Source organism: Pinus tabuliformis, chromosome J, assembly GCF_031772625.1.
Source record: "Pinus tabuliformis cultivar Carrire ecotype Pingquan chromosome J, CPIR1, whole genome shotgun sequence".
Lineage (NCBI taxonomy): Eukaryota > Viridiplantae > Streptophyta > Pinopsida > Pinales > Pinaceae > Pinus > Pinus tabuliformis.
Genome location: NC_142295.1, coordinates 1,055,677,419 through 1,055,821,597, shown reverse-complemented (window position 1 = coordinate 1,055,821,597; position 144,179 = coordinate 1,055,677,419). Strand labels below are relative to the sequence as shown.

Genomic DNA, 144,179 nt, shown 5'->3' with positions numbered 1-144,179 from the left:
TACATATATACATATATATACATATACATATACATATACATATACATATATATACATATACATATATATATATTAAAACAATGGGCTCTTGCATTATGTTGCCAAACAAATATCAAATTTCTAGCAACAAGTCAAATTTAGAGATGACAAAGGAATTGGAAATGAAAAAATTGCTCTGGAAAACAATATAACTTGATAAAGGAAGTAGTGGAAAGACATAATGAAAATGACTGGGATGGAAAAGTTGCAACCGAGTCCTTTGTTGATGGATAGCAAGTTGGCAAGGACATCTAGGCTTGTGAAAAATGTTATAACTAGACCTGTGAAAAATGCTATAACTTGCTTGACTTGTAGATTGAGCTGGCCCCACTTTTCATTTGAACCCTAGAAAATGGCAAATGAAAATGGAGCCTAAACAAAACTGAGCCTCATTCCTAGGGATCATTCATTCTGACAGCTACCTTGAGCTCAAGGATAGATCAAAAGACATTATAATCTCAAGGGGTGAGAATATTTGTAGCATCGAAGTTGAAACTGTTATTTATGTTCATTAGAAAATGAAATATCATGATTAAAAAATACATGAAAAACCGCACTAAAATGAAAAAATGGTGATGGAGTGACAATTATTGTCAAAACCTAGTGATCAATTTATGTTCATGATAATTCCATTAGGTTTTGGTTTCACCGTGGGATTCAACATATTACTCATTCTTCTTGTATGGTAGGTAGACCCTAGTAAACGAATGCCTACAGGCAAGGATTGCCGCCTTTCATGTCAGTATTTTAGCCTTTACAGAATAAGAATTTGCATTCTTAGAGAAAATCTGGAAAATTTTAGAGATCACCAATACGAGTAAGATCTCTACATATGCCCCTCGACAAGAGCTCAAGCAAAGCATCTTCCAACTAAAAACTAAAGGCAATAATACCCTGTATGAGAAGACAGCTTGCAAAATATGCAATATACAGTAAGAAGAAGAAGACAAACATCATTCCTTAGAGTGTCCAGCTATCAAAACTTCTAGAATCGAAAATATATCCAGGAGATTTTGCTGAAAATGAGAAACTTAAAATATCTCTAGCAGAATAATATGAAAAAAATTGAAATAGTACAATAAATCACTAATAGGGGTGCATCCAATGGATACTTGTAAAATGGTTGTAATTCTGTTTAAGAATTTTTGCTTGACCAGTACCACTGGGATAAATAGAGGATCTTAAGTAGTTCTGGTCCCTGGATATCTGCTAAGCCATTCTACAACATGGGAACCTAGGAAAATGCAGGACATATGCTTGATCCCAAATCTCACCAGCTCAAAATTAAAAGCAATAGTACCCTACGTGAGAAGACAGCTTGCAAAATATGCAATATATGGTAAGAATATGAAGACAAATTTCATTCCTTAGAGTGTCCAGTTGTCACAACTTCAAGATTTGAAAATATATCCCAAGTAATTGTGCTGAAAATAAGAAACTTAAAATATCTCTAGCATACTAATATGAAAACATTGGTTAAGGAGGAAGTGAAAATTGAACCCTTATTCGAACCTGCAAGTTTTTCTATTGAAAAAATTGCGGAAGTCTTGAATGGTATAAATGTTTTCATTTTGTTTATGATGATCTCAATTTTCGTTAAATGATAAATAAAGGATATGCCTACGAGTAGTTTCATTGCATTTTTTATTCTCATATGGTAGGTAGGCCTTAGTAAACGAACACCTACAGGCAAGGATTGCCGTCTTTCAGGTCAGTCTTTTGGCCTTTACAGAATAAGCATTTGCATTCTTAGAGAAAATCTGGACAATTTCAGAGATCACCAGCACCAATAAGATCTCTGCATATGCCCCTCGACAAGAGCTCAAGCAAAGCATCTTCCAACTCAAAAATAAAGGCAATAATACCCTGTATGAGAAGAGAGCTTGCAAAATAAGCAATATACAGTAAGAAGAAGAAGAAAAACATCATTCCTTAGAGTGTCCAACTGTCACAACTTCTAGAATCGAAAATATATCCAAGAGATTCTGCTGAAAATAAGAAACTTAAAATATCTCTAACAGAATAATATGAAAAAAATTGAAATAGTACAATAAAGCACTAATAGGGGTGCATCCAATGGATGCTTGTAAAATGGTTGTAATTCTGTTTAAGAATTTTTGCTTGACCAGTACCACTAGGATAAATAGAGGATCTTAAGCAGTTCTGGTCCCTAGATATCTGCTAAGCCATTCTACAACATGGGCACCTAGGAAAATGCAGGACATATGCTTGATCCCAAATCTTACCAGCTCAAAATTAAAAGCAATAGTACCCTGCGTGACAAGACAAATTGCAAAATATGCAATATATGGTAAGAAGATGAAGAAAAATTTCATTCCTTAGAGTGTCCAGTTGTCACAACTTCAAGATTTGAAAATATATCCCAGGGAATTGTGCTGAAAATAAGAAACTTAAAATATATTTAGCATATTAATATGAAAACATTGGTTAAGGAGGAAGTGAAAATTGAACCCTTATTCAAGCCTGCAAGTTTTCTATTGAACAAATTGCAGAAATCTTGAATGGTATAAAAGTTTTCATTTTGTTTATGATGATCTCAATTTCTGTTAAATGATAAATAAAGGATATGCTTAGTTGATAAACCAGTTAAAAGTGGATCTGTCCAATTGCTAACATTCCTAAAATATTAAATACCCTGCCTGTTGATACATGAATATTGTGAAAGAATGACGCATACCAAAATACTGGGGTTTGCAAGAGATCACCAATTGAAGTGCAAAGTGATCCAAAACGATGCAAAAACAATGCAGGGAAATCCTAAACAATGCTAAACCGCAAGCCCAAAAATACCTGTCAAATAAAGATGAACTTCAAAGTTGTCAAATTAAACTGGACCTCAAACGTTGTAGCAGTTCACTGCTCTAAAACTGTAAAGTATAAAAGCAAAGACAAACTGTAACGTAACAAGCTAAAGACGAAGATTTTAAATAGACACTTGTCACACATGCAAAAAAAATGTATAATACAAAAATATATTTCAAACACATAAAATACCGTGGGCCCACAATTTTACCACCTGCCTGCCTCTCGTCCTTCTTGCATACCCAACGTCTTTACCTCTGTCTCTTTTGCATGTCCAACGTGTCTACCTCCTAGCTAACCAACTCACTTGCATCCGTCCAAATGATTGAATCTCCTTGTAGAGTCTTTCTAAAACTGTCCTAAAGAAATGATTCAAGGCAGTGGAGGCACGTGGAATGATTCAAGGCAGTCGAGGCACGTGGATTGTATCAAGGCAGTTTCTCCCTCCCCCCTAATGCGACCTCTCACTGCATTTCGTTCTTCATCTGTACCGTAGAAAACAAACCCAACCCACAGAAAAAAGAAATATGGAGGGCGTTCTTCCCTACGTGCATAAAGCCCTCACTGCATGCTCAACAAAATACAGACCATAGAAATGACATTTTTGTGCGTGGAGATGACCCCCTTGGACATTCCAGTAGTCCCAGATGAATAAAGCAGCAAAATAAGTTGGTCAAGGTTCAGGTCAAACCTCGTCCCTCGCTCACCTTGCAAGCAAATCGGCTCGCCTATGATGGAAAGAAAAGTACTAGCCAAGCCACTCGAGCCGAGCTGTAGCAGCCATTAGACAGAGGGGCAAGGCTTTCTTACTGTCAAGGGTATAACTAGGTCAGTCAAGGTTTTCAAGAAAACCTGTCCCGGAGTGCTGGAGCTCATCCAATGAGTGAAAGCACCTTTCAAGGGGTAGATCCTTGGCACTCAGGGGTCGTTTCTGTGCCTTTCAATGACCAGAATCGTATCCCTAAGTTAGAAGAAGATGAAGAAATTAGCAGAATTTGCAACTGGGTGCCTTCTAATTTGGCAGGAAATTCTTACAATGGCAAGGACGTATAGAGGTAATGACAATGAATAAGTCAAAGAAGGATTTTATGGTATGCTATATTTTGGTCAGAACTAAAAATGGACAATTGGTTTGTATTTTTGGATCTTGCATTGACCCGAGCAAACAAAGATACAGGGTATTCGGCCTCGAGAGCCTGTTCTTCAAAAGCCAGCACCAGAGGGAAGTGGATTTGAAGTCCGAGAGGGAGGTGGGTATGAAGCCCGATAATTAGGATCTAGGTCAATACCTGCACAGCTACAGCCAGGGTTGCCTCCAATCCTCAGCAAGATGTTACATTCTTTTTACTCCTGGGTTGCCGCTGTCCTGCAGGAGCTCCTCATCTCTCAAAAGGGTTTCTTCCAAAAACACATCCTTGTCCAATTCTTCCTCCTCCTCCTCGAGCTGGAACCTCTTAGAAGGAGGATTGGAAGCAGAGGGAGGACCCCCAAAACGTCGTTTTCCCCCCATGGTATCGATATTTCCAAGGGTTTGTCTTTGCCCTGGCTATCCCGTCTGTATCTTTGTGTATGTAACCGCGATAGATGACGAGGAGAAAATGGATAGTGGGAGGCTCCTGGACTGGACTGAGGCAAATGTCCCTATAGCAGACTAACATGAGGGCATGGGCACGGGGGTAACAACAATGATTTTCCTGCCATTTTAGGCTCCACCACCTGAGGTCTTCATCAATCAATCTAAAATGCAAATATTATCTTGACTAGTAAAGCCAGTAAAATTAGGTCATTGTAAAATGAAACCACTGAACATACTTACAAGTAGTAAGAATCCCAATCAATCAAGAAACTCCTCCCTTCTTATCACCTTGATTAATAATATGTAGCACAGTCAGACTCAGACATACGGCAAAATAAATGTACCCTAAAAATCAAAAGTTATGTTAGGTTTCGAGTCCCACCACAATAATATATATTAGATTTGTATAGGACGGAGAACGGCACCATTAAAATCAATGGTGGTATTCATCTCAAGAGGACGGAGAACGTGCTGATCATCGGCTTTATTGAGTTCGAAAGATGCCTTCTCCTCCACTTTCCCAAACTTGGACATCAATACACCCGCGACATCTACGAGATCTGATTTAATATATAGTCTCTTCAATAGTGATCGTCTCTCCAGGTGGGGTATAATAAGTCCAGAATGTTCCATCAGAAATGATGAATCATGGTGTAGTGTCATAGATGTTACCGTACTAGGAATTTTAAATAAAGACTCAGTTTACATAGATTTGGGATTTTCAGTGTGGTTTCTATTGTTTAGCACATGATAATTATTATGCTCCTCTGATTTTTTATATATTTTCCAAAAATATTATATAGGAATACGTATATAATATATAGGCATAGGCATATTTATAGATTTGCTATTTTTTTTTGTTTTTTAAATAAAGTACATAAGCATGAAATTGCATTATTAAATTTTAAAATAATTTAGTATCATTGTAAATGCACATTGAATTTTCAACTTAAGATAGCTCTGGTCTCTTTTGAGAGCTATCTTTTGAAAAATGTTTAAGGTAGATTGGTATAAAAATGTTTTAAATAAATCTGCATATGATAATGAACTTTTTAAGTAGAAATTAAAAATTAAAAAATAAACTTTTTTATTTATTTTTCTAAATTACATTATATTTATATGAAATATTGTTGTTGATATAAAAGTGATAAATTAAATTGAAAAGACATTGAAATTTATAAAACCTAATATTATTAACTAGTTTAATTTTTTTTTAAGAAATTTTTGCTATAATAATTTTAGAAATATAGTGATGTTAAGTAATTTTAGAGATATAGTGATGTTAAGTAATATTAAAATTGTAATTTTCTATTAATTTAAAATAAAAATCATTAATTCATTAAGATATTGTAATTTTATATTTACACCTTTGAATGTTTTTTCAAATTTTTAATCAAATTTTAAATAAAATTAATAATAATGACTCAATATTAAAGAATAATTTATTTTATTAATAAAAAATATTTAAAAAAAATATATGTGAATTCATTAAATGTAATATTGAATAAAACAAATAATATTAAATAATAGTAATATGTGAATCAATTCTAACCATCTTCTAAATATAAAATTTTATTTTTGATTTATTAAAAATTAAATTTTAAAAATTAGAATTCATAACATTTAATATTAAATAATAATAATAAGAGAAATTGCCTAAAACAATTTTAATTTATAATAAATATTTTCTATTATTTAATATAAATAAGTTTCAAAATTGAAATCATATATATATATATATATATATATTTATATTTAAATAATTAAAATGAGTAGAATACTAAAATCTAAATCAAAAGTCATTCTATCCAAAATGAGTTGAATCTTCTATTTGATTTATTATTGTGGTTAAAGTTTTAAAACAATAAGGGTTTTATGTATATATGTTGTTGAGACATAATGAAAGCTAATATTATATTATATATGTAAGGTTGAGACAAATAGCCCTAAGAAATGACGTATATATAATACTTCAAATAACATAAGTGAGTTTCATAAAGATTATATTTACAATGTTTATATCTCAAATTGTAATGGTTAATTTTGCCACATTTATTATCGTGGTTAAAGTTTTAAAACATTAAGGGTTTTATGTTCATTATATATATACGTTATATATGTTGTTGAGACATAATGAAAGCGAATATTATATTATATATGTAAGGTTGAGACAAATAGCGCTAAGAAATGACATATATATAATACTTCAAATAAGATATGTGAGTTTCATAAAGATTATATTTAGAATGATTATATCTCAAAATGTAATAGTTAATTTTGCCCCAAACACTATGGAAATTCTTGTAGGATTTTGAGAAAATATGGTAAAAATTTTTGGAAATTGGGGTTATGACTTTACGTGCCCCAAAGTTTCTTGATGGTGTTGAATCCATTTCCAACCATAAAAATGATGCAAACACTCCTAGAATTGGATTCCTTGAATTTTTTTCACCCGATTTTGGCAAGAATTACATCGTTCTGGTGAAATTGTGGCCTCCGTAAACAACACCTTTACAAATCTAACCATAAATAGACTAGTTTTCAGTGGAATTCCATTTCCAAATTTACTTTTAATTTTATTAAATCATTTATAGGTTTTAAAAAATGAATTTTAACATTTTAGGTAGAAAGGGCATCCATGGCACTGAAGGTAGTCATTCTTGAATGTCTATTTTCAAAATATTCATCCTTTGATTTTAGATAATATATAAAACTCATCCTTGATAGAGAAGGCAGTCCCTCTTAGATGTATATGATCAAGATAAACATCGTAATTATAGAAAATACAACCTTGTTTTGAGTCAAGGTCATATATGTGTCCACTAGGGAAGTAGATTATGTTTATATTGCACTTGAATGGAATCCTCAATCCCTAAGAGAGTCCCTTTTTAGTGGGTTTTACTGAGGAAAGTCTACTTCAACTTGTTTTAAACAAAATTGCAATACCAATGAGGATAATGACCATTCCTAATAAGGACATACATCCTTTGTCAAACTTGCATAGTAAATGGTAATCTAATAAAACACTTTTATCTTAAATTAAAGTTTGCAATATCATACAAAGAAAAATTTATTATCCATTTTGTTTTAGGGTCAATAAAGCCCATTACTTCTCCTAAAATGAGAAAGGGTCTATAGGGAACTAACATAAGTATTTGGGCCTATAAATCCAAATAGGTTTATCTTATCTCCATTACCTATCTCTCAAGCTCCACCTTGACTTTGTGTATTAAACTTGAAAAAGTCCTCTTCTAGAATTATCTTTTGAACTCATATTTGTGCTATGGTCTCTTATGCCATTTCATGTATTAGGTTGACATGATGCAAGTTCATGCTTCCTTGTCATGACACATTAGTTATAATTGAAATATGGAAAAAAACAATATATTGACTAGGAGTTATGTTTTCCGAAGAAAAAAGTGTAACCTTCTATTAGGAAAATAAGAAGTTACAAACAACATATGCCTATGAAGGAATTCAAAAAAGAGAATTGCCCCATGTGAGACATGACCATCATGAAAAGAGACAAGGATTTAAACATATCCAATAACGCATACACCAATATTAATAAGAGTCCATATAAAATGTTGATTAAAGTCTATGAGACATAAAAAAACAACCATATGTCATTAACATAAAGTGTTGAAAACAACCTTGCCAGTACTGCGTGAAGCCGATGTCTAAACATATTATCATCAATGGATTATGAGTTATTATATGCACTTGCACAACTTATTAGGATATGATGTGAAAAATAGTTTGGTTTTTGGAATATATAACACTTTTATTTATGGAAAATTGATAAACTAAGAAAAATACATTCTTCTAATTTTGGTATGTTACTTTTTCCTCTACATCCTCATGTATTATGTATTGAAATGACCAAATATATTATATCTTTATACAAATATCTAAAGGTTGCATAATTTCATCCATGGTGAACATGAAAATTATATCTTAAAAACATGGTTGACAATAATGATAAGAACAGGGTGTTGACAAAATGGATTTGTTTTTGTTTAATATTCAACCTGAACCACAAGATTTTTTACTTTGAACCTAAAATGGATGCAGCTAATTCATCTAACACATATAGGAAAAGAGGAAGGTCTGCCATTTTTGGAATTTACAATAATCCACATGAATTAATATTAATGCTCATGTGTTTTATTACATAAACTCATGACTATGTGAGACTTCCTTTGCCTTTATCATTAGGAATTATGTTTTAAACGTATGTATTTAGCATTAGGACCTACTTTTCTCTCCTATGCATATTCAAGACCCTAGGCCCATCCCTTCTATGCCTAATGGCACAAGGAATACTACTTGGGAGTAAGATAGTTTATAGAGAGGACATGCGTCAAGGTTGAATGCCACGCTCATAATGCTTGCAACCTAGAAGGTTTATTTTCCCACATAAGGGCATTTAATTCCTTTTTTACCATGATCTAGGCCCCTAGATCCATAATTAATTACCAAAACCAAATAATGACAACCATATCTCACTTAGAGACCAAATATCCCATATAAAGGTCCCATGTGGTGTGTCAATGCATATTTCACCATGCTCGAGGCCAATAATATTTATTAAATGCTCAAGGTACTTCTTATACTTTCCTCACCATTATGAAGATGGAAATACCCATCAATATCATTGAAAGCATCATAGTGGCCCTTGATAAACTACTCATATTGAAAATATGCACAAGATATACAATATTTGGTGGATTTTAGCTATTTTTCATAGCAATTGAGATTGAGAATCATCATTTAGAGAATAAGTTTGTTCTTTTTTCTCACGGTCTTGGTTAGATATCTGGATGCATTCATGGCACACAACTTAGTCATGGTTCCAACATCACCCTTGGAGGCAATTGATAACTAATAGAGGCCTAATGTGGTGGTTCGAGGAATTCCATGGCACTTGACAGTGAACATATAAATATTGGTCCCACTTTCTGGCAAGCCATGCACATGGAAATCTCCTATGTGGACCCTCAATCAAGTTTCTAACCCTCAACCAAGTTTTGAAACCTTGATCGAGGGCTTAAAACATCAATGAAGTCTTTTAAACCAAAAACAATTATATATTTGAAAAATACCTTTATCAAGTGTTTTAAAATACCACAGTTGAGGGCTCTGAAAGCATTAAAAAAACCCTGATTGAGGATTAGACCTCAATCAAGGGCTTGAACATCAATAACCTTCCCCAGTTTTGTAAATTTTCATGAAACTTCAATTTTGCAATGGGTGAATTTATTTCATCTCTTGCATGGAAATTAGTGGACTTGGTTCATATATATTCATCATTGAATTCTCTATCCAATGAAAAACATTTCTCATTTCTCTCATTCTGAAACTTATACAAAGTGTTTTCTCTTAAGTAGTCAAGGCTCCCAAAGACAAAGAGCCATCTCTAAAACTACACAACTAAAAAATAAAAATAAAATAATATATGGGTGCACTTTATAGATGCTTTATTTTCAAAAGAGGATTGTTCTTCGTTTACATTTTTCATAAATAGGTGAAAAACAATTTTGGGAACACAAATGTGTTTTTAATTTGTTCACTACAAAAAATAATAAAATATGTTTTCTAAAAAAATAAAATAAATATTAAAATACCAAGAATTACTTCTTCATTTGCATATATGAGTTTCAAGGACTTCAATTTAAAAAAAAAGGATGTGAAACATCAAACTTTCATTACCACATTTCACTAAAAGGTGGTTCATATATTCATGGATTCACCCTTTAGCATGAGAAGAAATTTTTGGGGCTAGAGATTCTTGTTTCCATCCCTTGACTATGACATGAGCCTAAGATTAATCTATGATTCCTAAGACCACATAATGTCACCCATATTCAACTTAGATGTGAAATACTCATTATATAGGGATTATTCCATTTCTTATGGGTGTTTTTCATGATGCTTATGTTTGTTAAGGTTCAATTAGGGATTCATTTCATTGCCTACCCCTTGACCATGTTTATTCCTTGACACACTTTTTATGTCCCAAAACAAACCCATGGTACATGTATCCTACTAAGAGGTTAAAGAACTCCTACAAAGTTCATGTTTGTTAATTTGATTACTTGTTCAAGGCTCTTGATCATGACAGGCTTCAATAACATTCAAAGATAATTATTTACATTTTTTTATGATAATAAGGATGCACAAACCACCCATGTCGTCATGTAGAGGTTATTTAGGGATTGAGGTTGTTATTTCCCTCCATTGAAAAGGAACAAGGCCTTTAGTGTTTTTTTTTTTTTATGTACCACATATATGGTAAAATCCTCAATACCAACCCATAATGCTTGAAACATTTTAGTTCCACTCATATCCAACTCTTAGCGAAAAGAATCCTCAGTGAGGGATTGTTTCACTATGTGTAGGGTATGTTCATAAAACTTGAGCATAAGATGGTTCAATTAGGGGTTAAGGCCCTTATTTACCTCCTTTAGCATGTCTAGGAATCCAGACCCATTTCAATTGCATAAAACTTATTCATGAGGCTCATATTCCACTCAAGGGTCTACCAAAAACTCATATAGAATACCCATGTGTTGTTTCTAGGAATCATTTAAGACTCTTTCTCCCAAGAGGATTCAATAGTATCCCAGGGAACTTTTTTTCCTTCCCCTACCATGTTCAATGCCCTACAACAAATCCTTGATGCACAAAAACTCCTAATTTCATCTATATCCAACTTTAATCTCCAAAACCACACAAATATCATTTTTGTTCTAGTTTGCAAGTGTTGTATTGAGATTGAGCCAAAGGAGTGGTGTTTAGGCCTAAGGAGAAAATGTTTTCCTCTCTTAACCATAACACTTGAGCTTTAGAAGGCTCATTTATAGTTTAATTCCCTTGTTTTCCTCTAACCATATTTAGACCTCACAACCCATTTCTAGTGAATATAATCTATCTAATGCACCCATATCCTACTTAGATGTTAAAGAACCCTGAACATGGCCCTAAGAATGATTCATTGTGTGGGACCAGCACAAATTTTGATTGAAGGCATGTTTTTTTGTTTAATCATGGCACCCATATCCCTCTAGTAAAACAAAGATGTCATACAACAATCTCATGTGGTTGTTCAAGAACATGTTCATCACTATAGCCTTAGAAGATTCATGGGTGTTAGGCTTTGTTCATAGTGTTTGAGCTTCAAGAGCATCACTTAAGGTATAAGGTACATTATTCTCCTCCCATGACCTTGGTTAGACATCTAAACATGTTCTTAGTGCATAAATAACCTAGTGATTGTACTCAAAGAACCCTTAGAGCACATTTGTAACCAATATATGTCACAAATGTATTGGTTACAGCCCAACATTAGGAGGATAGATCTATGAATCAATTGGTTAAAGAAAATAATTAAATTTTTCTTAGTTTTGCGTAAATGCACACAAATATCTTCCTTCCAGGTACTTTTTTTTTACATTGATTTTATGGTTCGCACCCCACTCATCGTTTTGCTGTAGTCTCTATATTATCCTACGTTTTGCTCTAGCATGTCGTGATTTGTTTTTTTGAAACTAGGAAATTATTGAGAGCTTAGCTAGGGTTTACTATTCAAAAAATTGAGTTGTTCAGTTGTTTGAATCTATAATTATTTTTATTTTAGCAAAAAGTAGGATTAGTTTAACTTCTGCTAAAAATTTATTCTATGATATTTCTTAATGTGTTAGAAAATCATATTTAGTTTATTTAAATACATTTGAGGATTTTTTTTTTAAATTATTTATTATATCCTATTAAAATAAGTAGGTAGAGAGATTAAAATTAGTTAGAGTGATGATGTTATTTATTTTTATATGTATATATATGAACCTTTTTTTTTCAATATTAATATAAATAATTTTGTGTAGAGTTCTAGATAAATATTTTTGGAGTTTCTATTAGTGAAGAGAGAGGGATCAACAAATTTATTTTTTCAACCTCTTTTCTATCCATTTTTCCCAATTTTCGAGTTTTTCTTTCAGCTTATTTGCTTGAATTTTCCAGTGTTTTTCTTTTAAACTTGCTACTCTTTGTTGGACCTATTTGTTTTTTTTGTTAATAGCTGCTAATCTCTATCAGATCTGAGTCATTTCTTATTTCTTGGTTGGGATCTTCCACTGTTTTTGTTCTTCAAGGTTTCTCTTGCAAAATTCTTTATGTGCTTTGGTTGAGGACTATTGTTCTCATCTCTAGATCTTTGTTTCAGATCTGTTTGACTGCTTTTGGTGACTACTTAGATCACTTTGATATCCCACTTTGTTCTTTTTTTTCCTTTGTGTGGTTTGGTCGCTTGTTTTTAAGTTACTTATTCTCTCTGTGTTTGTTTTTGTCACACTTGGTGGTGTTGTGATTGGTTGTGCAGCTGTCATTTAGGAAATCTCTTTTGAGTGTGTTTTCATTGCTTTGTATCACTCTCATTTGGTCTTGTTTAGGCCTTCCTACCTCCAGGGTCTGGTTTTGACCTTTGTAGAACATTGGCCTTTGTTGAGCCATTGTACTATATCCCTAGCTTGATGACATTGCCCTCCCTTTTTCACTTTTGACTTTTGATTTGATCGCTTTGAGTGTGTTTCTTTTATTGGGCTTTGTTTTTCCTAGATGTGACACTTCTAGAGTGCTTTATGTTCTTTCTTGGGAAGCTTTTCCTTTGGTTTCTTTTCGGATTGTTTTGGTTTTCCTTCTTGGCTTGTTTTGGGTCATTAATTCATAAAATTTGGGATAATTTGCATTCAAGAATATTTAGAGGGGCATCATAATAGGGATTGGTGCATTAGAAGGCTCTTACCCTCCTATAGTTAGCATTCATCAAATTGAAAATAAAAAGAATTGCATATAGATGCATTAGGGTGACTAACTAAGAGTCATTCACACCATCTCAGTTTCACGCTACATCCCGCTTTGTAAACAACAACCACTAAAATCAACACGATAATAAAATTAACTATATTCTTCTTTTACTTTCACTGGTAGTAGACCAACACTAGCTTAGGATAGGGTCTTGGAGATAGGAGTGTGAGTTAACTACTCCAAGAATACAAAATTAACTTAGAAGCTTGCGGTAGGGAGTTAAATCAGTTTACAGTAGTACGGTATGGGAAGACCTCCTCACAAAAGGGTCAAGCGCGAGGTCACACTTGGGCTAGGAAAATTGACACAACCCCTTTCGCTTAGTTTCGGGTGCCATGAGATAGCAGAATCTGCACGCATACAAACGGTGTCATTATAACTTGGGGCCCACTTTGGAGGTAACTCTCAAGGGGGTTTCAGTATTAGATCATTTTGGGGTTAAGTTTCCTGCCCTTGCATGTGGATTTGTCCTACGACTTTAATTTCCCCGACGTCGTGTTATTGTACGTGGTGACCATAGTGGCCTATCTTCTTAGGGCTCATACATAGGTGCATGGTCAGGTTCGTCTTCTCTATACCTAGGCCATATATAAGTCATACTCTCTTATTCCTCTCGGAGGGTGCCCCATAGCTAATAAGGGCTCTTGCACTTAGTTCACAGATAAAAGGGTTGGGAATCAGGCCACTAGTATAACTATTCCATCGCCAGGTTCTTTGTATATTCGTTTACGTGTGATATCCTCTAGGATGTTTCTAGTGTGTGTTGTTTGGTCTGAGTTAGTAGTTTTGGACTTAGGGTGTTTGTACTAACATAATTGTACTCAAATCATAAGTTACCACCCTCGCTGAATTTGTTCATCGACACTCACGTTGTATTCATAGTTTGCCTCCTGAATGAGGTGACTTGTTACCCCTACATAGAGAGTACTCATTGGTGCTCAAGAATTAGACCACCACATTGTCGTGGATTATATACCTGGTCCTTCTGGTACTGATTTGGTTTCTATTGAGATTTTGGCAGATGACTCTGATGCTCTTGCCAACCCACCTTTGACTGATCCATTGGGACCTAAGTTATTGCGGTTCAACCCTGATAGTTCCACACCTGCCTACATTCACGTGCCTTTGTCCATAATTTACCCTATGGCGGAGTCTGAGACATCCTTACCTTCTACATCAGCAATATCAGCTACCATGACATCATTTCCACCTCTTAGTGTGGCTATACCCACTCCTCTGTCCACACCTCTTAGTTATTCTTGGGGCATTCCATCGATTTCTTCTATGACTCCTGCAAATTTCTCGAACATTTCCATGCCCACATCATCTCCTTTTCCAACCATGGCACCCCAGCCTATTCAGCCGATAGGTTCAGGAATATTTACGCTGCATTTTTCCCAACCAATTGTTCCTCTCCCTCAGTTAGGCATGGTTACTTCTAGTAATATGTGGAGAGGATCATTTGTTGTCCCTAGTCGGCCTGGGGGAAACACTGCTTCTACTATTTCACAGGTTTGGTACATTTCTCTTTTTGGAGGGGCGACACCTACCAGTACATTTACTGGGGGGACTAGTTTACCTAGGGGCAACCTTGTTATCAATATCGTTTCTCACACAGGGTATCCTCCTTATGTCGATCCTACTGCACAGGGTGTTCCTTCTTCTATCCCCGGGTACAACGCCATCAACAGTCATGCTTTTGGGGGTCCTTTTCTCTTCGGTGGTATTTACCTCAAGGGGCAACCTCCATTTTCTAGTCAAACTGGCCTGCTACAGTCTTATGCCGGGGCAAACCCTTTTCCTCACTAGTAGGTGCATCATTCCACTCCTTATATGGGGGGACCACATGGTTGGTCAGGGGCCTATCCTGCCTATGACCCATTTAGTTAGCTCCAAAATCATTTCTTATCTTCTCTCGATTTACAGATTTGAAAAAATGGACTAATGACCCCATCCATCATGATCCTTGGTGGCCACCTATGCCCGCCAAATTACTGTATGATATTCCCAAGTTTGAAGGAAAGCCTGGGGAGAATCCTTTGCGCACATTACAACTTATCATTTGTGGGGTTCCTGCAGTTCTTTGGTGGATGATTCTATTAAACTTTGCTTATTCCAACGTACGTTGACCAAGGATGCCACAAAGTGGTACATTGAGTTAGATACTGCATCTTATGGTGACTTTTCCTCCCTTGCTCAAACTTTCTTGACACACTTCCAGTTACCTGCTCGGTATGATATCAACTCTGACCTCTTGTCCAATTTCAAAAAATATGATGCCATGTTAATCTCTGATCATATTAATGAGTGGAATCGTCACAAGCGATTGGTAAGAACTAAATTACCTGATGAGATATTACATAAATGGTTCATTCAATCCCTCCAACCTGAAATTTCCAAGCATGTGTCTATGTTTCAAGTTGTTATTGAGGAACAAGATATTTTAGTTTCCCAACAGTTGGATATTATCTATTCATAGTAGGGTACGCGTTATGAAGTGTTGCCTAACTCCCCTAGGCCTTCCATTGACCCTCCCACACCTGTTCCTGACCCACATGTCGATGGTTTGATTGGGTCTGTTTCCGATTCCGTGAGCTAACTTGTTGCCCAACTTAGGCAATTGATTGTTACATCTCAAGCCCTAGCAAGTGCAATTGGCTCTGATAAAGAACCCCCTCCTGAGCCGTCCACCAATTTTCTCACGGTGAAGTCGACTCAACTGAAGGATAGTCAACAATCCAGTGGTAAGAAGAATAATAAGCGAAATAAACAAAAGAATCAAAATGCTTAAGAGTCTCAACCCAACCCACAGAGTCAGGGAGGGGGCACTAGTGAATGTCGCTGTAAAGTCAAGTTCCCCTGTAAAATTTATCAAGGTGACCACCTTACTCATGAATGCCCTCGAATGGATGAAGTCCATAGGCTTCTTTCACCACCATCTACTCAACAACCTGTTGTTTTAACCCATCCTTCCCTACACAAGCCCAGCAACAAATGGTTTCTCAACGCTGTCGACCTCCGCTAGGGGGCAACGAGGGGTCATCTTCTCATAATTCTTCCATCTTCATGTGCAAGGAAGATGTCAATGTGACTACATGAGCCAAGTCTTACGATGGTCTTGAGTCGATTTATACCTCTAAGGACTCATCAACTCCACTACCTTCCACTAGACCTCTCACTTTGGATAAGCCTGTGGAACCGGTTTATCGCCCCCCAAAAGGTGTTCTATAGAAGATGACACATAATCCTCCTGCCTGAGGTGCTCAACATTACAGTATTGTTGAAGATCTGGCCCAGGCTCCTTGTGCCATGTCTGCCTTAGAGGTCTTGCAAATCTGTCCTCAGCAGTGCAAGGCCTTCTTGTCTACCATTGGTGGAGTTGACCCATCTGACTCTAATCTCATCGCTTTTAACTCCGATAAATTTGATCCTCGCCTTTCCCATCATATTGCTTTCCAGATCATTGTGCATATTTTCCATAATAATTTTCATCACACTTTGGTGGATGAAGGCTCTTCCACATGTGTCATGTCAGCATCATGTTGGAAGGCTATTGGCTCTCCTGCGCTCACCATATCCAACATGACTCTTAAAGCTTTTGACGGACACAACTTTGTTCCAAAGGGACTTCTTCCAAATTTTTCCATCGAGTTAGGAGGGAAAATTGTCCATGTTTATGTTGAGGTTTTCGATGCCACATTAGATTACAACCTACTCCTTGGTCGTAGATGGTTTTATGTGATGACCGCAGTCGTCTCGCCTGTTTTCCATGTACTTTTCTTTCGTCACGAAGGCAAGATTGTGACTATCGTCACAAGGTACTGTCGGAGAGGCTATCTTGATTCACTAGCTTGATCAACTTCCATAGAATCAGATGACACCACCCAAGGATTAGGAAGTCTATGGGGTCCACAGGTGCCAGAAGAGATCATATGCATAGGAGATTTGGTAGAAGTAGAAGGAGTGTTGAGCGGAGGTAATTGAGGAAATACTCGCATAAGAGACGAGCTTTTGAACAACCCCACACCAATACTCTCATACTGACCAAGGTGATCTCCCACAAGTGGGACAGAGTTCCCTATAGTGGAAATCTAGGTAGGCGGCACACATATTACAACCTACTCCTTGGTCGTAGTTGGTTTTATGTAATGAATGCAGTTGTCTCGTCTGTTTTTGCTTGATATTCTTTCCTCATGAAGGCAATATTGTTACTATCGATAAGCTTGACTATTGTATGCCACCGACCCAAATTTCCACTATAGGGAGGTCAGTCCCACTTGTTGGAAATAAACTTGGTCATTATGAGAGTGTTGGAGCTGAACTCTTTAAAATTTCAACTCTTATGGGGGTTTTTCCTCAACTTCCTCCACCTGACATTCCTTTTACATCTTCTACATCTCCTGTGCATACGGTCTCTTCCGACACCTGTGGACCCCATCGACCTCCTAATACTTGGGTGGTGGTGCCTGTTATTATGGAAGTTGGTCAAGTTAGTGATCATCCTACACAACGTATTGTGGAAGTGATTTTCTGTCCAGTAGTCCTATTAGTACCTCCTGACATTGGTCAAAAAATCCATCCCAATATGGAATATGACAAGGACCCTTTGCCCACACGGGCTGCCCCTCCACTTGTTCCACATGACTCCCTTGATGACGAGCCTCCTCAATTAGTCATGTTGGAGGTCATGGATCTATCCACTATTAATCATAGGGAGGTTATGCCTATATTTGCCTCTAGTCTCCTTGATTTGGAACATGTAGAGCTCAACAACTTAAATCTTGAATCGACCTAGAGGGCATCTCCTTGGCCTTCCTTGGAATTGCCACCCATGGACCGAGTCAAGTCTTGGGATTCTACTACCGAACTTTCCACTGAAATCTCCAACTCCTTACCACCTGTTGATGAGCATCGTGTACCTCCTTTATGTCCTGATCCTCGCTTATGTCCTCAGGTTATTTTGAGAGTGTGACTATGTTCGACTATCCCTTGCATGGTCAACCTTTCCAGATTGGGTAGTTTGATTTCCTTTGGCATAGCCCCACATTATTAAGCCATATGGTACCTTTATCCTCCTTGAGTTCGTGTATATAAACCCTTGACCTGTGACTAGCTGTGGGCACACCTTAGCGTGGCCTAATGGACTATGTTGTGCTTGTACATATTATACATAGGAGTGTGATCCTTTGTATCTTTTTGTTTGGTGTGTGATGCGAGTATTGGTCATGCCTTATTTATGCCAAAATTTCAAAAAAATTGTAAAATCCAAAAAACCAAAAAATACATGGTCCTGTTTTTACCTCATCCATGTTTATGTCTTTCATTAAGGGATATAACCATGGGTCTAGTCTTTGTGTATGGCTTTTATAGGATAGGGCGATGTTTCTATTACGTCATTCATTGGAACTTAGGTGTGTTTCTCTTGAACTTAGCATATAGGGGTAGGGCATATATCACCATCACTGATACATCATTGACCGCCAGTGCCATATTTATGCCTTAGGCCTGACCCCGTCAAGTTGCAACTTTCGCCACTTCCTTTATGCATGTTCTAGCTTGGTGGTAGAGCTTACCTGCTCATGAATACCCTAGTTAGCACCTCTTTTCTGAGGTTGTGTCCATGTAGTCATTTTTTATTCTCTTATTGGAATCCCTCCTTCTGGCACCCCATGACCTAGAATTTGAGCCACATGTCCTCTTCTTCGTCATATTTCTGGCTTTACCCTAGGAGAATTCCACCATGTTTATCCCTTGTGATTGCCATTTTTTATTAGCCTACTTTTACACAGTGAGCCTTGGTTTCTCTCTTCCATCGTCATCATCTGCTTGGCCTACTAGCCACTTTCATTTTATGTTTACCATTTATTGGAGGAACTGCTATAGTGAGTGGTCCTATTAGCTCGCCTCTTTTCCTCTATATTTCATGAGCAGTTTCATCATTACCAGAACTAGTTACTACCCTTTATACCACTCGTTCCTCCAAGAGGAGTTTTCTTTAATCTCTTTTCAGACTCCTTAATTTAGAAAATATTGTCGAGTGAACTTGTCTACTTCATGCTCGTTAAAGTACTTGAAGTTTTGTCTACCCAGTATAAGTTTAACCCTTTTCTAGACTGGGATAGACTAGTTACGAAAAAGGAATACCCTAGTCTACTTTGGCTAGGAGGTTCCCCCTTGTATATTTTTATCTCTTTTTCAGGCTTGGGGGACAAATTTACGAAAAAGGAACTTATAAAAAGAGAAGGGAGGGAACATTTATTTCCATTAGTCATCAAAATGGCAGCGTTAGTTGCATCACCCTTGAACACGACACCTGTATGTCTCATTATCTTACATTTGGGTTTTAGCTTACCTAGGAGCCATACCATCCATATGTGTATCTTACCTCCTCTGGTTGGTTACTCTTCCAGGTATATGGAGCATGCTTTGATTCCTCTTGTGTCGTTGCATGATATCACCTCCTGCTCATCAGTCATGCTGCTAAGTCACTCTTGTGTCGTGTCGATATGTGTTCAAGGGAAGTCTCAACCTGTGTCAGCCATCTGCAGTAGCCTGTTGACCTTTTTTATTTGGCCATCCTTGTGTCAGTTTTACTTCACCGCTTCATGACTTCATCCATTCATCACATCATCCTGATCTATTCCATGTTGATTGATGGGGGATACATTACAACCCTCCTTCGACAAATCTTCTCCTTAAGACTTTAGCTCATTATCCAAGAGCTTGATCTAGGAACCAGTAGTACCTTGGGGCTCGCAGACCTCAGTGGCAGGCTTCCTCGCGATCGACAATGTATTTTCATCATTGCCTCATGATCAATTGAGTTCACTACTGTTCGACATCATCTCATCTATTCACACTTAGTGGACTGTACTAGTTACCTTGGGGTCCATTTTCCCCATTAGTGGATTGCCTCACGTCTGCTACTAGTTTACCTCATTAGCTGGTAATCAGGCAGTTTCTACAATGCTCAACTCCAGCTCATCTATTGCATGGTGCAGATTTGTACCATTGGGATTATGTTGAAGACCCTCGGTTAGGGACATCTCACTGTTACATGGCATCCTTCCCAGGCTGCATTGGAGTTATGTATCATTTATGTACTTTGAGGGCTATTTGGGACACTTCTCTATCTGTCATGTGTCCATAGTCCTATTGATGTATACTGTGACATATATCCACGATTGTATTTGTTAGTGGTTATGCTATATCTGTTGAGTCACATGGATCCACTATATATTTCTTTGTGGCTGTGTTCTAGCATTTCATGTCATGGATCCACAATGTATTTTATGGCGACCAAGTTTAGTATCTTCTTATGAACAAGCATGGGTATGCTCGACTCGAGGATGTTATCAGTAGAGTTGAGACTTCAAAACTTGAGTTTCTCCAATCCAGCTTCGTAGTCTTGGCTCCTTCCTCCCATTTTGAGCATTGAGTATTATTGTAATGCATTTCGACCATCAGTTTCTCTTCTAACCTCATGCATTAGGGGGCATCTGTTATAACCCTATTTGCCACTCCATTATAGTGAGAGAAACCCAATATCAACTTACCTCAATTGTTTTGCTTAAATGCATCCCCTTCATATTTTCTTTTACTTATGTGAGATTTATCCCATCATAAAAGGGTGAAATTACATAATTGAAGAATTTCTCATAATTGTTTCGCCAAAATATTATAATTATGAGATAATATTTATTTCATAATTGAGATAATTGAGAAAAAACTCATAATTGTGAAAAAGGTTTCTAGAGTTTTCCATTCCCAATGAGATCAACTTGACCCACTTGTGTATGAGTTGGCTAAGGGTCCATTATTGTAGAAGTTTCCTAACTTCTCAAGCCCCTGGGTGTCTAGATACATTCTCCTAGAGGGTGGAATGAGCCTTTATAATATCACCAAGAGGGAAGGGGAGGGAGTCTCCAAAATATAGTGCGAGAGCTATGCTGCCTTGGGAGAGGAAACCATATTGCAAGCAGGAGGAGAGGATCTTATGTGTTGATGGTATACATTTGGCGTAGTTCCATTTATATGGTTAATAAAAATCTATGTTCCCTTCCATACATGAATTTGTGTTTAGTATGTTATATGATCGTATCTATTTCTTTTGATCTGACAATATTCCGAGGAAGATCTACTGTTGTCCTTGTTTAGTTGTGTTCATGTGCAAGGATAAAGATCTGGTGCAGATGTGTTGGATCGCTCGAGTGGAGTGCAAGATTTGCATCGAACTGCAAGAGGTGTGATCTCTCATGTTTATAGCATAGATCCAACTGCTTGTTTCATGCATGATCACTTGGATTGGGGGCCAGTATTAGATAGTATTAGCCATTATATTTTACTTTCTGGTGATCTCGATCGGGCATGAGATCACGGAGCAATAGCTCCTTGCAGATTTAGTTACAACATGTTAGGTAATTGATATAAGAATGAGTCCTTGGTGATAGGAAAGGTCGTGTCTGGAGTCATGTACTTCTTTGAATCTCTTCAAAAAATTCAACATGTTCTTAAGGGGAGCATGGTCAGTATTCAATGTTATACTCAGCAGATTATATCTACAAAGGGAGAGAAGCCTTCCTTCAACATTGGTCAACCCCTTTGCCCTTGATGTCAAAGGGGGAGAGATGATTGGTGTTTGGAGAATGCTTGGTGATTTGGTATATCTATATATGTGTTTATAGGTATCTACAAGTGGTGGTGACCAAACACCAAAGTGGTGGTGGCCATCAAGTCCAAAGGGGGAGATTATTGGCATTATGAAAAATGTTTTTCCCTTAATTAAAACCTAATTAATAAAGATGTCAACATGATAATAACATGATAAGTATGCAGGCTAGTACAAATGTGACAGAGAGCTTGGATAAAATAATATTAGTTCAGAGACAGAAAAATGATAAAGATAATGCTTTAAGAAGTATACACGGGTCCTATGAATAGAGGTTGCATACATACACGGGTATGGTAAAGAAAAGTCACGTACAGTTTCCGTACCATGGTACTCTAAATACTAGGGGTATTTACCATGTTATTGGCCCATAGTAAGCGCGACAACAGATATTTGATTCCGTCAAAGAATACCATCGTCATAACTATGGAATTGGCCTAAGGCATTGAATAAGGAACTTGAGCTATATGAGGAGATGAAGATCAAAGTGCTGAGTGTGCATGATTTGATTTATTGATGAATTATCTGATCTGAAATAAGTGTGCACCTGGGAATGTGATGATGGATCAGATCTCATAGATCTGAAATGACTAAACATTAAAAAAATTTCTTATGGGATGATAATGTTATGATGTGTTTCTTTTAAATTATGTGCCGAGATTTAGGTGTGATCAATGATCTATTGTGCAACGAATGTATTATTCAGTAATTACAGATCTATACACAATTTTTTTTCATAAATATGGCGTACATACGCAGATCAGCTTTTGGGTGGTAGCATATCAATTCTGCAGTATGGACAAATCTGTACATGGGTATTCTTCTTGAAAGGCGCATACATATGTGGAAGTGTCTTATAAGGGTCGCATACATATGCTAGGGTTTTGCTAAATATGGTGTCTGATGAATCTTGTTGTGTTTGTTGTTGTCTTCCGATGAAGTCTTGCATGACGATCTATGTTTGATAGTGTTGATTGATGTTGAACTAATTATGTTATGAAATGTTAAATAATAATTATTCTACTATAAGATGATCTGTATTTGGTTCAAAGATCTGTGACAATGTCAATATGTGTTTCAGTGATTTATTTCAGTAATTCAGTGATTAAGTTTTTAGGGTTTAATGATTCGAGATCTTTACGTGGTTAGCATAAGAGAAAGAGCGTACATATGCAGGTATGTATCATAATAATATCGTATATATTCTAACATAATGTTGACCAGGGTATGAAATGACATGACCTAGTTTCTATAATGAACAATAGGTGGTATGACATTTTGATGAAGAGTATACAAAGGATTAAAATGATTTAGCTGCTTTGGTTGTTTGAGATTTGGTATTTGGTTTATTTAATGATTTGGTGATGAAGTTGGTTTAGTGATTTGATACATTGTTGGTTTTAGTATTGTTGTTTGATTTTTGGAATGCATCCAGTTTGAAATATTCTGAAAAGTGATCCACAAAGAACAGAGGATAAGGGGGGTTGTAGCTCCCTTCCAGTAGAAGTTGGAAAATGAGAGAAGGTTGTAGCCTTCTGTAGGTGGGTGCCTATGTACTACTATGAGTATGCACCAGTACAAGTATCATAAGAAATTTCTCTTTATAATAAAATAAAAAGATAGAGTCGACAACAATGATGATTTTTTCGCACATTGGGTTTCCACCTGAAAAACCAAGTGTTTATGTGTTGCTTGTGTGTGATGAATTATTATCTTCTTAATGCACATGATTATTGTTTAATTGATGTTTTATGAAGTACTGATATACTGGTTCAAGTTAAGCATATGATGAATTAACTGAAATAGTTAGTGAACTAGATATACGATACTTGTCTTCATCACAGTTGCATACATATGTAGTTTTACTTCATAACAATTGCATACTTAAATCTGAATAAGAAAAGAAAATTTGAAGTAGTTTAAAATACTGATTCACCCCCCCCAAGTAGTTTTCTAACATAGGTATTTAGGACCCGCTTTCTCCCTCCTTCGACAATACAGGTGGTAGCATGCAATTGGGAAGACGACAGAGGAAGGTGACGTCAACACAACCAATAGGAGGTGGACATGTGGTAGTCATTTTTGGCATTTTGGGCACCCTCATGGCCTGTATTTGGGTCACAAATGTCACCACTCATAGGTTGACACATGGCAAGTGTGACATCATCTCGGCGGGATTAGCCTAGAAGATTTAAAATGGAGCAAAGTAATGTGTCAGGTTACAGGGGGCTGGGACATGGTGACAATTGATAGAGCGGTGGGCAATAAAAAGGGTGTTGGGCGAACCCCATTGAAAACTCATACTGCTCGATGGAGCCCATAAAATTAATATCAAGGCACATGAGAGTGCACTAGGATAAAAGGGGCTACGTACTACGCACCCACACAAGGTCTCACGCAGCCATTGGAGGCTAGGGGCGTGGTGGATAATAAAAGGGGTCGGGTTTGGGAGCTCTGGGCTTAGCGCTTAGATCCAATCCTTGGGACATTTCACATATAAATGAGCTCAACGCGTAGAGAATAGAGTCGCAGAAGCTCTTGGGAAGTGTAGGGCTAAGTGATTGGACCTGTCTCTTGATTATTTCACATAGAAACACGACCAAGGGCGCGATCGCAATATATTGTGGGGCCATCCTCGAAACCCAAAATCTCATAACTTGTTAAGAATTGCAATTAACAAAAAAGGCAGGGGCTTGGGATCTCTGGTCTTAGCGCTGAGAATGGCTGCTTCACGTAGAAGTGAGACCAATGACATAGGAGCTCATAAAAAAGGAAATCAACCCGTGGAGGGCTTGACAGGGCTAAGTTCCCAATGGCTTAGCTGATGGTCGATGAGACTAGTTCTATCGTGTCAAAACAGGTAAAAGGAGTTAACAAAGGGATCTTAAGCACAAAACAATGGAGCTATCAGTTTTGGCCGCAAAATTTGGCAGTTAAGTCAAATTAAATACAGATAAAAATAGGAGGCGCACTGCTAAATTATGTAAAAAAACCAGAATACGAAGAATAAACAGAAAAACTTAGTTCAAGTTGAAAAAAAAGGAGTAAAGGTTAGTTTGACTTGGAGATTAAGCCCAGAATATTAAACACAGTCCAAAAGACTGAGATGAGCATGACAAAGGAGAAAAATAAGGCTTCAGGCACAAATTCAAAAATAAACAATGCTAGAGATAACAACAAGAAAAATCTATAAAAGCATACCTAATCAACCAGAATCAACACAATTTTTTTTAAGGCAAAGCTTCTAGTGTAGCGAAGTGTTGTTATGGTGAAGTTGTTTTCTGCAGTGGTGAGAAGAAGGAGGTGGCTCCAAGGGATGGTGTCTTGAATGAGAATTCAAGTAGTAGATTGTGTAATGCGAAACATAATTCGAGAGCAAAAGAGGGTTGTTGGTGGTTAAATGAGAAAGAGAAGTAGAGTGTCGCAGGAGTAGGTGTGTTCTGTAATGAAAAATTGTTGAACATATTGGTGATTTTTTAATAATCAGAGATTGCTGAAGTTGTTTACATTAGTAATAAAATATTTCCCAAGGTGTTGGTGATTAAGGAATTCAATTATTTTAAAAGTAGAGAAGGCCTATTGATTTGAGTTTGAAAATGGATGAAAGATGGATCAACAGGGCCAACAAGTGGTAGCTTGCAGATAAGGGGTTGAAGCTCCTTCTAATGGGTGCTAGTAAATGTTTAAGGGCAACAGTCCCTTTCAACAGAGACTGATAAATGAGCAGGGGCAAGGGTCCCTTCCAGTGGGTATTAGTAAACAAGCAAGGGCAACAGTCTCTTTCAGTGGTAGCTGATAAATGAGCAGGGATTGAAGTTCCTTTCAGTAGCAGCTGATAAACCTACAAGTGGTAGCTTGTGGGGCCATGATGTAATCAAGTTGAAGCTTATAATAAAAATAAGATTGGTTTCTTGTGTATATGTTTCTCATGTGCTTGATGTTTATGGTGTTCTGCATGATTAAGTTGTGTTTTTGATCCATGAATAATTGTTAAATAGATTAAAAAGTGAAATTTGTGAAGAAATGTATAATTTTGCCACACCATTGATTCAGCCCCCTCTCAGTAATGTCCTAGTTTCCATTGCTTCTAACAATATATGTAATACTTTAAATAAGATATGCATGATTTAGTTTTGTATTAAGAAGTAATCATTTTAGGTCTCATAAAGATCATATTTGTTTGCTTATTTCTAGATATAGTGGTTAACTTACAAATCTAACCATAAATAGATTAGTTTTTAGTGAGATTCAATTTCCAATTTTACTTTTAATTTTCATATATCAACTATAGATTTAAAAAAATAACATTATAAATAGAAAGGGCATCCATGGCAACAAAGGTACTTATTCTTGAATGCCTATTTTCAAGATACCCATCCTTTGATTTTAGATAATACATATACATCCCTAATGGTGAAGGAAGTATGTCTTAAATGTATATGGTCAAGATAACCAACATAAAATATAACCTTGTTTTGAGCCAATATCATATATGTAGAAGTAGATTGTCTTGTTGCTAAGATATCTACACATTGAAAAAATTAAACTTATCCAAAAATACTCAATAGTTGGACTAATCTTTAAACCACTCATGAAAATAAACTTATCCAATGTAAATAATGAAAAGACTTCAAAACCTAAGAGTCAAAAATTCCATAATCTTATCTAAAATTGTTTTGCATTTTATATTTATGAATGATGAACTTGTAAAAGAATAAATAGAAAACTAATTATAATAAATTTATTAAAATTTAATAGCTACTCAGTTTAACATTTAATAATAATGACTATTATTAAGAAGAAAAAATAGATATTGAATTATTAACTTAATTTGGCATGTCAATAAAAGATGAGTTTTTAGTAAATGAGAAAGAGTTCCACATGTAAATGAGGAAGAGTTTTACATCTATTGTCTAATCAATGTGAGCAATAGTTTTATATCTTATTTCAAAATTAAAAACCAATTAATGGTATTATAAAAAAAACCAAGTTGCTCCATTGTTATGATTAAAATTACCTCCAATAAAATTATACTTTTGTATATAAAATTTAAGATTAATTTTAATTGAGTTGAGAGGCTCATTCTACATGTTAGTGTATCTTGTCCGTCGTAAAAATATCTACCTTAATAAAAATTTAAAAAATGAAATAACTATACAAAATATATAAATAATATTACTTCATAAAAATATTTACACCTAAAAAAATTAGATCTCTGGGTTTATATTAGATTTATATTCTACACTAATTATAATAATTTAATTAAATTTAATAAAAAAAAATACTAAGTAAACATTCCAAACTTCAAAAGATGAGCTCAAGCCATTATCATTATTTTATCAAAAGGCTCCTATGTTGGAAACTCTTCACGGATTTATCACAGTGGCAGCATCTTGGACTCAGACGTACGGCGGAATAAATTTACCCTGAAAATCAAAAAGTAAAGTTAGGTTTCCAAGTCCCACGCAATAATATATTAGACCGGTAGAGGACGTCAAGCACGACATTAAAATCAATGGTGGTAACCATCTCAATAATGTTAGATTCTTCTCATTTCCCTATACGAATGACGTGCTGATCCTCGGCTTTATTGAGTTCAGAAGATGCCTTTCCCAAAGTTGAACTTCAATACGCCCGTCGGATCTACGGGATCGGACGGCTGCGACTCACCGCCGACTTCAATCACTTTGGAGGAGGCGTCCTTGGCCTCCCCCAAGGCTGGCCTGCCTTCTATATATTTGCGGGCGAGCAGAGACTTTGAGAAGGTAAACGGGCCTTGAGAAGCTACAAGTTAACGAATTAGTTTCTGTGATAATTGTTGTTGCGAACATGTCGAGCGACTGCGCAAATTGTGACTGCGCTGACAAGAGCCACTGCACGTATGTTGTCTACTCCTCTCTTTACAGTTTTTTTTTTAATCTCAATTTCTTATCTATCTCTCCTTATCCTTTTCAAATTTCATGTAGTTTGTCAGGAGTTCGAATCTAGCTACGTCCGAGCTCGTTTGATTTTGGGTTGTTTTGTTTCACAGTGAAAAGGGCTTCCAGATGGACGGTATTGTGGAGACCAGTTATGAAAAGGGGTATTGCGTTATATATAGTTGTCATAACTTTCATTTGTATGGTTTCAGAATGATATGATATTTGAAATTATTTTGTTTTGGTGTAAACACGCCTGCTGCAAAGGTATCTATGGAGAACGACTGCAAGTGCGGCCCCAACTGCCAGTGATTTACCACAAGATTAAGATCTTTAATATTAATATTTTATTCTTAATAGAATTTTCCCCTAATATTTATACTATTTATAGGAACAATAATATTAATTTATATTAATAATAATTTTAACAATATAAATAATTTAACTAAAAGTTTTTTAGCAACCTTGGACCTTGGTCAAATCTAGCCATTAGAGGTCTTGTTTATCCATTATTGGGTAAAATATAGTTGTTGGAATGGCCTGCTGTCCCTATTTAACTTGTCGCTCAAATTGGATCTTCAACTTATCCTGACTATGAACCACACTGGTTGGTTCAAAACGCATCGATGAATAATTTTTTATGTGATTTTGCCGAAATTATTCTCACAAACATGCTATGGATCACAGAAGTCTAAATTCTATAAAAAAAACATACATATTAAATTAGATTTAACTCTTTAACTCATATTTGTATTACATTGCTTGTTTTAAGGTCTCTTATATCATTTCATGTATTGTGTTGACATGATGCAAGTTGATGCTTCCTTGTCATGACACTTTAGTTGTAATGGAAATATAGAAAAATACAATATGTTGACTAGGAGTTATTATTTGTACTTGCACAACCTATTAGGATATGATGTCAAAAATAGTTTGGTTTTTGGAATATATATCACTTTCATTTATTGAAAATTGATAAACTAAAAAAAAGTGCATTCTTCTAATTGTAGTATGTTACTTTTTAATCTATATGCTCATGTATTTCCTATTGAAATGATTAAATATCTGGTATCTTCATACAAATATTTAAAAAGTGCACGATTTCATCCTTGATGAACATGTAGATAATATCTAAAAACGTGGTTGACAACAGCGATCAGAATAGAGTGTTAAAAAAATGAAGTTGTTTTGGTTTATGCAACTTGAACAATAAGGTTTGTTAATTTAGGGAAAGAGGCAATCCCACCATTTTTTAAATTTACAAGAATATACATGCATTAATAGTAATGATCATGTGTTTTATTAAAAAAATCATAACTATGTGAGTCTTCCTTTCCTTTATTATTAGGACTTATGTTTCAAACGCAAAACATTAGCATTAGGACCTACTTTTCTCTCCTAGGCATAGTCAAGAGCTTAGGCCCATCCCTTCTATGCCTAATGACAAAAGGAATAATACATGGGTGTTAGAGACTCTATAGAGAGGACATGTGTCATGGTTGAATACCATGTTAATAATACTTGCAACCTAGAAGGTTTATTTTCCCACATAAGGACCTTGTATTCCTTTTTGACCATGGTCTAGGCTTTTAGATCCAACATTGATTCCCAAAACCAAATAATGACAACCATATCTCACTTAGAGAGAAAGCATCCCATAGAAAGGTCCTATGTGGTGTGTCAATGCATATTTCACCATGCTCAAGCCCAATAGCCTTTGTTAAATGCCAAAGGCCCTTATTATACTTTATTAACCATTATCAAGATGGAAAGACCCATTAATATCATTGAAAACACATAGTGTCCCTTGGTAAATAACTCATATTGAAAATGTGCACATGGTATGCAATATTTGTTGGATTGTAGTTGTTCTTTGTAACAAATGAGATAAGCATCATTTAGGCATAAGGTTGTTCTTATTGCCCACATCACCCTTGGAGGCAATTGATAACCAACATAGGTCTAATTTGGTTATTTGGGGATTTACATGTCACTTGATAGTGAACCTATGAATATCTATCCCACTTTTTGGCAAGCCATGCACATGAAAATGGCTTATGTGGATCCTTAATCAAGATTTTACCTTGTTCAAGTTTTCAACCCTCAACCAAGTTTTGAAACCTTAATTGAGGGCTTAAAACATCAATCAAGGTTTTTAAACTAAAAGCAATTATATATTTGAAAAATATCTTGATCAAGGGTTTTAAAAATACCACAATTGAGAGCTTTCAAGGCATTTAAAAAACTATGATTGAGGAATAGACCTCGATCAAGGGCTTGAAAATTAATAATCCTTTCCCATTTTTGTAAGTTTTCATGGAACTTCAACTTTTCAATGGGTGAAATTCTTTCATCTCTTCCATGGAATGTGGTGGACTTGATCCATATATATTCATTACTGAATTATCTATTCAATGACAAAGATTTCTCCTTTTGTCATTTTCCTCATTCTAAAATTTATACAAAGCATTTTATCTCAAGTAGTTAAAGCCCCCAATGACAAAAATATATCTCTTTTTTTTTTGTAAGTTCGACATTAGTGAGGCTACATCATGGTCATATCAAAGAATAACACCTGAATTGGGACAAAAATTGAACAAGTGACTTAACATCTAGCAGTGCCTTAATAGCGCACCTAATCACCGTCTATCCAAGACCTTGTGGGCATAAAAAAGATATCGCTGAAACTACACAACTAAAAAATTAAAAAATATGTGTGCACTCTCTAGATGTTTTTTTATTCAAAAGAGGAGTGTTCTTGGTTTTACATTTTAGGTAAAAGGTGAAAAACAATTTTTGGAACACAAATCTATTTTTAATTTGTTCAATTCAAAAAATTAATAGAAAAAATATTTTCCAAAAAAATTATAAAACAAGAAGCATTACTTCTTCATTCACATATATGAGTTTCAAGGTTTCAATTAATAAAAAATGTGAAACATCAAATTTCCATTGCCACATTTCACTAAAAAGTGGTTCATATATTAATGGATTCACCCTTTAGCCTAAGAAGAAATTTTTAGGGCTAGAGACTCTTTATTCCCTTCTTCAACTATGGAACAAACATAAGATTCATTTATGATGCCTAATACCAAATAATGTCACCCATATTCAACTTAGATGTGCAAGACTTCTTAAAGAGGGCTTGTGTCATTTCTTATTGGTTTTTTTGATGATGCTTATGTTTGAGAAGGTTTAATTAGGGATTCATTTCATTCCCTACCTCTTGACCTTATTTATTCGTTGATACACATTTCATATGCCCAAATAAACACATGTTACATGTACCCTACTAAGAGGTCAAAGAACTCTTATAAAGTTCAAGTTTGTTCATTTGAGTATTTTTTCAAGAATCTTGATCATGACAAGCTTCAATAAAATTTGAAGATAATTATTTTCAATGTTTGATGATGATAAGGACCCACAAACCACCCATGCCCTCATGTAGTGGTTATTTAGGGAATGAGGTTGTTATTTCCCTCCCTTGGCCAATATCAAGGCCTTGAGTGTTTTTTCTATATCCAACCATAATGCATAAACATTTTAGTGCCACCCATATCGAAATCTTAAGGAAAATACCCCTTAGTGAGGCCTTGCGTCACTATATGTAGGGTATGTTCATAATAATTAAGCCTAAGATCGTTCAATTAGGTGTTAAGGCATGTGTTTACCCCCTTGACCATGTTTAGGCATCCAAACACATTTCGATTGCATAAAACCTATTCATGGCACCCATATTCCACTTAAAGGCATGACAAAAACCCATATCAAGGATGCATGAGTTGGTTCTATGAATCATTTAAGACTCTTCATCCAAAGAAGATTCAGTAATATCCTATCACATTTTTTTTCATTCCTTTACCATGTCCATTTCCCTACAACAAATCCTCGACGTACAAAAACTCATAATGGCATCTACATCCAACTTTTATAAAAAAAAAAAGAACCTATATATTATTGCGTTATAGTTTACAAGTGTTGTTCAATATGATTGAGCCAAATAAGTGGTGTTTAGGGCCTAAGGAGAAAATGTTTTCCTCTGCTAAAAATAACACTTGAGCTCTAGGAGGCTCATTTATGGCTTAATTCCCTTGCTTTCCACTAACCATATTTAGACCTTGTAACACATTTCTAGTGAATAAAAGCTAACCAAGGCACCCATGTCCCACTTAGATGTTAAAGAACCCCATCCATGGCCTTAAGAATGATTCATCGTGTGGGCCCAACACACATTCTCAGTAAAGGCATGTGTTGTGGTTCATGGCATCCATATCCCTCCAGTGATCTCATGAGGTTGTTTAAGAACATGTTCATCGCTATAGCCTTAGAGCTTCATGGATACTATGTTTTGTTCATGGTTTTTGTGATTGAAAAGCATCCCTTCAGGTATAAGGACCATTATTATGCTCCCATCACCTTGGTTAGACATCGAAACATGTTCTTAGTGCATAAATAACCTGGGGATGGTACTCATAGCACCCATAAAGCACATTTATAACCAATATATGTTAGATGTGGAAGTTTGAGGATTTATCCATGGCGCTTGAGCCTAAGATCCAAGGTATAGGGATATAAGATATTCTTTCCCTCCTATAGTTATGGTCACCAACTAGATACCATCAATGATGTCTAAGACATCATAATGGGGCCCATATTCAAATAAAATGTCAATGACTCCATAGAGGGCTCATTTCGTGGTTTCTAACTGTTGCTCATTCTACTCAAGCTTTAAAATTTTTAATAAGGCCTTAAAAAACATCCACTCTCGCATTTGGTGTTGTAAAAGCATGTTCATGGTGCTTGATTCAAGGCCTTGCAAACCATCCTTTCTCTTGTGTGGTGGTGTGAGAATGTATTCATGGTTCTTGAGTGAGAGAAGTTATGTCTTGGGATCAATGTTTCTTTTTTATGCCCCAACCAATGTTAATGTTTCTTATGTTGTTACGTACAGGGTCTTCTCATGGTTCTTAGGTAAGAGAATGTTCAATTAGGGATAAAATCCCTTATTCACCCTTGACCATGTTTAGACACTCCTACCTATTTCCAATGCACAAAACCAACTCATGGCACTTGTATCCCACTCAAAGGCTTACAAAAAATGCCAAGAAAGGATTCATATAGTGGTTCAAGGACTCATTCAAGGCTCTTGAGCTTGAGAAGATTCAATAATATATTAAGGCACTTTCTTTCCTTCCTTAATCATGTTCAAGACATTGTGACCCATCCTCAATGTGTAAAGGCTCCCAATATCATCTATTTCTATCTTTGATGCTAAAAGGCCCTATGGAGGGTATGTGCTATGCTTTGTAGATGTTGTTGATGATTATTGTGCTTGAGAATTGGAATTGAAGGGCTAAGACACATGTGTTATCTTCTAAAAGATTCATTTAACAATTAAGTTCCTTATTCCTTCTCCCTGACCAACCATGTTTAGAACTAGAATCCAATTTCCAATGTACAAAACCTACTCATGGCACTTATATCCCACTTAAATGTTAAAACCCTCAATCATGACCCCAATAATGATTCATGATGTCGAAATAAAATACATTCTCTTTCAAACCATATATTTTTGTTAAATCATAATACCTATATCCCTTTAACAAGCTAAAACACCATTAAAAAATATTATATAAGCATTCAAAATATATTTAAAATTATAATGTTAAAAATATTTATACATTTATTTAAAGCCAATAAAAAATAGAACTATTCAATAAAATAATTTCTAAATTATAATAATTACCTTTTATGAGAAATACAAAACTATATCTAAATGCTTTAGATACACTTTGTTAACATTTATGATAACCATGCACTATACATATATTTAAACCTGGGTATTTATTATAAGTTTTTGTCCCTAATATCTAAAATAGAATCAGTATTTATCGTAAGAAAGATAATAATTCTGAATTTATCTCTGAAAGGTTTATAGTTAAAGATGGAAAAAAAGGAAAAATAAAATCTAGTAACTAAAGTTTGAAATTTCACATTATTGGAAATGATTAAATGCAAAATAAAGAAAGTAAAAACTATATAAATTCAAAGTTACACTATATTGTTTCAGGAAAATGACAAGTGGATTTAATTACGGAAAGAGCTATATAATTTTATAACTGAAAATAAACCCAATGACGTTACTTTTCAGGAGGCTATAATTGAGAAAGGGGTGATTATAACTGAAAATGAAAGATAATATAAAGAAGAAATTAAATTTGAAGGACAAATAAAGGAAAAGGATTATATGACGAAGTGACAGATTTCGTTAGGCTTATCTTCTAGTTGGTCATGATTGAAAATGAAAAATACAAATATGAAAATAAATGGAAAAGACTAAACAAAAATGAAGAAAACAAATATTATTTATGTATATATGTTACATTTATGATATGATGAGTAGATGATTGTCCACATAAGATGGGGTGACCAAAATTTTAACTTATTATTTTGTATCTTAAACCATAGTTATGGTTTTAAGAAAGGTTTATATGGTGATTTATTTTAATTTTATTTTCAAATGAATTTAAAATAATTATAATATTAAAAATAAAAAAAATTATAGTATTGAATATCAAATAATTATAATATTAAAAATAAAAAAAAATTATAGTATTGAATATCTTTCGAGGTAGGTTATTAAAATTGTATGGAAAAACAAGGAATTTATTTATGTGGTTTTTGGTGAAGAGCAATATTGAACAAAGATTGAAATATTTTACTAAGAAAAATAGTTTTGGCACGAAACTAAATTCTCAAATAAAAATTATATAATATAAAAATATATATGAAAAAAAAAATTACAAAATAAATAAGATTAAAAAAAACTAACCAAAAAAATAAGATTTTTAAATATATAACGAAACATAAACAATGGCTTAATGCAATCTTTAAAGCATGTACAAGATAAACAAAAGATACCAAATACATCCACAAATTTACACAAAGATATGGTGTGTAATGCATTCATTAAGGCATCTTAAAACTTAACTAAAAGTAAAAAAAAACACCATGAGATTACAAAATCATGTGGAGTGTCTCTAAGATTTTTCCCAAGGATCAACACTTTAATTTCCCATAATATTTCAGTCTTGTATGTTTTGAAACTAATGAAGTCAACTAAACATGTAACAAAAAGCACATTTGTTGGAAAAAATTATACCCCTAGATTAATTCTGAAGTTGTAATGATTATGTACATATGATATTTAGGTTGGTGAGTTGGTGCATGTGAAATACGTCAATGAGCCAGATTCTATTAAGGCATGTCTTCTTATATGTGTATAAATTGATTAGGTTAGTGGTCCAAAGAAATTATGAGTTTTATGGTGAGAGTGTCTCCATGGTTAGACCAAAGAGCCTATGTGGTAAAAGGCTAGTGAACTTGGAAACTATGATATGTAAAGAAATTGAGATCACCATGGACGAAGATTGGAGCATAAAAGGAGTATGGGGGGCTTGAGCTCCATGACAAGAAAAGTGTCTTGATATATTATAATATTATAATATATCATTAAAATATGACATAAGGGGCACCATGCCTATAAAAGGGTGGTTCTCCTATTGTTGTGGGGAAAAATGCCTATGCAGGACGATCCTATCCACCTAAGGTGTGACAGTGCCTTAGCAACAAACAGAAACAGCTATCGTAGTATTCTTCCTTTATGAATTAAGAATGAAGAGAGATGGATGGACTAACCGGCGTCTTCCGTTTGTCCCTCGATCCAGTTTCTCTTCTCTTTGAGAGTTCCCAGCTACTTGCCTTCTCGCTCGCCCAGCTTCAACAAGTCCCTGCAAGATCACAAGAGGAGAACACTACACAAAGACATAGATTCATATTCATAACTAGTTCAGGATTAGAAGTAAACTAAATATACTAATGCAATCATACATCAAAGATACATTAGTATATAGGAGAAACCAAGATAACTTTATTGATGAATAACAAGGTTCAGGAAGAGATACAACCCAGAGGGCTCCAATCCAGCATCTCCTTCCCAGCAAATGAAATTCCTATCTTCACCTTCCTTCAAAGCATTAAGCACCCAATGATTCCAATCTCAAACCAACAACAATTCTTTGCAATAACAAAATTCCAACCTCTAGATCTCATGGAGGAGAGATCCATATATAGATGTTTGGAGAGAGGATGAGTCAGCTTGAGATCTGACTAGTGTCCTCTCCCTCTGTCAGTTCTTACTTCCACTTGGAGACTAAGAGTCTCTTACTCATCACTAGTCGAATTCCTTGAGGCAAGTGTCATTGGAGAAGATTCTGGAAGCTTCCAAGGTCTTTCCACCTCGTTGAATGAACTTTCCATTTGTCACTTCCCGCTCAGCGCACCCTGGTAGTTCTTCTACCTGCGTTGCAGTGCACCTAGCCAGTGTAATCTCTGCATTTCAGCGCAGACAGCTAGTGGAGCCTCTGAAATGATCCTGAATTGACTTGTTTTTTAGCAGTTTCTGGTGGAGAACTTCAGTGAATTGCTGTGGTTTGTTAGCCTTGTTCCTCTAGGGGTAGGAACAACATGTTTAGGGACTTTGGATCCCTTGGATTATGGACATTTCATGCTCAATGCTGTAAGGCACAAAAATGTCTATAACAGTTGCCCCCTAAAGTATGAGGTTGTTTATCGGGTGAAATGCTTTATTAGGAGGATCCAAAGTTCATTCAATGCTGGGAGGAGACCTGTAATAAGATACAATACAATACATTATTTTTCATACTGCTTTCATGATCTAGCTGAGGCGGGCATTCCCATGCTCAGCTTTATAAATTCATTTTTCTGTACATAGAACAGACAATCGTCTGATGGTAGACTGATAATTTTGATGAAATTATCATCCTTTGTATAGGATGATTATCTGCTGCAATGATGTACATGTGAATGTATTTATCTTTCCCGAATATATATCGCAGCCCGGATGGATGAAACTAGATCCGAGGTCTTCAAACTCGTTCGATCTTCACTCTAAGTACAAGTCGATCCATGTGAGAAATGTTCTGAAGTCGAACATGGAAAGACACGCTTGATTACCGGTCAATGAGGTAAACCATTAACAAGTGCGAGAGGAATCACCGATAATGATAATGACCCTCAAGGTACTGCAGTACAATTCACGTGGTGTGAATAAAGGACTTGGCGTCGAACACCACGCAAAATCTTTCGGTCGAAGGTCATTGATGTATACCTGTCGTCGGAAGTGAGAAACTTGCCATTGAGGCATGCAAGCTTCAAAGTACTGAAGGGGTTGTTCCTAGATCAACTTCTTGGATAATGAGCTAATGTCGACAAGAAGTGATCCGTCAAAGGAGGGCCTTAATGTATCCCACATCAGTGACACGGAACAGAGAAAATGATTTTGATGGAGGTGAAAACGATCTGATGACATATGATTCAGGGTGGCGGTCATGAAAGGATGAAGGATAATGTACGGCAGTGGATGGGACACGGTTGACTTCTCTGAACGACTTCTCTTGAACATATGGAGACACTTATGCGATGGATCGGTAGCATTACCCCAAATATGGATGGTATGGCGAGACCATGGTGATGTGACCGGTGAATGAAATAACCTAACCCGACTGTGGTACGGAGGAAAAGTGTCATGTTCAAGAGCGACTTGCTACCATCAAAGTTTTCTTGAGTTTCTCCCAATTTTTCCCCAGTCATTGCTGACCAGTACCTCTTTATTTTTGTCAAGCTTGAGGAGGATAACATATGCTTGTTCTATAACTTGCCCTTCGGGCAAGCCCATCGCTATGTTTTAACGAGCCTAGCGATAGTGAAACTCGTTCTCGTCTAAAGACAAGTTTGTCGCTATTTAATTCTTTTAACGAGTCTAACGACAAAGATAACTCGGTCCTTTTCATTTTTAGAGAGTCTGAAAAGGTACGTAAAGTCAACTCCGAAAGTCCTTTATATCTAGAGGAGGGATAGCTCTTTCGGTCACTTTAACGAGCTGGAAGGCCAAAACTCGGCAATATTTTCATATTTTACGAGTCAGATGAAAAGAGCTTAAAGAAGACTCGTCTTTTGAGGAACGAGTGATAAAACGGGTTAGCAGCTGATTCCAGGTACGGGTTGGAATTTTCCCATCACGGCAGTGTCACAAGGATGGCTTAGTGAAATCACTCTTCGTCGCTGTTCCTCAAAATGGGTAAACAGTCATATGGAGGTGAACGATCGGCCAATGGAAAAGTGGAGGTGGTGGGAAAACACAACCAAGGCTTTAATGGCTGATGATATTACATTCACGGTGGTTATTTATCGGAATAGTTCTTTTTTTAACGAGCTTAAACGCGGGTGGAAACACTTGCTCGATCTTATGTTTATTTTTTAACGAGCATGAACTATGCGCTAAAACTCCTCGGATCTTGCGTTTATTTTTTAACGAGCATGAACTGTGTGCTAAAACTGCTCGATTATCGAGTCATATGATAAGAATGTCTCATTGAAGATGCTATTTTTTATGGACCTTAGATCTTACAAAGCTTTGCTCCGGATCCTTTTGTTATGCAAGTTTGGAAACGGCTAATCCTACGAGTTTAAAGGGTTAGACCTACAGGTTTAAAGGGAGGACCTAAAAATTTAAAAAATAAATAGTCGCCCCTTGCTTGCACTCCAAAAGGTTTGCATGCCCCCAGGCATAAAGTACGATTTCAAGGTTACCCCTTCTTAGTCCAATAAAACATTTGTTTTACTGGGAGAGGCCTACCTCTTTCAGGCTACCCAAAGATGGTTCTGTTATTCTTTCAACAAAACACTTCTTCGGCGGTGTCTACCGAGATAGACAAAGGTGAGGCGCCAAACACGTAGCTTTGACAAGAGAATCATATTCTAGAATAACCCCTCTTCCAACCACGGACGGGGTACAGACTAGTCATATTCTCCTGCGGAAACCTACCCTATACCCAAAGTTTTCCTGCCGAAGCAGACCAGGACGCATGCCCCCTGGGTTCCAGTCATATCCTTCCGAATTACTCGCACTCATCGGGAGGACGGACCGTGGGTTGAGACATTTCTTGCATGAAGAGACCATTTAGGGATGGTATATGACTATTTGCGATGCGTGATCCGGGAAATGAAAGTTGGTCCACGAGCTTGACCACTCTTCCTTCGTGCGGAAAACACATTACTCTAAAGAGTGAGGAGACGATGGCTCCCATGCAATATATATAGTCTCGTCCAAGGAGTAGGTTATAATCCAAGGGTCCTTGAATGACCATCACATTCATTTGAACGGTCTTCCCTTTCAATGTGATAGGCACATTGGGGAGGATCCCTAAAGGTCGACTGGTTCCTTTATCAAAGCCTGTCAGATTTCTCATTTCAGGCAAAAGCGCTGGCGAACCAAGTGCTTTCCAAGCAATAGAGGAAAGGATACTCACAGATGCCCCCTCATCAATGATGGTGCCAGCCATTACCATTCTGTATATTTGAACGATAATTCTGAATGGTATGCTTGTTGGCAACCGGGGTCTGCCTAGTTGGTTCCAGTCGAAGGATACAACTATGTTGCTTGGTGGTGGGACCGAATAGATGGCCGGGTATGACTCTGACGAAGTTCCTTCCTGCGATAAAGGAATGGGCACATTGCCCCCTTGTTCATCGGAGTCTGTGTTGATGAAGAGAATTTGGACGGTGTCGTCTTTATTCTCCTCTGTGATGGTATCATTCGAAGATAGAGCCTCTGAAGGCAAAACCGGGTCAACTGCCGCTTCAACCTTTTGACTTTCGTCAGGCATGGATTCAGACGGTTCATCTTCAATGATAGGTGCTTCGGCTGACCACCTGAGTGGGCCAGCCGGGTTCTCAACTGGTGAAGGACTTGGCAGGAGTTTTTGATATCCAGGAGGAAGTTGCGCTCATAAAATCGGGCGATCTTCCAAAACTCTTTTAGCCTCGTCTAAGAAGGGACAATAGTGGATGGCATGGTCGCCTTCACACAGTCTGCAGGGAAATCTAGCTTTCCCTCTCTGTCCTGTGGCTTCACTTTCACTAGTTGACGGTGTGCTGTCAACATGGCTATCAGAGGTTGATGCCACCGAATTGTGCAAACGGGGAGACCAGTCCCTTAGTATCCGAGGGATGCAGGGACAATCTCTGTGGAAGTGGTCTCCCTTGCATATGACACATGGCGATTTAGCCCTAGTCAGTGCAGTGTGTGGATTTTCATTAGACGCCATTTGCTTGCCCCCAGTCGCTTTTGGCTCCTTCTTCTTCTTTTCTTTCTTTTTCTTCTCCTTCTTCTCCTTAGGAGCTTGGCTTTTGGCTTGGCCAGCTCCATCATGCGAAGAGGAAGGAGGAGAGGAAGAATTATAGGAAGTGGAAGGCTGGTGGGCAACTCTGGACTGGTCTACCTGCTGATTCGATTGTTCAGGAGTAGTGGTGTTTTGAACAACATTAGTTGAGAAGAGCCAGACAGGCAAGCCTATTGTCAGTCCTGGAAGCGACAATGTGGCCATATGGGGCGCTCCAACATCTCCCCAAGAGGAGAAGGGACTAGGATTTCCACCAAGGGGAATTCCTTGGTTGGAGGGCTCCATTTTCTCAACTGAAAGATCAACGCGGGAATAAGGGTGATTTATTATTCCGTTTAAAATAAGTTTTAATGACGCTTTAGACACAACTTGCTTTTTCAATTTTAAAGAGTCGAGAAAAAGCTAAAGATGACTCTAGTCTCCTTCGATGTTTTAACGAGCCCGAAGTGACAAATGCTTGGATGGACTTTTTCCGTTATAGAGTCTGAAAAAGGCCAAAAGGAATTGCTCTGGAGTTCTAGGTAGAGGGTGTGCCAAACTTTTCGCAAAACCGCAGAATACTTTTTAAGGTACGGGCGCTCAATCTTCCTGAATGTTGTGTTCAGTGCATTGCGATCAGTAGGGCGGCCGACACGGCTTCCTAAGGATAAAGGTTTTATGCCTATAGGGGTCTCCCAATATATACTCGACGGTACATGGGAGCACAATCCGTACTAGCGCTATCGTCCTTCAGGAGGAATCACCCACCATCAGCGAGATCGACAGTCACCAAGCTTTACGACGCCGGAACACGTCTCTAGCCTAGACCTCTATGTTGTGCGTTATGTTACAAAGCGTTATTAAGTTCATTCAGTTTATTTTATGTTGATCTTTCTTAGAAGTTTTCCTTTTGAGGTTCACCACGAGATGTATAGACAACTTCCTAAATGCAATCTAAAAGATGATAAGCAAATTTTATCTCTTTTTCAACAATGAAAATCCTAGCTAAAAAGGGAAAATAAAGACACCATCTTTTCTCAGAGAGCAATCAGCACACTCTAATGCACTTTTCCTAAATCAATCATGCAAACTATCAAAATGCAAATGCACAATGCAAGTGTTTGTTTTCCGCTTTCTTAATATTGATGCCTAAAAAGAAAGCTTTTTGCACAACTTTGAATTTCCTTTTAAATGACTAATACAAACAAGTTCACTTTTTCGAAATCAGAAAGGGTAGAGGAGATTACAACACTTAACAATTTTCGAAATGAATACTTGTTTTGACACTCAAAAGAGACAAACTCAAACCAAAAGCAAAAATGAATGTATAACCAACTGTAAACAGCCAATGAACTCTCTCCTAAGATCACAATCAATCAGATCTGAATCAAGGGCTACAGGATGACTATTTCACTCTTGCAAAGGAAAACTGTAAATGACGCCACAAACACATAAAAACACTCACAGTCTTTTGTACAAAAGGAGGCGGAATTTATGCAGAGAAAAGGGGCTATCAGACAGGTACCTATGCTGGTTACAGGCTGCAAAAATCAGAGATCAAAACAAGGCAAAACAGAGCAGAGAACCCCAGCTGCACAAGGCCTAACTGGATCAACGCACCCCTAACACAGAGGTTTTGACATTCAGCGCAGGTAGCCTTCACGGGACCTGCGTTGAAATGCAGAACCTCTTCACAGAGTCTGCGCTGAAGGAGAAACGAGAGTTCCTCACTGGGTTCTGGGTCACAGTTTGCTGATTAATCTACGGTTTCAGGCCAAATAAAAGCAACAAGCAAGGTACAATCAAAGGGATGCTTTGAAGAAGGACTAAGATCTATCACAAAGGATCATCAAATCATTTGTGAGTCCATTGTTCAGATCATAGACAAATCCAGTGATTGGATCAAAGTAGCAGCTGTCTACTTTGCATCTGAGAATAGCAGATGCAGTTCGATCGTTGTTGTTGAGTCTATGAAACAAACAATGATAGAAACACAAATAAAATGACTAAACAGATCTCCCCAGTGGAGTCGCCAATTTGTTGTGGGGAAAAATGCCTATGCAGGACGATCCTATCCACCTAAGGTGTGACAGTGCCTTAGCAACAAACAGAAACTGCTATCGTAGTATTCTTCCTTTATGAATTAAGAATGAAGAGAGATGGATGGACTAACCGGTGTCTTCCGTTTGTCCCTTGATCCGGTTTCTCTTCTCTTTGAGAGTTCCCAGCTACTTGCCTTCTCGCTCGCCCAGCTTCAACAGGTCCCTGCAAGATCACAAGAGGAGAACACTACACAAAGACATAGATTCATATTCATAACTAGTTCAGGATTAGAAGTAAACTAAACATACTAATGCAATCATACATCAAAGATACATTAGTATATAGGAGAAACCAAGATAACTTTATTGATGAATAACAAGGTTCAGGAAGAGATACAACCCAGAGGGCTCCAATCCAGCATCTCCTTCCCAGTGAATGAAATTCCTATCTTCACCTTCCTTCAAAGCATTAAGCACCCAATGATTCCAATCTCAAACCAACAACAATTCTTTGCAATAACAAAATTCCAGCCTCTAGATCTCATGGAGGAGAGATCCATATATAGATGTTTGGAGAGAGGATGAGTCAGCTTGAGATCTGACTAGTGTCCTCTCCCTCTGTCAGTTCTTACTTCCACTTGGAGACTAAGAGTCTCTTACTCATCACTAGTCGAATTCCTTGAGGCAAGTGTCATTGGAGAAGATTCTGGAAGCTTCCAAGGTCTTTCCACCTCGTTGAATGAACTTGCCATTTGTCACTTCCCGCTCAGCGCACCCTGCTAGTGCTTCTACCTGCGTTGCAGTGCACCTAGCCAGTGTAATCTCTGCATTTCAGCGCAGAAAGCTAGTGGAGCCTCTGAATTGATCCTGAATTGACTTGTTTTGAGCAGTTTCTGGTGGAGAACTTCTGTGAATTGCTGTGGTTTGTTAGCCTTGTTCCTCTAGGGGTAGGAACAACATGTTTAGGGACTTTGGATCCCTTGGATTATGGACATTTCATGCTCAATGCTGTAAGGCACAAAAATGTCTATAACACCTATGTAGTTGGATCTTGATCGGGAAGGGACAGGTGTCCCTGTGTGATCAATTAGACATCAATAAGGGAGGGATAAGTGTCTGTGTATAAGGACCTAGAGGGTACCTAGAGACCCTCGAGGGAAACAACAACTCCTGGAAGCCACAAGGCTTTTGGACATCCTTGGACGGCTTGAGTTGGACACCATGGAGGTAGTGGCACAACCCGAGGAATTATGAGTGCAAAGAAGGGGGTGCACTACTTGGGTCTAGGGATGATGGGGGATGTGAGACCATTGGTTGGAGGCTACTAGGTTTGGTACCTTAGACCTGTTCGTACATGGTACTAGATATATACCTCACTTGACTAGTTGTTACCATAGTAGAGTCATGGAATTAGCTCAGGGGCAACTAACTGTTGAGTGAGCTAGAGAAGCATTGTCTATGGTTGGGTAATGCATTTATGGTCTGCATCCATTCAAAATATTTTAACATATATATGTATAGGACCTATTTTATTCATGCCCATGGCTTACTTTACTAGTTTTTTTTATCTTCTACTTTACCAGTTTGTTGATTTTATATTTTATGGTTTTTATTGCATGTTATTATGTCATGTTACGTATCTATATCATTTATAATTATGACATCAATGTCGATGGTAATTGCATTTCCCTAATTGGGTGACTGAGGGATGTTACAAGTGGTATCAAAGCCCATGTTTCAACACATAACCTACATAGGCTAGAAGCATAGCGCAAAAGCTAATTTGGCAAAGCATTCTTGCAAGTTTTTCGACATAATGCATGAATAAGATGCAATGTCATGGACAACTTATAACACAAGTACATTCATTTCAGAAGGTTGTCACAAAATAAAAAATAGTCCATGATTGCGTAGTATTCAACAATCAAGACTTGAAGCATTTATGGGCTTAAAATTTGTGAAAATGTATGTCAAATGCAATAAATTGAGGGATACACAACAAATAATTTGCAAAATGTATAAGAGAAATATGGCCTTTTACTTCTATGATTTAGAGATATGTTAACTAAAACCATGGAAATCTTTCCCTCAAGATATTCTCCTAATACATAAAGAAGGATATCAAAATGTGAGTAGAAAAGGTTGGCTTTTTTTATGGGAGTTTTAGTGTTGAGGTAGCAAGAGAAAAAGGGGTCTCAATAGATAAATCCAAATATAAAACCATGTTAAAATTTTCGAGGTTCCCAAGACTCCTTAATAACAAACATGTTAACCAAAATTTGTTCACACACACACATATATATATAATTATATATAATGTGTATATAATCTTGTTTATGGGTGACATTTGACTATATATATCACAAATTTGAATTCACCACAGTGATAATGATGCAATGTCATAATTTGATAATTATGTTGATTTTATGATTTTCACTCTAACATAATTAAATTAAAATTTACTAAAAACTCTTAATTTTTAAAACTCTTGACTTAATTTACATTAAATAAAAAAATCCTATATATAACAACTTGAATGAAAAAAAAAAGTCTTTAGGAAATGGACTGATCTTTGAATAACTAATGAAAATAAAATTATCCCATATATCATTAAAAATATGGAAATAGACTAAAAACTTAATAGTAAAAAATCCTATAATCTTTAATTAAAATTATTATATATTTTATATTCGTCACTAATAAATTTATATGCATTTTATATTTTTCATTAAAAAATTTATAAAAAAATAAATGTAACAAAATTTATTATAATTTAATAATTAATAATAAAGATTATTATTATGGGTTACTTTTAAAAATATAAATTAATTTTATTATTAATAAAATTTATATATTTATATTATAAATTTGTTTTTAATACGTAAGATAGAAAATAAATCTGGGAGTATTACACTTTATTCAGAATCAATATCAGAAATAATTTTATATTTTATTTAAAAATTAAAAACCAATTAATGATATATAAAAGCTTCTTTATAATGATGATCAAAATGACCTCTAATAAAATTTTACAATTTTAAATATAATTTAATTTTAATTATAAATTTAATTTAATTATATTTATTTACAATTTAACGTTTTATTTAAAAAAATAAAATAAAAAATAATAATAACAAGTGTAATATGCAATGTTGATGTTTAGTAACTGCCTATTATACAAAAAATAATTGATACAAAAATAAGATTAATTTCAAACCTAAACTTTATCATGCACAATTACTTGTTCAAATATAGTTGTTATAGTTGTTATATGGACATCCAAATTGTTTGTGTCACATCTCCATATACTTTTAACATAACCATAGTAATTTTTTTTTTAATTACATATTCACCTCAATCCTTATAACGAGGGTGAAGGCATTCAAATATCAACTTGCATGTTTATTTAACCATTAATGTTTATGGCTGGTTTACTGCTATGCGGTATAAAGCGTATATTCGTATTTAGATCTGGTACAAAGTCTTTACTGAGCATATTTTACAATGCAAATTCAAACATATTCAGAGTATTTTTATTCATTTCGGATTTAATAAAACATTTAATTTCTTTGCTATGAGGTGTGGCGGCAACAGGTCTCGTCGCCATGCGTGCTCCAACTGTCCCTCCTGCTTCGTTCCCTTCGTTTTTTGGATGGTGATCCAGCTATTACTCCAATCTGATGATCGACGATCCATCTAAAATCTTTGTTGGGGTTTTACGGAGGTCTCGTCCCATTTCTACTGTCTCAGTCTTTTGCTCTTGGTTTTCTGGGTTCTAAGAAACAGAGTTTCGTCCCTAAAAGATTAGGACTATGGAGATTCCTCCATAGCTTCAGCGGGATTACGAAACATATGGAGCTTCCTCTTATTCGTTGGCCCTACAGGTATTCATCATTTCATTCATCATAAAATCTGAACTTACTTGCTTGTAGCTGCGATGCTATTTCCTCATGAGTTTCTCTTTTTGGTGGTGTGTGTGGGTCTTCAAGTGAGGTCTCGACATTTTCAGAGGCTTTTTGAGATGGTTTACACCGGTTCCTCTGAGTTCTGCACACTCAACTCCTTTATGAGTCCTCGGGTATGTTCACCATTTTGCTTGCAGCATCTATTGTCTGGTTAGAGGCATATAGGCTTGTCCTGATGGTCTCCTCGTTGGGTTTTTCTGCTTTGCAATACAGAGTTGGTATGTTACTTTGGTGTGTGGTCAATACCTGCACGAAAGTGCTCTACTATTGAATACTAGCTATTGAAATTATATGTTCATACTGTATATGTGTATTTTGGGTTTTAAGGATAGCCTCATTGTTCCTTCAGGAAACGATTACGACCTTGGGGTTTATCCAGCATCTTTTTGGGAGTTCATTCGAAAGTCTATAATGTTATTGACATCATTCTTATTTTATATGTATTAATAGCTCTGGAATTTTCATCCAGTATTTGTTTTAATGAGCTCATTGACTCTGGAAATCTTTATAACAATGAATATTTCAGAAAGTCCTTCAGGGTTATCCCGTTTTGATATATATATATATATGAGTTAATGATTTGTTCTGGATATTGTTTATGTTGAATAGGCAATGCCTATGTCTCTCGCTTTATTTTTTTGTTTTCGATAAATAAGGCACTATTCGACTTTGTTCATACTTATCCCCTTTGGAAATTTTCAACTGTTAATTCTCTATTTTAGAGATATTCAATATAAAATCTAGGTTGCTATTTGTGGGCAGAAGGCTTAGCGTTGGGTCCCTCCCTAGCCTACAATCGTTTCAAGTCCTACGGGTCTAGTTGTTATCCTGTTTTTTTTCTTTATTGGCATTTTCCTATCTTACGAAACTCCTAAATTTCATTGTTATTAAGATGAGCCACAATGTTATACATTCAAGAGTTTTCTAACAATGAATCAACATGCATATATACATAAATTATGAGATGATAGTGAATTAGGCCTCGACCAGACTGTCTCTGTAAACAAATATATGGTTTGGTTTACAGCAGTAATATATTACATTCCTTACTTTGTTAGTCAATTATATATGTATCTACAGATTGTCTTCGTAATCCTGGTTTATTTAGAAAATCTTTTTCGTTTTAAGTAGTTCGTTTCTTTTCTAAGGTTGTTCTATAATTTGCATTTATGCCTGAACTAGCAGCTTTTTCTACCATAATTTATGAAAGAAACAACTCCCTATTTTCAGGGTAAGATTAATCGACATGCTAAATTTCAAGCTCTTCTTGTAACCACAATAATTTTTCCAAAATTTAAACATTTACTCTATTAATTTATAATTAACAAAGGTTCCTCAAAATTGTTTTACTTACCTGAGATTAGTAAAGAAAGAAAAACAGTCAAACTGTAGAAATCACCTCTGTATATAACAGATTTTAATCCTCCCAACCTTGAGACTTACTTTCAGGTACAAGTCTCACCTCGAGCTTGCCCGCAGGATTAATAACTTCTTGCAAGCTTTCTCAATAGTGCATTCACTCTTTGGTCACCACTAAACTTAGCTACTTTTCCGCATGAATTCTCAACACGGATCCTCTCCCTTTTCTCCTATGTTCTCTCAGGAATCCTCTCTATCCTCTTGAGTCCTTTTCCTTGGAGAATTCATAATCAAGGAGGTAGTTAGGGTTAGGCAACTGCCTACCTTAACTTTCTTGAGGTGAAAAGTTACAAGATTTGTTAACACCAAAAAAATAATAATTTCCTTTATAATTTTCAAATTTAATACTAAATTCAAAACTGTATCCATAAAATTTAGTGTGTTTTTATTGCGGTAAATAAAAAATAATTACAGTTTTCTGGGGACATCACATCTCCCCCCCCCCCAAAATCAAACATCGTCTTGATGTTTTTCTGCTAAAAATAGACCCGGAAAAGCTTCTTTCATGAGCTTCTCATCCTCCCAGGTGGCCTCATCCGGCCCATAATGCTGCCATTGCACTTTAACCTGGGTGATAACTTGTTTCCGCAATGTTACTTCTCTCCGATTGAGTATAACCAGAGGTTTGACCAAGGATTGTCCTTCCGGTTCGACCTGTATAGACAAAGAAATTTTGTCAGTTGTTATCTTTATAACTTTCTTATTTGGCTTAGAGAAAATTTCATTACCCTAATATCCTGCCAACTGATTATATGTTTAGGATCGTAAACATATCTTTTTAGTATGGATACATGGAAAACATTGTGTATTAGAATATGGCTGGGCAAGGCCAATTGGTAAGCCACTGGCCCCACCCGTGCCAAAATTTGGAATGGAACACAAAAGCGGGGTGCTAATTTAGCACAACCACTCCATTATAAGGTACTCTGCTTGGCGCGTACCCTCACATACACATGACTCCCTACTTGGAATTCTCGGAAACTCCTTTTTCGATCGACGAAGTTCTTTTGTCGATCTTGAGTGGCCCTTAAATTGGAACGAACCTTCTTAACCATTTCTTCCATTTCCTGCAAAATTTCAGGTCCCAACATTAACTTGTCCTCGGGTCCTCCCCAACTAGATGGTGTGCGGCATTTACGCCCATACACAACTTCAAACGGGCTCATTTGTAAGGAAGTATGATAACCATTGTTGTAAGAAAATTCGACCAGATGTAAGTAATCTTCCCATTTTGAGGGTTTTTGCATCACATAAGTTCGTAGCATGTCCTCTACCACCTTATTCACCCACTTTGTCTTCCATTCCCTCTGAGGGTAATAGGCGGTGCTGAAGTGTAACTGTGTACCTAAACCTTCTAACAAATTTTTCCAGAAGGTTGATGTAAATTTCACATCCCGATCAGAAATTATAGTCTTTGGTAGCCCATGTAATCTGAAAATGTTCTGCATGAATATGTTGGCAATCTGTACTGCCCTTTATGTGGACTGCATTAGTACGAAATGAGTTTATTTGCTTAGTTTGTCCACTACTACCATTATGGAATCATTTTTCTTTTCAGATATGGGTAACCCTGTGATGAAGTCGAGGGAGATAGTCTCCCATTTCCATTCCAGAATTGGTAATGGATGCAGTAATTCAACAGGATGTTGGTGTTTTATTTTTACTTGCTGACATTCCAAGCAGCGAGTTAAATATTCTACTACATTCTTTTTCATACCCGGCCAGTAGTATTCCTTGCGGAGTGCAGTAATTAATTTTTGGTAACCCGAGTACCCTGCATAGGGGATCTTATGATATTAATCTAAAATCAAATCCTTAATGTTGTTTTGGTTAGGCACATATAATCTCTTTTTATAAATCAACATACCTGCAAGATTTATTTCATATCCTAGTTGATATTCATGGATGTTCGTAATTTGAGCTTGTTGTCCTAAAAACTGGTATTCTTGATCTGGTTCGACTGCTTCTTTGATTAGTTCATTGAACATGGTTCACACATCACTGTAACAAATTACATAAAGACAATGTACCTTTTGACTTAGGGCATCAGCTACCTGATTCTCCTTTCCTTTCAAGTGTTTGATTTCGAAATCAAAACCACTTAGAAAGTCTACCCACCTGGCTTTCTTGGCATTCAGAGTGGGTTGCTTAAAATAATTAGTCAGGCTATGATGATCATCCATTAGAAGGAATTTCTTACCCATCAAGTAATGCCACCACATTTTTAGTGCATGAATAACGACTGTTAATTCTAAGTCATAAGCTGAGTATTTCTGTTCATGCTCCTTCAATTTCCTAGATTCATAGGTAATTACCCTACCTTCTTGCATTAAAACACCACCTACCCATTCCTTGCTAGCATCTGTACACACCACATAGTCCTTTCTTGGATCTTCTATGCTTAGAATTGGTGCAGTGGTTAGTAAATTCTTGAGCTGTTCAAAGCTCTGCTAGCATTGGGCTATCCATTTAAAGATTTTTCCCTTCTTCTGTAGGGAGGTAATAGGATAGGCCACTCTGGAAAATCCTTCAACAAATCATCTGTAATACCCTGCCAATCCCATGAAAGACCTTATATCCGCCACGTCTCTTGGTACTGGCCATTGCATTATGATCTTTATCTTTTCTGGGTCTACAACAATTCCATCTTTGATAATGGTATGGCCTAAATATTGAATCTGCTCTTTAAAGAAATCACACTTGCTAAACTTGGCATACAATTGGTGTTCCCTGAGAGCAACTTGGCATACAATTGGTGTTCCCTGAGAGCCTGCAGCACTATCCTTAAGTTCTCTTTATGTTCCTCAATATTTCGGAAATAAATCAGTATGTCATCAATAAATATTAATACAAATTTATCCAAGTATTGATGAAATATATTGTTCATTAGACACATAAAAGTTGCGGGGGCATTGGTCAGCCCGAAGGGTAACACCATGAACTCGTAATGTCCATAGCGGGTCCTAAAGGCTATCTTAGCTATGTCTTCCTCCTTGATTCAGATCTGATGGTATCCTGACCATAGATCAATCTTTGAAAACACTGTTTCTCCCTTCACTTGATCAAATAGTTCGTCAATATGAGGTAAAGGGTACTTGTCCTTAATGGTCAGCTTATTTAGCTGACGATAATCCATACACATCCGTAGGGTCCCGTCCTTCTTTTTGACAAATAGTACGGGGGGTCCTGAAGGCAAGACACTTGGACGAATATAATTTTTATCCAATAACTCTTGTAATTGCATTTTCAATTCTGTTAGTTCTGGTATACTCATACAATAAGGAGCTTCAGACACCAGCACTGCTCTTGGTATTAGTTCAATGGTGAAATCTATGTCTCTTTTTGAAGGTAACCCTGGAATTTCTTCAAGAAATACATCTAGAAAATTTTGTATTACAGGGATACTTTCCAAGGACATGGATTTATCCTTTGAGTTGGCGTATCCCACCTGAATTCTCAAAGGAAAAGACTCAAGAGGGTAGAGAGGATACGTGAGAGAACAGAGGAGAAAAGGGAGAGGATCTGCACTGAGAGGGTACGTGAGAGAACAAAGGAGAAAAGGGAGAGGATCTGTGCTGAGAAGTTACGTGGAAAAGTAGCTAAGTCTGGTGGTGAAGAAGTTATTAATCTTGTAGGCGAGCTCGGGGGGAGACTTGTACTTGAAAGTAAGTCTCAAGGTTGGGAGGATTAAAATCTGTTATATACAGAGGTGATTTCTACAGTTGGACTCTTTTTCTTTCTTTACTAATCTCAAGTAAGTAAAACAATTTTGACGAACCTCTGTTAATTATAAATTAATAGAGTAAATGTTTAAATTCTGGAAAAATTACTGTGGTTATAGGAAAAGCTTGAAATTTAGCATGTCGATTAATCTTACCCTGAAAACAGGGAGTAGTTTCTTTCATAAATTACGGTAGAAAAAGCTGCTAGTTTAGGCATAAATGTAAACTGTAGAACATCCTTAGAAAAGAAACGAACTACTTAAAACGAAAAAGATTTTCTAAATAAACCAGGATTAGAAAGACAATATGTAGATACATATATAATTGACTGAGAAAGTAAGGAATGTAATATGTTACTACTATAAACCAAACCATATATTTGTTTACAGAGAAAGTATCGCCGAGGCCTAATTCATTATCATCTCATAATTTATGTATGCATGCATGTTGAGTTACTGTTAGAAAACCTTTGAATGTATAACATTGTTGCTCCCTTCACTTGATCAAATAGTTTGTTAATGCGAGGTAGAGGGCACTCGTCCTTAATGGTCAACTTATTTAGCTAACGATAATCCATACACATCCGTAGGGTCCCGTCCTTCTTTTTGACAAACAGTACGGGGGCTACCCAAGGAGAGACACTTGGACAAATATAATTTTTATCCAATAACTCCTGTAATTGCATTTTCAATTCTGTCAGTTATGATATACTCATACGATAAGGAGCTCGGGACACCGGGGTTGCTCTTGGTATTAGTTTAATGGTGAAATCTATGTCTCTTTTTGGAGGTAACCCTGCAATTTCTTCAAGAAATACATCTAGAAAATTTTGTATTATAGGGATACTTTCCAAGGACATGGATTTATCCTTTGAGTTGGTGTATCCCACCTGAATTCTCCAAGGAAAAAGACTAAAGAGGGTAGAGAGGATACGTGATTTGATTTAAAACTGTATCAATAAAATTCAGTTTGTTTTTACTACGGTAAATAAAAATAATTACAGTTTTCTATGTGACATCTCCCCCCCAAAATCAAACATCATATCCACATTTTGATGCTAAAAACAGACCTCGAAAATCTTCTTTCATGAGCTGCTCATCCTCCCAAGTGGCCTCATCTGGCCAATAGTTCTGCCATTGCACTTTAACCTGAGTGATAACTCATTTCCACAGTGTTACTTCTCTCAATCGAGTATAACCAGAGGTTTGACCAAGAATTCTCCTTCTGGTTCAACCTGCATAAACAAAAAAATTTTGTCAATTGTTATCTTTATAACTTTATTATTTTATTTTATTAACCACATTAACATGATTACATTAGATAATGAACAATTAGTAGAGTACTTCAAATTATGTGATTATCCAGATTATTTAATAATTAAAAATATAAAATAGTGAGATGTGTTTGAAAATAAATTTCACATAAATTATACCACTTATTATACATAAATTACATATACGAAATTAAAAGAAATTAAAAAAACTAAATTCAGACATAACACTCAAAAAATTCACCACAAATATATACTCAATAACTTAAAAATTTGACGAGAATACTTATATAATTTACAGCGACATATATTTATACAACTTGTATATATATAAAACCCTAAATATGTTGAAATCTCCCATTATTTAAAAGAGAAAAGACCATAAATATTTGGAAAATGTATAATGATAACATACCCAATAATCGCAACACGTCATTGAGAATGGAGTGTTCGAACACTTCCCATAAAAACATTATTTTTTTAATGAATAAGTGTTAAATGAATAATAAAATTGTTTATTATTAATTTCAACCTTCTAATCGAAACAAAGTAAAATGTTCAATTGTTTTTTAATCAGGGTATTCACCTATTAATCTTTAATTCTAAAAGTTTTAATTTGAAATTCCCAAATTCATATTTCTAACTTTCGAATAGATGGTAATTTGAGATAGAGCCGAGTTGAGTCGAGTCGAGAACCGTGTTTCATTTCCAAATGAGAGCATTGCTAGGCCTTTAGGATCATTTTGACCTTGACAGTTGTTGTACATTCACTAGGGGCGTTCCTTTTAGATGTTGGCTTGTCATAGAACAGGACATTTAAATAACAATTGTCCTCATTGTCTTGGTTATAAATCACACGGGAGAAAGTTTCAAGAGATTTTTCCATCTAAACTCTCGACAAAAGGGAAGCAGAGGTATTCTCCAACAAGTATGTCTATGTTAACTTCTCCTATTGGTTCATCTCCCATTTTATTTAGGGGCCCACCTAAAAAGACTGCTCCATATGATCATCTACCCCGAACATCTACATCTCCTCTTAAGAATTATGTAAGGAATCATTTTTCTCCTAGGATAACATATATGAAGAATAGTTGCAGGTCCCGAAGGTTGGTCACTCCATATGGGAGGGTGGATCATAATCTTATTAACCAATTCCCTCTCGAGCCTCCTGTTGACATAGAAATTTGCCCTCTTGAACCTATTCCTCCTCCTTATTATGATATTCCATCTACTTCTCACATTACATATATATCATCTTCTTCTCCATCGCCCAAAAAAAAAAAAAATTACCCTCAGAAAAAGGAAAGGAACCATGCATATCTGTCACTCCCCAAAACTTGTCTGTCTCATCTCCCATAAACTCTGTGGGAAGTGACCTTGATTTTCTATTGAGTAAAAAGTCTCCTGAATTACATCCTCTCATGATCCACAAACCTGATAAGCCATCTTCTCCACATATTAGTCCAAATTCGGCAGAGAACATAACTATTAGGAGAAAGCATAACAGAGGTAGTAGGCATTTCCGGGGCAGGAAGGAAATATTTGGCATTGAGATCTGAGACCTCTCTCTTATTGATATCCCTATTATTGATCTGTCTGCAAATGGGCCTCTCAATGAACATAAGAGGTCTAAGGCCAAACCAAAAATACTTGGCCCTAAAGAACTTGTTTTATTCTGTACAGTCCAAAATTATTCTCATTCAGGAGACTATGTATGGTGTTCCTGAATCCATAATCTATTTTAGGCGGATGTTTCCTTTTTGGCATATTGTGGCTACAGAGGCAAATGGTCAATCGGCAGGTTTGGCAGTACTATGGGATCCTTATTGGATTAGGGAAAGGGCATTTAGATGTTTTTTCGGCATTCTTCTCCTTGCAAATTTTCGGGGTTATGCTGGATCCTTTCATATATTGAATATTTATGCCCCATACAAGGATAGGCTCCCTTTCTGGGATAGACTCTTGTGATTAGAATTATTAGACATTGACTCCTTGATGATTGCTGGTGACCTCAATTGTACTTTAAATTCTGATGAAGTATGGGGTAGTGGTAGGAAATATGATCCTCTGGCAGGTTTTATAAAAAATGCGATGCTTCATCGCAATTTTGTTGATATTTATCCCCTCTAGATGGGACCTACTTGGGATAATGGTAGGAATGAAGCTACATATATTGCAAAAAGGTTAGATTGATTTATCCTTCATGACAGCATTTTAGATAGATTGGGCTTGCCAGTATCAAACATTGAAAAATGTTTCATATCAGATCACAGACCAATCTCTCTACAATGGAGGAATCAGGGTTTCAGGAAAGGCTATCCTTTTAAATTTAACAGAATTTGGTTGAACGATTCTGAATTTAATGTTCTTATTTAAGAATCCTAGACAAATTTCCCTCCACAAGATCATTCTTCTCCCACTATGTCTTTCATAGACAGGCTTTCATCTATCAGAAAGAATGTAAAAGAGTGGAAATTCAGGAAAAGACACCTGAATAGGAAGGCCCTTCATGAGATACAAATGGAATTGGACAGGTTTGCGGATGTCTTGTCAGAAAATTCCATTTCACTGGAAACGCGCTGTCGTATAAATGAGTTGCAAAAGAAAAAACAGAATCTTCTAGACATTGAAGAAGCTTCATGGAGACTGAAAAGTCGGGCAATATAGTTAAAAGAGGGTGATAGAAATACCAAATTTTTTCATAGATTTGCAAATTCCAGACGTGAAAGAAATACTATTTAGGGGATAAATGATGAGGAGGGAAATTATCTTCAAACACAGGAAGACATCACAAATGAGGCTGTGATTTTTTTTGAAAAACAATACAAAAGGTCTGGGGAAGTTAGGATTGAGAATATTTTTTGGGGAATTGACTTATACCCTAAAATGTTTGATGAAGAGCAGAATGATTGCCTCTTCAAAATAGTCTCCAAGGAGGAACTCTTGAGGATTATGAAATCCTTTAAAAAAGACAAGAGTTCGGGCTCGGATGGGTGGACGATTGAGTTTTTTATTCATTTTTTTGACCTCATAAAAAATGAATTATTGGGGATGGTAGAGGAATAAAGAATATCAGGCAATATTCACTAGCTCATTTCATCTACTTATATCGCTCTCACTCTAAAAAAATGGAAGCATCCTCTTTCCTGGATTTTAGACCTATCTCCCTCTGCAACATCTCTTATAAAATTATATCAAAATTCATTGTCGGAAGAATTCGGGGTATATTATCCAGGTTTTTGACGCAGGATCAACATGGTTTTCTCCAAGGAAGGAACATACTGGACGTAATAGCAAACACCCAGGAAAGTCTGTTCTCTATGCAAAAAAAAAAGAAAGTGAAGCGGTCATTCTGAAGATTGATCTCAGAAAGGCATATGACTGTCTTGACTGGGGATATATAAGATGTCTTCTTGCAAAAATTGGTTTAAATTCTCAGCTGGTAAATTGGATTATGGCCTCCATTGAAAAAGTAAATTATGAAATTATCATAAATGGTATGTCTTCCAACTATTTCTCGACCGCTAGAGGTTTGAGACAGGGGTGTTTGTTATCCCCTCTCTTGTTTATCTTAGCCATGGACTCTTTAAGTCTCCACATCAATAGGGTGGTCACGGAAAAAATATGTCGGCCATTGTGGATTAGCACGAATAATTGCATCTCTCACAATTTGTTTGTGGACGACATTTTGATCTTTGGTATGCTCTGTAGACTTACCTGGGAATCTTTTCATGATATTTTGGATAGGTTTCAAAAAGCTACCGGTCTTTCTATAAATGAATCAAAATCCTCTTTCTATCATTGAGATGTTAATATGGAAGCATTAAAGCATCTGATTCAGCTGTTCGGAATAGAGGCCAGGTCCATAAAGGAAGGTATGAAATACGTCGGGTTTCATTTAAAATCAAACGGATATACAAAGTCAGATTGGCAATGGATTGCGGATAGATATTTTAAAAGGATCTTTGGGTGGGAATATAAGTTTCTTTCAATGGTAGGTAGAGTGGTTCTAACTCAATCAGCTCTGGTCCAATTAGCTATACATTGGGCTCATATTTATTATATTCCAGCCACTATCATTCATCTGCTGAATAAAATGACTGCAAATTTTATTTGGGGAGGTAATAAGGAGAAAATGAAATATCATCTATCAAAATTATCTGATCTCTCACTTCCAAATAAGCAAGGCGGATGGGGAATTTTGGACCTCCAGACATTTGGTAAGGCTTTATTATGTAAGTCTCTATGGAGGGGAGTTTTTGGGGATAGCTCATGGAGCAAAACTATCAAGAAAAAATATATGGCTAGCAGAGATATCACATATTGGTACAAGATGGGGAAGATAGGGTCTTCTCAGGGATCAACAATTTGGATGAGCTTTCATAAGATTGAATCTATCTTTATCAAAAACCTAGTCTGGAGTTTTCAAACGGAAAAAAATATTTTGATTGGGCTTGATCTGATAATGGGTGGGGGGGATGATGTCAATATTTCTCATCAACTAAGAAATTTCTTTCATAGAAAGGGGTATTTCACATGGAATCAGCTAATAGCTGACTGGCAGGGTCCTTTCCCAACCTGGAAAAATGCCTCGACTATGGGATTGATAGGATCTATAGCGCATCAATGGTCTCAGATTCAATGGAATTTAAGGAGCAGTGGTTTTTTTTGCACCAAGGAAGATGATGTCCTCATCTGGAAGGGGACGAGTGGAGTGGATATAGTCAGTGTAAATAATATCTACTCAAATCTTATCAGTTTAAACAATTCTCAATCACATTCCATATTTCGTTTAGCTTTATGGAAAACTGGATGTCCTTATAAAATCATCATTTTCTCATGGTTGGTCTTCCATAACAAAAATCTATCGTGGGAAAACTTGCAGAAGAGGAATTGGTATGGTCTTGGTTTTTGTTTTATTTGCAAATCAGTTGAAGAAAATAATTTCCACATGTTTCTTCAATGTTCTATATCACAACAGCTTTGGAGAAACCTTGCTTCATATTTTGGGTTTAATTTTGTATTACATCCTTCAATAAAAGAAGCTATAGATTGGTGGAGTTGCCAGAAAGAATCTTGGAGACCAATCCCACAACTAGTTCTCTGGTATATATGGATATGGAGGAACAATATTTTGTTTCAAAACAAAAAGGAGGGCTTTGGGGTAGTTTTTGACAACATTATCTCTCTCTATAACTCTATTCCTACCAATCTCCCACTGATTAACAAATGAAAATCAAAAGAGAAATTTTCAGATTTCATGGTATTCCCAAGAGCATTTTTTGATGGGGCAGCTGAAAATGGCATATGTGGATGTGGGGTCCTCATTGTTATGGACAATGATCAACAATTCCAAATTTTATGGAATGGGGGAAATGGAATAAATAACAAAGCAGAGGCAATGGCGCTAACATGACTTCTTTTTTTCAGCCATTTTCTAAATATTTAGTTCGTACAGATTTTCAGTGATTCCAAAATAATAATTAATCATGTTACAGGGGAGAACCATATTAAAAGCAACATCTATCTAGTTGGTTGAATAGAATCAATTCACTATGGGGTGGATGACTATTCTATTCAGCATGTCAATAGAACTCAAAACTCCCAAGCTGATATATTATCAAAAAAAGGTCTCCTTCAACAAATGGGGCAGCTGGAATATGGATATAAAATCTCAAGTTGAAACTCATTCGATCCAGGAATTTTCTCTTACTGGCACTTAACTCTTTTTATTCATCTCAAAATTCCCGGGTATGTTTACAGGATACTGTTTATCTTGCTCCTTATAGCATGTTATGTATATCTACTCATAGGTGGTAGATGATGCATTTTATTGGGGGTTTGACTTGATCTAGACTAGCTTCTTGTTTAAGTTTTTTTTCCCTTCTGGATGATAGCTTTCTGGCAGCACATAATCTCCTTTTTCTTCACTAGTTCTGGTGGAATTTTTGCTACAGTCATATCAGAAATTTTTTCTCTCCTCTACAGTATTGTACAGGTTTTGGTTTTATAGCACATATCAGACTATATCAGATGTATTTGGTTTTTTATATGATTTAAATACAATCAGGCTTTTTTTGTACTGACAAAAAAAAAAACAAATCTTCCGAATAGATATCCACAAACATAATTTGCAACTAAAAATATATTAATAATTAAAAATAAATGAAATAAATACACATATTGAAAAGACAATACCATCTTAAAACAAATTCTAAACAATCAACCTTAAATATATAAACTTTTTAAATTATCCACAAGTACATATAAAAATTTTGAAATAAAATTGTCGATTTATATGAACACATCGTTATTAAATTCACAGCTTAAGACAACCTGTTAAACTGTACCCAAAGTATTTCGTGATTTATAGTTGTGTATTTAACGAGGGAGCCGTTGTCGTAGCGGTAGTCCATGCCGGGGTTTTTGCAATATTCGTGAAGCGTTTGTTGAACAGCCAATGTCTTACACCTAGATGAGATCATGGATGAAGCAGTGGCAGATGAGAAGACATACCATAGTTGTACAATTGCAAAAGCTTTCTTTAAAAGCTGAGAAGCTCCAAAGACATTTACTAACTGGTAGAGCTGTCAAATCGACGGTGATGTGCAAAATTCGATATGCAAATTGACAAAATTTTGGAATGTCAGTAATCGGTGCAATTAAGTGATCTATTTGACATCAGAGGCAAATTGCAAATAAAATGATGTATGTGACAGCAAAAGAAAATTAGGAAAGTGTTTCATCTACCCAATTAAGTGCTTGGAAAAACAATAAAGGAGATCGATTGTCAGGTTTTGGCAGTTGAGTGCGACAGGCTCCAAGATCTCGTTTCTATTGAAGTTGGCAATTTTTCCTGTGGACAATTTTAGAGTGTAAGACACAATAGTGACTTTGATTCAGGTTTAGTGGTTCATTACAATAGGTCTGAACTTGTTGGTTCTGTAGTAGTAAACAATCTGTACCAATAAGATCTTTGCATATGCCCCTCGACAAGAGCTTGCGCATGTTCTATGGAGGTCCTCAGTCTCACCAATTAAAACCAATATAACCCATGGCAGTTGCCTGTGCCATGACAGCTGTTTACTGAAAAGGATGGGGATTGCTTGGTAAGCAATATGTATCGTTGCATGAACTGTAATGTCTTGTTTAAATGAATGCTTGGGAACACTTTTTTTTTGGGTTTAACAGTTTTGTTAAATGATATGATGATCATGAAGATGTTATGGAGTATGAAAAGCTTTTGACAAGTGGAGATCCTAACTTTGAGACTTGCTGGCCTGAACATAATTGGGATGTTATTACCACTGGAAATGCGCCCTTCAGACCACTCTGAGAGGTGAGTGCAACAGACACACAAAAAATGACATTTTAATTCATTAAGTTGCATTATGAAGAAGATGAGTAAAACAAGGAAAGATTCATAAATATGAAACTCAGTCCTTACTCAATATGAACAGAGTGTAAATGTGTACAGAGGTGCCTTTATCAAGAATCCCAACACAATGGAAAGTGTTCTTCATGACGGTACTACAATTGGTGAATTCATGATCAAGAGCAGCATATTCATGAACAGATACTTCAAAAATGCTAAAGCTACAGCCAAAGCATTTGAAAAAATGGGATGTTATTACCATTGGAAATGTGCCCTTTAGACCACTCTGAGAAGTGAGTGCAACAGACACACAAAAAATGAAATTTTAATTCATTAAGTTGCATTATGAAGAAAATGAGTAAAATAGGGAAAGATTCATAAATATGAAACTCAATCCTTATTCAATATGAACATAGTGTAAATGTGTACAGAGGTGCCTTTATCAAGAATGCCAGCACAATGGAAAGTGTTCTTCATGACGATACTACAATTGGTGAATTCATGATCAAGGGCAGCATAGTCATGAACGGATACTTCAAAAATGCTGAAGCTACAGCCAAAGCATTTGAAAATGGATGGTGGGAGTTACATGGATTTTAGCGGCCTTTGAATTTGTCTTCATCTCTACTGCTAAACTTGTCCTGACCAATAGCATTCAATGTACGTTGTTGCATCGCGAATGGATCCTCCAACTGCATCTTCACAAAGCCTTGCACAGAAGAAAGGAAATGACAGTCAGCCATATAACCTCATCCATGAAGAAAACAAAAGAGTTTAAGTTAATTGCAATGGTAAGGGAAAGGAATTATTGTTCGCCCATCCAACTAGATTTTAATATCTGAATCAGTTAGTGGACAGTATCATATGATGAACAGTTGCATCAACATAAACTACACCAAATCCAACAGTAATAACATCTCCAGCCTACAGATTCTTTAGCTAATTCTACATGATTTTTTGGTAGTTCTGGCCCCCATGTGCAATGCATGATAAATTTACCTGTGTTAAGGTAAAAGCTGTTGACTATGCAGAAATTTTCTGAGTATTTCTATTACCTGGCATGGATGCTGTAGAGGCAGAAGCAGTAGATGGATAGTCTAATAGTCGAGTACCTGTCGTAGATTCCTATGCTCATTGTTCGATATGTTATTGTTAGTGGTTGTTTCTTGGTTTCCTTTTCCTTTGTGCTTCTACTTTTAGGATGTCCATAATCAGAAGAGTCATGAGAACAAGTGCTAAAAGAAACAATGCTGCCAGTTGAGTAAGTTCGCTTATGCTAATGGATTCCATGTTATGTGAAGCAGAGAGATGTACGTCAATATCTAGGTGTAGAAAGAAGTTATGTTTTGCAGGTGATAAATTAGGCATTGCTTTTGCCAATTTATAGAAGAGTTCAAGGTGTTTGCAAGCTAGTTTTAAGTGTGAATGGAACTGAGTTTTTTGGAATATTTTACTGCAAGAAAGAGGTAATCATTTGAAAAGATTGAAAGACAATGGGTAATGGATGTTTGTATAGGCTTGTTCAACCTCGTGGAACAAGCGTTTTTGGAGCTTATGTGCTAAAAGAGATGCAACCAAAAAGTCCTATATAACCAAACAGGGAAACCCTGCAAGATCGCAACACTTCAATGCAAGATAAATTTCTGACAAGTGCATAAATAAATACATATACGAACTGATTTGAAATGGAACTGAAATAATTCAAGTTCAGATCGGAGAGGATATAATCTAAGATCAACAACATTTAATGGACCAAACCGGTGTTTAATGATCGCCATAAAACAAAATACTTACCACTTCAATGTTGCAAGATGCATAATGTTCATCATTGATAGTCTATAAAGAGAGGAAGTAATGAGAATATATATATAAAGTCTAATACTACATTGCATGCAGTACTAATTAATGTAAAGTAAAGTACTGTAGTGATAATAGATAAAGACAAGGGTTACAGGTCGTGAAACTCCACAAATATTTTTGACAAAAATTACAAATATACATACCCATAGTTCCACTCTGCACAAGCATAGGGTCCTATTCAAAGATGAGCATAAAGGCCTGCTTCTTGTACTGTCTTCAAAAACCTCACCAGGACAAATTTTCTTTCAAAATTATACTGCAATTAGATTGTATGCCACAATATATTCATCAACAATTCAGAGTTCAATTTGAAGTCATACATACATTTCAAGATTGTTAAAATATTTTAAATGCTAATTACCTGACGTTTCTCTGGGAGCTTATGTGCTAAGAGAGATGTAAGAAGTCCTATAATTCCAATTTTTTTTGCATCTAGTCTTTTCAATTTGATTCCTAGTATGGCGTGCAACCAAATAGGGAAACCCCTGCAAGATCGCAACACTTCAATGAGAGATAAATTTCTGACAAGTGTAGAAATAAATACATATATTGTCCGATTTGAAATGGAACTGAAATACTTCAAGTTTAGATCGGAGAGGATATAATCCAAGATCAACAACATTTGTTGGACCAAACCGGTGTTTAATGATTGTCATAAAACAAAAATCCTACCACTTCAATGTTGCAAGATGCATAATGTTCAACACTTACAATCTATAAAGAGAAACAGAGGAAGTAATGAGAATATATATAAAGTCTAATAATACAGTGAATGCAGTAGTAATTACTGTAAAGTAAAGTACTGTAGTGAAAATAGATAAAGACAAAGGTTACAGGCCGTGAAAACCTAACTGCCTTCAATACATATATCATCAACAATTCAGAGTTCAATTCGAAGTCATACATACATTTCAAGATTGTTGAAAGGCCCATTCCAAGAGACATATGTCTAAATAACATCTATTGCTCCGTCTTTAGAATTGGAAATAAGATCGAGCCACATCTGTTTAATAACATGCAAAAAATTTAAGCAAATTGTACAGTTAACAATAAACATAAACATAGCTAAAATAATACCAAATGCAATACAAACCTATGCGGTGCTTCGGGGGTAATGTATGGACCTGGAAATTAATAACGTACGCCATCCATTGATTAGCAAAGCTATCCCATCATAGATAGTTATCACTAGATTTTGTATAGCACCGTGCCATAATTCCATCTTCAAACAGCATAAATTCATTTTCAAGTTCACACAGTTTGTTGGTATCTATAAAGTTTACCTGGTATGCTAACATATCTCTCTTGAGTAGTTTGGAGTACTTAATTTAATAGATGGAAGTGCCATAGTATAGAAAATTAAATAAATTATTAATACTTAATAGATCTATCCTAAGTTTGGATTATTTAGCTTTAGCTATTAAAGCATATATTAATACTTGATGTATTTAGCTTGCTATTAAACCAGCTATTAATACTTGATATAATTAGCTATTAAACCAGCTATTGATACTTGGGACATCTATGCATCTTGATTTTGTAGTATTTAGCTTTTTAAAATGTACAACACAATTTTGGTTTCAAATAACTTAGCTTAATACATATGAGTACAAAAGTACAACAACGTCATTATGATTAAAATTTGAAGTGGCAAAAGAAATTTAAAATCTTCTCTTCTAGGTTTGAAGTGGCAATGAAATTTAAAATATTGAAAGTTTACTTAGCCCTTAATAGACCTATCCTTATCCTTTTTTTTGAGTACTCAGATATAATTGCAATAGTACAATAAATTAATTATGAATGAAATTTGAAGGGGCAAAAAAAAAGTGTAGGGTTAGTAAATTAAATCAAGGACTATCTATGGAAAGTACGCTGGCCTGAACATACATGGGATGCTATTACCATTGGAAATGTGCCCTTCAGACCACAGTGAAAAGTGAGTGCAACAGACGCACACAAAAATGACATTTTAATTCATTAAGTTGCATTTTGAAGAAGATGAGTAAAACAGGGAAACATTCATAAAGATGAAACTCAGTCCTTTTGTTAAATGATGTTAGACTACATTCCTAAAGTTATATTATTCATTAATGTGACAGGTTGCTGTAGTAACTCCAAATGTCCCAGGAACCTATGAAATGCATTTCGGAGTTCCAATGGCAAGGGCAGTGCTCAGCACTCTAAATATTAGACATGATGCACATACAATGTCTTTTATTTTGAGGCATTCAGAAGCTAAGGTGGTCTTTGTGGATTACCAATTCTTGGAAGTTACAAAAGCGGCAGTAAGGATTCTTTCACAGGTGAAAAAGGAATTACCATAAATAATTGTGATTCATGAATTGGACAAGTATAGAGTATCTTTGAATGATGATCATGAAGATGTTCTGGAGTATGAAAAGTTTTTGGCAAGTGGAGATCCTAATTTTGAGACTTGTTGGCCTAAACATAAATGGGATGCTATTACCACTGGAAATGTGCCCTTCAGACCACTTTGAGAAATGAGCGCAACAGACACACAAAAAATAGCATTTTAATTCATTAAGTTGCATTATGAAGAAGATGAGTAAAACAGGGAAAGATTCATAAATATGAAACTCAGTCCTTACTCTATGAACATAGTGTAAATGTGTACAGAGGTGCCTTTATCAAGAATCCTAGCACAATGGAAAGTGTTGTTCGTGATGGTGCTACAATTGGTGAATTCATGATCAAGGGCAGCATAGTCATGAACGGATACTTAAAAAATGTTGAAGCTACAGCCAACGCATTTGAAAATGGATGGTGGGAGTTACATGGATTTTAGCGGCCTTTGAATTTGTCTTCATCTCTACCACTAAACATGTCCTGACCAATAGCATTCAATGTATGTTGTTGCATCGCGAATGGATCCTCCAACTGCATCTTCACAAAGCCTTGCACAGAAGAAAGGAAATGACAGTCAGCCATATAACCTCGTCCATGAAGAAAACAAAAGAGTTTAAGTTAATTGCAATGGTAAGGGAAAGGAATTATTGTTCGCCCATCCAACTAGATTTTAATATCTGAATTAGTTACATTGTTGATGCAAATGCAGATCTGACAGTTCTTTGTTCTATGAAGCATGATTGTCAAAATCACTCGCCAGATGCGTAGCATGAATGAAAATTCTTTGTACTATGGAGTTGTAAGCTGACATAAGAAACAATTATCTATGCTATGGAGCCATAAGGTGGGATAAGAAAGATCTCAAGTTGATTCATTGTATTGATTGTAAGCTCAACGATTGCAGAGAATATAGTATTCAGAAATGGCAAGGAATAAGCTAGCTATGACACTTACTCAGAACCAGCAACAGTAGACGACTCCTTTGAAGATCAATACAATATTCAGCTACTTTTTGATTCGAGAAATTTTTACTTCCAAAAATTAAGTGCTTTATATCTCTTTTCAAAATAAAACCTAAAACATATTTTTATTAACTTATACATATTCTCAAAATAAAATTTAAAATATATTTATTTTTATACTTAAAAAATAACCATAAATCACTAAGACATTTACAAGAAAGAAGAAAACACATTTTGATATTGGAAAAAAACTTGGTTGTTCTTACACAGGTCTAAATGGATTATCCCCTGTGAGCTCCTTAGTTGGACATTTTCTAGACATGTTATAGCATATAGGATATGTACTTATTGCATACTAAGAAAGAGGCAGTGAATGCTCAAAACTAGAGTAATGAATTTGAGAATTTCAGAGAGACTAGTAGGACAAAAATAGAACAATTGCTTTTAGATAATCAGTAGGAATTATGGAACATTATGATAATCAAAAAATATTGTACAACCGTATTATTAACTTATACATATTCTCAAAATAAAATTTAAAATGTCTTTATTTTTATACTTAAAAGATAACCATAAATCACTAAGACATTTACGAGAAAGAAGAAAACACATTTTGATATTGGAAAAAAACTTGGTTGTTCTTACACAGGTCTAAATGGATTATCCCCTGTGAGCTCCTTAGTTGGACATTTTCTAGACATGTTATAGCATATAGGATATGTACTTATTGCATACTAAGTAAAAGGCAGTGAATGCTCAAAACTAGAGTAATGAATTTGAGAATTTTAGAGACTAGTAGGACAAAAATAGAACAATTGTTTTTAGATAATCAGTAGGAATTATGGAACATTACGATAATAAAAAAATATTGTACAAAAATATTATGCCATAAGTACATTTTCTTGGTAAATGAGTGGAACTACAAGTTAAATAGTTATATTACAATAACACCATAATATGAAGAAACATATTCATATCACTTTTGCATTCACTGTGTACGTGAAGGCAGTCAATCACATTGAACAAGCTATTGGATTCCAATAGTTTCCATAATCCTGGATTTTGTGATCTATATAACAAATAGTTAGTTATAATAAAATGATAACATTGTGAATTGAACAAAGGACATATTTGAAAGAAAAGATGTTAAGGCATATGTTGATGTACCTTCCATTTGTTAGACGACATGTAATAGTTCACTATCTTCACTGAGTGTGAACTTGCTATGAATTTTGAAGTAACGTAACATGTATACAGTGGTAGCTTTCTGTTCCAAATATGCCTCATATGACATTGGTTTTAATTCAGGAAGTAAGTCATGTAGTAAAGGCTATCTAATAATGCAATGCACAATGTTATTTGTAATAGATTCTATTACAGCATTTATACAATGCTTGTAGATGAAAGGGCAATTATATTTGCATTGTGAATAGTAGATTGTTCCATTGGTTATCAGTATGGATGAATTGATTGGAGAGTTACAAATAGCACAAATAGGTTCGAAAGGAGTTGAATATGGATTTGCTGCCATCATAATACCTTTGACATGTTTATAAAATATTCAAATGTTAATCTACATTATTACATATGAAATACAAAGCTAGTAAAAAATCATTATTGTTATACTTACAGCATAGGTAGATGTAGCTAGTTTTCTGAGATTGTTTACTGCATCTGTGTTAAGTTCAGTCATGAATGTTGACTTTGTTGCTCTGGATATTTTTTCTTTTGTGTCTGCCCTTTTTGTTATATTTTTGAAAAGGATCAGGGGGAACTCTCCTTTTTGCAGTTGTTCTTCCATTGAAATAAAATATTGTTCGTAGGTGTCAAACAATTGCAACTGCAAGAGACAAATTACAATAATTATATAATGAAGTAATGCATGTTATGTATTGAAAATTACGAATAAGTAATATGCAAATACATTGTTCGTATGTGTTGAACAATTGCAAGTGCAAGAGACAAATTACAATAGTTATATATTGAAGTGATGCATGTTATCTATTGAAAATTAGGAATAAGTAATATGAAAATACATACAGTTGCATTGTCATTTTCAGAATCTCCATCTTTGATATGGAGTATGTAATGCAATCCAACCTGTTTGGCAAGTGTAACGGCTGCAGTGATTGTACCAATTGGGTACATTTCTTTTTTGTTTGCAAATTTCCTAATGGTTGTACTGGGAATGAAGCAATATTCTTTGCAAACCTCAGGTACAGTTTCTATGATACTTGATTCATTGAGCAAAATTATTTTGTCACAGTCACCGCGATCATAAACAGTTTTAGGCAATATCCTGAAATTTGTAATTGATATGTTGTTGCCTTGCAAAAAATTTTGTTCATGTCCCTCAACTAAATGTGCAGGTGCAGTTAATGTTATATCATCATTCATTTAGCATCTGTCAAATCGGCTCGTAATATTTGACTTGATTTGTTTGCTTTATCAAGAAATGCGCTATAAACAACCATTATGTCTCCAACAAATAGCTGTCTAATTCTACGACTATTGAGATCTTCAATTGATACTTTAATTGGGAGTATCTGTTTTTGCCTATAAAAATTGCTTAGTTAAATACTGCTATAAACATTTATACAATTCTATATTTTTCCTATAAATTGTAGAAGTATAAATATATTACAACATTGTATTTCATATGCATACCTTTTTGATGTATCATTTTGTAGATTTTTTGAATCAAGTTTTGTTGTGATTGTTTCACTTGGACTAAAAAAAGTAATTGCACATTTCAATATGATGTGGATATTATCACATGTATTTTGCATAAGCAATCAATAAAAAAATTATGATATCTAACCTGTACATGTATTGTTGCTGCATTGTGTGGGGGGACTTACTACTAGTGCTTTCTCCACTCGTCCAACATTTTCTAATTTATATACATTTAAATATACATATGTAAAAACAAAATGCATATATAGTAAACATTAATATTCTAAATACAAATTAGCATATTTGTATAGTTGTCATAGACATACCTTTTCAAAACAAGTGGTTGGCTTGCCTTTTCTATTTGGGTTATGCCCTCTATCTCTTCAATTGTTTCTTTTCCTTTTTCAAGATTTATGCTATGTTCAATTTAAAAGAGCATATAAAAGTAAAAAGTGAACAAGAACATAAAAACCATAGAAAAGGAAAAGCAAGAAGAATATACTCTCTTCGTTCATGTTCCATGTTTTTGTTCTTTTATCCCATTCTTTTTGTTCAATTGAAAAGGGTTTTACTGGTACAATCTGCATTCATAAATGTATGAGGTCATATCTGTAAATTTACGATAGGATGCTTGTGTTGCTTAATTGAAAAGGGTTTCATTGGCACAATTTGCATTCATGAATATATGAGGTCATATATGTAACTGTACAATAGAATGTATAATATGTATGGTGTTATTATTTGGTTTACTACAAAGAGAATATGCTAATATGCTTTAGTAAAATAGAAGCAGTAAAAACAATGGCGTATTGCAAAAGTATCAAAATTTGCAATTTTTTAAAGTGTTTCATGTGTACATCATAGCTGAAGGAAAAGAGATATTGTATCATGATTAGACCAATATGTATCTAATATGAAAATTTTATATTTTATATTAGCTAGATTTGCCCAAACATGGTCAATGAATGATTTATGCATGTTATTAGTTTTGTCAATAAGGAAATGAAGATTGTAGTTTTCCATGTAGCTTTCTAGCTGCTTTGTTTTTTGATTGCAATGCACCATATCAATATTGAAGTCCCACAATATAATTATGATATTGTTTAGATCTAAGTGGCATAAAGCTTTTGCAATGACATTCAAAATATTGTTTACATTTGCATGTGGTGATTCATATATATTGAGTACTTCAATTTGTAATCCATGAACTTTTATTTTTGCGAGCAATGCCTCTACAAGTTGCTCTTCAAAATGGGTATGTTCAAGGATAATGATATTTTTTTTTTATCAGTATCATTACTCCATGCTTAATGCAACTTGTGATGCAATTGAAATTTCTGAAGTACTCATTTTGCATACACAATGACATATGTGTTTCTTATAAGCATAAGATATCATATTGCATTGTGTCATAATCATTGCATATGTCATTAAGATGTGCATGAAGATTACGAGTGTTTGATGAAAGAATAAAGATGGATATCAATGATTGTATTGATGAATAGTCATATTCTAACTGCCATTTTGTAGTGGTTTTCAAACGTTGCATTTCACAATTTACTTTTTTCTTAACCTTAAAATTATTGCCTTTAAGAGCATTAAGCAAATACAATGATTCTATGTTTCTGACACGTGATAGCGCTGTGTATTCTACGCCATGCACTTGTACTCTAGTAGGGTCGAATGCAAGCCTATCCAAGGTTAAACCTTGTGATCTATGTATTGTGCGTGCACATGCAAGGTTAATTGGAAATTGTTTCCATATTTTCAAATGAGCCATCTTTGGTGTGATAGGCATTGCTTTTGATATTCTCAGTATTGGTGTCCAATTATGTGCTATGTCTGAAGTATACAAATGAGCCAGTTTTCTAGATTGTTGATGACCAATATTAGGGTCATGGAACTTAATCCATAGAACATTGACCTTATCTATATGGGTATATGATTTAACTATTCCATCTGCACCATTTACTAGCCCATCTGGTGCATCATAATTGCAAGCATACATTTCAACTAACATGTTAAACTTTATCACAAGTTGTGAAGGAAAAATTGTTGTATGTTGATGTGTTGGAAAATTACCGTTATTCTCCTCATTTTCATCAATTGCATTAATTACAATTTCATTGCCAAGCATGAGCATTAACATTTTCTCGTTATGCATTGCAACATCCTTGTTTTTGTAAAATAAATAGGGAAATTTTTGATCATTTGGTACACGACACATGCAACTTGTATTAATATATGTTATATCATCAGATGTTTGACAATTTGTTTGCATTCTATTTAAAACTGATATGAATCTCTCACTTTTTTGTCGCATAGTCATTTGAAACTGGAAGCACTTGACATTATCCTTCCAGAAATCATGTGTTATTGTTTGATTGTTGATTCTTGGTTGTTCAAAAATAAGAGAGTCTTGAATAGGTTGCGCTTGATAGAAATCACCACAAAATATGATGTCAATGTTTCCAAAGTATTTGGATTGGACATGTTTTATGTTTCTGAATCAACTGTCAATAGAATATAAGAACCGACTACTAATCATAGAAGCTTCATCTATGAAAGCTAGCTGCAATTCTTGATATAGCTTTGATAAGTTGTCTAATACTTCTTTGCTAAGTGGCAACAGTTGAGACTTGTTAAAAGGCATTAGCAATGCAAAATGGATTGTTGTTCCACCTGCATTATATGCAGCTTTTCCTGTATATGCTAATATTAGACCTTTTGGTTTCATAGGATCAGTTGTGTTCTGTGAATCATAAATTCGTATAAGAATTTGGAAAATTTCTTTTGCTGTGAGTGTTTTGCCTACGCCTGCTCCACCTGTAATAAATAGGTAAATTGGTTCCTTGCGGTTTTTTTTTTTTTAATTGCAACGTCTTTTACAATTGCTTGTTGCTCTTTGTTCAACATTCTTATGAGTTTGTAATACTCATTGTTCTCCATTAAAAATAGATGAGCAGTTATTTGAAATCCAAGATTGATTTTTTTCTTCATTTCAAACTGTTTTGGAAATTGCAAGTCCGATTGCAAATCATATTCTTCATAATGGGAACTGTTCTCTTGGTTTCACATATTTATTTGGTTAGTATTCAAAGAACTAATTTGTTCATTTGTTGCAGTCTCTAAATCACCCCATGTTGGATTGATCTTATATGTAAATTTAGCTTCATTGGCTTGAACTGGTTTTCATGTAATTTATATGCAGATAGCCATGTAGGCAATTCTTGTTTCAATGTATTTTCACAATTATGGCATATATAATAATATTTTTTCTCTACAAAAGTTTTCAATATCATTGTATTTGTTATATTTGACAAATCATATAACATTTGGTTTTTTCCTTTTTGATATGTGTGTGCCATCTTTCTTGTAATTTGATACAAATTCTGCAAGGCAGATTTTGCTAATGGAACTTGGGCGTCCGATGTAGTAGTCAATAATGGAATGGCACATCACATCCTCTGAATCATTAGGTTCTTGTTTCAAGAGAATAGGCGGCTTAAGCATAAATGTGCGTTCATAAACTAGAGACGTGTTTATGAATATACATTCCCTTGAACTACAACTCAATGTCAATGAAAGTGCTATATGCACTGCTTGTTGAGTTGACATTTGTTGGAGATTGAGTAATGTATTTCCGAGTTTACAAATCATTTGCATAGCATCAATTTCATTTTTCTTATGCTCTTTGTGTATTCTTCTAAATGCATTTGTCATAGACTTTTCAATTTTGGTCATATATCAACTACAATATGATGCTGCGGCATATGCATTTAGCACAAATTGTGCATCTGTATTTGAATTCCATAGAGTAGGCATAACCTTTGCAAAACTGTTATTCCAAATGTGAGAAGGTTTTTGTTTCAGGAAAATTGTTGGTTGCTTTATTTTATGTTGTAATAGTTGTATGTACTCACTTTCTATTAGTCCTATTTCTAGTAGGAAATTGTCATGGGTTATTGAATCATTGTAGTTTGTTTTCTCCAGAAATGCCAAAAGTGATATTGATTTCTCTGCAAGTTTTTTATTTTGTACACTTGTTGGCTCAATCATCATTGTTTATTTCATTGGTGGCATGAGGAAATTGTATCTACAGTTTGAATTTTTTCGCTTCTTACAGCTTCTTGTATGGTGATGTTTATTCAATTTAGCAACATCTGGCTCCAAATGATCTGTATCACAAGTTATGTAATTGTCAAGAAAGTTATCAGTTTCTAAATTGCTTTGTTTTCTATATATTGGAGCATTTTCTATCCATAACAGTACATGTTCATGTTCAGTTCCTCTATTTTGAAATTTTGTTACGAAATAGTAATCAGATATTTTTCCAAAGAATGTAGTATCCTGACATATCATTCGCTTTACAACATTAATTCTATGTCTATAGTATTGGCTACATGTGACTGGATATTTTCTTATAAGGTAGTCAATTTCATCATATTCTAATGTATCAATATCATTTTTACTTGTGTTATTTCTAAAAAATGCGACCAATGTATCTACTAATGGTTTCCATCGATGTTCTGCACTTGTAAATGTCACAAAGAAAGTTGCAGGTCCCAATTGTCGTATCATTGCCAATATGTTTTTCTTAATTTGTTCCAAATGATCAGAAGCTATGCGGATGTTTCTGAAATCTAGGTATCCAATATCAGATTTCAATAACTTTTACAAATTTTCTCGATACTTGACATCTTTTGCTAATATTTTTCTCCCTTTTAGTTGTCCTTTTCTTATTCTTACCCATATGCAAGAAAGCACTTTATCAATGATTATTCGCATTGTCTTGAAAAACAAATTTGTTGTATGATATGAGAAGTCATCACTTGCTTGTAACAATTCCCATTGCACAATTTTTTGGTAGCTAAACCAATTTTTGATGTCATCATCACGCACATCATTGTAGAATAATGTTGGAAAGTTCATTTCTTCTGCATATTTGTCCTTGAAAATCCCCAATGGTCATTTTCCTTCAGCAGGTGCCAATTCATTAATCTTGTCTTCAAAATCGTAGATGTGTTGTGACTCTATTAATCCATGCACCAATGTTTCCGTAGGTGCTTCGTTATTTGTATCACTTTCATTGTCACTGTTTGCATTTTGTATGATGTATTCATTATTCTCTTATAAAACACGGGTCCAATTCTCATTTATACAAATGTTCTCAGCTTTATAAAGACTTCTAGAACATAGTTCGTTCAATGCTTTCATGACAATAATTGGACGTACTTTACCTGTTTGGTATGCATTTTTGTATTGCAATCGTCTTTTCAATGAAACTGCAATTGTCATTGTATCACTTAGATATTGCGGCAATTCTTTTTGCACAACATCCATATGAACTGTGTTGGGTCGTTAATATACCATTATTATTGTCATTTTTGAACGCTAATTCCACCAATTTCTACCATTCTTCATCACGTCATTTATCATAATTTATCATATAATTCTATTTTACAATGATTTCTGCTCTTATGTAAAAATATTATTTATTCTCCTTTATTTCTAATAAATTGATGATCATACATGATTTTATCAATGAAAGTTTAATAAATTGTTTATAGCATTATTCACCATTTTTAGCCTCCAAGATAATTTCCAGATTGAAGATTTGATCATTAAAAGTGCCAACTTAGAAATGCGCTGGAATAAGAAGTGACAGTTTTGCGGTTGAGATTCTAAGCAAATGAAGATGAATCTCGAAAATCTAGACAATGGGTTTTGTCCAGAACGGACCAAATTAACTTATTCCAAGAACGCTTTGCCAAAATTCAGCTTGTATTGAGAGAAACGCAAGGTTCTTTGAGCATAATTTTCTCAGATTCGTTGTGTGGCCGTTTTCCAAATCTCAGCTGCAAAGCCAAATTTGCCTTGCTCTTGTTGAAAGATGGATGGAAATATATCTTCTTGTTGATCAATTGGTTGGAAACAATCTAATTTTGTAATAGAAATCATGTTGTAATTATCTCTGTTGTAACTTTTCTCCGATCTCTCTCTATTTAAATGAAAATAGAGATCTGAGAGGGGATGGAAAAATGATGGAGAATTGAGGATTCAGAATTATAGATTCAAGAATGATGATGGGATATGATAGAATAGGAGGAAAAGGAGATTGTTGCATTGCCATTGTGATTCTCAAAGCTTTAGCTGTTGTAATAATTTCACAGTTTGATGATGAATAAATAAAAGGGTTTTTGTTCACTCTTCTCATCTGAAGTAGCCTAGCAGCATCCGCTGGCGGCTAAGGGCCCAGCCACTGGTGGATTATGCTGCTCCTGTGTATTATATCTTTCCAATTTCCACCATGTGATGGTTTGATTTAATTCTTATTTCTTTGAATCGTATTGCCTTACAGTTTCATGTTTTTATAGCGAGCTGTTATAATATTTTATGAAATTGTTTTATTGCACAAGCTGAGATTGAATCACGTGGATGTTCTTTTCCATCATGACAGAGGTTATCATCCTTCTCAATGTATATTGCTATGCTGTTCATTTCAAATGTAAAGCTTCGTTGTTCATTCCAGACCTTGATATCATTATAGACTGTTGGTTACTCTATTCCTTTAATTACAGTTTGTTGTCCATTTACTTTGTTGTTCATTTCTGTTGATCAATTGCAATAGTTTGATTTTAAAGAGTTTTCCTAGTTTACTTTCAATGGCAGCTTTAGTTCAATTTCTATTTCCTTTTAATTGCTTTAAAGTAGGACTGTCAACTATAGAGAACATTGGTTATTGCTTCCTCGTTCCCAGATTGATTGTCTTGTTCTAGTTTGATTTCAATTGCATCAATCTCTAGAGGAATGAGTTATTGCTACTGTATCCTCAATTGATGTTTGCTAAGTGAAAAGTTGGATTTTAGAGCATTTGAGTTTATGTTATTGTTAGATTTCTTTTTCAAGCATTCATTTACTTTTGGATTTTAAGCACTATACTACAAAACATTACTCTTGAGTAAATAGCTGCCTCAGACTGAGTACACTCTTGAAATAAAAAGTCGTCCCTGGGTTGATAATTAATGTGAAGGTAATTAGGAGTTAAAAAGACACCTTTTTATCGCTCGACATTTTGGCGCCATTGCCGGGGAGAGTGTAGCCATTTTTAAAAGAGTAGTGTGCATCCGATGAGTGTCTGTTAGGAAAGAATTGGGTATTAAAAATGGAAGGTAAGAACCTACGTACGGAGCATGTAAAAGCCCTGCTCCCCCGCCCGCTTTTCAACAGAACTGTTAAAGAACTTAGAGTAGAAATAGATGTTTGAATTTTTGTGTGAATGACTAGGGAAAAAATAGAAATTTTGAAAAACAAATCACATGATTTCACTCAAGTGGTGATGTAAGCACCACCCATTTCCCTAACTAATTGACAGGAACATTTGAAGAAGGAGCCTCGAAAAAACACATGAAGAACATCTTCTGTTATGGTAAGAAATGGCTCACATTTTTACTTTTGAATTTCCTATCAAAGATTTAGGAGGAGTGACAAAAATGCACATAATTCCCCCATCTTTACCAAATTTTCATGGTTTAGCAAATGAAGATCCAGATACATTGTTATTTGAGTTCGAAATAATTTGTAGAGGATATGATTATTGTACAAATGATCAAAGATTGAAAGTGTTTCCTCTTACTCTAAAAGGAGCAGCTCTCTGATGGTTCATGAGCCTAGGTGGGAATTGCATCCAATCATGGGAGGACATGAAGAACATATTCTTGAAGAAGTACCAAGACTATTGCAAATCCAATGAAGATATTTTCGGTATGATACAAGGGGAAGATGAAAGTTTGGAGGACTATGTAGATCGATTTCAATACAACCTTCAAAAATCAAAATATAAGCATTTGGAAAAAGAGATCTTAAAAACACTCCTTCTTAAAGGAATCAAAGATAAATTTTTAGAACTCTTAAATCTGATAGGAAAAGGTGATGTTTTTCAGTTATCATATGATGATGTTTGTGAGTTGTGCATAAGGTATTCAAGAGGAATCTCCAAGGCTGGTAAGAATTTTAGAGATGTTTGTTCTTTCTTTTCCAAATCTGCTACAAGAATAGGAGACATAAGAGCTGAAATCAATGCTTTATTTGAAAATTTTAAAGTTGATTTTGTTAGCTCTCTAAATGCAAAATTGGATGTTTTGCAAGTTCATAAAAATCAAGAATTTGATGAAGTGTTTTTCACGCATGACCAAAAGGAGCATCCCATAGATACTCACTCTTCCTTATCTAAGATGGAAGTAGCATATCAAAGAGATAAGGAAGCTGCAACAAGGTCAACAAGTATGGTTCAAAACACTTCTTCTCCATTCTCTTACTTGCATAATCCATTATGGAATACTCACATGTTAGAGCAGCCATGCGAATCGCAATATAACCACCACCAATCTTGTCTACAAGTTTGGCATGGTTCGCCTTATGATTGCATGACTACTCTCCCTCATCTTGTAGCACAAGCACATTCTCCATATTCTCCACCAGCTCTTCCACAACATCCTGCTTGCATATCAAATTCATCCACTCAACCCAAACAACCACATCATCACAATGCTCCATTCCTTACACATTTTCCTGCTCAAATTCCACACCCTCACCATAATAAACCAGTACAAGTGTTGAACTGCCAAATTTACCCACCCTTCTCACCCATTCTATCTCACATGTGCCATTAGAGAAAACTTACAATGAGATTCAGAATGTTTCAAATTCAAAAATTGTAGACGCTATGGAAGAAAATGAGGTTTCTTTTAGGTTGCACCAAAAAACCATTTTTAAAGCTCAAGAACTTCATGGTATGATGGGAAATCAAGAAAGTAACGGACATATTGAAGATTGGTTTCAGTCCATCACGCGTTTGCATCATCACTCCATACTTCAGCAATTTTTGATACCATCTTTTCAAGGGAAGTTGGCTTCTCATACCCTAATTTTTATCAAGATGCATTTTTCAAATTTGGGTATGTGCATACGTAAAGCCTTATTTCTAAAATGGTTCCACTGGAAATACTCTTATACATAAACATATTCGATTATCAAAGAAGAGTAGGATAGTGGAGAAAATAAAATAAATGAACAAATAAAACAAACACATCTTTTTTATTTTTATTTTTGTAAAGCTAGTTGTTTTTTGTTGCAACATGCTATGGAAATCAACATCGGTGATAATTTTTTTAATTCATTTGTGTATGTAGATGACTTATAATGGAAATAATAGTTCTACAAACACTCATATTCACTTTTATCACCAATTTGAAAAAATACTTGAATATCACATTTTTTTGGCTCGCGGGCTTGATGAAATTTCTGAAAAACAGTCGGGACAGTCATGTTTTGAGAGACCAAAATGCACTATTTTTAAAACCTGTTTCTATCCTAAGTATCCATTGATGTCTACTTTGCAAACCAATTTGAATCACTCAATTTGGGTTTGAAACGAAAAAGTTCGAACCAAAACATTGACAGGGTGTCTAGCGGGCAGCTTAGGAACAGAGTTGGGACAGTTAGTTTTTGGAAGCCTAAATGAATGAATTTTTAAAACCTGTTTCTACGGTAGATTCCCCTATGAATCTAGTTTACAATTCAATTGGATTCACTCATTTTCGATATCTTATGGGGAATTTATGATCAAAATACTGACTGTCTATCGTAAATCAGCAACCTTAAAACTATCTCTTTCCGGTTGTTCCTTATAGTATTTGACCTATCAATATATTCTTGTGTTCAAAACCTGTTTCTATTGGAGATAAATAAATGAATCTAATTTCATTTCCAATTTGAATCATTTGAATCCGACATCAGACAAAAACTTTATGCTTGAAGTACCAACTGTTGGTCTAAGCTGGGTAATTGAAAATGACTCTGTTATGCAAGTTGTTCTAACTAAAATTGAAATATCATATCATTGAATTTTTAAACCTGTTTCTATTGGAGATAAACCTTTGAATTAGCTTTCATTTGACTTTTGAATCACTCAATTTGGACGAAAAACAAAGAAGTTGTGTTCAAAACACTGCAGGTTAACATGATTGGCCGCTGCTCTCCCACAAGTGACAAATAAATTTTACTTTGTTATTTTCTCCGTGGATTTGTTCTACAGAGTAACTACTTGTTAGTTTTTTGCATAATTCTTGGATTAGGGGAGCCGTGCACCTCTTTTTCTCCATGATTTAATGTTTTATTGTAGGTAGACACTCGTTTTTTGCAGGTCCTAGGAGAAAAAGAATGTCAATTTATGGACGAGTGATTCTTGAAAGAAATTTTAAATGAAACAAAGGAATTTCATCTAACTCATTACCCAATGGATTCATAATAGAAGAAATGAAGAATTGATTTCCATTCGAAGATTCATGTCTTGTTACTGCTGTCAAAACATTTTTCAAAGAGATTTTTTTTTTACATAATATCATAGCTGTTGTAACTTAATTTATTTATTTACATACTGTTTTTTAAATAAAATGTTGTTTATTTCCTGATTTCTCTTATATTTTGTGTTTCAGGTGTTGCTTCATTCAAACTATAACCCATCCTCAGCATCAATACAGTGAACAACGAATTCCTTCTTTGCATGCTTGCATTTTATGCTTGTGCATTTTGTTGTTCATTTTCTAAAGGGACCGCATTTGTGTGCACTTTTGTTGTTTTTGCTGTTCCTTTTCCAAAGGGACAACATTTTCGTTTTGTTGTTCCTTTTCCAAAGGGACAACATTTTCGTTTTGTTGTTTCTTTTCCAAAGGAACAACACCTTTTGGGTCAGCAGTTCAATTTGTTGTTCCTTTTTCATTTTCATTTTGCTGTTCCTTTTTCATGATTCATTTTGTTGTTCCTTTTCCACGGTTCATTTTGCCGTCCCTTTTCCACGGTTCATTTTTCTATTCCTTTTTCGCAGTTCATTTTGCTGTTCCTTTTCCAAAAGAACGGCACTTGCGTTTTTGCTGTTCCTTTTCCAAAGGAACGACACGTTTCATGTTTGCTGTTCCTTTTCCAAAGGAACGACACTTGCGTTTTTGCTGTTCATTTTCCAAAGGAATGCCACTTTTCATTTTTGCTGTTCCTTTTCCAAAGGAACGACACTTGCGTTTTTGCTGTTCCTTTTCCAAAGGAACGACACTTTTCATTTTTGCTGTTCATTTTCCAAAGGAACGGCACTTGCGTTTTTAATGTTCCTTTTCCAAAGGAACGACACTTTTCATTTTTGCTGTTCCTTTTCCAAAGGAACGACACTTGCGTTTTTGCTGTTCCTTTTTCTAAAGGAACGACATTTGCGTTTTCACACTTTTTTATGTGTATTTTTGCTTTTGGTGTGCATTTCATTTTTTGTTCCCTACAATGAACACCAGTTTTTTTGAGTGTTTTTGTTGTTCCTTCAAAAGAGCAACACTTTGGGAGTATTTTTGAGAGCAACCCTTTCTTCCTCTTGTAGGATTATTCCTAGTTCATCTCAACCACATTTTACTGATTCCCCTTCATGGCATGAAGTACACTACTTTTATGAGGACAAGAATTATGGATTCTTTTGAAGCGAGTTAATATCATTCACGTTATGATCTTTAATAGGACAGCTCCTTGATGATAGAATCTTTTCAAAATGGACACAATTATTTATATACTACTTTACTGCATTGTTTTCTGCTGTACATGATACTGATTGATCATCTTAATACCATGTTGGTTTACCCTTCCTGGTTAAAATATTCTCTGTTTGTAATAAATGAGATTATGGGTATATTTTTTTCTATTGACATGTTCAACTTATTCCACCATCCCTGCTCTTAAGGAGTACTGAACCTCCCTCTTTTTATCATAAAAATGTGTAATAACAACAAAATTTTGTTCGCAGATGGAGGATAGGGGGTCTCATTACGAGCCAGCCTACCATGTTCATAAGGCTGTAACAAAGTGACATTCCCATTATGGCCACCACATCAGGGTTATGATCCATTGGATAGCCAAATTATCCTTGGAACAAGAGGTCTCATCACGAGCCGGCCTGATCACTTTTGCTACATCCTAGTGAATGGAAGTGTGGTTATCTGGTTACCACTCCAGCACACTGATCTCTTCTGTGGAACAGCACTGTAACTCTCCATTTATAAATTGAGGATCCTGGCTCATATGGGTTAAAAAACAACCCTGCCGAGGCTATGGACGCCTGTCGGCAGCAGAGGCTCTGCTTATGGTATTGAAGTTATATCTTATCGTCAATTATTACTATAATACCCTTTTCTTATTCTTCCTTTTTATCAAGAGAAGTTATTTCCTTCATTTTCCCTGTTTTGAACCTTTACGCATGAAAAATTATTTTCTAATCAATCGCATCCTTTTCAGCTAAGAACACAGTCAGTAAAGCATCTTTTTGGCATATTGTTGTTCTTTTTCTTTTTCGCATAACTTATCATCAATCCAAAACGTCCTATCTCTTATTCATAACTATATTTACACACTCTTCTCTCATTATAACCATAACTATCGTTGTCCTATCATTGATATGTGTACTCTGCTTCATTCACTGCCGTATTGTTCATTCCCTTACCTTGCCATCAGCACAACACCTCTCATAGGCTTTATGGTCATGGAATCCCTTTTCCAATTGGAGGAGGGAATGTATGCATTATGGGTTCGCATGCGATATGATTACTGCACTCTGCCATAACTTGTTGATTTGACAAAATATTACTATTGCCTGTATACACAAGTTTTTCTGATTGAAATTTTGGCATACATCTTAATTTGTTGCTATTCAAAATTAACACTATGGATTCAAGAACATTGTATGCCAAATAGTGCTTTGTTTACAGGAAAACAACAAGTATGGGCAGAATTCTATTCGCAGCATGACCAACTATTGCACTTAACAGAAGAGGCTCGCGAATGTGAACAATTCTTCAGACATGATGTGCTTGCCTGGATTTCACCTTTTGCATCACTTTTAGTACCAACTCTGCCTACATCAGCTTCAACAAATGACAGTACATATATGTCATTTCACATTTTTCTTTTTGGAGGTAAAACTTGAGGTAAAATAGCATAATTTTCTAATTTATTATGAATTTAGGAGAATTTAATGAAAATCCATTTTGAGCATTATTTATCATCCTTCATTCCACATCTTTACCACTTCCCATATTTTTCAGCGGCATATCATCTTTCGGTTTGGGGGAGTGTTGCTTTCATTCATTTCTTTATTATGACCATGTCATTCATATTCTTCATCATCCATTGCTATTCTTATTCATTCTCAACACCTCCCTTATTCCATGTGGTTTTACACCAAGCCTCGAATTCAACAGCTGGTATCAACCACCTTTATTTGTCTTCTAGCATTGCATGAGGACATGCTAATTCTTCAGAGAGGGGGAGGAATTGCTATGCATGATGGATGTTTTCTACTTTCTTCCTCATTTAAGGCATACAATTTCATTTTTACACAGTGCAGAAATTGATTTCCATAATACTTTTAAAACTATGAACTCAATTCTTGTGATTTCTGGATAATACAGATGTATCATTAAAATACACATACCCAGATAATTTCAAGATAAATTGGTTCATTCGGAAATCATGCACTCTCACCTACAGCCATTTTAGGGGCATTCATATATTACAAATTTACTTGCAACATTTCAACAAAATCTGGTTTGTAGTTTTTGGGAAAATGGTTAATGAAGGTTGTTGTCACTTATATCATATTTTGCTGCAACTTCATATGCACATAACTTGAACGTCAATGAAAAAATTGTTATGCCTTCATCAAGAGTGCTAAAAGTGAATATTCATTAATTAAGGAAGAATTCATTTGTTCTATCCATTTCATGAGCTGGGATGAACAAAAAAATTTATTGCTTGGTTAACACATGGGTTTTGTCTTTGGGTTGCATGAGGACATGCAACATATTGAGTGTGGGGGTATGTTGGGTCGTTAATATACCATTATTATTGTCACTTTTTAACGCTTATTCCACCAATTTCTACCATTCTTCATCACGTCATTTATCATAATTTATCATATAATTCTATTTTACAATGATTTATGCTCTTATGTAAAAATATTATTTATTCTCCTTTATTTCTAATAAATTGATGATTATGCATGATTTTATCAATGAAAGTTTAATAAATTGGTTATAACATTATTCACCATTTTTAGCCTCCAAGATAATTTCTAGATTGAAAATTTGATCATTAAAAGTACCAACTCAGAAATGCGCTGGAATAAGAAGTGACAGTTTTGCGGTTGAGATTCTAAGCAAATGAAGATGAATCTAGAAAATCTAGAACATGGGTTTTGTTCAGAACGGACCAAATTAACTTTAGCAAAGGATGGTTTTCCCAAATTCAGCTTGTATTGAGGGAAACGCAAGGTTCTTTGAGCACGATTTTCTCAAATTCGTTGTGTGGCCATTTTCCAAATCTCACCTACAAACCCAAATTCGCCTTGCTCTTGTTGTAAGATGGATTAAAATATATCTTCTTGTTGATCAATTGGTTGGAAACAATCTAATTTTGTAATAGAAATCATGTTGTAATTATCTCTATTGTAACTTCTCTCTGATCTCTCTCTATTTAAATGAAAACAGAGATCAGAGAGGGGGATGGAAAATGATGGAGAATTGAGGATTCAGAATTAGAGATTCAAGAATGATGATGGGATGGGATAGAATAGGAGGAAAATGAGATTGTTGCATTGCCATTGTAATTCTCAAAGCTTTGGCTGTTGTAATAATTTCACAGTTTGATGATGAATAAATAAAAGGGTTTTTGTTCACTCTTCTCATCTGAAGTAGCCCAGCAGCATCTGCTGGCGGCTAACGGCCCAACCACTGGTGGATTATACTGCTGCTGTGTATTATATCTTTCCAATTTCCACCATGTGATGGTTTGATTTAATTATTATTTTTTTGAATCGTATTGCCTTACAATTTCATGTTTTTGTAGCGAGCTGTTATAATATTTTATGAAATTGTTTTATTGCACAAGCTGAGATTGAATCGCGTGGCTGTTCTTTTCCATCATGACAAAGGTTATCATCCTTCTCAATGTATATTGTTATGCTGTTCATTTCAAATGTAAAGCTTCGTTGTTCATTCCAGACCTTGATATTCATTATAGACTGTTGGTTATTCGATTCCTTTAATTACAGTTTGTTGTCCATTTACTTTGTTGTTCATTTCTGTTGATTAATTGCAATAGTTTGCTTTTAAAGAGTTTTCCTAGTTTACTTTCAATGGCAGCTTTAGTTCAATTTCTATTTCCTTTTAATTGCTTTAAAGCAGGACTGTCAACTGTAGAGAACATTGGTTATTGCTTCCTCGTTCCCAGATTGATTGTCTTGTTCTAGTTTGATTTCAATTGCATCAATCTCTAGAGGAATGAGTTATTGCTACTGTATCCTCAATTGATGTTTGCTGAGTGAATAGTTGGATTTCAGAGCATTTGAGTTTATGTTATTGTTAGATTTCTTTTTCAAGCATTCATTTACTTTTGGATTTTAAGCACTATACTGCAAAACATTACTCTTGAGTAAATAGCTGCCTCAGACTGAGTACACTCTTGAAATAAAAAGTCGTCCCTGGGTTGATAAGTAATGTGAAAGTAATTAGGAGTTAAAAAGACACCTTTATATCGCTCGACATTTTGGCACTGTTGCCAGGGAGAGTGCAGCCATTTTTAAAAGAGTAGTGTGCATCCGATGAGTGTCTGTTAGGAAATAATTGGGTATTAAAAATGGAAGGTAAGAACCTACCTACGGAGCATGTAAAAGCCCTGCTCCCCCGCCCGCTTTTCAACAGAACTGTTAAAGAACTTAGAGTAGAAATAGATGTTTGAACTTTTGTGTGAATGACTAGGGAAAAAATAGAAATTTTGAAAAACGAATCACATGATTTCACTCAAGTGGTGATGTAAGCACCACCCATTTCACTAACTAATTGACAGGAACATTTGAAGAAGGAGCCTCAAAGAAACACATGAAGAACATCTTCTATTATGGTAAGAAATGGCTCACATTTTTACTTTTGAATTTCCTATCCAAGATTTAGGAGGAGTGACAAAATGCACATAATTCCCCCATCTTTACATATGTTTTCATTGTTGAAATTCCTCTTGTTCAATGTCAAATTCATATGCTTTTCTTACAACTCTGTAGTGAAGCATCTAATATTTTTTGAAAAATGCAATCTGCTACAAACTACACATGTATTCCTAGGCGTGTCTTCGACTTGTTTCATATAAATGTATTTTGCATCTTTCTTGCTTGAATGAATTTGTTTGCTTATTGTATTTTTCTTATTGTTTCTGATGTTGTGCAATATTTGTTTTAATCCAAGAAATGTCATTTGTCTTCTTATTAGAAGATGTTTTTTTGCATATGTCATTGCATTTTCTTTTTGTACGTATGAATTGCTTCAGTTTGTGATAATTGAGCCTACGACGCTTAGTTGGTCGCATTTGTTCTAAATGAGATGATATCTCAAATTGAATATTATTGTTAAAATGTACTTGAGATATACATTGTTTTTTTTCTAGTATATGCTTATGACGCAATTGATTACAATCCTCTTTTGCTTCCATGTACACTTGTTGAGAATTGTGAACATATTTTTGTATCATTGCGTGGTAATGAATATGTAATGTATCTATTCTGAATGACATGATGTTAACAATACGATTGCATCTCGAATAAGCAGAACTGTAACTGACAAAGTTATTAGCAACAGAGGACCATACTTGGATATTGACTTTGAATATGACAGATATCCATTGCAAACAGAATTGTCCACCTTCTACCTGCCCTTTCTCATATGCCATTACCATATTTATGAGATATTGTTGCCAGTTGTTATTCATTGCATAGTGTATCACATCAACTATTAGGTTTTGTTCTAAAAAATGCAATGCAACTTGATTCTTATGCATAAGTGCATTGCAAAAAGATTGGACAATGTAAAGTTGCAAACACTGTGCATCGAATTCTGTTGCTACTAAATAGCAAATTGCATTAAAGAGACTGTCACTGCAATTAGATGTCATTTGTTTTGCGATCGTTAATTCATTTAAAAGCATATTATGTGCAATATGCATCCAATGGCTTTCAATATCTTTGCAAATAGATGATAGGTAGCTATTACACTGGTTACAAATGCATATTGGAAACTTTTGGTAAAGCAATGGTTCATAATGACCACTAACAGGATTTGCATCATGAAAGAGAATGCAATATGGAATTGTATTTTCATGTTGATTAAAAAGCAAATATCTTGTTTGCCTTGTCAATGACCAAACTCCAATTGATATATCTAGCCATTTAGCTAACCAACGTATGCAAAAGGTATTGCCCCATAAACCTCGGTCAGACTCCTTTATATTTGTAGATGCATAACAACACATTCTATGAATATATGTACCAATATCATTAATTCCATGTAACTCGTATAGGAAGTCAGGTGCTAGTTCATATTCATATGACTCTATTTCTTCAACATCATTATTGTTTAAGCAAAAAGAAAATGTTCTATTAACCCATTTCGTATTTGATTTGAAGTATAACGAAAATGTAGAAGCATTTCGAATGAGTCAAATAGACAATCTCCTACAGTATATGAAAAAGCATCTAGTCTAAAGAGACCATTTCTTTTTAATACACAATCAATGTTGTCAGGCACAATGCATTGTAATCTGAATTTGTAATTGTCAACATCTATTATTTCTTCCATCATTTCCAATTGCTTACCAGAGTTGCCTTGTGCAATTGTCTTCGCAAAAACTTAATTACTTTAGCAATTTTTACTATTGTTGTTATCTACAGGTTTGCAAAAAATATTGATCAGATTAGAAAAAACTGAAGATGATTGTTTCCAACAAAATATATATATATATTAAAAAAATAGGCTCTTGCATTATGTTGCCAAACAAATATCAAATTTCTAGCAACAAGTCATATTTAGAAATGACAAAGGAATTGGAAATGAAAAAATTGCTCTGGAAAGCAATATAACTTGATAAAGGAAGCAGTGGAAAGACATAATGAAAATGACTGGGATGGAAAAGTTGCAACCGAGTCCTTTGTTGATGGATAGCAAGTTGGCAAGGACATCTAGGCTTGTGAAAAATGCTATAACTAGACCTGTGAAAAATGCTATAACTTGCTTGACTTGTAGATTGAGCTGGCCCCACTTATCATTTGAACCCTAGAAAATGGAAAATGAAAATGGAGCCGAAACAAAATTGAGCCACATTCCTAGGAATCATTCATTCTAACGGCTACCTTCAGCTCAAGGATAGATCAAAAGACATTATAATCTCGGGGGGTGAGAATATTTGCAGCATCGAAGTTGAAACTGTTATTTATGCTCATTAAAAAATGAAATATCATGATTAAAAAATACATGAAAAACCACACTAAAATGAAAAAATGGTGATGGAGTGATAATTATTGTCAAAACCTAGTGATTAGTTTCTGTTCATGATAATTCCATTAGGTTTTGGTTTCACCGTGGGATTCGACATATTACTCATTCTTCTCGTATGGTAGGTAGGCCTTAGTAAACTAACACCTACACACAAGGATTGCCGCCTTTTAGGTCAGTGTTTTGGCCTTTAAAAAATAAGCATTTGCATTCTTAGAGAAAATCTGGAAAATTTCAAAGATCACCAGTACGAGTAATATCTCTGCATATGCCCCTCGACAAGAGCTCAAGCAAAGCATCTTCCAACTCAAAACTAAAGGCAATAATACCTTGTATGAAAAGATAGCTTGCAAAATATGCAATATACAGTAAGAAGAAGAAGACAAACATCATTTCTTAGAGTGTCCAGCTGTCACAACTTCTAGAATCGAAAATATATCCAGGAGATTTTGCTGAAAATGAGAAACTTAAAATATCTCTAGCAGAATAATATGAAAAAAATTGAAATAGTACAATAAAGCACTAATAGGGGTGCATCCAATGGATACTTGTGAAATGGTTGTAATTCTGTTTAAGAATTTTTGTTTGACTAGTACCACTAGGATAAATAAAGGATCTTAAGCAGTTCTGGTCCCTGGATATCTGCTAAGCCATTCTACAACATGGGCACCTAGGAAAATGCAGGACATATTCTTGATCCCAAATCTCACCAGCTCAAAATTAAAAGCAATAGTACCCTGCGTGAGAAGACAACTTGCAAAATATGCAATATATGGTGAGAAGATGAAGACAAATTTCATTCCTTAGAGTGTCCAGCTGTCACAACTTCAAGATTTGAAAATATATCCCAGGCAATTGTGCTGAAAATAAGAAACTTAAAATATCTCTAGCATATTAATATGAAAACATTAGTCAAGGAGGAAGTGAAAATTGAACCCTTAATTGAACTTGCAAGTTTTTCTATTGAACAAATTACAAAAGTCTTGAATGGTATAAATGTTTTCATTTTGTTTATGATGATCTCAATTTTTGTTAAATGATAAATAAAGGATATGCCTACGAGTGGCTGCATTGCATTTTTTCTTCTCGTATGGTAGGTAGGCCTTAGTAAACTAACACCTACAGACAAGGATTGTCGCCTTTCAAGTCAGTCTTTTGGACTTTACAGAATAAGCATTTGCATTCTTAGAGAAAATCTGGACAATTTCAGAGACCACTAGTACTAGTAAGATCTCTGCATATGCCCCTCGACAAGAGCTCAAGCAAAGCATCTTCCAACTCAAAACTAAAGGCAATAATACCCTGTATGAGAAGACATCTTGCAAAATAAGCAATATACAGCAAGAAGAAGAAGACAAACATCATTCCTTAGAGTGTCCAGCTGTCACAACTTCTAGAATCGAAAATATATCCAGGAGATTCTACTGAAAATAAGAAACTTAAAATATCTCTAACAGAATAATATGAAAAAAATTGAAATAGTACAATAAAGCACTAATAGGGGTGCATCCAATGGATACTTGTAAAATGGTTGTAATTCTGTTTAAGACTAGTACCATTGGGATAAATAGAGGATCTTAAGCAGTTCTGGTCCCTAGATATTTGCTAAGCCATTCTACAACATGGGCACCTAGGAAAATGCAGGACATATGCTTGATCCCAAATCTCACCAGCTCAAAATTAAAAGCAATAGTACCCTGCGTGAGAAGACAACTTGCAAAATATGCAATATATGGTAAGAAGATGAAGACAAATTTCATTCCTTAGAGTGTCCAATTGTCACAACTTCAAGATTTGAAAATATATCCCAGGGAATTGTGCTGAAAATAAGAAACTTAAAATATCTTTAGCATATTAATATGAAAACATTGGTTAAGGAGGAAGTGAGAATTGAACCCTTATTCGAGCCTGCAAGTTTTTCTATTGAACAAATTGCAGAAGTATTGAATGGTATAAAAGTTTTCATTTTGTTTATGATGATCTCAATTTCCGTTAAATGATAAATAAAGGATGTGCTTAGTTGATAAACCAGTTAAAAGTGGATCTGGCCAATTGCTAACATTCCTTAAAATATTAAATACCCTGCCTGTTGATACGTGAATATTGTGAAAGAATGACGCATACCACAATACTAGGGTTTGCAAGAGATCACCAATTGAAGTGCAAAGTGATCCAAAACAGTGCAAAAACAATGTGGGGAAATCCTAAACAATGCTAAACCGCAAGCCCAACAATACCTGTCAAATAAAGATGAACTTTAAAGGCTGTCAAATTAAACTGGACCTCAAACGTTGTAGTAGTTCACTGCTCTGAAACTGTAATGTATAAAATCAAAGACAAACTGTAATGTAACAAGCTAAAGACGTAGCTTTTAAAGAGACGCTTGTCAGACATGCAAAAAAATGTATAATACAAAAATATATTTCAAACACATAAAATACCGTGGGCCCACAATTTTAGCACCTGCCTGCCTCTCATCCTCCTTGCATAACCAACGTCTTTACCTCTGTCTCTTTTGCATGTCCAATGTGTCTACCTCCTAGCTAACCAACTCACTTGCATCCGTCCAAATGATTGAATCTCCTTGTAGAGTCTTCCTAAAACTGTCCTGAAGAAATGATTCAAGGCAGTTGAGGCACATGGAATGGTTCAAGGCAGTGGAGGCATGTGGATTGTATCAAGGCAGTTTCTCCTACCCACCTAATGCGGCCTCTCACTTCATTTCGTTCTTCGTCTGTACGGTTGAAAACAAACCCAACCCAGAGAAAAAAGAAAAATGGAGGGCGTTCTTCCCTACGTGCATAAAGCCCTCACTGCACGCTCAGCAAAATACAGACCATAGAAATGACATTTCTGTGCGTGGAGATGACCCCCTTGGACATTCCAGTAGTCCCAGATGAATAAAGCAGCAAAATAAGTCAGTCAAGGTTCGGGTCAAGCCCCGTCCCTCGCTCACCCTGCAAGCAAATCGGCTCGCCTATGATGGAAAGAAAAGTACCGGCCAAGCCACTCGAGCCGAGCTGTAGCAGCCATCAGACAGAGGGGCAAGGCTTTCTTACTGTCAAGGGCATAACCAGGTCAGTCAGGGTTTTCAAGAAAACCTATCCCGGAGCGTTGGAGCTCATCCGATGAGCGAAAGCGTCCCGTCAAGGGGCAGATCCTTGGCCCTCAGGGGTCATTTCCGTGCCTTTCAATGACCAGAATCGTATCCCTAAGTTAGAAGAAGATGAAGAAATTAGCAGAACTCGCAATTGGGTGCCTTCCAATGACCAGAATCGTATCCCTAAGTTAGAAGAAGATGAAGAAATTAGCAGATTTCGCAACTGGGTGCCTTCCAATTTGGCAGGAAATTCTTACAATGGCAAGGACGTATAGAGGTAATGACAATGAATAAGTCAAAGAAGGATTTTATGGTATGCTATATTTTGGTCAGAACTAAAAATGGACAATTGGTTTGTATTTTTGGATCTTGCATTGACCCGAGCAAACAAAGATACGGGGTATTCGGCCTCAAGACCCTGTTCTTCGAAAGCCAGGACCAGAGGGAAGTGGATCCGAAGTCCGAGAGGGAGGTGGGTATGAAGCCCGATAATTAGGATCTAGGTCAATACCTACACAGGTACAGCCAGGGTTGCCTCCAATCCTTAGCAAGACGTTACATTCCTTTTACTCCTGGGTTGTCGCTGTCCTGCAGGAGCTCCTGATCTCTCAAAAGGGTTTCTTCCAAAAACACATCCTTGTCCAATTCTTCCTCCTCCTCCTTGAGCTGGAACCTCTTAGAAGGTTTACCGTTATGATTTGTGCACAACAACTCCAAGGGGCCAAGAACTTTGTTGGAATACCGTAATTTGGCCTTTCACTTTGGGGAAGTAGCATTAAAGAGAAGTATTTTGATGTATTATTAAATAAATTAGAAAATAAAAGTCTTATTTTTATTTTTTATTTTTTTTAAAATAAATTTTATTTTTAACAATTGTTTTGAAATTTTCATAAAATGATATATTAGTTAATTAGTAAATAAAAATAAAAATTTTAAAATTTTAAAATTAATTTTTAATTTTTTAGAAAAAATTAATTTAATATTTATTTATTTTTAAATTTTAATAAATTTTATAAATTTATTAAAAATTTGGATGATCAATACTTTTTACTATAAACTAATTACGATATAACTTGCTCCAATAATAATAACATGATTTATTAATTCTACGAATCTATGGTTATTCCAGATGTTATCAGACTCGGACATACGGCAAAATAAATGTACCCTGAAAATCAAAAGTTATGTTAGGTTTTCGAGTCAATGGTGGTATTCATCTCAACAGGACGGAGAACGTGCTGATCATCGGCTTTATTGAGTTCGGAAGATGCCTTCTCCTCCACTTTCTCAAAGTTGGACGTCAATACGCCCGCGGCATCTACGAGATCTGATTTAATATATAGTCTCTTCAATAGTGGTCGTCTCTCCAGGTGGGGTATAATAAGTCCAGAATGTTCCAGCACAAATGATGAATCATGGTGCAGTGTCATAGATGTTACCGTACTAGGAATTCTAAATGCAGTTGTCTATAACACGATTTTTTGAAAGTTTTTCCGGCGGGTTTTTCCAGTCGAAATCCGGCAGGAATTTATTGGAATCGCAAGTTTGATAGCTAGTTTCTGCACAATGAAAGCGTCCGAGGGTTTTTCAGGGCGCTGAATCCAAATATGCAGTTAAAAAACCATTTTAACTGCAAGAAATCAAGATTTAACCTCAATTTTTTCCGCCGGATTCCGTCACCGGAATCTTCAAAAAGTCGCATTATAAACAACTCCATTTTAAATAAAGACTCAGTTTACATAGATTTGGGATTTTCAGTGTGGTTTCTATTGTTTAGCACATGATAATTATTATGCTCCTATGATTTTTTATATATTTTTCAAAAATATTATATAGGAATATGTATATAATATATAGGCATAGGTATATTTATAAATTTGCTAATTTTTTTGTTTTTTAAATAAAGTACATAAGCATGAAATTGCATTATTAAATTTTAAAATAATTTAGTATCATTGTAAATGCACATTGAATTTTCAACTTAAGATAGCTCTGGTTTCTTTTGAAAAATGTTTAAGGTAGATTGGTATAAAAATGTTTTAAATAAATTTGCATATGATAATGAATTTTTTAAGTAGAAATTAAAAATTAAAAAATAAACTTTTTATTTATTTTTATAAATTAAATTATATTTATATGAAATATTGTTGTTGATATAAAAGTGATAAATTAAATTGAAAAGACATCGAAATTTATAAAATCTAATATTATTAATTAGTTTAATTTATTTTTTTTAGAAATTTTTGCTATAATAATTTTAGAAATATAGTGATGTTAAGTAATATTAAAATTGTAATTTTCTATTAATTTAAAATAAAAATCATTAGAAATATAGTGATGTTAAATAATATTAAAATTGTAATTTTCTATTAATTTAAAATAAAAATCATTAATTCATTAAGATATTGTAATTGTATATTTACACCTTTGAATGTTTTTTCAAATTTTTAATTAAATTTTAAATAAAATTAATAATAATAACTCAATATTAAAGAATAATTTATTTTATTAATAAAAAATAATTAAAAAAATAACTTATGTAAATTTATTAAATGTAATATTGAATAAAACAAATAATATTAAATAATAGTAATATATGAATCAATTCTAACCATCTTCTAAATATAAAATTTTATTTTTGATTTATTAAAAATTAGAATTCATAATATTTAATATTAAATAATAATAATAAGAGAAATTCCCTAAAACAATTTTAATTTATAATAAATATTTTTTATTATTTATTATAAATAAGTTTCAAAATTGAAATCATAATTTATTTATTTTTATATTTAAATAATTAAAAGGAGTAGAATACTAAAATCTAAATCAAAAGTCATTCTATCTAAAATGAGTTGAATCTTCTATTTGATTTATTATTGTGGTTAAAGTTTTAAAACATTAAGAGTTTTATGTTCAATACACATATAGGTTATATATGTTGTTGAGACATAATGAAAGCTAATATTATATTATATATGTAAGGTTGAGACAAATAGCCCTAAGAAATGACATATATGTAATACTTCAAATAAGATAGGTGAGTTTCATAAAGATTATATTTACAATGTTTATATCTCAAATTGTAATGGTTAATTTTGCCTCATTTATTATTGTGGTTAAAGTTTTAAAACATTAAGAGTTTTATGTTCATTATATATATACATTATATATGTTGTTGAGGCATAATGAAAGCTAATATTATATTATATATGTAAGGTTGAGACAAATAGCGTTAAGAAATGACATATATATAATACTTCAACTAAGGTATGTGAGTTTCATAAAGATTATATTTACAATGATTATATCTCAAAATGTAATGGTTAATTTTGCCCCAAACACTATGGAAATTCTTGTAGGATTTTGAGAAAATATGGTAGAAATTTTTGGAAATTGGGGTTAGGACTTTACGTGCCCCAAAGTTTCTTGATGGTGTTGAATCCATTTCCACCATAAAAAATGATGCCAACACTCCTAGAATTGGATTCCTTGAATTTTTTTTCACCCGATTTTGGCAAGAATTACATTGTTCTGGTGAAATTGTGGCCTCCATAAACAACACCTTTACAAATATAACCATAAATATACTAGTTTTCAGTGCAATTCCATTTCCAAATTTACTTTTAATTTTATTAAATCATTTATAGGTTTTAAAAAATGAAATTTAACATTTTAGGTAGAAAGGGCATCCATGGCACTGAAGGTAGTCATTCTTGAATGTCTATTTTCAAAATATTCATCCTTTGATTTTAGATAATATATAAAACTCATCCTTGATAGAGAAGGCAGTCCCTCTTATATGTATATGATCAAGATAAACATCGTAATTATAGAAAATACAACCTTGTTTTGAGTCAAGGTCATATATGTGTCCACTAGGGAAGTAGATTATGTTTATATTGCACTTGAATGGAATCCTCAATCCCTAAGAGAGTCCCTTTTTAGTGGGTTTTACTGAGGAAAGTCTACCTCAACTTGTTTTAAACAAAATTGCAATACCAATGAGGATAATGACCATTCCTAATAAGGACATACATCCTTTGTCAAACTTGCATAGTAAATGGTAATCTAATAAAACACTTTTATATTAAATTAAAGTTTGTAATATCATACAAAGAAAAGTTTATTATCCATTTTGTTTTAGGGTCAATAAAGCCCATTACTTCTCCTAAAATGAGAAAGGGTCTATAGGGCACTAACATAAGTATTTGGGCCTATAAATCCAAATAGGTTTATCTTATCTCCATTACCTATCTCTCAAGCTCCACCTTGACTTTGTGTATTAAACTTGAAAAAGTCCTTTTCTAGAATTATCTTTTGAACTCATATTTGTGCTATGGTCTCTTATGCCATTTCATGTATTAGGTTGACATGATGCAAGTTCGTGCTTCCCTATCATGACACATTATTTATAATTGAAATATGGAAAAAAACAATATACTAGGAGTTATGTTTTTCGAAGAAAAAAGTGTGACCTTCTATTAGGAAAATAAAAAGTTACAAACAACATATGCCTATGAAGGAATTCAAAAAAGAGAACTGCCCCATGTGAGACATGACCATCATGAAAAGAGACAAGGATTTAAACATATCCAATAACCCATACACCAACATTAATAAGAAAACAAACACATGTAATTAACATAAAGTGTTGAAAACAACCTTGCCAGTACTGCGTGAAGCCGATGTCTAAACATATTATCAATAATGGATTATGAGTTATTATATGCACTTGCACAACTTATTAGGATATGATGTGGAAAAATGGTTTGGTTTTTGAAATATATAACACTTTTATTTATGGAAAATTCATAAACTAAGAAAAATACATTCTTCTAATTTTGGTATGTTACTTTTTCCTCTACATCCTCATGTATTATGTATTGAAATGACCAAATATATTATATCTTTATACAAATATCTAAAGATTGCATAATTTCATCCATGGTGAACATGAAAATTATATCTTAAAAACATGGTTGACAATAATGATAAGAATAGGGTGTTGACAAAATGGATTTGTTTTTGTTTAATATTCAACCTGAACGACAAGATTTTTTACTTTGAACCTAAAATGGGTGCAGATAATTCATCTAACACATATAGAAAAAGAGGAAGGTCCGCCGTTTTTGGAATTTACAATAATCCACATGCATTAATATTAATGCTCATGTGTTTTATTACATAAATTCATGACTATGTGAGACTTCCTTTGCCTTTATCATTAGGAATTATGTTTTAAACGCATGTATTTAGTGTTAGGACCTACTTTTCTATGCATATTCAAGACCCTAGGCCCATCCCTTCTATGCCTAATGACACAAGGAATACTACTTGGGAGTAAGATAGTTTATAGAGAGGACATGTGTCAAGGTTGAATGCCACGTTCATAATGCTTGCAACCTAGAAGGTTTATTTTCCCACATAAGGGCATTTAATTCCTTTTTTACCATGATCTAGGCCCCTAGATCCATAATTAATTACCAAAACCAATTAGTGACAACCATATCTCACTTAGAGAACAAATATCCCATATAAAGGTCCCATGTGGTGTTTCATTGCATATTTCACCATGCTCGAGGCCAATAATATTTATTAAATGCTCAAGGTACTTCTTATACTTTCCTGACCATTATGAAGATGGAAATACCCATCAATATCATTGAAAGCATCATAGTGGCCCTTGATAAACCACTCATATTGAAAAATATGCACAAGATATGCAATATTTGGTGGATTTTAGCTATTTTTCATAGCAATTGAGATTGAGAAGCATCATTTAGAGCATAAGTTTTTTCTTTTTGCTCACGATCTTGGTTAGATATCTGGATGCATTCATGGCACACGACTTAGTCATGGTTCCAACATCACCCTTGGAGGAAATTGATAACTAACAGGGGCCTAATGTGGTGGTTCGAGGATTTCCATGGCACTTGACAGTGAACATATAAATATTGGTCCCACTTTTTGGCAAGCCATGCACATGGAAATCTCCTATGTGGACCATCAATCAAGTTTCTAACCCTCAACCAAGTTTTGAAACCTTGATTGAGGGCTTAAAACATCAATGAAGTCTTTTAAACCAAAAACAATTATATATTTGAAAAATACCTTTATCAAGTGTTTTAAAATACCATAGTCGAGGGCTTTGAAAACATTAAAAAAACCCTGATTGAGGATTAGACCTCAATCAAGGGCTTGAACATCAATAACCTTCCCCAGTTTTGTAAAGTTTCATGAAACTTCAATTTTGCAATGGGTGAATTTATTTCATCTCTTCCATGGAAATTAGTGGACTTGGTGCATATATATTCATCATTTAATTCTCTATCCAATGAAAAAAGTTTCTCATTTATGTCATTCTGAAACTTATACAAAGTGCTTTCTCTTGAGTAGTCAAGGCTCCCAAAGACAAAGAGCCATCTCTAAAACTACACAACTGAAAAATAAAAATAAAATAATATATAGGTGCACTTTATAGATGCTTTATTTTCAAAAGAGGATTGTTCTTCGTTTACATTTTTTGTAAATAGGTGAAAAACAATTTTGGGAACACAAATGTGTTTTTAATTTGTTCACTTCAAAAAATAATAAAAGATGTTTTCTAAAAAAATAAAATAAATATTAAAATACCAAACATTACTTCTTCATTTGCATATATGAGTTTCAAGGACTTCAATTGAAAAAAAAAGATGTGAAACATCAAACTTTCATTACCACATTTCACTAAAAGGTGGTTCATATATTCATGGATTCACCCTTTAGCATGAGAAGAAATTTTTGGGGCTAGAGATTCTTATTTCCCTCCCTTGACTATGACATGAGCCTAAGATTAATCTATGATTCCTAAGACCACATAATGTAACCCATATTCAACTTAGATGTGAAATACTCATTATATAGGTATTATTCCATTGCTTATGGGTGGTGTTCATGATGGTTATGTTTGTTAAGGTTTAATTAGGGATTCATTTCATTGCCTACCCCTTGACCATGTTTATTCCTTGACACACTTTTTATGTCCCAAAACAAACCCATGGTACATGTATCCTACTAAGAGGTCAAAGAACACCTACAAAGTTCATGTTTGTTCATTTGATTACTTGTTCAAGGCTCTTGATCATGACAGGCTTCAATAACATTCAAAGATAATTATTTACAATTTTTGATGATAATAAGGACGCAGAAACTACCCACGTCGTCATGTAGAGGTTATTTAGGGATTGAGGTTGTTATTTCCCTCCATTTAAAAGGAACAAGGCCTTTAGTTTTTCTTTTTATGTACCACATATATGGTAAAATCTTCAATACCAACCCATAATGCTTGAAACATTTTAGTTCCACTCATATCCAACTCTTAGCGAAAAGACTCCTCATTGAGGGATTGTTTCACTATGTGTAGGGTATGTTCATAAAGCTTGAGCATACGATGGTTCAATTAGGGGTTAAGGCCCTTGTTTGCATCCTTTAGCATGTCTAGGAATCCAGACCCATTTTGATTGCATAAGACTTATTCATGAGGCTCATATTCCACTCAAGGGTCTACCAAAAACTCATATAAAATACCCATGTGTTGTTTCTAGGAATCATTTAAGACTCTTTCTCCCAAGAGGATTCAATAGTATCCCAGGGAACTTTTTTTCCTTCCCCTACCATGTTCAATGCCCTACAACAAATCCTTGATGCACAAAAACACCTAATTTCATCTATATCCAACTTTAATCTCCAAAACCGCACAAATATCATTTGTGTTCTAGTTTGCAAGTGTTGTATTGAGATTGAGCCAAAGGAGTGGTGTTTAGGCCTAAGGAGAAAATGTTTTCCTCTCTTAACCATAACACTTGAGCTTTAGAGGCTCATTTATAGTTTAATTCCCTTGTTTTCCTCTAACCATATTTAGACATCCCAACCCATTTCTAATGAATATAATCTATCTAATGCACCCATATCCTACTTAGATGTTAAAGAACCATGAACATGGCCCTAAGAATGATTCATTGTGTGGGACCAACACAAATTTTGATTGAAGGCATGTTTTTTTGTTTAATCATGGCACCCATATCCCTCTAGTAAACCAAAGATGTCATACAACAATCTCATGTGGTTGTTCAAGAACATGTTCATCACTATAGCCTTAGAAGATTCACGGGTGTTAGGTTTTGTTCATAGTGTTTGAGCTTCAAGAGCATCACTTAAGGTATAAGGTACATTATTCTCCTCCCATGACCTTGGTTAGACATCTAAACATGTTCCTAGTGCATAAATAACCTAGTGATTGTACTCAAAGAACCCTTATCGCACATTTGTAACCAATATATGTTACAAATGTATTGGTTATAGCCCAACGTTAGGAGGATAGATCTATGAATCAATTGGTTAAAGAAAATAATTAAAGTTTTCTTAGTTTTGCATAAATGCACACAAATAGCTTCCTTATAGGTACTTCTTTTTTTACATTGATTTTATGGTTCGCACCCCACCCATAGTTTTCTGTAGTCTCTATATTATCCTACGTTTCACTCTAGCATGCCGTGATTTGTTTTTTTGAAACTACGAAATTATTGAGAGCTTAGCTAGGGTTTACTATTCAAAAATTGAGTTGTTCAGTTGTTTGAATCTATAATTATTTTTATTTTAGCAAAAAGTAGGATTAGTTTAACTTCTGCTAGAAATTTATTCTATGATATTTCTTACTGTGTTAGAAAATCAAATTTAGTTTATTTAAATACATTTGAGGATTTTTTTTTAATTATTTATTATATCCTATTAAAATAAGTAGTTAGAGTGATTAAGTCCAGAATGGGGTATAATAAGTCCAGAATGTTCCATCAGAAATTATGAATCATGGTGCAGTGTCATAAATGTTACCGTACTAGGAATTTTAAAACAAGACTCAGTTTACATAGATTTGGGATTTTCAGTGTGGTTTCTATTTTTTAGCACATGATAATTATTATGTTCCTCGGATTAAGATATCTCTGATTTTTAATATATTTTCCAAAAATATTATATCGGAATATGTATATAATATATAGGCATAGGCATATTTATAGATTTGCTAATTTTTTTGTTTTTTAAATAAAGTACATAGGCATGAAATTACATTATTAAATTTTAAAATAATTTAGTATCATTGTAAATGCACATTGAATTTTCAACTTAAGATAGCTCTGGTCTCTTTTGAAAAATGTTTAAGGTAGATTGGTATAAAAATGTTTTAAATAAATTTGCATATGATAATGAACTTTTTAAGTAGAAATTAAAAATTAAAAAATAAACTTATTATTATTTTTTTTTTTAAATTAAATTATATTTATATGAAATATTGTTGTTGATATAAAAGTGATAAATTAAATTGAAAAGACATTGAAATTTATAAAACCTAATATTATTAACTAGTTTAATTTATTTATTTTAAGAAATTTTTGCTATAATAATAATGTTAAGTAATATTAAAATTGTAATTTTCTATTAATTTAAAATAAAAATCATTAATTCATTAAGATATTGTAATTTTATATTTACACCTTTGAATGTTTTTTCAAATTTTTAATCAAATTTTAAATAAAATTAATAATAATGACTCAATATTAAAGAATAATTTATTTTATTAATAACAAATAATTAAAAAAATAAATTATGTAAATTTATTAAATGTAATATTGAATAAAACAAATAATATTAAATAATAGTAATATGTGAATCAATTCTAACCATCTTCTAAATATAAAAATTTATTTTTGATTTATTAAAAATTAGAATTCATAATATTTAATATTAAATAATAATAATAATAATAAGAACAAATTGCCTAAAACAATTTTAATTTATAATAAATATTTTTTATTATTTATTACAAATAAGTTTCAAAATTGAAATCATAATTTTTATTTTTATTTTAATTAAAATGAGTAGAATACTAAAATCTAAATCAAAAGTCATTCTATCTAAAATGAGTTGAATCTTCTATTTGATTTATTATTGTGGTTAAAGTTTTAAAACATTAAGGGTTTTATGTTCATTATACATATAGGTTATATATGTTGTTGAGACATAATGAAAGCTAATATTATATTATATATGTAAGGTTGAAACAAATAGCCCTAAGAAATGACATATATATAATACTTCAAATAAGATAGGTGAGTTTCATAAAGATTATATTTACAATGTTTATATCTCAAATTGTAATGGTTAATTTTGCCCCATTTATTATCGTGGTTAAAGTTTTAAAACATTAAGGGTTTTATGTTCATTATATATATACGTTATATATGTTGTTGAGACATAATGAAAGCTAATATTATATTATATATGTAAGGTTGAGACAAATAGTGCTAAGAAATGACATATATATATATATATATATAGATAATACTTCAAGTAAGATATGTGAGTTTCATAAAGATTATATTTACAATGATTATATCTCAAAATGTAATGGTTAATTTTGCCCCAAACACTATGGAAATTCTTGTAGCATTTTGAGAAAATATGGTAGAAATTTTTGGAAATTGGGGTTAGGACTTTACGTGCCCCAAAGTTTCTGGATGGTGTTGAATCCATTTCCACCATAAAAAATGATGCAAACACTCCTAGAATTGGATTCCTTGAATTTTTTTTCACCCGATTTTGGCAAGAATTACATTGTTCCGGTGAAATTGTGGCCTCCATAAACAACACCTTTACAAATCTAACCATAAATAGATTAGTTTTCAATGGAATTCCATTTCCAAATTTACTTTTAATTTTATTAAATCATTTATAGGTTTTAAAAAATGAAATTTAACATTTTAGGTAGAAAGGGCATCCATGGCACTGAAGGTAGTCATTCTTGAATGTCTATTTTCAAAATATTCATCCTTTGATTTTAGATAATATATAAAACTCATCGTTGATAGAGAAGGCAGTCCCTCTTAGATGTATATGATCAAGATAAACATCGTAATTATAGAAAATACAACCTTGTTTTGAGTCAAGGTCATATATGTGTCCACTAGGGAAGTAGATTATGTTTATATTGCACTTGAATGGAATCCTCAATCCCTAAGAGAGTCCCTTTTTAGTGGGTTTTACTGAGGAAAGTCTACTTCAACTTGTTTTAAACAAAATTTCAATACCAATGAGGATAATAACCATTCCTAATAAGGACATACATCCTTTGTCAAACTTGCATAGTAAATGGTAATCTAATAAAACACTTTTATATTCAAATAAAGTTTGTAATATCATACAAAGAAAAGTTTATTATCCATTTTGTTTTAGGGTCAATAAAGCCCATTACTTCTCCTAAAATGAGAAAGGGTCTATAGGGCACTAACATAAGTATTTGGGCCTATAAATCCAAATAGGTTTATCTTATCTCCATTACCTATCTCTCAAGCTCCACCTTGACTTTGTGTATTAAACTTGAAAAAGTCCTTTTCTAGAATTATCTTTTGAACTCATATTTGTGCTATGGTCTCTTATGCCATTTCATGTATTAGGTTGACATGATGCAAGTTCGTGCTTCCCTATCATGACACATTATTTATAATTGAAATATGGAAAAAAACAATGTACTAGGAGTTATGTTTTTCGAAGAAAAAAGTGTAACCTTCTATTAGGAAAATAAAAAGTTACAAACAACATATGCCTATGAAGGAATTCAAAAAAGAGAACTGCCCCATGTGAGACATGACCATCATGAAAAGAGACAAGGATTTAAACATATCCAATAACCCATACACCAACATTAATAAGAGTCCATATAAAATGTTGATTAAAGTCTATGAGACATAAATAAACAACCATATGTAATTAACATAAAGTGTTGAAAACAACCTTGCCAGTACTGCGTGAAGCCGATGTCTAAACATATTATCAATAATGGATTATGAGTTATTATATGCACTTGCACAACTTATTAGGATATGATGTGGAAAAATAGTTTGGTTTTTGGAATATATAACACTTTTATTTATGGAAAATTGATAAACTAAGAAAAATACATTCTTCTAATTTTGATATGTTACTTTTTCCTCTACATCCTCATGTATTATGTATTGAAATGACCAAATATATTATATCTTTATACAAATATCTAAAGGTTAGATAATTTCATCCATGGTGAACATGAAAATTATATCTTAAAAACATGGTTGACAATAATGATAAGAATAGGGTGTTGACAAAATGGATTTGTTTTTGTTTAATATTCAACCTGAACGACAAGAGTTTTTACTTTGAACCTAAAATGGATGCAGCTAATTCATCTAACACATATAGGAAAAGAGGAAGGTCCGCCATTATTGGAATTTACAATAATCCACATGCATTAATATTAATGCTCATGTGTTTTATTACATAAATTCATGACTATGTGAGACTTCCTTTGCCTTTATCATTAGGAATTATGTTTTAAACGCATGTATTTAGCGTTAGGACCTACTTTTCTATGCATATTCAAGACCCTAGGCCCATCCCTTCTATGCCTAATGGCACAAGGAATACTACTTAGGAGTAATATAGTTTATAGAGAGGACATGTGTCAAGGTTGAATGCCACGTTCATAATGCTTGCAACCTAGAAGGTTTATTTTCCCACATAAGGGCATTTAATTCCTTTTTTACTATGATCTAGGCCCCTAGATCCATAATTAATTACCAAAACCAATTAATGACAACCATATCTCACTTAGAGACCAAATATCCCATATAATGGTCCCATGTGGTGTGTCAATGCATATTTCACCATGCTCGAGGCCAATAATATTTATTAAATGCTCAAGGTACTTCTTATACTTTCCTGACCATTATGAAGATGGAAATACCCATCAATATCATTGAAAGCATCATAGTGGCCCTTGATAAACCACTCATATTGAAAATATGCACAAGATATGAAATATTTGGTGGATTTTAGCTATTTTTCATAGCAATTGAGATTGAGAAGCATCATTTAGAGCATAAGTTTGTTCTTTTTCCTCACGATCTTGGTTAGATATCTGGATGCATTCATGGCACACGACTTAGTCATGGTTCCAACATCACCCTTGGAGGCAATTGATAACTAACAGAGGGTTAATGTGGTGGTTCGAGGATTTCCATGGCACTTGACAGTGAACATATAAATATTGGTCCCACTTTTTGGCAAGTCATGCACATGGAAATCTCCTATGTGGACCCTCAATCAAGTTTCTAACCCTCAACCAAGTTTTGAAACCTTGATCGAGGGCTTAAAACATCAATGAAGTATTTTAAACCAAAAACAATTATATATTTGAAAAATACCTTTATCAAATGTTTTAAAATACCATAGTCGCGGGCTTTGAAAACATTAAAAAAACCCTGATTGAGGATTAGACCTCAATCAAGGGCTTGAACATCAATAACCTTCCCCAGCTTTGTAAAGTTTCATGAAACGTCAATTTTGCAATGGGTGCATTTATTTCATCTCTTCCATGGAAATTAGTGGACTTGGTGCATATATATTCATCATTTAATTCTCTATCCAATGAAAAACGTTTCTCATTTCTGTCATTCTGAAACTTATACAAAGTGCTTTCTCTTGAGTAGTCAAGGCTCCCAAAGACAAAGAGCCATGTCTAAAACTACACAACTAAAAAATAAAAACAAAATAATATATGGGTGCACTTTATAGATGCTTTATTTTCAAAAGAAGATTTTTCTTCCTTTACATTTTTTGTAAATAGGTGAAAAACAATTTTGGGAACACAAATGTGTTTTTAATTTGTTCACTTCAAAAAATAATAAAAGATGTTTTCTAAAAAAATAAAATAAATATTAAAATACCAAACATTACTTCTTCATTTGCATATATGAGTTTCAAGGACTTCAATTGAAAAAAAATATGTGTAACATCAAACTTTCATTACCACATTTCACTAAAAGGTGGTTCATATATTCATGGATTCACCCTTTAGCATGAGAAGAAATTTTTGGGGCTAGAGATTCTTATTTCTCTCCCTTGACTATGACATGAGCCTAAGATTAATCTATGATTCCTAAGACCACATAATGTCACCCATATTCAACTTAGATGTGAAATACTCATTATATAGGTATTATTCCATTGCTTATGGGTGGTGTTCATGATGCTTATGTTTGTTAAGGTTCAATTAGGGATTCATTTCATTGCCTACCCCTTTACCATGTTATTCCTTGACACACTTTTTATGTCCCAAAACAAACCCATGGTACATGTATCCTACTAAGAGGTTAAAGAACTCCTACAATGTTCATGTTTGTTCATTTGATTACTTGTTCAAGGCTCTTGATCATGACAGGCTTCAATAACATTCAAAGATAATTATTTACAATTTTTGAAGATAATAAGGACGCAAAAACCACCCACATCGTCATGCGGAGTTTATTTAGGGATTGAGGTTGTTATTTCCCTCCATTGAAAAGGAACAAAGCCTTTAGTGTTTTTTTTTTATGTACCACATATATGTTAAAATCCTCAATACCAACCCATAATGCTTGAAACATTTTAGTTCCACTCATATCCAACTCTTAGCGAAAAGACTCCTCATTGAGGGATTGTTTCACTATGTGTAGGGTATGTTCATAAAGCTTGAGCATACGATGGCTCAATTAGTGGTTAAGGCCCTTGTTTACCTCCTTTAGCATGTCTAGGAATCCAGACCCATTTCAATTACATAAGACTTATTCATGAGGCTCATATTCCACTCAAGGGTCTACCAAAAACTCATATAAAATACCCATGTGTTGTTTCTAGGAATCATTTAAGACTCTTTCTCCCAAGAGGATTCAATAGTATCCCAAGGAACTTTTTTTCCTTCCCCTACCATGTTCAATGCCCTACAACAAATCCTTGATGCACAAAAACTCCTAATTTCATCTATATCCAACTTTAATCTCCAAAACCGCACAAATATCATTTGTGTTCTAGTTTGCAAGTGTTGTATTGAGATTGAGCCAAAGGAGTGGTGTTTAGGCCTAAGGAGGAAATGTTTTCCTCTCTTAACCATAACACTTGAGCTTTAGAAGGCTCATTTATAGTTTAATTCCCTTGTTTTCCTCTAACCAGATTTTGACCTCACAACCCATTTCTAGTGAATATAATCTATCTAATGCACCCATATCCTACTTAGATGTTAAAGAACCCTGAACATGGCCCTAAGAATGATTCATTGTGTGGGACCAACACAAATTTTGATTTAAGGCATGTTTTTTTTTTTAATCATGGCACCCATATCCCTCTAGTAAACCAAAGATGTCATACAACAATCTCATGTGGTTGTTCAAGAACATGTTCATCACTATAGCCTTTGAAGATTCATGAGTGTTAGGTTTTGTTCATAGTGTTTGAGCTTCAAGAGCATCACTTAAGGTATAAGGTACATTATTCTCCTCCCATGACCTTGGTTAGACATCTAAACATGTTCTTAGTGCATAAATAACCTAGTGATTGTACTCAAAGAACCCTTAGAGCACATTTGTAACCAATATATGTTACAAATGTATTGGTTATAGCCCAACGTTAGGAGGATAGATCTATGAATCAATTGGTTAAAGAAAATAATTAAAGTTTTCTTAGTTTTGCATAAATGCACACAAATAGCTTCCTTCTAGGTACTTCTTTTTTTACATTTATTTTATGGTTCGCACCCCACCCATGTTTTTCCTGCAGTCTCTGTATTATCCTACGTTTCACTCTAGCATGCCGTGATTTGTTTTTTTGAAACTACGAAATTATTGAGAGCTTAGCTAGGGTTTACTATTAAAAAATTGAGTTGTTCAGTTGTTTGAATCTATAATTATTTTTATTTTAGCAAAAAGTAGGATTAGTTTAACTTCTGCTAAAAATTTATTCTATGATATTTCTTACTGTGTTAGAAAATCAAATTTAGTTTATTTAAATACATTTGAGGATTTTTTTTTAATTATTTATTATATCCTAAAATAAGTAGTTAGAGTGATTAAAATTAGTTAGAGTGATGATATTATTTATTTTTATATGTATATATATGAACTTTTTTTTATTTTTATTTTTATTTTCAATATTAATATAAATAATTTTGTGTAGAGTTCTAGATAAATATTTTTGGAGTTTCTATTAGTGAAGAGAGAGGGATCAACAAATTTGTTTTCTCAACCTCTTTTCTATCCCTTTTTCCCAATTTTCGGGTTTTTCTTTCAGCTTATTTGCTTGAATTTTCCGGTGTTTTTCTTTTAAACTTGCTACTCTTTGTTGGACCTATTTGTTTTTTTCGCTAATAGCTGCTAATCTCTATCAGATCTGAGTCATTTCTTATTTCTTGGTTGGGATCTTCCATTGTTTTTGTTCTTCAAGGTTTCTCTTGCAAAATTCTTTATGTGCTTTGGTTGAGGACTATTGTTCTCATCTCTAGATCTTTGTTTCATATCTATTTGACTGCTTTTGGCGACTACTTAGATCACTTTGATATCCCACTTTGTTCTTTTTTTTTTTCCTTTGTGTGGTTTGGTCGCTTGTTTTTAAGTTACTTATTCTATCTGTGTTTGTTTTTGTCACACTTGGTGGTGTTGTGATTGGTTGTGCAGCTGTCATTTAGGAAATCTCTTTTGAGTGTGTTTTCATTGCTTTGTATCACTCTCATTTGGTCTTGTTTAGGCCTTCCTACCTCTAGGGTCTGTTTTTGACCTTTGTAGAACATTGGCCTTTGTTGAGCCATTGTACTATATCCCTAGCTTGATGACATTGCCCTCCCTTTTTCACTTTTGACTTTTGATTTGATTGCTTTGAGTGTGTTTTATTTATTGGGCTTTGTTTTTCCTAGATGTGACACTTCTAGAGTGCTTTATGTTCTTTCTTGGGAAGCTTTTCCTTTGGTTTCTTTTCGGATTGTTTTGGTTTTCCTTCTTGGCTTGTTTTGGGTCATTAATTCATAAAATTTGGGATAATTTTCATTCAAGAAGATTTAGAGGAGCATCATAATAGGGATTGGTGTGTTAGAAGGCTCTTACCCTCCTGCAGTTAGCATTCATCAAATTTAAAATAAAAAGAATTACATATAGATACATTAGGGTGACTAACTAAGAGTCATTCACACCATCTCAGTTTCACACTACATCCCACTTTGTAAGAAACAACCACTAAAATCAACACGATAATAAAATTAACTAGATTTGTATTTTACTTTCACTGGTAGTACACCAACACTAGCTTAGGATAGGGTCTTGGAGATAGGAGTGTGAGTTAACTACTCCAAGAATACAAAATTAACTTAGAAGCTTGCGGTAGGGAGTTAAATTAGTTTACAGTAGTGCAGTATGGGAAGCCCTCCTCACAAAAGGGTCAAGCACGAGGTCACACTTGGGCTAGGAAAATTGACACAACCCCTTTCGCTTAGTTTCGGGTGCCACGATATAGCAGAATCTGCACGCATACAAACGGTGTCATTATAACTTGGGGACCACTTGGGAGGTAACTGTCAAGGGGGTTTCAGTATTATATCATTTTAAGTTTCCTGCCCTTGCATGTGGATTTGTCCTACGACTGTCCCCCGACGTCGTGTTATTGTACGTGGTGACCATAGTGGCCTATCTTCTTAGGGCTCATACACAAGTGCAGGGTCAGGTTCGTCTTCTCTATCCTGGGCCATATATAAGTCATACTCTCTTATTCCTCTCGAAGGGTGCCCCATGGCTAATAAGGGCTCTTGCACTTAGTTCATAGATAAAAGGGTTGGGAAGCAAGCCACTGGTATAACTATTCCATTTCCAGCTTCTTTGTATATTCGTTTACGTGTGCTATCCTCTAGGATGTTTCTAGTGTGTGTTGTTTGGTCTGAGTTAGTAGTTTTGGACTTAGGGTGTTTGTACTAACATAATTGTACTTATATCATAAGTTACCACCCTTGCTGGATTTGTTCATCGACAGTCATGTTGTATTCATAGTTTGCCTCCTGAACGAGGTGACTTGTTACCCCTACATAGAGAGTACTCGTTGGTGCTCAAGATTTAGACCACCACATTGTTGTGGATTATATACCTGGTCCTTCTTGTACTGATTTGGTTTCTATTTAGACTTTGGGAGATGACTCGGACGCTCTTGCTAACCCACCTTTAACTGATCCATTGGGACCTGAGTTATTGCGGTTCAACCCTAATAGTTCCACACCTGCCTACATTCACATGCCTTTGTCCATAATTTACCCTATGGCGGAGTCTGAGACATCCTTACCTTCTACATCAGCAATATCAGCTACCATGACATCATTTCCACCTCTTAGTGTGGCTATACCCACTCCTCTGTCCACACCTCTTAGTTATTCTTGGGGCATTCCATCGGTTTCTTCTATGACTCTTGCAAATTTCTCAAACATTTCCATGCCCACATCATCTCCTTTTCCAACCATGGCACCCCAGCCTAGTCAGCCGATAGGTTCAAGAATATTTACGTCAAATTTTTCCCAACTAATTGTTCCTCTCCCTCAGTTAGGCATGGTTACTTCTAGTAATGTGTGGAGAGGGTCATTTGTTGTCCCTAGTCGGCCTGGGGGAAACACTGCTTCTACTATTTCACGGGTTTGGTACATTTCTCTTTTTGGAGGGGCGACACCTGTGGAGCACTGGAAAGGTATGTTTTTGACGAACAATTTAGTGGCTTTTCAGTAACAATTGTAACCCTTTCTACATAATGAGCTTAAAGAAATAAATAATTTTAATAGAATGTGTGAGAATTAGTATGGAAAGCTTAATCGCTGATAATTGTTATTTTTCCATGCAGGAAAGGGTGGAAACGAAGGGCTGCCATTCGAAAGGAAAAGACAAAGAAGAAATAACTGTTGTCCCTTTAGGAGGGAACTGGATGCGAACAAGATCGAACAGATCGAAGCAAGACGACCCTGGAAAGAAAGAAGGATTATCAATTCGGCGGAACAGGGGAAGAAAAGTAAAGGATTAATGGCTTGGCGAATCCCTCAGGATCCTTGATCCTGAGGGATCGTTGTTTTGCTTATTTTTGCTACCTAGATACCTCCGCTGTTACTCTTATAAAAAGGGACAGCAGTGTTAGGTAGAAGGACTTTTTGTTCATATATGTAACTGTGAGTTTCAGATTCAACTTTGATCATCGACTCTCACTGAGACTTGTTTTGTTGTACAATTGTTGATGCATTAATACAAAATACCTGGTGTTTATTTCATCTCTGCGTCTGGAGTAATCTAAGGCAGTGTGCCGTTGGAAGCTAAGGGCCCGGCTCCGAAGGACACTTGCTTTTGTATCATTATAATTTGGTTTCTGTGTGGTTTGTTTATCTTTACAGTTTGGTAATCTGACGCGTTTTTCATATGCTATTCCATGCTCTGTTACAATTAATTCATTAATGGTTTCTTTCGAGAGATTTATGTAGTGACTCTGTATTGTATGAGTGAATCTTTTCAGAGTTGATTGCATGTTCACAATCTAAGCCAATTGTTTCTGTTACAGAGCTTTCATATTGAATATTGCTGTATTGGATTCATTTGAAATCTCAATTATTGGAATCCGGAAGTAATATTATTCTATTTGGAAACATAGTCATATTCTCTTTAATCATCAGATTGCTATAGTAAGTGTGTTGTGTATATATGTTTGATGATTGCTGTTCCATAATTCATTTGTGAATATTGTTCCATAAAGTATAACTCCTTGAAGTTGCTTTAGAGAGAAGATTGCTATTTGATTGCAGAATGTGAGTTTAATTCAATAGAGCAAGCTTAGTCTGACTCGCGAGATTTAGTTTATTGGATTGCTGTTCCATTTATTGCTGTTCGATTTAATGTTGTTCCATTTCAGATTTGTTGTTTCATTTTCTGTTGCTGTTCCATTTTACTTTCTGCCATTCCATTTACTTGCACTTGTGTGAGAGAAGGTCTAAGGCTGTAGTGAGCCTCAGCAAGTCGTTGCCTAGCTCCCAGACCTATGGTCCATGCTCTAATTTCCTTTCCATCAGTTTCTAGAGGGATGGGTTATCGCTTCCGTACCCTTGACTGATAAGCTGCTTTGTGTGATTTTATTCTTTTAGAGCAATTTAGTCATAAGTTTAGCATCCGTTTACTCTTGTATTTTCTAGACACTGTACTACTAAGCATTACTCTGACGAATAGCCTCGGATTGAGTTACTCTTTGCAATAACAAAGCGTTCCCGGATTGACTTATTAATGTGGCATAACTAGAGGTGAAAGAGACCCTTGTTACAACTCTACATTTTGGCGCCGTTGCCGGGGAAAGAGTACAACCATTTGTCTTTTACAGAGTAGTGTACGAGTCTGCTAGGGGAGAGTTGGATTTTAAAAACGGAAGGTAAGAACCTGCGTACGGAGCATGTAAAATCCCTGCTCCACCGTCCGCTTTCCTGGTAGAATTGTGGGTTGAATAGAATTTGGTAGTTTATAGAGTGCATGACTAAGCAGAAAAAGCCAGAAAAAATTATCAAGCCTCCGTTCAAACCCGAAAAAGCCAAAGGGCCGGTGACCCTTGGCCGAACAACATTCATAGACGAAATCTATAAGAAAACTGAATCTCAGCCATCAGTAGGGTTTAGGAAAACCAATTCTAAACAACCTACTAGCTCCCTTCAGGCCGCAGGATCACCATCTGTAGCCTTCGCTGAGGTGCATAGTCAGACTGATGAACAGGACTTTCAAGAAATTGAAAATTCTATTCCAGAACGACTGCAGGAAGGGAATCTAAGAAATCTTTGTGAAGGAGAAGGGGAAACAGAGGAGCCAAGATCTCCTCCTAGGATAATTCATCCATTAGAAAGCCCAGATAAAGGAAGCGCTGTAAAAATCACTGTTGAAGGGATTCAATCTCCTCAAGCAACAGGGACTCTCATTATTCCAGACAAAGGAAGTACTATTAAAACAATCCCTGTTAAGGCCGTTCCTTCTCCGCCTAGGAATACCCTCTTAGAAATCCCAGAAGGTTACTGGCACATATTCGATCCCATGGCACAGACTCAGCCAAACACTCAAACTTCTACATTACAATATCCTATAGTGGATTCTGCAGCAAATGCTCCTATGAAAGCAATTCCCCTTCAACACATTCCTACATTTCATGGACTTACATCAGAGGACCCCGATGCATTCTTATTTGAATTTGATGTATTATGTAGGGGATATGATTACACCACTGACCCCCAGAAATTAAAGTTGTTCCCCTCCACTTTGAAAGGAGCAGCTTTAAGATGGTTTATGGGTTTAGGTGGTGGGGTTATAAATAACTGGGAGCAGATGAAAGAATCTTTCCTAAAGAAATATCAAGATTATTGTAGGTCTAGAGAACTGAAAGATGAAATCTTTCATATGACAGCTAGACCAAATGAAACACTAGAAGAATATGTAGAACGTTTTCAGTATAATTTGTAGAGATCTCCATATGCATCACTACCTCTGCCTGATAATGTGTTAAAAACAGCATTGATTAGAGGCATGAAGGAACAATGGATTGAAACATTAAATATCATGGGAAAAGGGGATATTTATCAAGAAAATTTTGTTGACATCATTGATTTATGTATCAGGAGCTCGAGAGGTAGCACGAGGATAAAGCCAGGAGAATATGATCGGTTTGTCAGAGATAACAAAATATCAACAGAAGGAGTAACACGTGTAGAACTTGGGAATTTATTAGAAAATTTTAAAACTAATATCCTGGGGACATTGACTACACCACTTGATATTGTGCAAGCTAAACAGAAGAAGATGGAGGCAGAACAGAATTTGGCGATCTTCTGCCCCCGATGTAGAAGAAAACATAGCCACAAGGAATGTCCGCTGGATGCAGTTCAAACATGTGCTATCTGTACAAAAGTTCACCTTACTGAAATTTGTCCCTCACTTCCTGGATTGAAGGCAGTATATAAGGACGCAGAAGAAGAGCCATAATCAACATACTTTGTTAACTAGCGTCGCCAATGGCAACCAAGGAAATCAGGTATGTTTTCAGACCCAACTTCTTCTTTTCAGCCTCCACAGTATAACGCTCAGCAATATAGTATGTGGCAAAACCAATCTCAACCCCCATTTCTGAACTGGTCATCACAACCATTTCCTTCTCCAAATCCATGGATGAATCAGCCAAGCCAATTTGGTTGGCCGAATTTTCCTTACGCCCCACCATATTGGCAGAATAGCTCATACCCTCCACAATGGACCCCCCCTACTTCACATAGTTCACCCTGGCAGACAAATTGGCCAAGATCGGCATATCAGCCAATAGGGACTATTCCACTCCCTCAATCGACTCTGCCAGCTTTGCAACAAAATCCCCAGTCTAATCTGAGACCGCAACTCCCAGCCCAACCCAATCGTAATCCTAATAATAGGCCGGTCCAATCCCTCCAAATTATAGAATCAGCAGAAATCGGACTTGAACTGAGGGAGTGCAATGATCTTCAGTTAAGATCTGGACGTATAATAGAAACAGAGGGAGATAAAACAGTTCACATTGAAGATCAGTTACCAATAGAACAGTCGTTACAACAAGAGGGTGCAAATAAGGAGCAGACTCATCATCAAGAGAGTACACCCTCTCCTCCCTTCCCAGAACGATTAGTCATACCACGACCTGTACAACATCCAGACTTTGACATTCTGGGAGAACTACAAAACCTGTACATACGAATTCCTTTCCTCCAAGCCATTCAAGACATCCCTATATATGCAAAAACTATAAAAGAATTGTGCATAAAAAAACAAAGGATTAATGTAACCACTAACCCAAGAGTCCAAGTAGTCGGTACTTTATCTGACCTGTTATCAGGAGCACCCATTAAATATGAAGATCCAGGAAATCCAATCGTAACTGTCCAAATCTATGGTCAGACCCTGACTAATTCTTTAGTTGATTTAGGAGCTGCAATTAATATTTTGACAACTTCTACTTGCCAAAAGCTCGGTATTACATCAGTAGAACCCACTTCTACTTTATTAGAATTGGCTGACCGATCTGTAGTTCGACCAGAAGGAACTCTATACGATGTTATGGTCTCTATAGATTCTTGGGAATACCCAACTGATTTCCTGGTAATTAATCCAAAAACCCGATTGGATGGACACCCGCTAATTTTAGGTAGACCTTGGCTTGCTACCGCCAATGCTTACATTGGTTGCCGGCAGGGGAATATGACCATAACTAGAGGACCAGATATTAAAAATCTAGTTCTATACCCTCCAGCACAGCCAAGTCTTACAATGATAAAAACTAACCAGCACCCTGTATCATACCTTACTGACAATATCAGATCACCATTGACTATACAGAGGGCCCTAGACTTTAAAGACCAAACAGAAGATGATGCCATCAATAACTTTGTTAGTCAAACTGGATCTAGACCTCATGCATAGTGTTTTATGATAGAAGCTGCATTCGAGAACGAACTAGAAGAAGATCCCTTGAAAGATACACATGATCAAACGATACCTGTGACTTCTGTTGCCAATAGTACAACAGTGGAAATTGAACCGGGAAAAACACTAAACATCAATGCCAATCTTACACCGGACCAAGAAATAAAACTCATCTACCTGTTACGGAAGCATCAAGCAGCATTTGCGTGGGATTACCCCGATATGAAAGGGATTGACCCCCAATTGTGCACCCACCATATTTATATAGAAAAAGATGCAAGACTTGTCCGTCAACCGCAAAGAAGACTCAACCCTCACCTAAAAGATGTTGTAAAAGCAGAACTTCAGAAGCTTTTAGATGTTAATTTTATTTATCCTATTTCTGATAGTAAGTGGGTCTCTCTACTTGTGGTTGTACCCAAGAAGATGGGAAATGGAGGATTTGCGTGGATTATAGAGAGTTAAACAAAGCCACACAGAAAGACCATTTTCCCCTCCCATTCATAGACCAAGTATTGGACACGTTAGCAGGAAAGAAATTCTTTTCTTTCCTGGATGGCTTCAGTGGATACAATCAGATTCAGATTTCCCCTGAAGACCAGGATAAAACTACCTTTACTTGTCCTTGGGGAACGTTCGCCTATAGAGTTCTACCCTTTGGCCTATGTAATGCTCCTGCCACATTCCAAAGGGCCATTCTTAGCATCTTTGCAGATTTAATAAATGATGGGCTTGAAGTATACATGGATGACTTTACACCATACGGAGATGATTTTGATCTAGCTCTGGACACTTTAGAAAAAGTCCTACAGCGTTGCATTGATACCAGGCTTTGTTTAAGCCACGAAAAATGTTATATGATGATGACTGAAGGGCTCATTCTAGGACATTTCGTCTCAGCAGCTGGAATTCAGGTAGATCCAGCCAAAATTCAAATTCTGTTGCTTATCCCCACCCCCACTACTCAGACAGAGGTACGCAGCTTTCTTGGATTTTCTGGGTATTACAGACGATTTATAGAACATTATTCACACATTGCTTCACCTTTATATGCATTAACTGGCAATGTTGATTTCATGTGGACAGAAAAATGCGACCGCGCTTTCCAGGATTTAAAGAAGCTTGTATCAACAGCTTCAGTCCTTCGAGGACCAAACTGGAATTTACCATTCCAAATCTCATCTGATGCCTCAGACACAGCAATCGGTGCAGTCCTGGGGCAGGAGGAGGATAAAAAACCATACGCTATTTATTATATCAGCAAAAATTTATCCCCTGCTGAATTAAATTACACTGTCACCGAAAAAGAATTCCTCGCTGTAATACATGCTGTCAATAAATTTAGACATTATATTACAGGCTATCCCGTTATTTTATATACAGATCATTCTGCTATCAAATATTTAGCGAATAAACCTGTTAAAAATGCTAGAATAATGAGATGGTTGATCTTATTGCAGGAGTTTGATATCAAAATCAAAGATAGACCCGGCAAGGAAAACCCTGTCGCTGATTTTCTCTCACGAATACCAAAATCAATTGAGGCAGCAGCAGTGGAAGACCAATTTCCAGATAAGCACCTGTTTGCTGTCGTTGTTCAAACACCTTGGTATGCTGATGTTGCCAACTACCTTGCAGTAGGTAAGCTACCAAAACACTTAACCCCTAACGAACGTAAGCAGATTGTTCAGAAGAGTACTCAGTTTTCGTGGATCGGGGGTTACTTGTTTCATACAGGGGCAGACATGCAAATTAGAAGGTGCATTCGAGAAGATGAAAGTTTTGAGATCTTAAAAGCTTGTCATAACGGACAATGTGGGGGACACTTTGCCGAGAAACGAACAACACATAAAGTATTGCAGACGGGATACTACTGGCCTACAATCTTTAAGGATTCGAAGAAATTTGTTCAAGCCTGTGACAGCTGCCAGCGAGCAGGACGACCTGGTCAAGCCGACGAAATGCCTCTGAGGCCACAATTAGTCATTGAACCATTTGAACGATGGGCTCTTGACTTCGTTGGACCCATCAACCCATCATCAAATCAGAGAACATATATTTTGGTAGCCACAGAATATGTTACCAAATGGGTTGAGGCCGAAGCGTTGCCTAGAGCTACAGAAGATTTGGTAATACAGTTCCTGTTCCATTTGTTTGTACGATATGGCCTTCCGAGAGAAATAATCACAGATGGAGGACCACAATTTTTCGGGAACAAATTAGCTGCAACACTTAACAATTATCACATCCAGCACAAAATTACTACCCCATATCACCCGCAGGCGAATGGGCAAGTAGAAAGTAGCAATAAGGTAATAAAATCTATTTTAACAAAAACTATTGCTTCACATAGGCGTGATTGGGCCGCTCGACTACCTGAAGCACTCTGGGCCTATAGAACCACCTGGAGAAGCACCACTGGTTATTCACCCTATCAATTGGTGTTTGGGAAACAACCTATTTTCCCCATATAATTTGAAATCCAAACACTACGAACTGCACAGGAAGTTGGCCTAGATTTGAGTGAGGCACAAATCAATCAACTATAGAAGATTAATGAATTGGACGAAATAAGGCTCTCTGCATTACAAAACACAGCACTTATTCAGCAGCAGCGAGCTAAGTGGCATGATGCACTTATCAAGAACAAAGTCTTTCATGAAGGAGACTGGGCTCTGTTATATGACTCTCGGTTTCAGGATTTCCCGGGGAAACTGCGGACTCGTTGGTTGGGGCCATACGAAATCCAGAAACTACATGATAATGGGACCCTTACCCTCATCACAATCGATGGTTCTGGATATGCATTCAAGGTAAATGGCCACTGATTTCGTCTCTATCGCAGGCCACTCACTCGGGAATCCTTCTGTGAGCAGCTACGTCAAGACACTGACATGGAAATTTTAGGAGAGGAAGTAAAATCTTCCTCACCTATAATTCAGTAAGAAACACATTTTTTTCACCTGTACATAAGTTCTTGTATATACGTTTTCTTAACATTTCTTTGATCTTTCTTTCTTAAGATTTCTTTTTACAGTCAGCGTGTTTTTGTTGTTCCTTTTCCAAAAAGGAACAGCAGTTGCTTGTTTTCGTGGTTTTGCTGTTCCTTTTCAAAAGGAACAGCAGTTGAGAGTTTTTGCTGTTCCTTTTCCAAAAGGAACAGCAGCTGCTTGTTTTCGTGTTTTTGCTGTTCCTTTTTCAAAAGGAACAACATTTCTGGGTTTTTGCTGTTCCTTTTCCAAAAGGAACAACAGTTGCTTGATTTCGTGTTTTTGCTGTTCCTTTTTCAAAAGGAACAGCAGGTGTGCGTTTTTGCTGTTCCTTTTCCAAAGGAACAACATTTTTGGGGTTTTGCTGTTCCTTTTCAAAAGGAACAGCAGTTGCTTATTTTCATGTTTTTGCTGTTCCTTTTTCAAAAGGAACAGCATTTCGTGTTTTTGTTGTTCCTTTTTCAAAAGGAACAACATTTCTGGGTTTTTGTTGTTCCTTTTCAAAAGGAACAACATTTCTGAGTTTTTGTTGTTCCTTTTCAAAAGGAACAGCAGTTGTGAGTTTTTGCTGTTCCTTTTCAAAAGGAACAACATTTGCGAGTTTTTGCTGTTCCTTTTCAAAAGGAACAACAGTTGAGAGTTTTTTGCAGACAGCACTCATGATCTTAGGCTGTTTCTTCTCAAAGAACGGCATCCCAACTATTTGTTTGCATGGATTCTTCTCTTTCAAAAGGAATACCATAGCCATATCTTTGCTCTCAGTGATGATTCATATTGAGGATGCTTTTCGCCCATGATCTCTCCAGTCTTTAAGATACAACTATACACTTATGCAATGAACATCAATTACAACATGCCGAAGTCAGCAGATCATAAAATCGCTATCTTTATAGAGCCTAGTATTGATAAGAGGACAAGAGGAGGGACATACTTACTTCTCATCTCCGTTGTCATTGACTTATTCCCATTGTCCTGGTTGGTTATCTTTATCATGGCGATTTCCTTAAAAAAAATTCTCTGATTATTACACAGGAATAAGAACAGAGGATTTATATCTTCCTGTTGGGATGATAAGACTTCTTCCACCATTCCCACTCTTAAGGAGTGCTGAACCACCCTTATGTGTAAATAAATAAGAAAAAAATGCTTTGCAAAGAAAAAATGATGATGAATATGGATTATTAATTGTCAAATGCAGGATAGGGGGTCTCATCAAGAGCCAACCTACCATGATCATCAGGTTGGAAGCAAAGTGGCATTGCCAGCATGGCCACCACACCAGGGATATGGTCCAAAAGGTACACTAAATAAGCAGACCTTGGAACAGGGGGTCTCATCACGAGCCAGCCTGCCCACGTTTCGCACCTTCCTTGTGAATGGCATTATGGCTAACTGGTTACCAAGCCAACATAATGGCCTGCGTTTTGACAAAATAATTTTTATACACATACAGGATCATGGTTCCGAGGGTGAAATAAACAACTCTGCCAAGGTTATAAAAACCTGTCGGCAGCAGAGCTCTGTTAATGGTATCGAAGTCATAATGGTTACACCAACAGGGATGATATTAATACCTCTTTGTCTCTTCTATCCTATGAATAATTCATATTTTATTTCCCGATGAACATATCGCACGAACACTCATTACTACCAATCATGGCAAGGGAACTGACAATGACTTCTGGGGATTTCGTACGATTGACAGACGTCCCATCCCCCGGCCTCGCATCATATTACGCAGGCTCTTATGTAAAACGCGATCCACCTTTTTGCCTCGATTTCGGTATTTCGTTGTCCATCTAAAACATGGCGTAATTCTATATGTTGTTCCTTTATGACTGGTTACACGATGGCTGCTGCTCCTCTATTTGACGGCTGGGGCAGCCTATCACATCGCGGGGGGGAAGGTAATCTCATTACTCCACGAGTTACGTGTCAGCACACCATTCGGGGTAGATAGTGTACGAAAGTATGGCATGGTTTAACGGTATGATAATTCTATTTTACGCAAAGTTGCCATCCACAATCCATTTTTGCTGCATGCTCTGTTTTTTTCCGCGATGATCACCTTCTCTGCATCGCAAAACAGCATAGGCAGTTGCTGTTCCATTGAAAATCCTTAGGAGAACCATGGGAGGAAAGGCAGTTCGAAGCGAACCTTAGGAATTGACAGTCTCTGCTGCTGCCCGGGAGATCCTGGAAAAGGCTGGATGGCTGAATTATTTCAGTCGCCTACAAGAATCAAACGAGACAGTGGCGTTGGAATTTCTGCAAAACTTGCAGGAGGACTACTCCATAGTAAGAGAAAGGCGGATAGCGGTCACTGACGATGTAATTGCAGAAGTCTCAGGCCTACCAGCCACCGGACCTGTATGGACGCTGAAGAAAGAAAGACTGCAGAAGATTATGGAGATTTTTCAGGACGAAGGCCAAAGCTTGACAGTAAAGGGGAAGGGAGTTCTGCCAGCAACGTTAGGAGAACCCTGGACCAAACTAGCAAGGATAGTATAGAGCTACATTACGTGCGAAGGAAGGAAGGACGTGGTAAGACCACGCCATCTTAAACTCTTAGCTGTTTTGAAAGAGAAATGTTCTGTAAATATGCCTGCACTTTTAAATTCACTATTGCATGATGCGGCCCGAAGCCTGAAAACGGCACAGCACGTAGAAGCAGTTGTTAGCCACCATGGACTGATTCGATTGATAGTGAGCCATAGTCTCACTCAACAGCAGAGCAGCTGGGAGGAGCTCGTTGCATTGATTGAGGGGAAATTGGCTGCACCATCCCCAAAACCTAAAACTTCCTCTAGCACACCGGAACGATCAGAGAAACGCAGAGAAGTGGCAGCAGGAAAACGTGTTGCTCCAAAACGAAAGCATTCTTCAAGTACACCGGAGCGACCAGAAAAACGCAGAGAAGTGATAGCAGAAAAACCTGTTGCTTGTACACCTGAACAACCAGAGAAACCAAGAAAATCAGTCCGGCTAGCTCGAATACGAGGGAGGCTGGAAAAGATTCGAGAAAGCACCAGCCAACCAATTGAGATTATAGACGAACCTCCAGAACCAGAAGGAATACCTTCCGAAGAAAATGCTGGACAATCTGGGGGCGAAGCTGAGCAAGCCGGAGGAGGAGGTGAGGAGAGAGAAGTGCACTCCGAAACAGAAACAGAAGCTGAACACTCCAAGGCAGTCACTGAACAGGACAATCGGGAGGAGGAAGTAATACAGCCAGAAAGCAGCCCGCTGCGAGACCCTGTGGGCGAAGAAGAATTGGCCGCAATCCTGGCCAGTTTGGGGGAATATGGCCAACCCTCCAGCCCAGCAGGTCCTCCCGATGGACCTCCAGAGGAAGACATACCTGAGGGTTCACATGCAGAAAAGGAAGGAGAAGAAAACCCGCCCGTTCATGAGGAAGAAATAAGGGACACCAACCGGGAACAATCTGTTCCCATGGCACCAGAAGAAACTCTAGAGAGAGTAGGAGCAGATTTAAGGGCCAGTCGTAAACCCTCTGCTGAGGCAAGGGAAATCAAGAAATTAAGGACTAAACAGCAGAGGTTGTTGAACACTATAGCCCGGCTCCGACAGCAAATTCGGATTTTGAAAGCCAGTCTGAGGATACAAAGGACCACAAGGAAAAGAAAGAGGACCACTACAGCAAAATCCCGTCGAACAAGAAGACGAAGGACTTACAGTCGCACTGTTGGTCGAAACCCGATTGGAAGACCTGCTGCTGTTCCAAATGACACTGAGGAACAAACTGTTGTTCCAATTGTCACAGAAGAACAGACTGCTGTTCCAAATGACGCTGAGGAACAAACTGCTGTTCCAATTGTCACTGAGGGACAGACTGCTGTTCCAATTGACAATGAGGAACAGACTGTTGTTCCAATTGATAATGAAGAACAGACTGCCGTTCCATTTGGGGCAGAGGGACAGGATGATGTTCCATTAACAGAGGAACCACAGCAACCTTTCATTCGTGTTAAGAAAGAAAAGGAGAATAAGGAGATCCAAACAGAGGCACCGCCCTCAGGGGTGATCCGGGTTCTGAACTCCAAACAGCATAACAAAAAGGTTCAGGTAAAACTCCCGGCCTCTACGGCCCTATGGAAAAAGGATCCAAAAACAAGAACCTTGCACAAGATGATGAAGCAAGCTCAACAAGAAGCTGAACAGTTGAAGGAACAAACAGTCCCCCGGGAGAAATATGAAAAGTTGCAACAACAACTTCGGGATATTAGTCAGTCCGAGAGCTAGGCCTTCGAAGGCTGGCAAAAGGAGCAAGAAAAGGTTACAAAGGTAACTCGTCGATTAGATATTGTTGTTAGGCAGATGGACTCTGTGTGTTCTTTGTATAATGACGTTCTGGCCTGTAGGGCCCCTGCTAAAAACTATGCTTTATTTTTGCTTGAACGATATTTACGATTAAAGATAAAAGCTGTCAGGGCAGGTGCCCCTATACAAATCAATATTGTTAATGATTTCATAGATTGTTGCAAGAATTATGGAGTTAAGGTTCAAAGGTTATTATGTGAATTTTACTTGCATAACCTCGTGCTAGACCAGGAAACTGATTTAAATCCTGGCCCTTTTATTGGGGAAATCCAATTGCAAGCCTTCGTTTCCTTCGGGGTTAATCAGCTAAAATGGCTCAGGGCTTATAACACTTTTCAGAGACAGGAAAATAGCCTAGACTTGTGGGTAAGAGCCGAGCCTAGAGACCCAGTACTATTATGGAGAGCACATAGGAACCTTATGAGAACCCTGGTTGTTATGGAGACATTAGGACCCATGCACGAGGACCTAATCCGACAAAATCTGGAATATTTTCTGATTATTAAAGACCTTGCCATCGATGCTGCAAAATTTCGATACCAGACTTCGAACCCAAACATCCAGCTTAGGGAACCATTCAGATATGAAAATTTTGAGCTAGCTGCCAGCCGATTGAACCTTTATGGCGAGCGTATTTTGCAAGCAGGGCCATCCTGGTTAGGGTATCGATTTCGTAGTCCAATTATTTGGCACCCTGCACCCGAATATCAGGCCTTGTATGAAATGCCTGAAGGTCAAACAAATCAGTTCTTTGATGATCTAGTTGCTCATCACGGCTGTAGGCCTCCACACGAGGTTCCCTCTCCAGCCTATTCTCTTACCGCCTTGCATGTCAACTATAATGTTTTCATGAGGGCATGAAATAGGGTAAGCAGGGGGGTGTGTGGAGCACTGGAAAGGTATGTTTTTGACGAACAATTTAGTGACTTTTCAGTAACAATTGTAACCCTTTCTACATAATGAGCTTAAAGAAATAAAGAATTTTAATAGAATGTGTGAGAATTAGTATGGAAAGCTTAATCGCTGATAATTGTTATTTTTCCATGCAGGAAAGGGTGGAAACGAAGGGCTGCCATTCGAAAGGAAAAGACAAAGAAGCAATAACTGTTGTCCCTTTAGGAGGGAACCGGATGCGAACAAGATCGAACAGATCGAAGCAAGACGACCCTGGAAAGAAAGAAGGATTATCAATTCGGCGGAACAGGGGAAGAAAAGTAAAGGATTAACGGCTTGGCGAATCCCTCAGGATCTTTGATCCTGAGGGATCGCTGTTTCGCTTATTTTTGCTACCTAGATACCTCCGCCGTAACTCTTATAAAAAGGGACAACAGTGTTAGGCAAAAGGACTTTTTGTTCATATATGTAACTGTGAGTTTCAGATTCAACTTTGGTCATCGACTCTCACTGAGACTTGTTTTGTTGTACAATTGTTGATGCATTAATACAAAAGACCTGGTGTTTATTTCATCTCTGCGTCTGGAGTAATCTAAGGCAGTGTGCCGTTGGAAGCTAAGGGCTTGGCTCCGAAGGACACTTGCTTTTGTATCATTATAATTTGGTTTCTGTGTGGTTTGTTTATCTTTACAGTTTGGTAATCTGACGCGTTTTTCATATGCTATTCCATGCTCTGCTACAATTAATTCATTAATGGTTTCTTTCGAGAGATTTATGTAGTGACTCTGTATTGTATGAGTGAATCTTTTCAGAGTTGATTGCATGTTCACAATCTAAGCCAACTGTTTCTGTTACGGTGCTTTCGTATTGAATATTGCTGTATTGGATTCATTTGAAATCTCAATTATTGGAATCCGGAAGTAATATTATTCTATTTGGAAACATAGTCATATTCTCTTTAATCATCATATTGCTATAGTAAGTGTGTTGTGTATATATGTTTGATGATTACTGTTCCATAATTCATTTGTGAATACTGTTCCATAAAGTATAACTCCTTGAAGTTGCTTTAGAGAGAAGATTGCTATTTGATTGCAGAATGTGAGTTTAATTCAATAGAGCAAGCTTAGTCTGACTCGCGAGATTTAGTTTATTGGATTGTTGTTCCATTTATTGCTGTTCCATTTACTGTTGTTCCATTTCAGATTTGCTGTTTCATTTTCTGTTTGCTGTTCCATTTTACTTTCTGCCGTTCTATTTACTTGCACTTGTGTGAGAGAAGGTCTAAGGCTGTAGTGAGCCTCAGCAAGTCGCTGCCTAGCTCCCAGACCTATGGTCCATGCTCTAATTTCCTTTCCATCAGTTTCTAGAGGGATGGGTCATCCCTTCCGTACCCTTGACTGATAAGCTGCTTTGTGTGATTTTATTCTTTTAGAGCAATTTAGTCATAAGTTTAGCATCCGTTTACTCTTGTATTTTCTAGACACTATACTACTAAGCATTACTCTGACGAATAGCTTCGGATTGAGTTACTCTTTGCAATAACAAAGCGTTCCCGGATTGACTTATTAATGTGGCATAACTAGAGGTGAAAGAGACCCTTGTTACAGCTCTACAACACCTACCAGTACATTTACTGGGGGGACTAGTTTACCTAGGGGCAACCTTGTTACCAATATCGTTTCTCACACAGGGTATCCTCCTTGTGTCGGTCCTACTGCACAGGGCGTTCCTTCTGCTATCCCTGGGTACAATGCCTGTTATAGACAATTTTTTGCCTTGCAGCATCAGGCATGAATTGTCAATAATCCAAGGGATCCAAAGTCCCTAAACATGATGTTCCTACCCCTAGAGGAACAAGGTCAGCAAACCAACAGCTCTCAGATCAGTTCTCCACCTGAAAACACTCAAAAACAAGCAATCCTGAAATCAAAGCAGGTGCTCCACTAGGCTTCTGCACTGAAACTCAACTCCTCCATGGTGTACCTGCGTTGCAAAGCAGGTAGAACAAAGGCCACCTGCGCTGAGCGAGATGGGACAAGTGGCACACTGAGTCATTGCTCTGGAATCTTCCAAAAATGACACTTGGATCAGGGATTTCGCCTTGTGATGAGTCAGAGGCTCTGTTTCTCCAAGTGGAAGCAAGGTTCTCCAAGTGGACTCAAGAACTGAAGATCAACTGAAGAGAGAGAGGGCACAAGGCAGCTACACATCAGTTGCAAGCTGACTCATCCTTTCTCAATTCATCTATATATTGAGCTCTCTCCTATGAGCTCAGGAGGCTGGAATTTTGTGCAAAGTAATGATATGCTGTTGGTTTCACTATAGAGCTATTGGGTGATTGCTTGAACGAGGTGAAGAGGAGAAATTCTTTCTGCTGGGAGGTGTTGCTGGATTGGGGCCTTCAATGGTTGTAACACTCTCAGAACTTTACTTCTTCCATTAATAAAAGCTATTGAGGTTCTTCTATATGCACTTGTTTCAATGATGTATTGTGATAATTGTATATTTGATTTATGCTAATCCTTGAATCAGTTATGATTGCATGCTTCTTGTAGTTTCCTTCTTTGTTATTTTGCAGGATCTCTTTGTAGCTGGGCTAGCAAAAGAGCAAGGAGCTGGGAGCAAGCAAGCAAAGAGAAGAGTTTGGATTCGACATTAAGCGCAAGGCAACGGTTAGTGCATTTCTTCATTCTCTCTTGCTTTCATAAAGAAGTAAACCTTAAGTAGTTTTCTTTACAGTTGTTGCTGAGGTACTATCACCCTTAGAGTGGGATAGGGTCATCCGAATCGGATACTTTTCCCTACAAAAAACTGGCGACTCCACTGGGGATCGTATCTGTTTGATTGTTTGTAGTATTTTTCTATTCATTTCCTGAACAAAAAAGTACCAAATCGAAAAGCTTTTGACTATATCAAAAGCGAAGTAGAGGGCAGCTACTCTAGCTCATTTCTGAGCATGTTCATGATTTGAAGAGCTGATCTACAAGGATCCTTGTAAGCTTTTAGTGATAGCTTTTCATCTTCCTTGTCATCCCTTAGTGTGTGCTTGACTGATAGCTTCTGATTTGAGCAAAAACTGTGAATTTTTGAGAAAATTGTGACCCGGAAACTGAGAAAACGCAACTTTCGTTTTCCAAAGCAGGTAGTACACAGGCTACCTGCTTTGCAACGCAGGTCCCGAAGGGGCTACCTGCGCTGAGAGCCAGACTGGCTGTGCAGCACCTGCGTTGGCCCAAATTTGCCTTGTGCATTTGGGGTTTCCTCCCTTTTTCTTGCCTGTTTTCACTATAGATTTTGCAGCCAGTTACCAGTCTTGTACCTGTTCTGAAACCAACCTTACTTGCCATCATTCCGCCTCTGTTATATAACGAAATTGTACTTGTTCTTTTGTATTTCTTACATCATTTACAATTTCCCATAACGAAAGTGAACTAGTCTTGCTTTGGCCTCTTAGATCTGAACCTGTGTTAGGCATTTTGCTGGTCTAAAGAGTTAGCTTGTTTGCTGTCCATAGCTGATTAGTCTTTTTACTTTCGTCATTATGGTTTGATTTCATGTATTTCTAGTGATTAAACAAGTAAATCTTAGGGTGTCTTTTGATTTTGGACAAGCTTGTTTGTTTTCGCTTTAAATCGAAATCAAAGTTATATAACAACTTTCTTTTTGTAATACATCAACATTAAGAAAGGGAAAAGAAAATACATGCATTGTGCATTTTGCATTTGACTGCTTGCATGCTGATTTAGGAAATTTTGCATTAGTGTGTGCTCTATGATCTGTGTGAAAAGATTTGCCTTTCTTCTCCCTCAATAGTTAAGATTTTCAAAGTTGAAAGATTGAAAAGTTTGCTTCTCATCTTAGACTGCATCAGGAATTTGTCATATACATCTCGTGGTGATCCTTAAAGGCAAACTGCTAAGCAAGATCAACATTAAAATAAATTCAATTTACTTAACAACGCTTTGAAACATAACGCAAACACGTAGAGGTCTAGGTAGAGACGTGTTCCGGCGTCGTTAAACGTAGTGACTGTCGATCTCTACGAAGGTGGGTGATTCCTCATGAGAGTCGGTGGCACTAATACAGACTTGTGCTCCCACGTACCGTCGCGTATATATTGGGAGACCCCTATAGGAACAAAGCCTTTATCCATAGGAAGTCGTGTCGGCCGCCCTACTGATCGCGATGCAGTGAACACAGCATTCACGAAGATCGACCACCCGTACTGTAAAACGTATTCTGTGGTTTCGCGAAAAGTTTGGCACACCCTCTGCCTAGAACTCCAGAGTAGTTTCTTTTGGCCTTTTTCAAACTCTATAACTGAAAAAGTCCATCCGAGCATTTGTCACTTCGGGCTCGTTAAAACATCGAAGGAGACTAGAGTCATCTTTAGCTTTTTCTCGACTCTTAAAACATGAAAAAGCAAAGTTGTGTCTAAAGCGTCGTTAATAAAATTTATTTTAATCGGAACATAATCACCTGTTATTCCCACGTTGATCTTTCAGTTGAAAAGTATGGAGCCCACCAACCAAGGAAGTCACCTTGGTGGAAGTCCCAATCCCTTCTCCTCTTGGGGAGATGTTGGTGCGCCTCATATGGCCACATTGTCACTTCCAGGATTGACAATTGGCCTACCTGTATGGCTCTTTTCAACTAATGTAGTTCAAATCGCCACTAATCCTGAGCAGTCGAATCAACAGTCAGACCAGTCTCGAGCTACCCACCAGCCTTCCACCTCTTACAATTCTTCCTCTGATCCTTCATCTTCGCAGGGTAGAGCCGGCAAAAGTCAGCCTCCCATGGAGAAGAAGGAAAAGAAGAAGAGTGAAAAGAAGCAGAAGGGGCCTATGGCGAAGGCGACTGGGGGCAAGCAAAAGACATCTGACAAAAATCCACACACTGCACCGACCGGGCCTAAATCGCCATGTGTCATTTGCAAAGGGACCCACTTCCATCGTGATTGTCCTTGTATTCCCCGGATACTAAGGGACTGGTCCCCCAGGTTGCACAATCCGGTAGCATCAACCTCTGGTAGTCATGTTGATTGCATTCCGTCAACTAGCGAGAGTGAAGGACAAAGAGGGAGACCAAGATCACCCTGCAGACTGTGTGAAGGCGATCACGCCATCCACCGTTGTCCATTCTTAGATGAGGCGAAGAGAGTTTTGGAAGATCGTCCGGTATCACCGTTACGACTTCCTCCTGGATACCAAAAACTCGTGCCTAATCCCTCGATAGTTGAAAATCCAGCTGGCCCGCTCAAGTGGTCAGCTGAAGTGTCCGTCATTGAGAATGAACCTACTGAATCCAGACCAGACGAAAGTCTAAAGGTCGAAACGGCAGTTGACCCGGTTCTTCCTTCAGAGGTTTCATCCTCAAATGACACCATCGTTGAAGATTCATCTTCGAATGACACCCTCACTGAAGAGAATAAGGATGACACCATCCAGATTCTTTTCATCAACACAGACTCTGATGAGCATCAGGGCAACGCGCCCATTCCTTTATCGCAGGAAGGAACATCGTCAGGGTCGTATCCGGCCGTGTATTCGGTCCCACCACCAAGCAACCCGGTTGTGTCCTTTGATTGGAATCAACTAGGCAGACCCCGGTTACCAGCCAGTATCCCATTCAGAATCATCGTCCAAATCTACAGAATGGTGATGGCTGGAACTATCATTGATGAAGGGGCTTCTGTGAGTATCCTTTCCTCTATTGCTTGGAAAGCACTGGGTTCCCCGGTGCTTTTACCTGAGATGAGAAATCTATCAGGTTTTGATAAAGGAACCAGTCGCCCGTTAGGGATTCTCCCCAATGTTCCCGTTACATTGAAGGGGAAGACAGTTCATATGAACGTCATGGTCATCCAAGGACCCTTGGTGTATAACTTACTCCTTGGACGAGACTATATATATTGCGTGGAGGCAATAGTGTCCTCACTCTTCAGAGTTATGTGTTTTCCGCACGAAGGAAGAATGGTCAAGCTCGTAGACCAACTTTCATTTCCAGGATCACGCATCGCAAATAGTCAAATACCATCCCTTAACGGTTTATTCACTCAAGGAATGCCTCCACCCCCGGTTCTACTTCCCGATCAATGCGAGTGATTCGGAAAGATGTAACTGGGACCCAGGGGGCATGCACCCTGGCCTGCCTTGGGCAGAGGAAACCTTGGGTATAAAGTTGATTTCCGCAGAAGAATATGACTAGTCCGTACCCCGTCCGAAGGAAGGAAGAGAGGGTTGTTCTAGAATAATATTCTTTTGTCAAAGTTATGTGAGTGAGATAATCAGCTTCTCGCTCCCCTTGTCTAGGTAAGTAGGCTCTCCTGAGGAAGGAGATCCATTTGTGGCAGCAAGTAGCCACCATCTTTGAAGGCAAGCCTCACCCATTAAAACATATGTTTTGAAGGATAAGTAGGGGCAGCCTCCGAAGAAAGAGATGAAATTGCTGCAACAAGTAGTCACCATCCTTAGCAACCTAATGATAGACATCGCCGAAAAGAGAGTTCAGTTTGCGGCAGCAAATAAAACCATTTTTCGGATAATAAGAAAGAGGCAGCGCCTTGAAATTATACTTTATACCTGGGGGCATGCAAACCTTTTGGAGTGCAAGCACGGGACGACTATTTATTTTTTAAATTTTTAGGTCCTCCCTTTAAACCTGTAGGTCTAACCCGTTAAACTCGTAGGATTAGCCGTTTCCAGCTTGCATAAAGAAAGGATGTGGGGCAAAAGTCAAAACTTGCCAAATAGGAGCATAGCTTCGTGAGATAAAGCTCCTTAAAAAATAGCTATCTCACCTAAGGCGTTTCTTGTATTATGACTGGTATAATCGAGCAGTTTTAGCACACAGTTCATGCTCGTTAAAAAATAAACGCAAGATTCGAGCAGTTTTAGCACACAGTTCATGCTCGTTAAAAAATAAACGCAAGATCCGAGCAGTTTTAGCACATAGTTCATGCTCGTTAAAAAATAAACATAAGTTGTGAGCAATCTTCCCCTAGAGTTCAAGCTCACCCAAAAAAAATGAACCGGTAAATAACCTTGGTAAATGTAACCTTTGACAGCCATATTAAAGCCCTTGGTCGTGTTCTTGCAGTCTCACCTCCATCCGTTCATTTGGCCAATCGTTCATCTCCATATGTTTGTTTACCCATTTTGAGGAACAGCTGCGAAGAGTGATTTCACTTAGCCATCCTTGTGACAACTGCCGTGATTGGAAAATTCCAACCTGTACCTGGAATCTGCTGCTATCCCTATTTATCACTCGTTCCTCAAAAGACGAGTCTTCTTTGAGCTCTTTTCTCCTGACTCATAAAATATGAAAAGTTTGCCAATTTTTGGCCTTCCAGCTCGTTAAACGACCGGAAGAGCTATCCCTCCTCTAGATTTTAATCTTTTTGGACCTGAGGGATTATTGCACAAAAAGATCGAGCGCTTGTTTTGTTCGGCTCGTTAAAGCAATCGAAAATTCATCCCTTCTGTATTGTTTTATACTTTTTCGGACTTAAGGGATTAGATGACGAAAAAGGAATTCTGGAGTTGACTTTATGTACCTTTTCAGACTCTCTAAAAATGAAAAGGACCGAGTTATCCTTGTCGTTAGACTCGTTAAAATTCATTAAATAGCGACAAACTTGTCTTTAGACGAGAACGAGTTTCCCTATCGCTAGGCTCGTTAAAACATAGCGATGGGCTTGCCCGAAGGGCAGGTTATAGAACAAGCATATGTTATCCTCCTCAAGCTTGATAAAAATAAAGAGGTACTGGTCAGCAATGACTGGGGAAAAATTGGGAGAACCTCACAGCTTTAATGGTAGCAAGTCGCTCTTGAACATGACACTTTGTCCTCCGTATCACATCGGGTTGGGTTGTTTCATTCACCGGTCTCATCACCATGGTCCTCGCCACACCATCCACATTTGGGGTAATGCTACCAATCCATCACATCAGTGTCGTTATATGTTCAAGAGATGTTGTTCTGCAAAGAGTGAACCGTGTCCCATCCACTGCCATACATTGTCCTCCATCCATTTCATGACCGCCACCCTGAATCATACAACACAATTTGTTTTCACCTCATCACAATCACTAGCTCCGTTCCGTGTCAATGACGTGGGATTCATTAAGGCCCTCCTTTGACGGATCGCTCCTTGTCGACATCAGCTCATTATCCAAGGAGTTGATCTAGGAACAACCCCTTCAGTACTTTGAAGCTTGCATGCCTCAATGGCAAGTTTCTCACTTCCAGCGACAGGTATACATCAATGACCTTCGACCAGAGGATTTTGCATGGTGGTCGACGCCAAGTCCTTTATTCCCACCATGTGAATTGTACTGCTGTACCTTGAGGGTCATCATCCTTATCGGTGATTCCTCTCGCGCTTGTTAACGGTTTACATCATTGACCGGTAATCAAGCGATGTCTTTCCATGTTCGACTTCAAGAAATTCTCACATGGATCGACTTGTACATCGAGTGAAGATCGGAAGAGATTGAAGACCCCGGATCTAGTTTCATCCATCCGGGCTGCGATATATATTCAGGATATAAAGACATTTGATATGTACATCATTGCAGCAGATGATCATCCTTCTCAAAGGATGATAATTTCAGCAGAGAATTATCAGTCTATCATCAGACGATCGTCTGTGCTATGTACCAAAATGAACTTATAAAGCTGAGCATGGGAATGCCCGCCTCAGCTAGATCATGAAAAAGAATGAAAAATAATGTATTGTATTGTATCTTATTACAGGACACTTCTCAGCAGATTGAATGAACTTCGGATCCTCCTAATAAAGCATTTCACCCGATAAACGACCTCATACTTTAGGGGGCATCTGTTATAGACAATTTTGTGCCTTGCAGCATCAGGCATGAATTGTCAATAATCCAAGGGATCCAAAGTCCCTAAACATGATGTTCCTACCCCTAGAGGAACAAGGTCAGCAAACCAACAGCTCTCAGATCAGTTCTCCACCTGAAAACACTCAAAAACAAGCAATCCTGAAATCAAAGCAGGTGCTCCACTAGGCTTCTGCGCTGAAACTCAACTCCTCCATGGTGTACCTGCATTGCAAAGCAGGTAGAACAAAGGCCACCTGCGCTGAGCGAGATGAGACAAGTGGCACACTGAGTCATTGCTCTGGAATCTTCCAAAAATGACACTTGGATCAGGGATTTCGCCTTGTGATGAGTCAGAGGCTCTGTTTCTCCAAGTGGAAGCAAGGTTCTCCAAGTGGACTCAAGAACTGAAGATCAACTGAAGAGAGAGAGGACACAAGGCAGCTACACATCAGTTGCAAGATGACTCATCCTTTCTCAATTCATATATATATTGAGCTCTCTCCTATGAGCTCAAGAGGCTGGAATTTTGTGCAAAGTAATGATATGCTGTTGGTTTCACTATAGAGCTATTGGGTGATTGCTTGAAGGAGGTGAAGAGGAGAAATTCTTTCTGCTGGGAGGTGTTGCTGGATTGGGGCCTTCAATGGTTGTAACACTCTCAGAACTTTACTTCTTCCATTAATAAAAGCTATTGAGGTTCTTCTATATGCACTTGTTTCAATGATGTATTGCGATAATTGTATATTTGATTTATGCTAATCCTTGAATCAGTTATGATTGCATGCTTCTTGTAGTTTCCTTCTTTGTTATTTTGCAGGATCTCATTGTAGCTGGGCCAGCAAAAGAGCAAGGAGCTGGGAGCAAGCAAGCAAAGAGAAGAGTTTGGATTCGACATTAAGCGCAAGGCAACGGTTAGTGCATTTCTTCATTCTCTCTTGCTTTCATAAAGAAGTAAACCTTAAGTAGTTTTCTTTACAGTTGTTGCTGAGGTACTATCACCCTTAGAGTGGGATAGGGTCATCCGAATCGGATACTTTTCCCTACAACAATGCCATCAACAATCATGCTTTTGGGGGTCCTTTTCTCTTCGATGGTATTTACCTCAGGGGGCAACCTCCATTTTCCAGTCAAACTAGCCTGCTACAGTCTTATGCCGGGGCAAACCCTTTTCCTCACTAGCAGGTGCATCATTCCACTCCTTATATGGTGGGACCACATGGTTGGTCAGGGGCCTATCCTGCTTATGACCCATTTAGTTAGCTCCAAAATCATTTCTTATCTTCTCTCGATTTACAGATTTGAAAAAATGGACTAATGACCCCATCCATCATGATCCTTGGTGGCCACCTATGCCTGCCAAATTATTGTATGATATTCCCAAGTTTGAAGGAAAGCCTGGGGAGAATCCATCTCCGCACATTACAACTTATCATTTGTGGGGTTCCTGCAGTTCTTTGGTGGATGATTCTATTAAACGTTTCTTATTCCAACGTACGTTGACCGGCGATGCCACAAAGTGGTACATTGAGTTAGATACCGCATCTTACGGTGACTTTGCCTCCCTTGCTCAAACTTTCCTGGCACACTTCCAGTTACCTGCTCGGTATGATATCAAATATGACCTCTTGTCCAATTTCAAAAAATATGATGCCATGTTAATCTCTGATCATATTAATGAGTGGCATTGTCGCAAGCGGTTAGTAAGAACTAAATTACCTGATGAGATATTACATAAATGGTTCATTCAATCCCTCCGACCCGAAATTTCCAAGCATGTGTCTATGTTTCAAGTTGTTATTGAGGAACAAGATATTTTAGCTGCCCAACAATTGGATATTATCTATTCATAGTAGGGAATGGTTTATGAAGTGTTGCCTAACTCCCTTATGCCTTCCATTGACCCTCCCACACCTATTCCTGACCCACATGCCGATGGTTTGATTGGGTCTATTTCCGATTCCGTGAGCCAACTTGTTGCCCAACTTGGGCAATTGATTGTTACATCTCAAGCCTAGTAAGTGCAGTTGGCTTTGATTAAGAACCCCCTCCTGAGCCATCCACCAATTTTCTCACAGTGAAGTCGACTCAATCGAAGAACAGTCAACAATACAATGGTAAGAAGAAGAATAAGCGAAATAAAAAAAGAATCAAAATGCTCAAGAGTCTCAACCCAACCCACAGAGTCAGGGATGGGGCACTAGTGAACGTCGCTGTAAAGTCAAGTTCCCCTGTAAAATTTGTCAAGGTGACCACCTTACTCATGAATGCCCTCGAATTGATGAAGTCCGTAGGCTTCTTTCACCATTATCTACTCAACAACCTGTTGTTTTAACCCATCCTTTGCCTGCACAACCCCAACAACAAATGGTTTCTCAACGCTCTCGACCTTCGCTATGGGGCAACGAGGGGTCACCTTCTCCTAATTCTTCCGTCTTCATGTGCAAGGAAGATGTCAATGTGACTATGTGAGCCAAGTCTTATGATGGTCCTGAGTCGATTTCTACCTCTAAGGACTCATCAACTCCACTACCTTCCAATGGACCTCTCACTTTAGATAAGCCTGTGGAACCGGTTTATCGCCCCCCGAAAGGTGTTCTACAGAAGATGACACATAATCCTCCTGCCTGAGGTGCTCAACATTACAGTATTGTTGAAGATCTGGCCCAGGCTCCTTGTGCCATGTCTGCCTTGGAGGTCTTGCAAATCTGTCCTCAGCAGTGCAAAGCCTTCTTGTCTACCATTGGTGGAGTTGACCGATCTGACTCTAATCTCATCGCTTTTAACTCCGATAAATTTGATCCTCGCATTTCCCATCATATTGCTTTCCAGATCATTGTGCATATTCTACATAATAATTTTCATCACACTTTGGTGGATGAAGGCTCTTCCACATGTGTCATGTTAGCATCATGTTGGAAGGCTATTGGCTCTCCGACGCTCGCCATATCCAACATGACTCTTAAAGCTTTTGACGGACACAAATTTGTTCCAAAGGGGCTTCTTCCAAATTTTTCCATCGATTTAGGAGGGAAAATTGTCCATGTTTATGATGAGGTTTTCGACACCACATTAGATTACAGCCTACTCCTTGGTCATAGATGGTTTTATGCAATTACCCTACTCATCTCGTCTGTTTTCTGTGTACTTTTCTTTCGTCATGAAGGCAGTATTGTGACTATCATTACAAGGTACTGTCAGTACTGTCGGAGAGGCTATCTTGATTCACTAGCTTGATCAACTTCCATAGAATCAAATGACACCGCCCAAGGATCAGGAGGTCTATGGGGTCCATAGGTGCCAGAAGAGATCATATGCATAGGAGATTTTCTAGAAATAGAAGGAGTGTTGAGCGGAGGTAATTGAGGAAATACTCCCATAAGAGACGAGCTTTTGAACAACCCCACACCAATACTCTCATACTGACCAAGGTGATCTCCCACAAGTGGGATGGAGTTCCCTGTAGTGGAAATCTAGGCAGGCGGCACACATATTACAACCTACTCCTTGGCCGTAGTTGGTTTTATGTAATGAATGTAGTTGTCTCGCCTGTTTTTGCTTGATATTCTTTCCTCATGAAGGAAATATTGTTACTATCGATAAGCTTGACTATTGCATGCCACCGACCCAAATTTCCACTACAGGGAGGTCAGTCCCACTTGTTGGAAATAAACTTGGTTAGTATGAGAGTGTTGGAGTTGAACTCTTTAAAAGTTCAACTCTTATGGGGGTTTTTCCTCAACTCCCTCCACCTGACATTCCTTCTACATCTTCTACAGCTCCTATGCATACGGACTCTTCCGGCACCTGTGGACCCCATCGACCTCTTGATCCTTGGGTGGTGTCGCCTATTATTATGGAAGTTGGTCAAGTTAGTGATCATCCTACACCATGTATTGTGGAAGAGATTGTCTCTCCAGTAGTCCCATTAGTACCTCCTGACATTGGTCAGAAAATCCATCCCAATATGGAATATGACAAGGATCCTTTGCCCACACAGGCCGCCCCTCTGCTTGTTCCACATGACTCCCTTGATGACGAGCCTCCTCAATTAGTCATGTTGGAGGTCATGGATCTATCCACTATTAATCATACGGAGGTTATGCCTATTTTTGCCTCTAGTCTCCTTGATTTGGAACACGTAGAGCTCAACAGCTTAAATCTTGAACCGACCTAGAGGGCATCTCCTTGACCTTCCTTGGAATTTCCACCCATGGACCAAGTCAAGTCTTGGGATTCTACTACCAAAGTTTCCACTGAACTCTCCAACTCCTTACCACCTGTTGATGAGCATCACATACCTCCTTTATGTCCTGATCCTTGCTTATGTCCTCAGGTTATTTTGAGAGTGTGACTATGTTCGACTATCCCTTGCATGGTCAACCTTTCTAGATTGGGCAGTTTGATTTCCTTTGACATAGCCTCACATTAGTAAGCCATATGGTACCTTTATCCTCCTTGAGTTCACGTATATAAACCCTTGGCATGTGCCGAGCTGTGGGCACACCTTAGCGTGGCCTATTGGACTATGTTGTGCTTGTACATATTGTACATAGGAGTGTGATCCTTTATCTCTTTTTGTTTGGTGTGTGATGCGAGTATGGGCCATGCCTTATTTATGCCAAAATTTCAAAAAAATTGTAAAATCCAAAAAACCAAAAAATACATGGTCCCTCAGCCATGTTTATGTCTTTCATTAAGGGATTTAACCATGGGTCTAGTCTTTGTGTATGGCCTTTATAGGACAAGGAGATGTTTCTATTGCGTCATTGATTCGACCTTAGGTGTATTTGTCTTGAACTTAGCATATAGGGGTAGGGCATATATCACCATCAAAAAGTAAATCTAGGTTTCCAAGTCCCACGCAATAATATATTGGACCTGTAGAGGACGTCAAGCACGACATTAAAATGAATGGTGGTAACCATCTCAATAATGTTAGATTCTCCTCATTTCCCTATAGATGACGTGCTGATCCTCGGCTTTATTGAGTTCAGAAGATGCCTTTCCCAAAGTTGAACTTCAATACGCCCGTCGGATCTACAAGATCGGACGGCTGCGACTCACCGCCGACTGCATCACTTTCGCCGTCGACTTCATCACTTTGGAGGAGGCGTCCTTGGCCTCCCCCAAGGCTGGCCTGCCTTCTATATATTTGCGGGCGAGCAGAGATTTTGAGAAGGTAAACAGGCCTTGAGAAGCTACAAGTTAACGAATTAGTTTCTGTGATAATTGTTGTTGTGAACATGTCGAGCGACTGCGCAAATTGTGACTGCGTTGACAAGAGCCACTGCACGTATGTTGTCTACTCCTCTCTTTACAGTTTTTTTTTTAATCTCAATTTCTTATCTATCTCTCCTTATCCTTTTCAAATTTCGTGTAGTTTGTCAGGAGTTTGAATCTAGCTACGTCTGAGCTCATTTGATTTTGGGTTGTTTTGTTTCATAGAAAAAAGGGCTTCCAGATGGACGGTATTGAGGAGACCAGTTATGAAAAGGGGTATTGCGTTATATATAGTTGTCATAACTTTCATTTGTATGGTTTCAGAATGATATGATATTTGAAATTATTTTGTTTTGGTGTAAACAGGCCTGCTGCAGAGGTATCTATGGAGAACGACTACAAGTGCGGCCCCAACTGCCAGTGCGGTACTTGCAGCTGCCACAGTTGAATCAATATGTTCTCTTTAATAGTGCTCGTCTCTCCAATTGGTGTCTAATAATAAGTCCAGTATGTTCCAGCAGGCATGAAGGATGTTTGTGCAGTGCCATAGATGTTACTTTACCAGGACTTTTAAATAAAGACTCAGTTTACATAGATTTGGGATTTTCAGTGTTGGCTTGTATGGTTCATGGCATGCCAATTATTAGGCTACTCACTTTAAGTTTTGAAATGACATTTATAGATTTGTTAATATTTGGTTTTAAATTAAAGTACACTCGCAGGAAATTGCATTATTAATTTTAAGAAATTGCATTATTAATCTTAAGATAGTTTAGTATGAGTGTTAATAGACATAAGAATTTTAACTTTAGATATTTCTGATCTCTTTTAAAAAATGTTTAAGATAAATTTGTATAAAAATGTTTTGAATAAATCTGCATATGTTATGTTATACAGGCTTTTTAATAAAAAATTTAATAGGCTTTTTAATAAAAAAATTTAAAAAAATCTATGGTTATTTTTAATTTTGTTTTTGTATTTTTTTTCTCAATTAAATATGAAATATTATGGTTGATATAATAGTAATATATTAAATTGAATAAGAATTGAAATTTATAAAACATAATATTATTAACCAGTCTAAATTCTCTTTTTTTTGAATTTATAATATGTTTTTTTATTTAATATAAATTAATTTTAAAATGAAAATTAGAAAATTTTGTTTTATGTTTAATTTTTAAAAAATATTTAAATAATTAAAAGTGGAATATGAGAATACATTCTATCTAAAAATGTGTTCAACCATTAGTTTTATTACTTATTATTGTAGTTAAAATCATAAATCATAAATCTTTGATCTTTAATTTTATTATTTATTATTGTAGTTAAAATCATAAATCTTTAATTTCATTTATTATAGTTAAAATCTTAAAACATATGTTATTGAAACATAATAAAAACTAACATATTATATATAAGTAAGGTTGAGATAAATAGAGCTTAGAAATTACAGATATAATTCTTCAAATTTAATGTGCATGACCTAGTTTTGTATTAAGAAATGATTAATTTACAAATCTAACAATAAATAGATTAATTTTTAGTGAATTTAATTTCCAATTTTTTTTTTTTAATTTCCATATACAATTTAGATTTTAAAACATGAAATTTAACATTATAAGTAGAAACGAAATTCATGACACTAAAGGTATATTTATTCTTTAATGTCTATTGTCAAATACCAATCTTTTGCTTTTAGAGACTATATACACAACATCCCTAATAGTGAAGGGTGTCTTTCTTAAATGTATATGGTCAAGATAACCATTCTAATTTTACAAAATATAACCTTGCTTTGAGCCAAGATCATATATGTTTCCATTAGGGAAGTAGATTATGTTGCTATATTTACTTAAATGAAATCTTCATTCTCTAAAAGGGTCCCTTTCTAGTGGATCTTAGTGAGGAAGTGTATTTCAACTTGTTTTAAAAAAAAATTGCAGCTTAATGATGATTTCAAAATAAGTGTCAAATGGTCTCTAGTTGGCCCAAATAACGACATGCATCCTTTGTGAAATTTCTTGAGTAGTAAATGTTAATATAATAAAAAACATACATATTTGTCTTGACTATGAACCACACTGGTTGGTTCGAAACGTGTCGACGAATAATTTTTTATGTGATTTTGCCGAAATCATGTTCAAGACATTGTGACCCATCCTCAATGTGTAAAGGCTCCCAATATCATCTATTTCTATCTTTGATGCTAAAAGGCCCTATGGAGGGTATGTGTTATGCTTTGTAGATGTTGTTGATGATTATTGTGCTCGAGAATTGGAATTTAAGTGCTAAGACACATGTGTAGTCTTCTAAAAGATTCATTTAACAATTAAGTTCCTTATTCCTTCTCCCTGACCAACCATGTTTAGAACTAGAATCCCATTTCCAATGTACAAAACCTAGTCATGGCACTTATATCCCACTTAAATGTTAAAAACCCTCAATCATGACCCCAATAATGATTCATGATGTCGAACTAAAATACATTCTCATTCAAACCATATATTTTTGTTAAATCATAATGCCTATATCCCTTTAACAAGCTAAAACACCATAAAAAAATGTTATATAAGCATTCAAAATATATTTAAAATTATAATGTTAAAAATATTTATACATTTATTTAAAGCCAATAAAAAATAGAACTATTCAATAAAATAATTTCTAAATTATAATAATTATTTTTTATTAGAAATACAAAACTATATCTAAATGCTTTAGATACACTTTGTTAACATTTATGATAACCATGCACTATACATATATTTAAACCTGGGTAATTAACCATCTGTTAACGTCATAGTCCCTGCGGGGGTCTGCAGGGACAACACAAATGGATTGCTATTGTTGTTGTTGTCATTCAACATTTATCTTAGAGGGCCGTAGAAAGGGCATAAGAGCGTGGTTGTTGCTGTAAAGCTATATGTATTAAACATTTGTGGAAATTTGGTGTAATAACTCAAAGAGATTACAAGTTCATATACTGTCCGATTTGAAATGGAACTGAAATAGTTCACCTAGAGCTGTCAAATCAACGGTGATGTGTGGAATTTGATATGCAATTGGGTTTTATTCAAACCTATGGATTTTGTTTTAGTTAGACCTACTAATTAGCTGAAACAGAGCTTATGAAGGGTGCAGTTTTTCCTTTTCCTTTTGCTTTTGCGGTCACAGATTGTATTTCCATTAACTTATTTACATGGTCTTATCTAATCAATATGAAAGTTTACAATATGCATGTACTGCAATATAAGCGTAGGGTTGCTTATTGAAAAGAAGTGGTGACCTTTTTTGGAAATCATGCACGAAAGGATATAGCACCCATTTTTTGAAAATTGAATTACCAAACGCTAAGAGAGCTAAGAGAAGTCCACCTTTGGTGTGTCTTGAATCAAAAGAGCGTAACTGAGCTCCGCATAAATATGGATTCCCACTATACATTGACAAAATAAAACAGACTGCTGTCTAGAACGAGGCCTGAAAAGTCGTTGTTTGAGAAGTCTGCGTATATATTTTTTCCAAATTCTCTTGGAACGCTCTGGTTCAACTGATTTCCGGATATGTTAAGAAATTTTTTGCTCGACCAAAAGGGAGAGGTCTAATAACTCTTTCGTTTGCCTTTGGTTCATGAGGTTCAGTTTACTTGGTTCGGGTTGGGTAACGGCTTATCACTCGACAATAATCTTTGTTCACAACTTTCAACCAGCCTTTTATACTTGCTTGGACAGGTTAGTCCCAGTGCTAGCAGCAGCAGCCAGCTAGCTCGGTAGGGATCCAGCCCAACAACTAGCGTTCGGGTTTCCAACCCCAGCTAGCGAGGATCCCGAGGTCAGGTTCCCAGCTTCTATGCGCAACACGCAGTTATCACAAGGTATGATCATTTCTAAACAAGCCCGTAAGGCCCTGGTCCCATCTTGAAACGTTACAAGGTAGTATCCATTGCAAGAACTATATCGGTAGATGCTAACCCGCCCCAAGCTTAGTAGGTTGACGAGCGCATGAGCAGGGCGAAGTAGGTTTTCAGCGGAATGGAATAGCAAGACCAGATCTGGTTTCTTGCGGAAGTATTCAAAGTGAATGTTTTAAGATATGGGTATTCATTAAAAAACAGTGTTACATTAAAAATGTAAAATTTTAAAGAAGATATATGCTCAAAAACAGTAAAACAGAAAATGTAGAAAGACATTATTATGGTTATCATTAATCAAATGTTTTTTTTATTCATTAAGTAAAATATCAAGATCACATATTCAAGCTATAGATAGAGTTGCTCTTGTTGTGCATCCCTTAAATAGCCCCAGTAAATAGCCCAGCGCAGAAAGACCAAATCCACTTTGAGTATTGTCTCTCCACAAACATTTTATTTGTTTAAAAAATAAAACAATTAATATATGTAGAAATAAGTAGTAACTGAAAAAAAACTAAAAAAGGTAAATAAACATTTGAGGAGGCATGTTGATCTTGCATGCAAGCCACGTGCCTCTCCTCTCTCGAGCTCAAGTATCTCCGCCATCTGGACAACTTGCTTTAAGCATGGCTCAACCGGGGATCCATTGACAATCCACCCAGCGGCTCAAACACAACAAAAAAAATCCACCCAACGGCTCAAAAACAACAAAAACCAGAAGGGAAACAACCACAAACCAAAAAAACCGTGTGCGATTCTCATTTTTTATTCAATCAACTAATTTTCTCACTCGATTCCATTATGAGATAGGCAGGGCAGAGTGCAGATGATATTGTGCTAACCGAGGAGGGCAATTACTTGAGTGCATCTGAAATGGGGGATCATGATCCATTAGAAGAACTTGTAAGGCCATTTCATGATGTTAAATGTGCCATGCCAAGATCATATCATAATCATTCTCATCCTGTGTGATCCCCATAGCTAAGATCCGATTTATTTTCCTACCTTCACGATTACCTATCTGTTAGACAACACTAGTAGCTGCTTGGATGCTTTAAGTTTCCCTCTTTTATTGATTCAATACAACAGAGCAACCAGACTCCTAAGATTGTGAAGGAAAGCTTGGTGCGTACGAGTAGCACTCTTTTATTGATTCAATACAACAGAGCAACCAGACTCCTAAGATTGTAAAGGAAAGCTTGGTATGTACGAGTAGCATTCATTCGACTTACCTTTACATCATCAATTGTCCTTTGCTTCTCAAATGATGAACAACGTGTCTGAGCTTCTTTGCAATAACATCCAGTGGGGGAAGGGAACTGCTGCTGCCCCCTCTAGTGCTTCCTTATATCGGTAAACCCTGTTCCTTTTGGAGTTCATTCCTTCCATTACACGGTATGTAAAGTCCCAATACAAAATCAATAGACCTGCAAAATGAACCAAAATAAATCAACTGTAAATGTTTAATATCAAATAACCTACAAAATAAGCAACAATTACTTAGGCAACACAAAGAATAATGAAAATATATATTGCAGACCTATATTAATGCAATATACTTTAGTTGCTGCCCTCCATTTAGCAAATATTGTCCCGACACATATTGTGTATTGGCCTAGCCCTAAAACTACATATTTTTAATTCAAATAGTTAATATTTTTTTAGTAAATTATGTATAGCAGTTAATAAATCTTTCTTAAATTATATATAATATTTAAAATAAAAATTAATAATTTAAAATTATAAAAATCAAAATCATTTAGGAAAAAGTTTAACCAAAGTTTATCTCTGCAAATATCGGTGTAAGAAATTTATAACCAAAGTTGTGAATTGGAGGTCTTATTGCACGCTTCACGTGCCCTGATGTTAAAATGTTATTCCGGTGTAATCTTTTTACCCAAACTTTTCATTTGAGAAATTATCCACAATGAATTATCCGGTGTAATAGCTTTATCCAAAGTTTCCAAGCATGAGTTTTTTCAAACTTTGTTTAAAAGTTTTTTTCCAATCCAGAATGTTTGCAACCATTCAATAAATGCGCATGAGGGTTTTCAAACTTTGGATACAGGATTTTTTCGATGCAGTAAGTTATGCAACCTCGCAATAAGACCTTCAAATTCAAACTTTGCATAAAAGTAGTTTTGGGATATAAAACATTGGTTAAATAGAGCATATCCACAACACAAATTTTGCACGGCAGTAGCCACTTGTCTTCCGTTGTTCTTCAATTCTAAATGCGATATGGCAGTGTGCTCGCCCTTTTGCAGATTTCTCAAATACTTCTCAAATACTATATGGCAGTCGGCATACCTATCTTTCCCTTCCCCTTTTTTATTTTGCTGCAGGAGGCATTAGCATTTTTGCATTTTGCTACAGGAGGTATTAGCTTGGCTCCTTCAGAAATATAGAGAAAGCTGCTTCTTCTGAAGTCTGAACAAAGCTACAAAGCAGTCTCAAACATATCATTCATAGGTGCACATACTTAAATTATTCACAGGATTCACAATCTTAAATCTATGCCCATTCTATTCATTGTCATCGTTTATCTGAAAACTTTAAAATATTAGTGTTCGCTTCTATCCAAAGGGATCCGACAAGTGTCTCTGTTTGCAAAAGATTATGAGTCTAAATATTTCTGGATTGGGAAGTACCAACGGTGAAAATGAAATGTATATATATCTGTATCTGTTTCTGCATAATCACAACAAAATATATAAATTTGGCATTTTATAATGATATTTATTATAGATTCAGTGCGTTCAATTGATTTTGTTCCCTAATAGTTAGATATTAAAATTTATAATTAAATTTTAATAATTTTCAAAATATCATAAAAATAAGCATCTAGGACTAAGATACCTGGAAAAGTTGAAAATATCTGTAAATTTCTTTTACTTCAAAAAGGATATGAATATAAGGCCTGCGTAGCTGCTACTCCATCTATCTCTATCTTGCCTTATTGTTTTTTATATATATCTACACTGACTTTATCAGAATTTGGAATGCTGATAAACTTCTCTGTCATTTTCTTTTTGATCCCCTTTGCATAATGTTGTCTATCGCCCCCTTAATCCCACCATTTTCTTAGCAAGGAACTACTACCCGCAAGATAGTGGACGGGTCAATCTACACCAGGTAAATATCAGTAAAGTTGTATTATTATTAAATGTATCCAAAGCGCTGCCACCATCATACAAAACAGTGCCTAAAAGGGTTTATGGATAGACACCGAACTAACGTTTACTAATGGTTTTGAATGCCATGTATTTATATCAGAATTAACAAGGAAAATACAACTTGTCTGCAACCTGAATTTGTTCCTCCAACTTTCTTTCTTCAGTGGTCAGCACCGACTTGATCTTTCCTTGCAATTTTCAATTCTGGTCTTGAAGGGCTTGGAATGCCTTTTGCAAATGTGCAATCTTTTATGTCGCAGAGATTGGTAGGTCTGTCTCTGCGGGGCCTTTCGGAACGACTAAGTCAAAATCCTCAACTGCAAAAGCTAAAGACTCATAAATTTAAAATTGAGGGTTTCAATCTCCAATAATTTCAAATATCAATCTCTGAATGTCCAAAAAATTACGCTCTGGGTCTTTCTTTACAGCTAATTTTACTGTTAGTTTCATTATCGATATCTGGTTTTGTATAAATTCACTACATAAGGGATTGAGGGAATTAGAAAGGTCTTTCTTTACAGCTAATTTTACTGTTATTTTCATTCTCGATATCTGGTTTTGTATAAATTCACTACATAAGGGATTGAGGGAATTAGAAATGAGAACCTGGATACCAGCCGAGGCTTGAAAAAAGATCTTTGTCCACAAAGAAAAACAGTTGAGGCATCTGAGACAGGATCTTTGTCCACCAAGAAAAACAACAACGTGACTTGATCCTTGTCATTGTTAGCCTGGATGGATTCACAGGCAGTGGAGAAATTTTCAGGAGTTGCATCAATCTAAGTAAAATCCATGGTTTCTTCCCTATCTGCAATATTCCCACCCAAACATTTCGGGAGGTTTCTGTTAGCATGTCGTATTACTTACTCTTATTGACGCGCTAATGTTTTGGTTATCTGGTTTATATGGTTCATAGTAGCTTTATCAAATCTTTTGAAAGGTGGCCGTTCACGGTTTAAGCAGGTTTTCCATGCAACAGGGAACGTGGCTTGCATCCAAGCTCATATGTCATCCAAATTTTTTTAGTATCATTTAAATATTGAGTCGAACCTAGAAATTGGTAAATTTTTTATTATAGCTTTTAGCATAGATATCGATATGAGTGCTCAAGTTCCATGGTAAAACCAATGTTCATGCAAATTTACCAACATAGCAAAGAAATTCGAAACGAAATTTAGACCAACTTTAAAGAAAAATATGTTAAATTATTTGGTTTGCTTAGTCATGTTTTCCCTGCTCAGCGTAGTAGACTACATCATTACAAGATAGATATGTTTAATCACAAATAGTCTATTTACAAAATGGATATATGCAACAAATTTTATAATAAATTTGATTAGCTGTAAGAGTTTCATTTGCCCGATCAATGAAAACCCAGAAGGAAACAAAAGCCCATCTATGAGCAGTTTCGGAGCATCTTCAAAATGACATTGTTTTATTGAAAAAGTGCGAAAATTCCATCAGTTTTAACGTTTTCCAGAAACTCAAATATGCTTCCCAAATCCACCAGCTAGAGAAATAGATTCTTGACTTCATTCAGTATCAAATTCCTCTCCAATTAAGTCTTGAGGTTATGAATCTCGTAACAAAGTTGAAGAGCCTTCGCTCACTGTGCCAATTGGGGTTGGTGGATAAGAGAAAAGTAAATGAGATAGTCGTGCCCGGGCTAACCAACCATCAGTGTTAATCCATATTGTTGTTTCAGCAGCTCAGCCTTGCATATTTCACTTCCAATTAAGCTGCCATGCAGCAACACTCATTACATATTGACTTAAAATTATTATGGTTAATTTTACATAAGTTGTTATTATTTAATGGGCATTTTATTTGTTATAGGGTATCTTGGGTTATATGATGTTTAGAATTTTTTTTTAATGACTGTCTCTCTCAATGTGTTTGGAAGTGTGCAAAACTTATTTTTTTATGGTTTATTTTTATCTCAAGACCTCATTAATACTTTATTTAGAAATTCAAGGAATTAGAAATATATATAGTTGGCGAGAAAGTAGGATTGGCCAAAGGCAGGACTGGCCAAAGGCATGAGCAAATGGAATATAGTTGCAAAGAAAGTAGGGCTGGCCAAAGGCGTGGGCAAATGGAATAGACAAGTCATAGTGCTCACTTATCTCTCAAGTCACAATGGATTTTAAGCGGATTC

At 36.0% G+C, this 144,179-nt stretch overlaps 1 protein-coding gene across 2 annotated transcripts; it reads left to right on the top strand.

Moving 5' to 3' along the window:
• Positions 1–27,702: 27,702 nt before the first annotated feature.
• Positions 27,703–135,532, top strand: LOC149230580 (metallothionein-like protein EMB30). Of its 2 annotated transcripts, none has more exons than XM_089376095.1 (3): positions 27,703–27,847; positions 28,000–28,050; positions 135,305–135,532. In XM_089376095.1, exons 1-3 carry the CDS (start codon positions 27,798–27,800, stop codon positions 135,384–135,386), a joined length of 183 nt encoding a protein of 60 aa, XP_089232221.1. In that variant the 5' UTR covers positions 27,703–27,797; the 3' UTR covers positions 135,387–135,532. The 2 variants fall into 2 exon arrangements, with proteins under 2 accessions (XP_089232221.1, XP_089232222.1); XM_089376096.1 differs by lacking the exons at positions 27,703–27,847; positions 28,000–28,050 and adding exons at positions 134,868–135,011; positions 135,164–135,214.
• Positions 135,533–144,179: the final 8,647 nt, after the last annotated feature.

Coding starts and splice junctions, on each gene's coding strand:
- LOC149230580 (XM_089376095.1), top strand. CDS start 27,798: ATGTCGAGCGACTGCGCAAATTGTGACTGCGCTGACAAGAGCCACTGC. Junction 27,848..27,999: donor GCTGACAAGAGCCACTGCAC/GTATGTTGTCTA, acceptor TTTGTTTCACAG/TGAAAAGGGCTTCCAGATGG. Junction 28,051..135,304: donor GAGACCAGTTATGAAAAGGG/GTATTGCGTTAT, acceptor TGGTGTAAACAG/GCCTGCTGCAGAGGTATCTA.